Source organism: Elephas maximus, chromosome 9 (assembly GCF_024166365.1).
Source record: "Elephas maximus indicus isolate mEleMax1 chromosome 9, mEleMax1 primary haplotype, whole genome shotgun sequence".
Classification (NCBI taxonomy): domain Eukaryota; kingdom Metazoa; phylum Chordata; class Mammalia; order Proboscidea; family Elephantidae; genus Elephas; species Elephas maximus.
This window is the reverse complement of record NC_064827.1, coordinates 63,719,583-63,863,437: the sequence shown is the minus strand read 5'-3', so window position 1 is coordinate 63,863,437 and position 143,855 is coordinate 63,719,583. Positions and strand designations below refer to the sequence as shown.

The 143,855-nt window shown below is 46.8% G+C and overlaps 1 protein-coding gene across 6 annotated transcripts; it reads left to right on the top strand.

The window, feature by feature from the left end:
* Positions 1-42,695: 42,695 nt before the first annotated feature.
* On the top strand, positions 42,696-140,645 carry WHRN (whirlin). Of its 6 annotated transcripts, none has more exons than XM_049895083.1 (13): positions 42,696-43,983; positions 71,288-71,506; positions 87,154-87,279; positions 116,927-117,129; positions 118,302-118,338; positions 119,807-120,019; positions 120,861-121,070; positions 123,938-123,970; positions 134,084-134,155; positions 135,852-136,389; positions 138,235-138,413; positions 139,348-139,470; positions 139,748-140,645. In XM_049895083.1, exons 1-13 carry the CDS (start codon positions 43,366-43,368, stop codon positions 139,928-139,930), a joined length of 2,754 nt encoding a protein of 917 aa, XP_049751040.1. In that variant the 5' UTR covers positions 42,696-43,365; the 3' UTR covers positions 139,931-140,645. The 6 variants fall into 6 exon arrangements, with proteins under 6 accessions (XP_049751040.1, XP_049751039.1, XP_049751043.1 ...); XM_049895082.1 differs by having other exon boundaries at positions 138,232-138,413; XM_049895086.1 differs by lacking the exon at positions 123,938-123,970.
* The last annotated feature ends 3,210 nt before the right edge of the window (positions 140,646-143,855 follow it).

Below are 143,855 nucleotides of genomic sequence, written 5' to 3'. Positions count from 1 at the left end.
TGTGAGTAGCCAATCAGTTGAAAGGGAATTTCCTTGGTCGCGCGACCTGCATTGAATATGTGTGGACATTCTGGCAAGGCTGGGTGCGGCGGGGGGCTTTTTGCTTGCACTGGATCCTGCACATGGCTCCTGTTCTCTAACCTTCGGCTGTTGGGACTTGAGCTAGCAGCTTACCTGCAGTCTTGCCTGCAGATCTCGGGATTCATCAATCTTCACAGCCTGTGAGCAAGAGCCCTGCTCTCTGGCCTGCCAGTCTTGGGTTTGCTGGCTCCTTCCACTACATGAATCAGGAGAAGCCTCTATCCTGACCCATGGATTTGGGACATTCCAGCCTCTACAATCCTGTAAGCCATTTCCTTGGTATAAATCTCTCTACATATATATTTATACATTTTACTGGTTTGCTTCTCTAGAGAACCCAGCCTAAGACAAAGGTTAATAGGATGTTTAATAAAATAAATCACAGTTTCTTTTATTAATTTGAGTGAACATACTTTTTTTTTAATTGTGCTTTAGGTGAAACTTTACAGAGCAAATTAGTTTCTCATTCAACAATTTATACAAAAATTATTTGTGACATTAGCTGTAATCCCCTCTTTGAGCCAGCACTCTCCCCCTTTTCCTTTCTACTGCAGGTTCCCTGGTTCCATTCGTCCAGTTTTCCTGTCCCTTCTCATCTTTGTTTTTGGGCAGATGTGGCCCATTTGGTCTCCTATACTTGATTGATCTAAGAAGCACTTTTCTCACGTGTGTTATTGTTTGTTTATAGGGCTGTCTAATCATTGGCCAAAAGGTGGACTTTGGGAGTGGCTTCAGTTCTGAGTTAGCAGGATGTGCAGGCACTATAGTTTTGGGGGGTACCTCCAGTCTCTGTCAGACCGGTAAATCTGGTCTTTTTTTGTGAATTTGATCTTTTGGTCTACATTTTTCTCCCACTCTGTCCGGGAGCCAATGTATTTTTATCTCAGACATTGTAGTTTTCATCTCTAGAACTTCAGTTGGGGTGGAGGGTTGTTTTAATATCTTCCACATATGTATTTAATATGGTCATTCTTTCCTCTAGCTTCTAGAATATATAGAATAGTTATGATGACTGCTTCAGTGTCTTTTATTTACTAATGTTATCTGTGAAGTCATTTCTGGGTCAGGTTCAGTGACTTTTTTCTTATTTTCCTGCTTTGTTGTATGCTGCTCTTTTTTTATTGGATGCCAGAGATTGTAAGTTTTACCTTTTTCCATGCTAGATAGCATAATATTCCTGAAATGAATGAAAAAGCCTTGGAGGCACAGTGGGTAAGCGCTCGGCTGCGAACTGAAAGGTTGGCGGTTCAGATCCGTAAGCCGCTCCTCAGGAGAAAGATGTAGCAGTATGCTTCTGTAAAAGTTACAGCCTTGGAAACTCTGTGGGGCAGCTTACTCTGTCCTATAGGATCTCTACGAGTTCGAATTGACTCAAAGGCAGTGGGTTTGGTTTTAGAAAATGAATGAATGGGTGGATGGATGGATCTTTGAATCAAGACGATTTTAATTTAGTATACTTACATAAATATAAGTACCTTGCTAGACGGAATACACAGGAATCAAATTGACTGCATCTGTGTAAAAAGACGATGGAAAAGCTCGATGTCAACAGTTAGAACAAGACCAGGGGCTGACTTCAGAACAGACCATCGATTGCCCATATGCAAGTTCAAGTCGAAGCTGAAGAAAATTAAAACAAGTCCATGAGAGCCAAAATATGACCTTGAATATATCCCACTTGAATTTAGAAATAACCTCAAGAATAGATTTCACACATCAAACACAAATGACCAAAGACCAGACGAGTTGTGGGGTGACATCAAGGACATCATACATGCAGAAAGCACAAGGTCACTAAAAAGACAGAAAAGAAAAAAAGACGAAAATGGATGTCAGAAGAGACTCTGAAACTTGCTCTTGAATGTAGAGTAGCTAAAGTGAGAGGAAGAAATGATAAAGTAAAAGAGCTGAACAAAGGAATTCAAAGAGCGGCTGGAGAAGACAAATTATAATGAAATGTGCAAAGACCTGGAGATAGAAAACCAAGAGGAAAGAACTCACTCAGCATTATTCATGCTGAAAGAACTGAAGACAAAATTTAAGCCTTGAATTGAAATATTGAATGATTCTACGGGCAAAATATGGGACAACTCAGGAAACGTCAAAAGCAGAAGGGAAGAATACACAAAGTCACTGTACCAAAAAGAATTGGTCAACGTTCAATCATTTCAGGAGGTAGAACTTATGGTATTGAAGAAAGAAGTCCAAACTGTACTGAGGGATTGATGAAAACCAAGGTTCCAGGAACTAATGGAATACCAGTTGAGATGTTTCAACAAATGGATGCAGGGCTGGAAGCACTCACTCTTTTATGCTAAGAAATTTGGAAGAAAGTTACCTGGCCAACCGACTAAAAGAGATCCATATTTGTGCCCATTCCAAAGAAAGGTGATCTAACAGAATGTGGAAATTATCAAATCATATCATTAATATCAAACTCAAGTGAAATTTTGTTGAAGATAATTAAAAAATGGTTGTAGCAGTTCGTCAAGTACTTCAAGTACCCTGGATCTTGGCTGAAAGCTGTTTACCTGTGTTTTATTAACTACGCAGACATTTGACTGCATGGATCATAACAAGTTATGGATAACATTTTGAAGAATGGAAATTCCAGAGCACTTAACTGTGCTTATGAGGAATCTGTACATAGACCAAGAGGTAATCGTACAAAAAAAGCAAGGGGATACTGCGAGGTTTAAAATCAGGAGAGGTGTGTGTCAGGGTGGTATACTTTCACCATCCTTATGCAATCTGTATGTTGAGCAAATAATCTGAGAAGGTGGACTATATGAAGAAGAATGGGGCATCAGGATTGGAGAAAGACTAATTATTAACTTGTAATATGCAGATGACACAGCCTTGCTTGCTGAAGGACTTGAAGCACTTTGATGAAGATCAAAGACTACATACAGCCTTCAGTATGGATTGCGCCTCAACATAAAGAAAACAAAAATCCTCACAACTGGACCAATAAGTAACATCATGACAAATGGAGAAAAGATCGATGTTGTTAAGGATTTCATTTTACTTGGATTCACAATCAACACCTATGGACCAAAACCAAAAATGCATTGCTGTCAAGTCAATTTCGACTCATAGGGATCCTATAAAATTTTTATAAAGCAGCAATCAAATCAAACAACATATTGCTTTGGGAAAATCTGCTGCAAAAGACCCCTTTCGAGTGTTAAAATAGTAAAGATGTCACCCTGAGAACTAAGGTGTGCCTGACCCAAGACATGGTATTTCTAATTGCTTCATTAACATGTGAAAGTTGGACAGTGAATAAGGAAGACCGAAGAAGAGTTGATGCCTTTGAATTAAGGTGTTGGTGAAGAATCTCGAATATACCATGGACTGCCAAAAGAATGAACAAATCTGTCTCGGAAGAAGTACAACCAGAACGCTCCTTAGAAGTGAGGATGACGAGTGATGTTATCAGACCTTGGAGAAGGGCATCACGCTTGGTAAAGTAGAAAGTCAGCGAAAAAAAGGAAGATCCTCAATGAGATGGATTGACACAGTAGCTGTAACTATGGGCTCAAGCATAGCAACGATTATGAGGATGGCATAGGACCAGGCAGTGTTTGTTCTGTTGTACATAGGGGTGGCTATGAATCGGAACCAACTCAGTGGCACCTGACAACAACAACATAACCAGAAATGACAAAATGTGTAACTTTGTAACTTTTTATGCATTTAGCCCATCCACTTAAATATTTTGCCTAGCCAGGTCACACACATTTCTAAAATATATTTTGTTTTTTTTTGTTCTGGGATGTGGTTGAATTAGTGAAAGCAATTTGATCCTTCCGGGGCTTCTGTTTTCAAGTTTTTTTAGGCAGGTGGAGAGAGCTGTGTTTTGTCTAGTACCAATTTTCCCTACTACTGAGGCAATATGTTTCCTATTATTCCAACTAATGCCCCATAAATTGTGAGATTTTTTTCACTCTGGCTTTTGGGAATAGGCACTATTCCCAGCCCTCTGTGAACTCGGCGCAATATTCCCTCGAATTCATTTGGGCAGGTCTTCCTCACACACTTGCAGCATGTGTGTGAGGACTTGGTGAGAGTGACCCTCTGAAGCGCTCCAGAGGTCACTTGCTGTGCAGCTCCCTCCTCTCTGGAACTTGGCCCTGCAAACGCTGGCCACCTTACTTTTCTGGACTCCCAGTTCTGTATCCTCAACTTAAGGAGTATGCTGGGGTCTGCCTGGACCCCCATTTGCACTGTGGGTGGGAACTTTCTCCAGGTGGGAACTTCCTCCAAGTGGTCAGCTGGGGCCATCATAAGACTCATTTTTTTTGTTTCCCATCTCTCAGGGAGCCCTGTTCTTTGTTGACTGGTGCCCAATGTCTTGAGAGTTGTTGTTTCAGGAGGGACCGTAAATCTGGTCCCTGTAACTCCATTTTGGTCAGAAGTAGAGCCAGGAAAGTTATCTAAATCTTTCATGCCGCGATTTCCTAATCCATAAAATGGTAATAATAACAGTACAGACTTCATAGAGCTGATGCGAGAATTAGATGAACTAATAGTTGTAAAGCTCTTAGAACTGTATCTAAAAAAAAAAAAAAACCCAAAACAGTTTCCTTTGAGTCAATTCCAATTCATACACGGCAACCCCATGTGTTTCAGAGTAGAACTGCGCTCTGTAGAGCATATCACCATGTTTTTCTCCTGACGACCCTGGGTGGGTTTGGACCACCAACCTTTTGGTTAGTAGCTGAGCGCTTAACCATTTGCACTACCCGGGGACTTAGTACAGTATCTAGGAAATGGTAATTGCTCAATAAGTAGAAGCTATTATTATTGTTATTGTCAGAAGTAACTTAAGGTTCGCAGCTGGGGTTCTGGTATCTGAGAAAGTCCTGACTTTTCAGTCCTCAGCGCAGTGCCTGACACGCCACTGGTCTTAAATATTTGTCCCTTTACTGCCCTCTCATCCACATCTCCAGCAGGTAAACGACTCATCTTCTTATTTTGGAGCAGGCACAGAATGACCTTTGAGATCTTTAAGAGCCATAATTTCTATGCCTCAGAGATCTAATTGATATTCTCATCGAGCACATTAGCATTTGCAGCAAACATATTTCACTCCAGATTTATTATGCTCCCTAAATTAATTTAACAAGGGTATTCTGAAGAGCAAACCAGATTTTAATTCGTATGAGTCTGGAGGCTGATGTCTGAATTGGCTAGAGGAATTCAGGGTAGAAAAGAAGAGCTTATTCCAACCCTTCCCAGGCTAACCGTATTGGCAAATGGGATGGAGAAGTCAGCTCTTAAAAAAAGGGCAAGAAACGGTTCGAACCCATTCAATGGTGCTGTGGAAGAAAGGCCTGGCAATCTGCTTCTGTAATGATTACAGCCAAGAAAACCTTGTGGAGCAGTTCTATTCTGTAATAATGCATGGGGTCACCATGAGTTGGAATTGACTTGACAGCAACAGGTTGAAAAGAAGGAAATAGTGGCTCCAGTGCTTCAATTCTTTTAATTTCCTACTCCTGCTTTCAGATATTTTCCCTCAGTGTTGATGGGCTTTGCATCAGAAGTTATGTTCGTAATACCTGATGGGGTCCTTCTGAAGGCCTAGGGAAAGCCCGCAGTCTGAGGCAGGTCACAATGTGTCATCTGAACAAGTGGGACATGCCCTGTAGGAGCCTTAGACAAGGTCTACGTTTCAGCCTTCTGACAAAGCCTTTTCCTTTCCCCTGCTTCCATCTTCAGAAACAGGGTCTCTTCCCCCACTGGTCCATCTCTGCCCAGGCGGAGCAAGAACTTACATCTCTGTGGCTTATCAATGCCCCATGCAATCTCTTTAGAGGCAGGGGCCCACTCTTATTGATTCAACTGCTTTGCCTTGTTTAAGAAAACTAGTTTTATTGTCATTAAGAACTAAAATTCTTACGCTTGAATCAGCAGTGACCACTTGGTACAGTGGTTTCTTATAACAGTATTTGCAGTTCATTAACAAATTGGCATTTGCCCTTTTTTTTTTTTTTACCTGAAAAGAAAGCAAGATAATCACTAACAGAATTTTCACAAATATCTCTACACTACAAAGGACTAAGTCCGATCCTTGAGAGTGTGTTAGGGCCAATGAGGTAGAAAAGAATCCATGAAGTTAGGGAGCACATCTGCACTTAAACCTAGGGCGATAAATTGAGGCTGCATTAATTTTTTATTCAACAGTTACTAAGGAAAGGTCTAAAGTAACCTCCTATTCTCAGAGAGCTGCAGTTCAATAGGGGCTATAAGACAAGGACATAAATAATTGGAACTCAAGGTAGAAAACGCTTAGGGCTAGGCAAAAGGTATCATATCATGATTAAGATTTAGAACTTTGGAGTCAAGCCTGGGTTCACCTACTGTTTCTGACCCTGACTAACTGTGTAACCTTGAAAAAGCCATTTCATTTCCTGACCCTTGGTTTCCTCAATTGTAAAAGAGAACAGTTGTGCGAGTTATTTAAAGTGCTTAGCTATTATTGTTTTTTCAGTCCAGAAAAGAGCAAGGTCTCAGATTTCCTCTAGCGGTAGCCCTTATCCTGGACTAGCGAGAGGGTGGGACTTTGGAAGGTGGAGCTTTCTGTGTCCGCTCCCTGCTGGCCAAAGGTTTCAAGGACAATTTGAAATGGCTCAATAGGCACTACCAAACCTCCAACGATGATCCATTCCGACAACTCCACTGTAAGTCGGTTCTGACGTAAGTCAGTTTTGAGCCACGTAAGTCGAATACTTTTTTTTTTTTAATAGTTTTCATTATTATTGCCTTTTGTTATCAGTATCTTTATAAATCCAATCTTTATTTGTCTTTAGGAGCTGAAAACATTACATATAAACTTAGACATGTATATATATATATATTGAACATAAGGCTTATTCCGAGCAGTTATTCTGTATGCATATAGGGAGGTCATTTTGATTCCAGAAAAAGCAAATGGCTCAAAGAAACCAGGTACAATGCGACTTATAAAGAGAATAACCCATTGCTGTCGAGTCAATTCTGACTCATAGCAACCCTATAGGACAGAGTAGAACTGCCCCATAGGATTTTCAGCGAGTGACTGGTGGATTCAAACTGCTGACGTTTTGGTTAGCAGCCGTAGCTCTTAATCACTACTTCACCAGGGTTTCCATAAAGAGAGTAGGAGGGAGAAGATCAACCATTGGCTGATTTTCTTCTAAATAATATTTTATTGTGTTTTAGGTGCAAGTTTACACAGCAAATTAGGTTCCCATTAAACAATTTTTATACAAATTGTTCTGTGCTATTAGTTATTAGTTACAATTTTTACAATGTGTCAGCATTCTCTTATTTTCATTCTGTTTGTTCTGTTTCCGTTGATCTGACTTCCTTTCCCCCTCTTTGCCTTCTCATCTTTGCTTTTGACTGTTTGGTCTCATATAGCTAGTTGTTTAAGGGAGCACATTACTCATGGGTGATAGTGTTTATTAGCCAATCTATTATTTGGCTGAAAGGTGACCTACAGAAACAACTTCAAATCCAAGTTCAAATGTTATTTTAGGGTTATAGACTCAGGGGTTCCTCCAGTCTCTATCTGTCCAGTAGGTCTGGCCTTTTTTTAAAAACTGGAGGCTTGTTCTACATTTTTCTCCCTTTCTGTCTGGAACCTTCTATAGTGTCCCTGGTCAGAACAGTCAGTAGTGGTGACAAGGCACCATCTAATTCTTCTGGTTTCAGGCTAGAGGAAGCTGTGGTTCGTGTGGGCTATTAATCCCACGGACTAGTTTCTTCTTTGGGTCTTTGATTTCCTTCATTCTCTTTTGCTCCATATGAATAGAGAGCAATAGTTGTATCTTAGATGGCCGCTTTTAAGCCCTCAGACGCTACTTACCACTTTAGGACGTAGAACATTATCTTTGTAAATCATGTTATGCCAATTGACTAAGGTAACCCCTGAGACTATGGTCCCAAGCCTTCTAACCCAGTACACCAATCCTGCACGTTGTTTGGATATGTCTAGGAAGCCTCCGTAACTGTGCCCCCTATGTGGCTTATTATATATGTGAATATATATGTAGCACACACAGACGTAGCACACAAATACATATGCCTACAGATATACCTATACGTGCACACGCATTTACTCATGGATGCCATTCTATAACCGTGTATGCACCCATATCTACCCATGTAACCACACACATATTGTTTGCTTGTTTTTGCTGTTGTCGAAAATTGTTTATGTTATAGCATTTACCTAAATTGTCCCTTTTTCTTGTGTACTTCTTATTTACCTTGGTCAAGTTGTGCTGACTTCACCCATATTTGGTCTTGTCTTTCACATCACCAAAAGTAACAAGTGTCTATCTAGAACAGATATATTTTAACACACACATTAAAAAAAAAAAAAACCCATTGCTGTCAAGTTGATTCCAACTCACAGCGGCCCAATAGAACAAAGTAAAACTGCCCCATAAGGTTTCCAAGGTACACCTGGTGGATTCAAACTGCCGACCTTTTGGTTAGCAGCTGAATGCTTAACCACTGTGCCACCAGGGCACGTGCATACATAAAAAAACACACAAATCATAAAAATTTATACCAATGTTGAAGAGTCAAACGACACTGGCATTTTGTCAGTTGTGGTAATAACTTCATTGGTGGAAGGTTCTGGATCTTCTGGATTATCCCTGGGAATAGGGATAGTGTTTCTAGTCAAAAAATTAGTGAGAATTGTCTGTATGATCCTTTTCTTATTTTCTTCAGATATTTCACAGTAACATCTTACTGCTTCCCAAATCTGCCTATTGACTTTAACAAAGCGATCAGAGTTTGGGTCCATGTTTTCAAGCAACTGAAGCCCCTGATTTAGTTTAGAAAAAACTTCAGCTAATTGTTTTACTATAATTTTTTTTTTTTATTGACTTTTATTGAGCATCAAGTGAACGTTTACAAATCAAGTCAGACTGTCACATATAAGTTTATATACACCTTACTCCTTACTCCCACTTGGTCTCCCCCTAATGAGTCAGCCCTTCCAGTCTCTCCTTTCGTGACAATTTTGCCAGCTTCCAACTCTATCCTCCCATCCCCCCTCCAGACAGGAGATGCCAACACAGTCTCAAGTGTCCACCTGATATAATTAGCTCACTCTTCATCAGCATCTCTCTCCTACCCACTGTCCAGTCCCTTTCATGTCTGATGAGTTGGCTTAGGGAATGGTTCCTGTCCTGTGCCAACAGAAGGTTTGGGGACCATGCCCGCCGGGATTCCTCTAGTCACAGTCAGAGCATTAAGTCTGGTCTTTTTATGAGAATTTGGGGTCTGCATCCCACTGATCTCCTGCTGCCTCAGGGGTTCTCTATTGTGCTCCCTGTCAGGGCAGTCATCGTTTGTGGCCGGGCACCAACTAGTGCTTCTGGTCTCAGGATGATGTAGGTCTCTGGTTCATGTGGCCCTTTCTGTCTCTTGGGCTCTTAGTTGTCGTGTGACCTTGGTGTTCTTCATTCTCCTTTGATCCAGGTGGATTGAGACCAATTGATGCATCTTAGATGGCAGCTTGTTAGCATTTAAGACCCCAGATGCCACATTTCAAAGGGGGATGCAGAATGTTTTCATAATAGAATTATTTTGCCAATTGAGTTAGAAGTCCCCTTAGAGCATGGTTCCCAAACCCCCGCCCTTGCTCCACTGACCTTTGAAGCATTCGTTTTATCCCGGAAACTTCTTTGCTTTTGGTCAAGTCCAATTGGGCTGACCTTCCATGTATTGCTTTTACTATAAAATTTTTTGACAACACCTCTCCTTCCTCTTCCTCATTATTTATTTCTTTATTAGCATTTCTTTACTCTTCAAAATCCATTAAGTCCTGACCTGCAAGTGAACATCTGAATATAACATCAGCAAATTACATGTTGCAGCATAGTATGTAGTAAATATTACCAATGAAGAGACATACAAAAAAAAAAAAAAAAAGACTGTCGTAAGTGCGGTTCATCCTTAACTCGAATGCGTAGTAAGTCGAAGACTACCAGCACTTCCATCTGGGGATCCAAGCAGCCTTGGTGTGGGGGTACCTAAAGCTCTGTGCTTTCCTGACCTTATGATCCTTGACGATCACATTCACCCCTGTAGTTTAAACTCCCTTCCCCCTGAAGCGCTAAGAGTTCGTGTTTCTTGTCCCAAACTAAATGATCCTCTCTCTGTGGCTCCAGTCTCATGTATGGATGGCATCATCTTCCCAAGGATTGAAGTCAGAAACCTTACTGACTTCTTTGATGCCTCCCTTATCTATCCTCCTTTCCTTTACCCTATATCATCTCCATGGTGACCATTCCCCCATTTGGTCCCATGCAACCAATGAAGTCTTGTCAATTTTATCTGCTAAGTATTTCTCCACTCCATCCACACGGCCGCTACCCTGTCTGGATCACCATCATCTTTTACTAGATTGGCTGAAGCAGCTTTCTACAGATCCCTCTGCTATTTTGTCCATTGTCAATTCATTCTTTCTGCAGTGAGGGTAGTTGAAACCTACCCATGGCTCCCTATACAGTCTTCTTTCTTATTAAACTAATATCCAAACTCTACTTCCCCTTTTCTGAGAGATTCTCCATTTTGCTTGACGGCAGTGTACTCAGTTAAAAAATATTACTTTCCAGACTCCCTTGCAGCTTTGTGGCCATGTTCTGATTCATGAAATGTAAGCAGAAGGCTATGAGGTGGGGCTTCTAGGGAAGCTATTATTTTCGTAATGTAAAGGGATTCATTCAACTGGTACAAAGCACCCTTTGCCCACCTCCTCTTTCTTTCTGTCTGACACATGGATTGATGACTGGAGGAATAGGGGTCATCTTGACACGAGGAAGATGCAAGTTATATGTTAAGGTCGGAAGAGCAGGAAGCTAGCCTGTTTTCTTGATGACTTCGTGGAACAGCTCTGGTAACCCAAGATTGTCTAGTTCCAGGCTTCTTGTATTGCAAGGAAAATAAATCTTTATTTGGTTAAGTAATTACATCTCAGTTTCTGTTACTAAAGTCAGACTCAGTCTTAACTGATACGCTGCCCCACCAATTACAGGAACAATTCGTAAACTTTAGTGAGCATCCAAATAACCCGGGTCACTTGATACAAATTCAGGGTTGGGATCCCACGCCAACAGGTTCTCTCATAAGTAGATATGAAGTGGGGTCCTGCAACTGGCATTGTTTAAAAGCACCCGAGGAGCTTCTGGTGGCAGGTGTGCCATAGAGGATTATTAGAGAAACACCAAATTCTGGAACTTATGTATGGTTTTCAAGGAGTTTTATGAACGAGCCTCTGCAATTTCTCCAACTTCATCTCTGGCCACTCCCACTGTCTATACTAGCTCAGAACTCATCATACTATTTCATTTCATGCCTCGATGACTTTATTCGTGCTGTTCCCGTGCCCAGGAAGCTCTTCCCACCTTTCTGTACCTGGGTCCCTCTCAGTCTTCAAGATGCAGCTCAGACATCATTTCATCTGGGAAGCCCTCTATGACCCTCCAGGCTGTGTTTGTTGTGTCATTAAGGAGCCCTTGAAAAATTCTGGATGAAGAGAAAGTTATGGGGAGGAGGGAGCATAATACTAGGTATGGTCACATTTGTATACCTACATGCTCCCAGTACTTTGCTTAAATGGGGTGTATTGGTTTCCTAGGGCTGCCATTACAAATGACCACAAACTGGGTGACTTAAAACAACAGCAATTTATTCTCTCACAGTTCTGGAGTTTAGAAGTACAAAATCAAGGTGTCATTACAGCCATGTTCCCACCGAAGTCTCTAGGGAAGAATCCTTTCTTGCCTCTTTCTAGCCTCTGGTGGTCAAGCTTTCCCTGGTTTAAGACCTCAATCTCTGCCTCCATCTTTTGGCTCTCTTCTCCCTATGTGTACCCTCTGTGTCTCTGTGCATCCAAATCCCTCTCTTCTTATAAGGACACTATTCATTGAATTTAGGGCCCACCCTGCTCCTATAGGAAACCCTGGTTGTGCAGTGGTTAAGAGCTATGGCTGCTAACCAAAAGGTCAGCAGTTTGAATCCACCAGGTGCTCCTTGGCAACCCTATGGGGCAGTTCTACTCTGTCCTATAGGGTCGCTATGGATTGGAATTGACTAGATGGCAACTTTTTTTTCTGCTCTTATATGACCTCATCTTAACTTGGTTACATCTGCTAAGACCCTATTTCCAAACACATTCACAAGCACTTGGGGATAGGACTTCAACATATCTTTTTCAGGGACACAATTCAACCCACAACATGGGGGGTGGGAGATGGGGAATAAGCCTTTGGTAGAATTTTACATTTTACTGGTTTTTAGTTTGAGTTCTCATTTTACGGTAATTCCTAGAGTCAGAAATCTGCAGCCAGATTTGAATAGCTGCCCCAGAAATCCATTATATTTACTGGTCTGTTTTCTCCTCTTCACTTTTCATTTATAATTCAAGAGCTAGAGTCAACACTAGACATAATGGAAGTAATCAAACGGGCTCCAGTGGAAACCAGGAACATCTCATTAAATCCTTATATATGTAGGTCTAGTTCTCAAGGGAAGCAAGAACATTGACTAGTTTTATTTTTATGGAACTCATTCATTCATTCAATCAAACATTCATTCATGTACTTACTCACTCTGCACTGATAAGATTCTCTTGGTTACAAGCAAAAGAACCCCATTTCAAGCTGTCTTAAGTAAAATAAATAGAATTCATTGGCTCATGTAGCTGGAAAAAACAACAGTATAACTGGCTTCTCACACTGGGGGCTTAAATTATATCCCTGAGTATCTCTCCTTTTCCTCCTTCTCCTCTTCTTCATTCCCATTTTACTCCTTTCTTCCTCCTCCTTTTTCTCTTTCTCCCTTCTCTCACTTTCCATCTTTTTATCCCCCAGTCAGTCTTTCTCCTTGTGGTAAGTAAGAAGCCTCCAGCAGCATTATACCAACATCCTACTGGCTTAGCAACACCAGGAAAAGAGCTTGTCTACTGTTGGTGCTAGCCAAAAAGCCCCAGGGAGGACTCTGGTCTTACTTGTGTCACATGCCCTTGCATGAGATTAATCTCTGGGGCAAGAAGTTTGGGGTAGTGTGATTAGCTAGGCCTGGGACACATGGCCAGGGTAGGGAGTAGAGAGTGCAGGGGGTCAAGTTCAGGCCTAGAGGGAATACGTTATTGTTGTTAGGTGCCGTCAAGTCAATTCTGACTCATAGCAACCCTACGCACAACAGAATGAAACACTGCCTGGTCCTGTGCCATCCTTATAATCGTTGTTATGCTTAAGCTCATTGTTGCAGCAACTGTGTCAATCCACCTCATTGAGGATCTTCCTCTTTTCCACTGACCCTGTACTCTGCCAAGCATGATATCCTTCTCCAGGGACAGATCCGTCCTGACAACATGTTCAAAGTACGTAAGATGCAGTCTCACCATCCTTGCTTCTAAGGAACATTCTGGTTGTACTTCTTCCAAGACAGATTTGTTCGTTCTTTTGGCAGTCCATGGCATATTCCACATTCTTTGGCAACACCACAATTCAAAGGTGTCAATTCTTTTTCAGTCTTCCTTATTCATTGTCCAGCTTTCACATGCATATGATGCAATTGAAAATACCATGGCTTGGGTCAGGCGCACCTTATCCTTCAAAGTGACATCTTTGCTTTTTAACACTTTAAAATGGTCCTTTGCAGCAGATTTGCCCAATGCAATGCATCTTTTGACTTCTTGACTGCTGCTTCCATGGCTGTTGATTGTGGATCCAAGTAAAATGAAATCCTTGACAACTTCAATCTTTTCTCAGTTTGTTATGATGTTGCTTATTGGTCCAGTTGTGAGGATTTTTGTTTTCTTTATGTTGAGGTGCAATCCATTTTGAAGGCTGTGGGCTCTGATCTTCATTGGTAAGTCTTTCAAGTCCTCTTCACTTTCAGCGAGCAAGGCTGTGTCATCTACATAACGCAGGTTGTTAATGAGTCTTCCTCTAATCCTGATGCCCCCTTCCTCTTCATATAGCCCAACTTCTCAGATTATTTGCTCAGAATACAGATTGAATAGGCATGGTGAAAGGATACAACCCTGACGCACACCTTTCTTGACTCTAAACCGATCAGTATCCCCTTGTTCTGCGGGAACAACTGCCTCTTAATCTATGTACAGGTTCCTCATGAGCACAATTAAGTGTTCTGGAGGGAATATGTACCCCATATGCATGGAAGGCTCTATTTCCAGAAGATGGGGAGAAGGATACTGAAGAGACATCATAACCAACAGATTCCACCCTTCTATCCATCCATCTGTTCCATCCATCCAACAAGCATTTATTTAGAGCTTTTTCTATGCTAGGCACTGTATAGGCATTCTTGTAAAGGTCAACTATGGTACAGCTACAGGGCAGGACCAGGGCTTAACACAAAGTAGGTGCTCAGTAAGTGTTTGAATAAATTAATAGATGACTCTGAATTTTAAGCCTGGGCCACTAGGACATGATGATGCCCCTGACAGAAAATGAAAGTATGGACAGGAAAAGCAAAAGGGGCTGTGGTGGGCACATGTCTGTGTGTTGCCCCCAAGACTGATGGTAGCACCACTTCTCCCCTGGCAGTAGGAGAGCCAGGCAAGGATGGGAATTATGTGTCTGCTCCTCTGCAATGCCAGTCTCAGAGGCTGGGAACTGAGGCAATCATTCTGAGCTATCAAATGAATAAATATTTTGGAACATAATAACAATCAGTAGGGAGATGTGATTGGATTTAAACGGTGACAAAATATGCTGGGCTACTTTCAGGGGCCCTATAGGGTCACTATGAGTAGGAATTGACTTGACAGGCAAAAGGTTTCAATCTTTTAGTTAATGGGCCAAACAGAGGGATTTAGGGGGCCAAGTACTTGGGCTAGGGCCCTAACAAGCCAGAGACTTCATTCCACATTTCCTTCTTCTCTCTCAGGGGATGCTCCCAGGGAATGGAAGGACACTTTACCCTGTTCTGTTTTTGGCCGCTATGTCTACCTGCATTTAAATGGGGTCAGTGGACGTTGCAAGTATCCATCAGCGACAGAAAATGTCGGACACTGTTATAAGAATACCTACCACCACCCTTGCCACTAAGTGTTAAACAAACATTAAAAACCAAAAAACCCTGTTGCTGTTGAGTTGATTCCGACTCATAGAGACCCTATAGGACAGAGTAGAACTGCACCATAGGCTTTCCAAGGGGTGGCTGGTGGATTTGAACTGCTGACCTTTTGGTTACCAGCCATATCTCTTAACCACTGTATCACCAGAGCTCCAGACCAACATTAGCTCCATGCAAGTCTCTGGCTGAGTGGGATAGGAGCTTGTTGGTTGAAGGACAAAATTTTAATTCACATTCTCATCTTTTAATGTATTCATTCATTTGTTCAATTATTAATTCACTCATAAATTCCTTACTACTTCTATTCACTCATTCATTCAACGAACCTTGGCGAGGCCTATAATTGGTGCTCCACCCAGACCCTTTTTTACTATTTTTGTGCCCCTCTCCCTCTTAGGTGTGCTTTCCCTTCCAACGGCTGACACTGTGATTTTTTTCTAGGTGGCCTGTTCTTGGAAATTTACTTTCTCCCGACCCCCAGAACCAAAAAACCAAACCTGCTGTGGTTGAATTGATTCCAACTCATGGTGACCCCATATGTTACAAAGTAGAACTGCATCATAGGGTCTTCTTGGCTAGAATCTTTACAGAATCAGATCACCTGTCTTTCTTTCATGGGTGAGTGCGTTCGAACTGACAACCTTTGGGTTAGTAGTCAAGCACAAGCCATCTATGCCACCAGGGACCTTCTCCTGACCCCCAGGGTGCCTTTAGCTAGAGAATGAGGAATGCAGGAGTAAGAAAGTTCCAGACCTGACCTCTGATCTGGAAAACTTGAGGTGTAGTTTACATTCCAGACCTCACCTGCAGGATCAAGCGAAGCTGCTCTCTGAGGGATTCTGTCTGAAATCACATTTTTGCTCACAGAGCTGGGACTAGGAAGAGGCAAGCGACACACCTAGGGAGCAAAATTTAAAGAGACACTCATTCTTAGGCTCATTAGTGAAGCTCCTTAAATTTTGCAGCCTAGGTTCCTCCCTTGTCATCCTCTAGTCCTGGCCCTGCTTGATTATCTTCCTCCTCTTCCCTGTTTCCCCTAGTCCCTTATAGGTTTCTGCTGGAACTACTTCTGTATTAAACCACGTGCCAAGGAATTTTCACCTCAGGATCTGTTTGTGGGAAACCTAACTGAAGAGAGCCGAGTAATTGCTCAGTACTAGAAACTGTTCCATGTGTACAGAAAGAGTAAGACCTAGTCTCTGTCCTCCAAGAGTTCACAGTCTGGTGGGACCACAGGGTTCTAGGTCCTTCCTCTGTAAATAACCGAGCCACCTCTGGACATAGTCTGGACATAGCCCTGAGGAAGAGAAAAGCTCACCCTAATGCTCAATTGACTGGCCTCAACAGCCTTGCTACTCAAAGCTGCCCAAGTCTGCTGCTTTGAGGAGAATCCATAACATATGAGAAATTAAAAGCATTTTTTTTTTTCTTTTTAAATTGGCTTTGTACAGTCAACTGCTGCAGACATCCGTGGGCTTACATGCTGTAAAGGCAAAGAGATTTGTTCTTATTTAACTTACCTTACAGTGTTTGGGTTTGAGGGTTAGTGCAATCCCACCTCCAGGGGGCATACTTGCCTCTTGTCACTGCACTGCCTGTGTAGGGCCAGGAAAGAACAGGGTGCTTGGGCACAGGTGCAGAGAAAACATGGAGCCAACAAGGGATTTCGGTCTTGGAGTAAGTCCCAGGGACCCCCACCTTCACTGCCAAGCTTCTTAAAAGGGTTATAGAAAGGATGTTCAAACAAGGTTACCAGTCAGAGGCCAGGCAAGTGAGAGCTATGGACTGGGAGTCAAGAAATTGCAAAAACATGGCAATTGGCTAGCAACCCCTGGTGGGGTCCCTCCCAACTTCTCACTAAATCCTTATGACTTGGCAGAAAAAAGGAGAAAAAGAAAATTCCCACCAACTTGGAAACTAGGATGGACTCTCAAATTAAGGGCAGAATCTAAGAGGAACTGACACTAATTCAATGTTAATGCAGATGAATTGAGGAAAATCTCCCATTTACCCATCGCTGTTGAGTCAATTCTAACTCATAGTGACCTGAACTGCTGACCTTTCAGTTAGTAGCAGAGAGCTTAAACACTGCATCACCAGGGCTTCTTGAGGAAAACCTATCCAGGCTTAAACTCAAGGCAAACTATCCTTTTGTTTCAGGAAAGAAAGAGTACCGGACAAGTTATGCCTTAGAGAAGAGCTTCTCAAACTTAATGCAAACAAATTACCTGGGGACCTTGTTAAAATGCAGATTCTGAATCCGGAGGTCTGGGGTAGGGGCTGAGATTCTGCATTTCTAATGGATTCCTAGATGATGGATGCTCTGGGCCACAGTTTGGATAACTTAGAACCAGGTGCTTGGGTAACAAGGCCTTAGAGTACCTCAGAACCGGGTGCTGAGGTAACAAGACCTTAGGGTACCTCAGAACCAGGTATAAAGGTAACAAAGACTTAGAGTACCTCAGAACCAGGTACTGGGGTACCAAGGCTGTCTTAGGCAAGGTTCTCTAGAGAAGGAAAACCAGTACGGTGTATAAATGTATATGTAGAGAGATTTATACCAAGGCAATGACTTATGCGGTTGTAGAGGCTGGAATGTCCCAAGTCTGTGTGGGTCAGGATAGAGGCTTTTTCTGATTCACGTAATGGCAGGGGCTGGGGACCCTAAGGTCAGAGAGCAGGGCTCTTGCTCACAGGTTGTGAAGATCGACGAATCCCAAAATCAGCAGGCAAGACTGCAGGTAAGCTGCTAGCGTAAGTCCCAAGAAGTGGAGGTAAGAAGAACGGGAGCCAGTTATAGGATCCAGAGCTAGCAAAAGCCCATGAGCCTTGCCAGAATATCCACTTATATTTGATGCAGACCACACACCCAAGGAAACTGCCTTTCAGCTAACTGGCTATTCACAGCAGATTCCATCATGGCTTATATCATATCTCATCATGGAAGTGATTGCAACATCATATGGCTGCCAAACCACTGAGAATCATGGCTCAGCCAAGTTCACACACAACCTTAACCATCACAAAGGCCTCAGAGTACCTGAGAACCAGGTGTTAAGGTAACAAGGCCTTAGGATATCTCAGAACCAGGTGCTGGGGTTACAAGGTCTTAGAGTACCTCATAACCAGATGCTGGGGTAACAAGGCATTAGAGTACTTTAGAACCAGGTGCTGATGAAGGAGGAAGACACAATCTGATATTCACCAGGTAAAAGTCTGCTCAAACCTGGGAGCTGAATTAGAAGTTGTGATAGATTGTTTTGTACTTATTGTCCACAAATATTGGATACCCCTTCATGGGGGAGAATAATTCTCTCCTACCACATTGGTGTCATGACTTGCTCTGTCTGGCCAGTGGGATGTGAAGGGTGTCACCTCTGGTAGAGGTCTTCAGACCATCATGCCCCTTTTCCCTCTGTCATTAGAGTGGCTGTGCCATATGGCCTCCAAATGCACAGTATATGCTCGACTCTGTGATGCTAGGGGCCCTTTGCCAGCTAGTTGGCTTAGGGTTTGTGTGAGTGGGTTTTGGGGAAGGATGCAAGGCTGGAGGAGGAAGAAGGGTCTTGCTTACTCCTGTCTGCCTGCCAATCTTGTCTGTGTCGCCACAGCAACAGCGCTTCATCCTAGAAATAAGAGTTGGTTCCAGTTTCCAGCTTCTTCCAGCCCTGCCAGAACCAGCCTTATCGCACCTCCTGTGAGGTGCCAGCGGCAGCAGAGCAGCATCTCCTCCTCAGGGCTCTGGGACCTACTGTGTGGCCCCTCCTCTGGGTTATTAGGCTCTGATAACTCCAACCTCTTCAGTTTGCTCCGCCTAGTCATAGGGGCAGCCTTCGCCTACTGCATTTACTCTCCCTGTTACCTCACTGTTCTCCTGGGACTTTTTGGTCCTTCTACAACTTGTTAAGAGGTCCCTGGGTGGCACAAATAGTTTTTGTTCAACCGCTAACCTAAAGGTTGGCAGTTTGAACCCACCAAACAGTTGTTGTTGCTGTGTGCCATCGAGTTGATTATGATTTAAAGCAACCCTATACAAAACAAATTTTTTGTTTTTTTTTTTATAGGACAGAGTAAGGAGCCATGATGGTGCAGTGGCTAAAGAGGTCAGCTGCTAACCAAAAGGTCAGCGGTTTGAACTTACCACCTGCTCTGCGGGACAACCGAGTAGTCTGCTTCTGTTAAGATTTACAGCCTTGAAAACCCTCTATGGTTGCTGTGAGTCTGAATCCACTCGACAGCAATGGGTTTGGTTTTGGTTTACAGGACAGAGTAGAATTGCCCTGTAGGGTTTCCTAGGCTGCCATCTTTATGGGAGATTGCCAGGTCTTTTCTCCTTTAGAGTGGCTGGTGGGTTTGAACTGCTGACCTTTCAGTTAGCAGCCAAGTTCTTGACAATTGCGCCACCAGGGCTCCTTCACCCAGTGGTACTGCGGAAGAAAATTTCTGACTTTTTGCCACACACTTGGACTGTTTTACAAGCATACCAAAATCCAGACAGATCTTCCTAAATTTGAAGTTGAGCTAAAGGGGAAAAAAAAAGTCTGGGATCTAAGTATGAGTATCTTTATTACATAAAGAGTTCTTGTAAATCGATAAGGAAAAGACAAATACCCTGTAGAAAAGCATACATGAAAAAATATTCATTTTTATCAGTAATCAAAAAACAAAAAGTAACATAGTATTGTTTTTTACTTTTCACATTGGAAAATAATAAAAAGAATAATGCTTCCCCTCCGCTTAGCAAAATATTCATGAAGGGGTGGGCAATTGGCACTCATATACCCTGCTGATGGGAGACTTTACTTGCATAATCTTTCTGAAAAGTTAATTGGCAAAATGTATCAGTGACAGCCTTTAAAAAAGAATATATCCTTTGACCTAGTAGTTATATTTCTATGAATTTATCTGAAGGGCTAGTCAGATTAAAAAAATTGTTGATAATAGCTATGTTGATAGTAAAAGTTAAAAATAGTCTAAGTGTACCATACTAAACCCACTGCTGTTGGGTCGATTCCTACTCATTTTGACCCTATAGGGTTTCTGTCTCAGTTATCTAGTGCTGCTGTAACAGAAATACCACAAATGGATGGCTCTCACAAACAGAAGTGTATTCTCTCACAGCCTAGGAAGCTAGACTTCCAAATTCAGGACGCCAGCTCCAGGGGAAGGCTTTCTCTCTCTGTCGGCTCTGAAGGAAGGTCCTTGTCATCAATTTTCCCCAGGTCTAGGAGTTTCTCATTGCAGGGACCCCAAGTCCAAAGGGCACATTCGCTCCTGGCACTACTTTCTTGGTGGTGTGAGGTTCCCCTGTCTCTCTGCTCAAGTCTCTCTTTTACATCTCAAAAGAGATTGACTTAAGACACATCCTAATCTTGTAGATTGAGTCCTGCCATATTAACACATTGTTGTTGTTAGGTGCCTTGGAGTTGGTTCTGACTCATAGTGACCCTGTGTATCTCAGAAGGAAACACTGCTCGGTCCTGCGCCATGCTCACAATCGTTGTTATGCTTGAGCCCATTGTTGTAGCCACTGTGTCAATCCGTCACATTGAGGGTGTTCCTCTTTTCTGCTGACTCTGTACTTTACCAAGGATGATGTCCTCCAGGGACTGATCCCTCCTGACAACATGTCCAAAATATGTAAGACGGAGTCTCGCCATCCTTGCTTCTAAGGAGCATTCTGGTTGTGCTTTTTCCAAGACAGATTTGTTTGTTCTTTTGGCAGTCCATGGTATATTCAATATTCTTCACCAACACCGCAATTCAAAGGCTTCAATTCTTCTTCTGTCTTCCTTATTCATTGTGCAGCTTTTGTACGCATATGATGTGACTGAAAACACCATGGCTTGGGTCAGGCACACCTTAGTCCTCAAAGTGACATCTTTGCTTTGGAACACTTTAAAGAGTCCTTTGCAGCAGATTTGCCCAATGCAATGCATCTTTTGATTTCTTGACTGCTGCTTCCATGGGTGTTGATCATAGATCCAAGTAAAACGAAATCCTTGACAACTTCAGCCTTTTCTAAGTTTGTTATGATGTTGCTTATTGGTCCAGTTGTGAGGATGTTTGTTTTCTTTATGTTGAGGTGTAATCCATACCGAAGGCTGTGGTCTTTGATCTTCATTAGTAAGTGCTTCAAGTCCTCTTCACTTTCAGCAAGCAAGGTTGTGTCATCTGCGTAACGCAGGTTGTTAATGAGTCTTCCTCCAATCCTGATGCTCCGTTCTTCTTCATATAGTCCAGCTTCTCGGATTATTTGTTCAGCATACAGATTAAAGAGGTATGGTGAAAGAATACAACCCTGACACATGCCTTTCCTGACTTTAAACCAATCAGTATCCCCTTGTTATGTCCCAACAACTGCCTCGTGATCTATGTAAAGGTTCCTCATGAGCACAATTAAGTGTTCTGGAATTCCCATTCTTTGCAATGTTATCCATAGTTTGTTATGATCCACACAGTCGAATGCCTTTGCATAGTCAATAAAACACAGGTAAACATCCTTCTGGTATTCTCTGCTTTCAGCCAGGATCCATCTGATGTCAGCAATGATATCCCTGGTTCCACGTCCTCTTCTGAAACCAACCTGAGTTTCTGGCAGTTCCCTGTAGATATACTGCTGCAGCCGCTTTTGAATGATCTTCAGCAAAATTTTGCTTGCATGTGATATTAACGATATTGTTCTATAATTTCCCCATTCGGTTGAATCACCTTTCTTGGGAATAGGCATAAATATGGGTCTCTTTCAGTCAGTTGTCCAGGAAGCTGTCTTCCATATTTCTTGGCATGGACGAGTGAGCACCTCCAATGCTGCCTCTGTTTGTTGAAACACCTCAATTGATATTCCATCAATTCCTGGAGCCTTGTTTTTTGCCAATGCCTTCAGAGCAGCTTGGACTTCTTCTTTCAGTACCATCGGTTCCTGATCATATGCTACCTCTTGAAATGGTTGAATATCGACTAATTCTTTTTGGTATAATGACTCTGTGTATTCCTTCCATCTTCTTTTGATGCTTCCTGCATCATTTAATATTTTCCCCATGGAATCCTCCACTATTGCAACTCGAGGCTTGAATTTTTTCTTCAGTTCTTTCAGCTTGAGAAACGCTGAGCGTGTTCTTCCCTTTTGGTTTTCCATCTCCAGCTCTTTGCACGTGTCATTATAATACTTTACTTTGTCTTCTCTAGAGGCCCTTTGAAATCTTCTGTTCAGTTCTTTTACTTCATCAATTCTTCCTTTTGGTTTAGCTGCTGGACGCTCAAGAGCAAGTTTCAGAGTCTCTTCTGACATCCAACTTGGTCTTTCCTTTCTTTCCTGTCTTTTCAGTGACCTCTTGCTTTCTTCATGGATGATGTCCTTGATGTCATTCCACAACTTGTTTGGTCTGTGGTCACTAGTGTTCAATGCACCAAATCTATTCTTGAGATGGTCTCTAAATTCAGGTGGGATATACTCAAGGTCATATTTTGGCTGTTGTGGACTTGCTCTGATTTTCTTCAGTTTCAGCTTGAACTTGCATATGAGCAATTGATGGTCCGCTCCACAGTTGGCCCCTGGCCTTGTTCTGACTGATGATATTGAGCTTTTCCATCGTCTTTTTTCCACAGATGTAGTCAATTTGATTTCTGTGTGCTCCACCTGGGGAGGTCCGTGTGTACAGTCGCCGTTTATGTTGGTGAAAGAAGGTATTTGCAATGAAGAAGTCATTGGTCTCGCAAAATTCTATCATTTGATCTCTGGCAATGTTTCTATCACCAAGGCCATATTTTCCAACCACTGATCCTTCTTCTTTGTTTCCAACTTTTGCACTCCAATCGCCAGTAATTATCAATGCATGTTGATTGCAGGTTCGATCAATTTCAGACTGTAGCAGCTGATAAAAATCTTCTATTTCTTCATCTTTGGCCCTAGTGGTTGGTGCGTAAATTTGAATAAGTCTTATTAACTGGTCTTCCTTGTAGGCGTATGGATATTATCCTATCACTGACAGCATTGTACTTCAGGATAGATTTTGAAATGTTCTTTTTGACGATGAATGCAAGACCATTCCTCTTCAAGTTGTCATTCCCAGCATAGTAGACTATACGATTGTCCGATTCAAAATGGCCAGTACCAGTCCATTTCAGCTCATATTAATGTTATTGTTTGATAATTTCTGCATTCTGTTGGATCACCTTTCTTGGGACTAGGCATAAATATGAATCTCTTCCAGTCGGTTGGCCAGGTAGCTGTCTTCCAAATTTCTTGGCATAGACGAGTGAGCACTTCCAGCGCTGCATCCGTTTGTTGAAACATCTCAGTTGATATTCCCTCAATTCCTGGAGCCTTGTTTTTCGCCAATGCCTTCAATGCAGTTTGGACTTCTTCCTTCAGTACCGTCGGCTCCTGATCATATGCTACCTCTTGAAATGGTTGAATGTCCACCAATTGTTTTTGGCATAATGACTCTGTGTATTCCTTCCATCCTCACTAATATAACGGCCTATAATCCTGCCTCATTCACATCATAGAGGTAGGATTTACAACACATAGGAAAATCCCATCAGATGACAAAATGGTGGACAATCACACAACACTGAGAATCATGGCCTAGCCAAGTTGATACACATTTTTGGGGGGACACAGTTCAATCCATAACAGTTTCTAAGGCTGTAAATCTCTATAGAAGCAGACTGCCACAGTGTTCTCCCATGAAGCAGCTAGTGGTTTTGAACTTCTGACCTTTTGTTTAGTAATCAAGCACTTTAACCACTGTACCACTAGGGCTCCTGTACTATAACTAGGGGACTACTTAAATAAATTATGGCACAGTCTATGCAGTCACTAAGAATGATGACGCAGGTTTGTATGTATTGCCATAGAAGGTGATTTACTACATATTGTTAGAATGGTAGAGAAATTCAAATTATAAAATATACGTATAGGATGACCTGTTTTTATTGTAGGGAGAGATGTATGTATTTAGAAACATACATATGCAAAGAAAAATGTCCCCAGAGCTTAGTAAAGTGCTTGACAGTTAGTAAGCACACAATCAACGTTTATTGAATAATTGAATGAATAAAAGTTATAAACCAAAAGGTTAATGTGGGCTTTCTGTAAGTGCTGAAGTTATAGGTGATCTTTTTAAAAATGTGCTTTTATTCTTTTTCAATGGTGTATATTTTCTAATTTTTATGTAATAAGCATGTATTACTTCTATAATAAGGGAAAAGAAAAGAAACTGAAACTTTCTGTTTCAATTCTGCTGTCACCTTATTTTCCTACCTGGGTCACCACAAGCCTCCCATCCTGCCTCAGAGTCCTCAGAAGGAAATGGGGGTTAGTTAGGTGACCCCCAGGTCCTCCCTAGTAGCCTGGTGGGAGGGGGTACAGCAGAGAGAACCAGAAGGAAGAGGAGCCAGGAACAGAAAGATTCCCCACCAGCCTAATGAAAATGTGTGAGTGAGGGAGCTGCTGTGCATAAATCCTGACAGGGCCTCAGAGCCCAATACGAGATGTCTGTCGACAGAGCTGCCAGAACACTGCTAACTTAACTGTGCCTGAAGCCATGGCACATCTGAAGCCTGGTTTGTAAAAACCTGAAAAAACAAAACAAACAACGACAGCAACAGAAAAGAAGGAACTAGAAGTTACAGGAGCAGGTGTTAGCTTAGAAGCCTCCAAAGAGCTGACTCATGAGGGCTGTAGAACTCTTAGACTTAGTGCAGACACTTTGAAAAACAGTCTAGTAGTTGCTCGAGAGGTTAGACACAGAGTTACTGGATGACCCAGCAGTTCTAGGTATATGCTCAAGAGGAGGGAAACATATGTCCACACAAAACCCTGTAGACAAATGTTCACAGGAGTGTTATTCATAATAGCCAAAAAGTGCAAACAACACAAATGCCCATCAATGTTGAATGGATAAATAAAATGTGATACACCCATACAATGGAATATGATTCAATAATTAAGCACAAATACCTGCTACAACATGGATGGATCTTGAAAACATTATGCTTAGTGAAAGAAGCCCGTCACAAAAGACCACATATTGTCTGATTCCACTTATATGAAATGTTCGGAATAGGCAAATCTCTAGAGACAGACCACCACCCACCTGTTAGTTTGTCCTACTGAGGTGGATTGCGCTTAACTATGATACTGGAAGCTCTGCCACCAGTATCTTGAATACCAGCAGGATCGTTCATGGTGGACAGGTTTTAGTGGAGCTTTCAGACTAAGACTAGGAAGAAAGATCTGGTGACCTACTTCTGAAAATTGGCCAGTGAAAACCTTATGGTTTACACTAGACCACAAAAGAAAGTTTTCCAATATAGTGCTGGAATATGAGAAAACAAGGCTGGTCAAAGATTTGCTCTGTTATACATAATGTCACATGAGCTGGACCTGATTTAAGGTCAACTAACAGCAACAATAGAGACAGAAAGTAAATTAATGGTTGCCTAAGGTTATTTTTAAATAAAAAAAGGCTGGGAGTTAAAGCATTCAGCTGCTAACTGAAAGGTCGGCAGTTCGAACCCACCAGCCTCTCCACAGGAGGAACATGGCAGTCTGCTCCTGTAAATACCATGGCCTAGGTCAGGTGCAACTTAGTCCTCAAAATGACAACTTTGCTTTTCATTATTTATTTTTTATTGTGCTTTAGGTGAAAGTTTACAGCTCAAGTTAATTTCTCATACAAAAATTTATACACATATTGTTATATGACTCTAGTTGCAATCCCGATAATGTGATAGCACATTCCCCCTTTCCACCCCGGGTATCCCGTGTCCATTCAACCAGCTCCTATCACTTTCTGCCTTCTCACCCCTCCTCCAAACAGGAGCTCCCCATTTAGTCTCGTGTATCTACTTGAACTAAGAAACACACTCTTCAAGAGCATTATTTTATGTCTTTTAGTCCAGTCTAACCTTTGTCTGAAGAGCTGGCTTTGGGAATGATTTGAGTTCTGGGTTAACAGAGAGTTCTGGGGGGCATGTCTTCTGGGGTTCCTCTAGTCTCAGTCAGACCATTAAATCTGGTCGTTTTACGTGAATTTGAGTTCTGGACCCCAATTTTCTCCTGCTCAGTCAGGGACTCTGTTGTGTTCACCGTCAGGGCTGTCATTGATGGTAACTGGGCACCATCTAGTTCTTCTGGTCTCAGGCTGATGGAGTCTCTGGCTTATGTGGCCCTTTCTGTCTTTTGGGCTCATATTTTCCTTGTGTATTTGGTGTTCTTCATTCTCCTTTGCTCCAGGTGGGTTGGGACTAATTGATGCATCTTAGATGGCCGCTCACAAGCTTTTAAGACCCTAGATGCCACTTACCAAAGTGGGATGCAGAACATTTTTTTAATAAACTTTGTTACACCAATTGACCTAGATGTCCCCCGAAACCATGGTCTCCAGACCCCTGCCCCTGCTATTCTGTCACTCGAAGTGTTTGGTTGTGTTCAGGACACTTCTTAGCTTTTGGTTTAGTCCCGTTGAGTGCAAGAAAAATCAGATATTTTGATTTTTGCCAATCCGGTAAGTGTGAAGTGATACTTTATTGTTGCTTTAATTTGCAAGCCCCTGATCATAAGTGAGACTTAACACTTTTCTGAAGTTTATTGGTTGAATGAGGTTTCTGCAAAAGAAACGACCTTGGTCAGATTTGGAGATCTCCACCTTCTTGATCTGGCAAACTTCCATTTGTTCTTCAAGAAGCATGTTAGCCTTCAATTCTGAATGCCCTCCCCAACTCCTAGGCCTGACACGGGCTGGGTTATGTGCCCCCTCTGTATCTCATTTGCCTCCCTCTATCTGAGCACTCACCTGATTGTGTTGTGTCTAACTCCCCTTCTAGGGCCTGTCTGACTCTGAGGCCTGTGTTTTGCTCTAAGCACAAGACCAAACTGCATCTATGAATATGAGACTTAGGCCCAGAGAAAGGAAAATCACCCATGAAAACCTTCCATGATGTCACACTTTAGACTGCATAGCCCCTGCTCATCCTTCCCTCACCTCGTTTAATCTGAGGTGGGTGGGAATTATCATCCTCATTTTACGATCAAGGTGAAAAATCAAGAGATTAAGTCACCTGCCCTCAGGTCACACTGTAACACAATGTGGAGCCGGGACTCAGGGCCTGGAACCCTGGTTCTAGATTTTCAGTGCTAGGCTCAGGTCAGCCCACCATACCTCTGCTGTTCAGATGAGGTCCATGGACCAGCGACATTGGAATCGCCTGGGAGTCTGTGAGAAACACAGAATCCGGCTCTATTCCAGAACTACTGGATCAGAATCTACATGGTAAAAAGGAGATTCCTGTGCACATTAAAGTATGAGAAGCACTGCCGACACCAGGATCCTTGGGTTTGAGTCCCTCTTCCACCACTTTAGGACCTTAAGTGAGTCATCACGCTCCCTTTAACTTCAGTTTTCTCATTTCTAAAATGAAGAGAGTCAAACAATATAACACTTGAAACGTCGCAATTTTTGGTAATTATTCTTAGGGATGTTATGTGTAGATTGATTGCAAAAATAGTTCCAATCATTCCCCTCCCTGCACTCATGCCCCTTGCGACGTGACTTTGCACCTCCTTCCATCAAGAAAGTCAGTGCCTTGCTGCCCCTTCATCTGGCCTTGTGACTTCCTGTGCCAACAGAATGTTCCAGAGGTAATGAAGCTTCAGTTCTGAACTTAGGTGTCAAGAGTGCTTCTGCTTTCTCTGGGATCACTGCCTTCACCATAAGAGCAAGGTCAAGTTAAACAACTGGAGGAAAGCAGCCACATGCAGCAGAGAAAAGCCATCCCAGCTGGGATCATCATAGCCAGCTGGCCAGATACGCATCATGGTAACCCTAGCCAACATAAATCAGCCTGGCCCAGGTCAGCACAACCACCTAGCTGACCTTCCACTTGTGAGCACATGTTTACATCACTGACGTGTTATGGTTATTTGCTATGCAGCATTAGTGTGGTAATTGATAACTGTTACATGTTATTATGTTAATATAAGTGAGGTAATATAACATCATGTTTCAATCTGAGGAGCCCTTTTGGTGCAAACAGGGCTGAAAGGTTGGCGGTTCAAACCCATCCAGCGGCTCCACAGTAGAAAGAATTGGCGATCAGTTTCCGTAAAGATTACATCCAAGAAAGCCCTATGGGGCAGTTCTGCTCTGTCACATGGGGTTGCTATGAGTTGGAGTAAATTTGACGGCACCCAACAACATGTTTCAATCTAGCCTTTTCACTAGAATATTCCAATCTTCCTAGAATGTAAATTCCGTGACAACAAAGACTTTTGTTTTTTTCTGCTATATCCTCGGTTCTCAGAATAGTGTGCGGCACCTAGTGTGTGCTTAATAAATGTTTGCTGTATGGATGGATGAAATCCACACTCTGCTTCTCAAAGGCTTAGCCTCCTGGCCTCAGTTTCCTTGTCTATTCAATGGGGATGATACTGAGATTCCAGAACGTTGACATGAGTGTTAAATGAAGAAAGGAACATAATGTACCTGATACATAGTAAACACTCAATAAATTGATGCAAGTATGATTTAGAACAGGGGAAGTCTTAATCCTTTTTGTTCATTGACTACAGAACCTACAAAAATTACACATTTATACACACACATATGTATAAAATATTATGCACAATTCCAGGAACTTCAAATATGCTCTGAAACCATGAGTTTCAGGTTAAGAACCCATAACTAAGAGGTATTTATAAATGTAAGTTATTTTCATTATTATTAATAAATGCTCAATAAGAAGGTGCTGCTGATAGGAACCCTAATACATGGCATAAACAGAACATAAAACATTACTAACAACGCACAAACATCAGAAGAGAAACTAGATAACTCAGAGCTCCTAAAAATCAAACACTTATGCTCATGAAGAGACTTCACCAAAAAAGTAAAAAGACAACCTACAGACTGGGAAAAAAGTTTTGGCTACGACAAATCCGATCAGTGTCTAATCTCTAAAATCTTCAAGATACTGCAAAACCTCAACAACAAAAAGACAAATAACCCAATTAAAAAATGGACAAAGGATACGAACAATCACTTCTCCAATGAAGACATTCAGGCGGCTAACAGGCCCATGAGGAAATGCTCACGATCATTAGCCATTAGAGAAATGCAAATCAAAACTACAATGAGATACCATCTTACCCCAAAGAGGCTGGCATTAATCAAAAAAACGCAAAGTAATAACTGTTGGAGAGGTTGAGGAGAGACTGGAACACTTGTGCACTGCTGGTGGGAATGTAAAATGGTACGACCACTTTGGAAATCAATTTGGCGCTTCCTTAAAAAGCTAAAAATAGAAGTACCATATGATCCAGCAATCCCACTCCTTGGAATATGTCCTAGAGAAATAAAACCCATCACATGAATAGATACATGCACAGCCATGTTCGTTGCAGCACTGTGCACAATAGCAAAAACATGGGAACAATCTAGGTGCCCATTAGTGGACAGATGGATAAATAAATTATGGTATATTCACACCATGGAATATTATGCAATGATAAAGAACAACAATGAATCCGTGAAACACACATGGATAAATCTGGCAGGCATTATACTGAGTGAAATTAGTCAGTCAAAAAGGACAAATACTGTATGAGACCTCTATTATAAGAATTCAAGAAAAGGTTTAAACACAGAAGAAAACATTCTTTGATGATTATGAGGGTGGGAAGGAAAGGAGAGGGGTATTCATTAACTAGATTGTAGACAAGAATTATCTTAGGTGAAGGAAAGGACAACACAGAGTACAGAGGAAGTCAGCACAAGCTAAGAAGTTTCCTGAATACAATCTTACACTTCCAGGAACAGAGTAGCAGGGGCGGGGGTCTGGGGACCATGGTTTCGGGAGACACCTAGGTCAACTGGTATAACAAAGTTTATTAAAAGAAAATGTTCTGCATCCCACTTTGGGGAGTGGTGTCTGGGGTCTTAAAAGCTAGCAAGCGGCCATCTAAGATGCATCAATTGGTCCCAGCCCACCTGAAGCAAAGGAGAATGAAGAGCACCAAAGACACAAGGAAAATATGAGCCCAAGAGACAGAAACGGCCACATAAACCAGAGACTCCATCAGCCTGAGACCAGAAGAACTAGGTGGTGCCCGACTACCACCAATGACCACCCTGACAGTGAACACAACAGACAGTCCCTGACAGAGCAGGAGAAACGTGGGGTCCAGATCTCAAATTCATGTAAAAAAACCAGACTTAATGGTCTGATTGCGACAGGAGGGACCCCAGAAGATATAGCCCCCAGACTCTCTATTGGCCCAAAAGTAAAACCATTCCCGAAGCCAGCGTTTCAGACAAAGATTAGACTGGACTATATAAAGTGATACTTGTGAAGAGTGTGCTTCTTAGCTCAACTAGATACATGAGACTAAATGGGCAGCTGCTGTCCGGAGGTGAGATGAGAAGGCAGAAGGGGACAGGAACTGGTTGCATGGACACGGCAAATACAGGGTGGAAAGGAGGAGAGTGCTGTCACATTATAGGAAGAGCAACTAGGGTCACAAAACAATGTGTATAAATTTTTGTATGAGAAACTAACTTTAACTGTAAACTTTCACTTAAAGCACAATAAAAAAAAAAACAAAAAACGAAGGTGCTGCTGAACAAGTTAATAATGAAAATGGATCAGATCTCCCCAAAATTCTTCAGCCAATGGCCATTACAGTGTGTGGTCAGGCTTCCCTAGCCCACCGCCTGTAAGGAAAGAGGGTTCCCAGCCAGGGGAGTGACCTTGGCTTTATCTCACCACCAAAAACAATGACACGAAGCCTTCTCCATGTGACCAGCAAAGGCCCCCACAGTCTCCCTGGGCCACCTTTCCCAACCCCCTCACAATTCAGTAAAAAAAAAAAAAAAAAATCCTGATTTCCTTCAACTTCAAAATCAGAACAATGGTGATTCTGAAATGTAACTGCAGTTTCCTTCTTGCTACAGCGCCTTTTAATTAGGCCTCAAAACGCCCTGGAGATCATACTGCTCCCTGGTAATGGCGTGTTCTAGAAAAGTACTGCTATCGAGTTAAATTAAAGAAAAGTTATTCAACTGATTCGTTAGGCATATTTCAATGGCATTGGGATGACATCAGGGGTGTTGTTGTTATCTACAGAGCAAGGAGCGAGTGCATGTCCTTCTAGAAGGTTATTGATGAGATGAATTAGTTCTCATGGGATCAATAGAATGGAAAAGGCTGAGAAATGATGCCTGGAATTAGGACATAATTCCTCTGGAGGTGGAAGAAGAAGTATCTAACTTTAGTTGAGAATATAGTATATGCCAGGTAAGAGTTTGTCATATATAATTACATTTAATCTTCTTTGGAGTCCCTGGGTGGCTCCCTGGTTAAATGCTCAACCGCTAGCTGAAAGGTTGGTAGTTCAAACCTACCCAGAGGTGGCTCTGGAAAAAGGCCTGGTGTCACAACCTTGAAAAACCTATGGAGTAGTCTACTGTGCACACATGGGGTCTCCATGAGTTGGCATCGGCACCATGGCAACCAATGACAGCAAGCTTCATTGCATCCTTTATTATCTCCACTTAATGGATGAGGAAACAGAACCAGACAGATTAGTCACTTGCTCAAGGTCTTACCAGCTGGCAAGTGGCAGAAGCAGGATTCGAACCCAGGCCAGTCTGACTCCAGTGCCTGCCACACAGGCCAAGCTGTATCATACTGAGGTGAGAAGAACAGGCAGTCATTGGACTGTATGATTTTTGCAAGTCTCTTCCAAGACTATGGTTTGGTATGCCACAGAGGCTCAGACATATTTTTAGCAAGCTCTGGTGTCTATCATACTCTTTCAAGAGTGTCACCCTCACGGAGGATTCTTTATGGAGTACAAGTGCTTCTATAAATCGTTGAGACCTGTTAGAGAAGATACCTGATGCTCCTCCAGGAAAATCAGAGCCTGTACCTGCTAACTGATGCTTCTCTGTTGCTTGTAGGATAATGTCAGAATTGCTCAGCCCAGCACTTGAGATCTGTCATGATTTGGCCCCTGCCCACTTCCTGCCAGCCAAATCTCTGGCCACATACATGTTGAGTCCACCTACGCAGAACTTTCTTGCAGTTCCTGGAATGTATTGCACTTTCTTGCCTTCATGTCTTTGTGCATGCCGCTTCTTCTGCCTGGAGTGCCCTTCCACCTTGCACACCTGGTGACCTCCTACTCATCCTTCAAATGTCCCTCTTTCAAGAAGCCTTCTTGTCCTCACCTAGAAGAATCAGAGACTTTCTCCTCTGGTCACTCATTATGCTTTGTCCACCTTCTGTGTGAAGGACATATCCTAAGGTGACCTGAACCCTAATGAGTCATGCCCTGAGTCCAGGTGGAACCTATGGCTTGCTTCTAACCAACAGAATATAGCAAAGCTGGTAAGATGTTACTGCTTTGGTTAGGTTAACTTATATGGCAAAGATGATGGGATGACACTCCTATGATTATGTTATGTTATGTCTGACTCCACCTTTGCAGACTGGTTTTGAGACACCCTTGCTGGTTTTGAAGAAGTCAGCTACCATGTTGTGGGCCACGTGGTAAGAAACTATGAGCAGCCTGTAGGAGCAGAGATCAGCCCCCCGGCCAACAGCCAGCAGAAAAGTGGGACCCTCAGTTGTACTGTCACAGGAGATGAACTTTGCCACCAGCTGATGAGCTTGGAAGCAGATCCTTCCCAGTCAAGCCTCTAGGTGAGAACACAGCCCTGCTGACATCTCAGTTCAGCCTTGTGAGATCCTGAGCAGAGACCCAGCTAAGCCGTGCCCATGGAATCTGAGATAATAAATGTGTGCTTAAGCCATCACGTGGTAATTTGTTGCGTAGAAATAGATAACTGATGCACTCTGTTACAGCACACAGCCAGTATTATTATTATATATTATTCCCCACTAGATGGAAGTCATGGGGACAAGGAATAGAGTTCAGGTCTTTCAGCCCCCACACAGTGCCTGGCACATAGTAGGCATTAAATAAATGCTTGTTGAATGAATAAATGAATATGAACTTTAAGGTTTCACTTGATTTAAAAAAAAAGACTATAATTGTAGGATGATGAAACTCCATTTACTGTTACCTTCATAGAAGGTCAATCACAATATCAAATTTCCAAGGAATAAAGAAGAATGCAGAGAGCAAGCATTTTTCTGTAACAGTTATAGGTTCTTTGACACAATTTGCCAAGCAGTTGAGCACACTGGGCCTGTAAATGTAATAACAATGTCTGCTGAGTGTCTTTGAAGATGGTCAAAGTCAAAGGCAAAATCACAAAACCTGCTGAAAGGCAGCTAGGACCATTAGCTGCTATTTGAAACCCTGAGGCAAAGACACATGAAGAGCCCCAGCCAGTCAGAGGAGGAGCCATCAGTCAGCCACGGAGCCAGGGACAGAATTCTAAATCTGCATCAGCTCAGAAGCCCCAGAAAATTCTCCATGCCTTCCCCCCGTCCCTTTGCCCTCCTCTGCTTCCCCTCCCTCTCCTCCTTCTCCACCATAGAAATAAAAACATAATTCACTATGTCCAAGCCCCTCACTCTATAAGACAGGAAGATGGAGGCTGGCAGAGGAAGGACTTGGCTAACAGTATACAGAGGTTCCCAAGAGCAGCATTCATTTTCAGAACCCCTTGAAGACTGAAGTTAAAAATAAAAAACAGAAAGAGATCAGTGGTTGCCAGGGGCTCAGGAGGGCAGGGAGGGCTGTGTAGGTGGAACACAGGGCATTTTTAGGGCAGTGAAACTGTTCGGTATGTTACTGTAATGGTGGACACATGACATCATGCATTTGTGAAAACCCGTAGAACTGCACCACATAAAGAGTAACTCCAATGTAAGTGAGGAACTTTCGTTTATAATAATGTGTCCACATTGGTTCACTAATTGCAGCAATGTGCATCATGCTAATGCAAGGTGTTAATAGGAGAAACAGTGCGCAGGGGGCAGAAGGGATATTTGTGGACTCTATACTTTTTCTGTAAACCCAAAACTGCTCTAAAATATAAAGCGTATTAAAAAAATACAAAACAGAAACCTTCCTTGAAGATCAGGGAGGAAATGAGGCAATTATACAGAAATTGAGATACCTCACTATTAAAAAAAAAAAAGTTTTATGGAATCTACAGGACTAAGCAAAGAAAAGGAATCATTTTCTCAAAGTATCGGGGCCCTTCGAGGAGCCCAGAGCTGCCCTTTGTTGGGTGCTTCCCACGTGTTGGCACTGTGCTACGTGTCTTACCTGCCTTATCGCCTTTAGGCTTCCAACTACCCTTTCTTATTGTTCTTTTTATGGCCCTTTTTAATAGATGAAGAAACTGAGGATCAGAGGGGTGACATGATTCCTTGAATGTTATATCCAAAAACAATGAAACCCATGCCGTCCCGTTGATTCCAACTCATAGTGACTCTATAGGACACAGTAGAACTGCCCCATAGAGCTTCCAAGGCTATCATCTTTATGGGGAGGCCCTAGTGGTGCAGTGGTTCAGAGCTCTGTTGCTAACCAAAAGGTTGGCAATTCAGATACACCGGCCGCTCCTGGAGACCCTATGGGGCAGTTCTACCCTGTCCTATAGTGTCACTATGAGTCGGAATCGACTTGATGGCAACGGGTTTGGTGTTTTAGTTTAATCTTTATGGAAGAGGATTGCCCCATTGTTCTTCCATGGAGCGGCTGGTGGGCTCAAACTGTCAACTTTTCGGTTAGCAGCCGAGTGCTTAACCACTGTAACACTGTACCTTTAACCCAAGTCTACCTGCAGAGTTTGCAGGACCATGTGCTCTGATGCTAAAAGGAGTGTGGAGCTGAGGCACAGAGGAGGGGAGAGAAGCTGAGAAGTCTTGCCTGGTACCCTCACCTTAGAACTCACAAGGTGCCTACCCAGCACCCACTACCACATTTGGTCCTCACAATACAAGAGCTCCCGACTATCAGCTGTAGAAGGTCAGGGACCCTGGTGGTCTTGCTCCTGCTGAATCCCCAGGGTAGCAGAGTGGAGGAGCTTCGTAAATTTTTTTCTGCTGTGTAAGTTTTGAATGATGAATGAATGAATGGTTGCCCCAGTTAACCATGCTGATGTGTGCATGGCAAGGACGTTTTTGTTGGGGGCTCCTCTAATCTGAATCAAGCTGGTGTGTAGAGGGAGTGTCCCAGTGTAACCAATACATAATCCTCTGATTAAGGAAGCTCTTACAGACTTCTTAGCAATCGGATCACAGCACAGCAAGCCTGATAAGGTCACTTCCACCGGTCTGCCTCTTTCCAGCCCACAGATTGGCTCCCTGCGATTTATTATTGCTATCATTATAGTTTTCTATTTCCCCCAAAGCGGTGTTACGAGAAGTCAACATCAGTTCCATCTGTCTCTATAGGAGCTGCAATGACAGCACATAGCAGGCCAGAGTACTTAACAGCACAGGCTTTGGGGAAACCGCCTCCCAGCACAGTCTCTCAGTTTCCCCATCTGTGAAGTGGGGCTAGTAGTATCTGTTTCCCAGGAATGTTGTGAGGATTAAAAGAAGTGATGCCGATCAAGTACTAGCTGTTGTTGGGTACGGTGGCGTTGACTCTGACTCATAGCATGACAGACTAGAGCTTCCCCATAGGGTTTTCTAGGCTGTAAACTTTACGGAAACAGACTGTCAGGTCTTCCTCCTATGGAGCCACTGGCTGGGTTTGAACCACCAATCTTTCAGTTTGCAGACAGGAGCTTGACTGTTGTGCCACCAGGGCTCCTGTAGAGTGCTTGGCACGCTGCAAACACTCAATTCTTTTTCCTATTAGCTACTAACAAAAGAGCCTGGACAGCTACCACTGGCTCCCTACAGGACTGTGAGCAAGACAGCAACCTCCTCTGGCCCTTGGTTTTCCTATTTGTAACACAAAGGCGGGAGAGGGAGGAAACTAAGGATTCATTTAACGAGTTATTATTGAGTGCTTACCCTGGCACAGGAAACCCTGGTGGCGTAGTGGTTAAGTGCTACGGCTGCTAACCAAAAGGTTGGCAGCTCGAATCCACCAGGTGCTCCTTGGAAACTCTATGGGGCAGTTCTACTCTGTCCTATAGGGTCACTATGAGTTGGGATTGACTTGACGGCAATGGGTTTGGTTTGGTTTTTTACTCTGACACATGGGATCACCCTGAGTTGGAATCAACTCAACGGCAACTGGTTTAGTTTTTGTTTTGTTTTTAACTGCGTGCTGGTCAATGGGTGCAGCACCTGACAAGGAGAGGTAAATGAGCCATTGCCCCTGCTCTTGAGTAGCTCCCATGTGGTAAAAGCTTTTACCAAGATGCCAACCATTGTGGGAGCACCTGGTACAGGCCAGGCATTGTTCTAATAAGCACTTGACATACATGAGCTCAATTAATATTTGCAGTAAGGCCAGTGACAGTGCCATTGTTTCCATTTTACAGGTAAAGGATCTCAGGCACAAAAGGCCTCTGTGACTTGCCCAAAGTCACACAGTTAGCAAGTATCAGAGGTGAGATTTGAACCTGCGGATCAACACTATGCTCTAATGTCCTTCCAGCACAAACATCACATGATTCTCCATGACCCTGAGACAGACTGTTTGTGGATTACAACCAAGCCAAGATAAAATACCTGTATCTCTCCTCCTTTTCTGATGTTTTGGTGCTTTCTGTTTTTTTTTTTTTGCCACCTATCACCCTGCACTGCCATCAATATTGTCTGTATTATCTACCAGTCACAGAGGTGAATGATTCCCTTTTCTCTACTGATACCATCCCCACTGACATTGCGGGAAAGAAACAGGCTGTGATCCTGGAGCAGACATAATAATTCCAGTTGCTCGACATCCTTCCCCTCCGGATCCAGAGCTGGGAAAGGCTTCCAGACATGCCCTGCATCTGATAGCTTTGAGCCTCCTGCCCTTCCTTCTCCTATGTTCAGGCCAAGAGCCCCTGAGGTCCTCAAATCCTCTCTATCTCCCTCTCTTCAATGATACCTTCTTTACTAAACGCTTGCTCATTCTCTCTGCTATAAAATGTCTGCTTACCACCCAAGGAGATTTAGTGTGCAGCTTGCTTTTAACCTCTGACGTTCCCAACCTAACTTCCTAGAGAAAATGTGGCCCTTATACCATTCTTATTTAGGACATTTTGGGATCTCTGAACCAAGCATGTAGGGAGCAACACAACACAGTGGTGGAGAGTAATAACTCTGGAGCCAGACTTGTTAGGTTCAAATCCCAGCTCTGCCATTAACTAGCTCTGTAACCCTGGATGTTACTTCCCTATGTCTCAGTGTCCTGTCTGTTTTACGGGAATGATGATGATAATCATAGTAGTACCTTCCTTACAGAGTGGTTGGGAGGAATGAGTGAGTTAAAATCCAAAAGTGTTTCAAACAATGCCTAGAACTCAATAAACATTAGCTGTAGTTTTCTACATGTCCCATGGGAAATGTATCTCAAATTAAATTAATCTTGATTGCCTTCTAAGGATAAGAGGGAAGAGGAGAAGACTTAAATGACTATGAAACAGAAAAAGGTTTTTTAAGATGGCCATAAAAAAGAAGGGAGAAATAACTAACACCTTTATGACACTGTTTGAGTTGCAATATGCTTTCATTTACTGCACAAGACGTGGTGCATATAACTGCCCTCAGGGGAGACAGGGAAGGTTTAGGAGCCCCATTTTACAGGTGAGGGGTGAAGTCACAGGGAAAGGGAAGCTCTGAGATTGGAATAAGTAATGGTTTTCTGCCTGATAGCCAAAGTTCGACTCAATATGTTGGCTTTTGTCATGGATTGGATTGTGTTCCCCCAAAATGAGTATATCAATTTGGCTAGGCCATGATTCCCAGTATTGTGTGAGTGTCCACTATTTTGCCATCTGACGTGATTTTTCCTATGTCTTGATGAGATTTACAAAATTAGATTGTGCCTTAAGCCAATCTCTTTTGAGATATAAAAGGGAGAAGCAAGTGGAGAGACAGGGAACATCATGCCACCAAGAAAGCAGCACTGAGAGCAGAGCGAGTCCTTTGGACCTGAGGTTCCTGTGCTGAGATGCTCCCAGACAAAGCGAAGATTGATGACAAGGACCTTCCTCCAGAACTGACAGAAAGAGAAAGCCTTCCCCTGGAGCTGACACCCTGAATTTGGACCTGTAGCCTATCAGGCTGTGAGAGAATAAATTTCTCTTTGTTAAAGCCATCCACTTGTGGTATTTCTGTTATAGAAGCAGTAGATGACCAACAGAAACCCTGGTGGCATAGTGGTTAAGAGCTACGTCTGCTAACCAAAAGGTCGACAATTTGAACCAAGACACTTCTTGATTAAAACAAACACATAAGAAACAAGCAAACAGAGCTGCATTCTTCACAGTGCACGAACGTTCTCATTATTTCCGTTCTGGTTGTTCCGTTTCCAGTAATCTAGTTACCCTGCCTTCTCCTCTTTGTTTTAAAGTAATTGTTGACCATTTCACCAAGGATTTTTAAATCTTTTAATTAGTGGCCAGCACCTGCCAATCAGAAAATGTTGAATAAAAATACGGATTTCTGGCATATCGGATCATTCCATAAGCACTCTGAGCCCATATCCAGATCACTAGCAAAGCTCTGGGTTTTTGTTTTTAGCAAAGCAGAGGTACACCACCAACCGAAGAAAACCAGAAATTTTAGAAAGAAACTAATTTCAGCACACATGTAATTTTTGTGTAATTTTCAAGAATAAAATGTTATTTTATGCTTTAGAAAAAAAAGAAACTAGTAAACTAAAATTCAGTTCAACACAAGGTACTTCCAAGCTGAGTATATAATTCACTTTTCTTCCCTTCTGCCTTTTCAAATGCTCACGTGAGTTCAATTTTCAAAGACTATCTGTGGGGGGAGGGCATTGATTCCCTAGAGATGGGAAGCAATGATGAACGATGACAACGAGTTTTGGTGAAGAAAGCAGAGAAGCCTGCAGCATACACAGGAGAATAATATTTTCCCTCTGAAGAGGGCAGTATGCAGCCAAGGCCAGGTCTGCTCCGGCACCCTGGATTTCCTTCTCGATCAGGAAGGCCAGAGGCAGTGCAGCCCTGAGAAGCCCAAGCATCCTGGGTTCGACAAACACATCTTTAGACATGGAATAGGATTCTTGGAGTTGAAGCAGTTAGACACTGCCTATAGATCGAGGGTACAAAAGTGCAAACCGATACTAAAGTGGTTATGCTAGATGCATGGAAGAAACCACAACGACTTCTTTTCCATGCTCACGCACTTGTCTGCCCCTCCAAAGCCGCCTCTACGGAAATTAAACGAAAGCGCAGGGTCCCAGATGGCCTCTAATGTTTACAGAAGAAAGTGTTTCTTTTTCTGCTAAGATGGGCACAACGTGGTTTCTGTTTCCTAAAGCAAAAATACCTTTTCACAAACATCCTTTGCACAGAAATAAAATGTTAGGAACAGGGATCTCAGCTCGTGGGATGCATTTATCAAGCCAATTGCAGTAATTATAATTAGAACACAAACTAAGTAAAAGCTAAGCAGGAAATACATTTGCAGAAAACCTGAACTGCATATAATTAAGCCCTGCTTGGTGGCATTTTGAGGTATGCCATTAATATATTTTGGGGGTAAGGGAGATTGATTTTTCTTTTTATCTTTGGCTAGTTGCATCAAAGCGGGGCGGATTAACCAGTTAAGTATGCACAGGCACAACTTAACCCATGTTAAACGAAACTACGTCTGGGAGAGCAGCTGCTATTGGAGTCACCACCTGACTGAGTTTTCGATAATCTGTTGTCACTCTCCAGGACCCATCTGTTTTTTGCACAGGTCAAATAGGCGAGTTGAATGGGGATATGGTGGGAATCACCACCCCTGTATCCTTCAAATCCTTGATGGTGGCGGTCAACTCTTTAACTATAATCCATGTTAAATTGTGCACTACAGATTAGTAAATAAGCACAAGTAAGCCCATGCTTACCTTGCTTATTGGGTAATCCATCCCTGCATCAAAGGCTTCAAAGACAGTGAAAAGGGAGGAATAGACACACTTTAACTGCTGATCTTAAAGCTGTAAGACAGATGTCCAAAGTTAGCTTACCTGGTTATTTAAAAATGTTTTCCTCAGACACATCGTCAAATACGTTCACTGGGTATTAATTTAACCTAGGTTTATTTTCGGGAAGTGGGGAAGAGAATTGAAAATTTTTAGGGAAACTATAGTTTGTTTGTTTTTTTTTTTAATAATTTTTATTGAGCTTTAAGTGAACGTTTACAAATCAAGTCAGTCTGTCACATATAAACTTATATACACCTTACTCCGTACTCCCACTTACTCTCCCCCTAATGAGTCAGCCCTTCCAGTCTCTCCTTTCGTGACAATTTTGCCAGTTTCTAACCCTCTCTACCCTCCCATCTCCTCTCCAGACAGGAGATGCCAACACAGTCTCAAGTGTCCACCTGATACAAGTAGCTCACTCTTCATCAGCATCTCTCTCCAACCCATTGTCCAGTCCCTTCCACGTCTGATGAGTAGTCTTCGGGAATGGTTCCTGTCCTGTGCCAACAGAAGGCCCGGGGACCATGACCGCCGGGATTCCTCTAGTCTCAGTCGGACTATTAAGTCTGGTCTTTTTATGAGAATCTGGGGTCTGCATCCCACTGATCTCCTGCTCCCTCAGGGGTTCTCTGTTGTGCTCCCTGTCAAGGGAAACTACAGTTTTAATTCCTAGCTTCAATTTTTGGAATGCGTTTGGCCAACGATGTTGAAAATCCTTCCACACTCTCCACTGTCCAGAGAAGAATGTCCAGTCTCCTTAGAGACCTTCCGTTCAGGTGTCAGCGCTTCTGTAAAGGCTTTCTCCTCTTCTCCTCCCCCAAACCTGAGTTTTCTCAGCTACACAGCATTTATCATGCTGCGTTTTAACTGTGTATTTACCTATGTGGTTTTTCTCCCCTGATAGATTCTGGCCTTCCTGAAGTCATAGATTTTGTCTCCAATCTGGGTTTCCAAGGCCTAGCACATGACCCAGCACAGCACATGACCCAGCACAGAATAGGTGCTTGGAAAATGTTGAATGAAGAACGAGCAAATAAATAAGTGAATGGATGAATGAATGAGGCTTTAGCACCTCCTTAGTGCACATGAAGGCTCCAGACACCCAGGCCACTCATAGTTCATGAAAGAGCTCAGTGCAGTCTAGTCTTCATGTCTGGCTAAATTTCATGTGCTCAGCAGGCCCAAATTCATCCTTCTGGGTCTGGCTCAAACCTTCTGCCCCAAATAGCACCTCATCTCTCCCTCTGCCAGGTAGAAATCAGCTGGCTCTGGAATGGCCCAGACTTTTCTATAGGAGAATATCTAAGGAGAGACAATCTGGGTTGGAAGGGATGTCTTTGCCTGTGTGGCAGGGAAGGGGGGATGATGACTAAAAGCTCCTTAGAAAGCCACCTTTGCGTAAAAACATAGGGCCCTTACTTAGACTGTATTTTGGGGATAGGCCAGGTAATGGGAGGCTCTAGGCCCTGGTGACACAGTGATGAAGGGCTTGGCTGCTAACCAAAAGGTTGGCAGTTCAAATTCACCAGCTGCTCTGTGGTAACCCTATGGGGTAGTTCTACTGTCTTCAAGGGTCACTGTGGGTCAGAATCCACTTGATGACAACAGGTTTGTTTTGGGGGGGGCCATGCCCTGATATTGCCACTATCTCCCCATTTTGTCTTGGGGTGGGAGGGCATAGAATCCTTTCTATGTAAATAATAGACTTTTATTTTGAGAGAGTTATAGATTCAGAGAGATCCCATGTACCCTTCACCCAGTTTCCCCCAATGTTGACATCTTGCATAACTGTATGTAGCACACCACAAGGAGGGCATCCACATCGATACAATCCACCGACGTTAAATGCACATTGCACCAGTTTTATACGCACCCATTTTTGTGTGTGTGTTTTCCCCACCGGAGCTGTTTTCACACACACAGAGGTCCCATCTGATCTATCCCTGCAAAGGAATTGACTCCGCAGGCATAGGTATAGGCTTGTGCCGAGGGTGACACACCCTCTCTTGTATACAGTAGGTGCTCAACAAATGTCCACATAAACACTTGAATTTGTCAGTGCGTGTGCAAGGGGGAAGAGCACCATTTTAAGGTAGAGCACTGAGTCTGAAGTGTCTAGTATTTCAGAAAAAAAAAGTTTATTTTTCCCACAATTGTGAATTAACTAGCTGGCTAATTGCTCCAGAGCGGTCCTGACGCACATGCTCCTATCACCGAAGAGCAGTTTCTGAGTCCTATCCCTACCCCACTGGGCCTGGAGAAGTTGGGAGGGGGGCCTTACAGTGCCCCCACGGCTCCTCCCACCCCCACCCCGACTTCCACCCTTTTCTTCCCAGGGCCGGACTGTTTCACCCCGTCTCCAGGCAACCGCCAGGAGCCAGGCGGGACGTCATTTCCTGAAGAGCCCGCGGGGGGAAGGGGTAGGCGAAGGGGAGGGGCGAGGGGGCGGGGCCAAGGCTGGGCTGGCGGCGGCGACGGCGTCGGAACTCGCTGGAAGACGCTGCCCCGGGCGGCTCAACAGTTCGCAAAGTCCGGGCTCCCGGCCTCGCGGCGTGGTCTGCGCCCTTTCGGCGCACGGGCGCGGGAGCCCTCGGGCGGCTGCATCCCGGGGCTGCCTTGGACATGCCCCGCACCCCCGGCCGGACACCCGCGCGGCTCCAGCTCGGGGGGGTCCTGGGGGCTTTGGGAGGAGGGCGCCCCCGCTTCAACTTCTGACTTTGGGGTCCCCCAGCCCAAGAAGAAGGGCATCCCGGCTGGGGGAGCCCCGAGCATGGTGTGACGGGTCGGTAAGCTTTGCTGCGTTACCGACTCCAGCCACCCGTCGTCTTTGTGCCCTCCAGAATGTAGCTGCTGTCTTCTCGAACCCCGGACTCCAGCCGCTGACTTTGCGTCCCCGGGACTCCGCCGCCGTTCGCGCGACCCTTGCGGTCTCAGCGCCCTCGAGAATTCTAAGCAGCCATCTCTGCGAACCCTTAGAATCCAGCCCCCATCTCCGCGTCCCTCCAACCCAGACTCCAGCCGCTGTCTCCGCGCTCCCGCGGGGGATCGAGCTGCAGTGCCAGTAGCTGCGAGCGCAGCAGCTGCCCCACCGCGCGCCTCAAGTCCGTCTGCGCCTGGGTGGGGAGATGAACGCGCAGCTGGACGGCCTGTCGGTGAGCTCGTCCTCCACCGGCTCTCTGGGCTCGGCGGCCGGGCCAGGTGGCGGCGGGGGCTCGGGGCTGCGGCTCCTGTCGGCCAACGTGCGCCAGCTGCACCAGGCGCTGACAGCTCTGCTGAGCGAGGCGGAGCGGGAGCAGTTCACTCACTGCCTGAACGCGTACCACGCGCGCCGCAACGTCTTCGACCTGGTGCGCACCCTGCGCGTCCTGCTGGACAGCCCGATCAAGCGGCGCCTGCTGCCCATGCTGCGCCTGGTCATCCCGCGCTCCGACCAGCTGCTCTTCGACCAGTACACGGCAGAGGGCCTCTACCTGCCCGCCACCGCCCCCTACAGGCAGCCCGCCTGGGGCGGCCCCGACGGCGCGGGGCCGGGGGAGGTACGCCTGGTGAGCCTGCGGCGCGCCAAGGCCCACGAGGGCTTGGGCTTTAGCATCCGCGGGGGTTCGGAGCACGGCGTAGGAATCTATGTGTCGCTGGTGGAGCCGGGTTCTCTGGCCGAAAAGGAGGGACTGAGGGTCGGGGACCAGATTCTGCGCGTCAACGACAAGTCTCTGGCCCGGGTTACCCACGCTGAGGCCGTCAAGGTAGGGCTGTGGTTTGAGGAGGATTACAGGCAGAGTGGCGCAGTTCTTTACGTGCTGTGTGCCCTTAGGCAAATCGCTAACCTCTCTGGGCCCCATTTTACTTTAAAACAGGACCATTTACTTTATGCAGCAAAAATGTGTCAGGCACTGGGGATGTAGTGAGGAGAAAACAGACACAGACACTGTCCTCTTAGGGCTTAAAGGCAAGTGTGGAGACAGACGTTGTCAAATACTTGGGAAATGTATGATTACAAAGTGTGGAGAGTGTGGATTCTTACGAGGGTCAGAAGAGGTAAGGATGCGTGCTTGGCATATAGTAAGTACTGAGTGAGTGGCTGCTGTTCCTGCTGTTGTTATTATTGTCTAGGCTTTTACCCTTGAAAGAAAGTTTTGCTAGCTCTTAAGAGTGGACTGGGGGCGGCTGTTTGGGTGCTCGGCAGAGCTTGGCCGTGCTGTTTGTGGAGGAGGCTGTGTATACTGGGACAAGTGGCTTGCCCTCTAGGAACCTGTGGTTCTCCACTTGGAAAACGGGGCAACTGGACCAGATACGTTGTCCCTAACCTTTTTGGGGATGAGGCCCCTGCCTTGAATGTCAAAAATAAATCCCCCAGCCCCCATGAGAGCAGTTGTACTTTTTGTGTCTGTTAATTGAGAAAAATATCTCCCAACAAGCTTCTAGGGATTTGATCATGCTGTTAAAAGGTATGTGTGTGTTGGCCCATCTCATGACCCAGGCCACTGAAAACCAGTTGGAATATGAGATGGACTGTGTTTGCTCCATATGTGATTTCAAGGACCCCGGTGCATCCCACCCCCCCCCCTCGTTGTGTGTAAGAAGTAAAGAGTTTTGAAGAAAAGGCACAGTGACAGACTCTGATTCTTTGGGGAAAAACCTTCCCAGAGACTTGGGTTGCCTGTGACCCTGCCTCTCCCTCCCCATGCCCTATCCTCCTGAACCTGGGTGTTTTGAACTCCAACTGAAGGGCCTCCTGGCTGCTGGGAGACTGAGAGGCAGCAGGGGCCTGGAGTGGCTTCCTGTATGCCAGACAGTGACCTGTGGCCAGGTGAGTCTTGACTCCCTGACTGCACCTGGGACACCTCCACCTCTTCTCTGACCTTGGCTTTCCTCATTCATTTCCCACCTCATCAGCCCCTCTGGAGAGGCATCCTGAAGATTTTGGAAAATTCCTTGCAGCTTCTGGAAGAAGGCAGGTCGGCTTGTGTTGTTGGATGATGTAGCAGGCAGAGCTCACTGTGGGTTTCCATGCCCTGGTCCTCCTCTCTGCCTTCTCCCCTTCTCTTTATCTAACATTACATAGATTTATAAAGAAACAGCCCATTAACCTTGGCCCTAAAAGGTATGGAGTTCCCAGGTGATAAATTTATACTCTGAAGATTCTTGATCCAAATGGTGATTTATATATTTGGAATCAATTTTAGAATCAATTTAAAAAAGCAGTTTAAGTTACTGGGGTAACTTAATCATCACAAGGTGATAGTCTTTGGAAGGGCCAACAGGTAACCCAGACATTACAAGCACTGACTCTTCTTTCAGTTCCCACCCCTGACACACCATGCAGTAAAGGTCGAGCTGCTGGACTGTGAGATCCAGGTTGCCAGCAGGGCCTCCCCCTGCTGCCTCCTCCCCACAGTTTCGTTGATGGCTCTCTGGGTCTTCTGTCTGAACCTCCCAGAACTACACCTTGTGCTCTTTGTGACTTGAGCAGCACCAGGCTTTAGCTTATCACTCCTGTTGCTACTAGAGTAAAACCTAAACTCTTTCATGGCATAGTTTTGAAGCCTGAGAACTAATACTTGCCCCTAAAGAAGAGGTTGATAAGAGCAGAAATGCTCTTGAAGTGTGAGGCCTTTACCTAGGCACCTGTGTGGGCTCAGTAGCCCTCTTTGTCCCTGACTGTCATTTTTCTTCAGGAGGCCTCTGCTAGGGCAGAATGGGTGCCTGTCTCAGGTTTGCCCTTCTTCTGACAGCCCCCGACACAGAACCTGCTCAGGATGGACCTCTTTGGACCCTTCAGAAGCAACGGGCAAAATGAATGCTGCTTTGTGTCCCCTTAACTCCAGGGGGAAAAGGGGACAGACTTTTGGTGGGTGGAATTTAAAATGGAGGACATGGAACTTAGTGTCTGAGGCCACCTTGCCTCGGGGTAGCATGATGGGCAGATATTTTCGGGACAATTTGAAAGAACAACTGGAGAGCTGTTGACACATTTCTACAAAATTCCGGGTATAAAGTCCCTTAACTGAAAGCCAAAAGAGACCCCAGCTTCTCCACTGGGTACACGCTGCCCCTCCGCAGGATTTCTTTACCTGGAGCTCTTGTTTGTAAGCTGCAGTGCTGTAGGGCACAGTGTCCGGCATTTGATGGTAAAGGTGACCAGTTCAATTATGTTGCCTATGTTTGCTTGATGGCTTTCCATCTCCTGTTCCCAGAATGGGCCCTGCTTTCCTCATTGCTCCTGATTGTGTGCTGCTGATAGGAAAGGTCAACTCTGATACCTTTGTCTTCTTTCATCTCAAGTCATGCGCCTCATTTAAAAGATGGATTTCCTGGGTCGGGGGGTTGCTTTATTATTGCTGTTTAAGTAAACTTTTTTTTTAGGTATATAAGTTTTTTATTTTGGAATAATTTTAGATTTACAGAAAAGTTGCAAAGATAACAAATAGAGGTCCCTATATACTTTACCCAGCTTCCTCTCATGACATCTTACATAACCATGGTACACTTGGTTAAGAAATTAGCATTGATATGTTACTATTAACTGGACTTTAGACTTTATTGGAATTTCACCAGTTATTCACCTACTGTCCTTTTTTCTGTTCGAGGATACCACATTGCAGTTGGTAAAATACGTGTTTTCAACCTTAACATCTTTTTTTTTTTTTTGTGGGTAGAAGGAGGGAGAAAGATTCTTAGTATTTCAAAAGAAGAGATTGATTGGTTTTGTGTGTATGTGTGTGCAATAAAAAGAAAATAAAATTTTAGGAATCAGGTTATGTAAGAGAGATTTTATGAACCAGGAAGGATCAGCTCCTCCCAGCGAACAGCGCTTTGAAGAGGAGATTTGAATGTACACAAAGTTTTTTCCCCTTCTCTTTCTGACAAATCAAACACCCTGGTTATCCAGAGCAGTTCAGTGAGGATTTTATCCGATGTCTGGTGGGGCTCCCATTCCATTTTTGAAGCCTATTTGCTAAATCAGCAGTGACAGGTCCAGATAAGGCAAGCCATTGACTATTTGCAATTATGTTGAAACCTTTGATTCTTGGAAAAAAATATCTTAAATGAATAGGAGCCAAACTAATAATAATAAAAGAAAAAGTAGACCTTTCAAAATTTTTTAGCTAAAACAAGCTTCATAAATGAGTCAAGGACTCTACAGACCAGGATGCTCCATTATTAGCCTATACCACACACTAGCTGTGTGACCTTGGGTGAGTTACTGTCCCCCTGTGTGTTCAGAGTAGATGGACTATGGGCTGTATAAAGTCCCTTCCAGCTGATGTGTTACACAGAAGGTTAGAAAGCCTAATTTGATGTTTTTTCATTCGTTTGGAATTGCTTTCATTTAAGGCAGAGTAAAGAAAATTGGCTAAGGATTGGGAGACCAGAATCTTGGCACTCTTGTGTAGCCTCCTACTAAATCAGGAAGCTGATGAGCTACACTCTGTGCTGATGAGAACTTGACAGCTGTCCCTCGACCCTAGAACACCAACCCCAGTGCTATTCCAGGGTAAATGAGAGTACAACTATAGGATTCTCGCACAAACAGCACTGCCCTGGGAGCACTCAAAATCAAATTCACTTATCCGATTGCTTTCTGAGCCCCCTGGTTCTGCAGGTAGCAGAACGCAGGATATCCAGGTGCCACTGGGCTGTGTGTGTGTCTGTGTGTGTGTGTGTGTCTGTGTCTGTGTATGTGTGTATGTCATTTTGATAAAAATTAAATGCCTTCATTATTACAGTCTCAGCATCCCCATGGGTAAATCCAAGCAGCATATTAGAATTCAAAACATTCCCGAAGTTAAAAACAGTTGCCGGCCCTTTCATTTAATTAGAGTTATCACACCCTCCCTTCCTTTGCATAATAACCCTGGAAGAATCTGTCCATATTAATATAAGTCATTATATTTGGTCCGGCAGGTTCTAAATGACACATTTGTCATTTTCCCACTGTACATGGTTAGCCGAAGCCATTACAAATTATTACCACTTTGAACTTTGTATGTGAAACGCACTTCTCCCACTGGTCTCATTCCCATATTCCAATTTGGGAACGGTGGGTAATGCTTTCATGGATATGCACAGACTTTCCTCTGGCCCTGGATTCATTCTTGGGTCTTCTAAACCCTGCCAGCAATGACATGTTGAAAGCTCAGTATTAATAAACCCGAAGTCACTGGGTTTTTATTGAGTTGAGTTTTGGTTGCTGCATATCCAGACAAATGTCATGCAGCACACTGAGAGGGTCCATTTCTTTAATTTAGTCTTGTATATTTATTTGGCTCAAGCTGACACTCAGGGTTTTAGAAAATTATGTTACCTTTGTAGGGGAAAAAAAAAATCTGTCAGCTGATTACTGTTCAAAGATGCATTTTGTAGAGTAGAAAAGAATGCCTTTATTTTTAAAGGATCAATATTTTTATAGTAGATGATTCTGGACTTTAAGCTGGACTTGAAGGAGATCTAGAATCACCCCTGTTCTCTGTGTTTTCCCACCAGTCCCCTCTGCTGACAAATCCAGTGTTGTTTCTTACCTGCCATAGATTCATTATTTGGATGGAGCTGCAAAGATGAATAGGATCCTTTAGCCCCAAACCAATTGGATTTTGTGCAGCCAGGCAGTCCCCAGCCTGTAGGCACCTGTCAAGTACACGCAGCCCCCCACATGCCTGTCAGCTCACGCGCGTGCACGTGTACGTCTCCTTAGAGCCATAATCTCACCCCTCCCATGCAAAGGGCTGTGCGCGGAAGCAGGTGCTCACAGGGGATTAGGCTCCCATGGAGGACTTTCTAGCAAGGTTCTTTTATGACCTAGCAGGGCAGCACTTGGTCTCCACTGCTTGGGGACACGCTGGGCTAGGACCCAGCAAGGACCAGACAATCTGATTAGAAGGAATGGCATTTGGTGGCTGGAGGCGAAAATACAAATCTTTCAAAACCAACTTTTTTTTTTTAACCCCCAAGCAAGAATCCGGTGTTAACTCTGAGTTTACACAGACTTCTAATTGTGCCCCCCGAGGGAGTGCTTTTTAAGATTTCTGTGCTACAGATGGAGCCCTGGTGGTGCAGTGGTTAAAGCACTCAGCTGCTAGATGCTCTGTCCATCCTGTCCATCCTGTCCCATTTAGTCTTCTGCGGGTGAGGTAGGGAGGTGAGGGCCATGTTCAAGGAAGTGACTAGCCCAAGTCACCATTGGGACTAGGAGTAAGTAGCCTTTTTGCTTTGCCTCCCTGCCTGGAACCTAGCCCGAGGGTTGATAGCCAGCCTCCTGGAAGAGATGGCTAGTACCCCCCAAGCACTCCCATCCCTGCTGGAAGGTGGCAGATATCACATTTTGTGAGTGACATTTGGGGGCCTTTTGAGAACCACCAGCTTCAAAGGCTTTATTTTACTAAATGGGGAGGCTAAGGCCCACCCACTGAGGGAAAGTGGTGCGTCTCAGCCCAGCCCATAGTGGGCCGGAGCCATTTGTTTTTCCATACACTCTTGCCACACCTGTGGCTGGTCCTTGGCAATCAGAGGTGAACGGAGCGTGGCCCTGCCCTTGGGGAGCCATGCTGAGACATAGAAACACCAAGTGTTTTTCAAGTGCTTTGACATCCTCATTCCTCTGCTTCCCTGCCACCCTCTTCAAAGCAGCACCTCCGCTGCACTTCACTCGCCATCCCCTCACCCTGCTTTAATTTCCTTCTTTGCACTCGCCTCTGGATGGGCAATTCATTATATGTGTTTATCATCTGCCACACACACTTCAGGTAAGCTCCAGGGAGCCAGGACTTTGTTTTGCTTACTCACGTATCTGCAGCACCTCAACAGCCTGGCATGTAGTAGGTACTTAAACCTTTGTGGAATGAATAGAATCATCTCACTCCTAATCCAGTGCTGGTGAGTTCAGGATTCCTGTTTCCTGAGTGTGATACCTGAAAAAAAGCCTGTGGGATGCATTGTCGTGGGCACTGGATGGAAAATCTGAGGAAAGCCATAGACTCCAATGTCTACTCCACCATGAGACTGGCTGTGTGGCTTTGAGCAGATCACTTGACATGTGAAATGAGCATAACCACCTTAGGCCTCTTTCTCCAGATGGCTGTGGGGATTAAAGGTATTAATAAGTGTGGAAATATTTGGTAAACAGGAAACCCCCCACTAATGTTTTAGTGAAAGGCTTTCAAAAAAATGTAGTGCCTGGGTAAGCAGCAGCTTTTCAAATCCTCCGCAGCCCAGATTCACCCTATGAGACTCCATCAATTATCTCATTTGTAACTTTGCTCTTAATTTTAAAACCACGTTCCCAAAAGGTGGATTATTTTAGCAGCCTGACTGTGTCTGTGATTCCAAAATAGAATCATTTATGCATTCTGAAGCAATCAATGAACTAATTTTGGGTGAGGTATATCTTCTGGCTTTTTGTTTTTAAAAACACTGTTCAGGTTTCAAGAAGCCCCAGTATTTCAGGGGAAAGGCAGATTGCCGCTAATCAGACCTATGTTTCAAAGTTGCTTTTTATTCTCTACTGAGAATGCATAAATGGATTGATATTTTTCTTTTCCAGTCCCAGCCCCTTTGCCGCCTTCCCCCCTTGAGAATTTGTGTTCCTTCTGCTAAATTGGCTGTGGTTTTGCTGCAGCTGGCAGCCGGTTTCGTAGTTATTTTTCCTCTCTACCTGAGTTTTCATAATGTCAGCCTCCTCTCAACTTTGAATGCAAAGCAGATCTATATCAGCCTTCCATAAGAAATCCCGAGATGTCCTCTTTACAGGATCCTAAAACTGCAGGCTGCCAGGAAGGACATAGTAAAATGATACCAAAAAGAGTGTTTCCAAATACCCAGGTTGTGGGGCTTCCAAAACAACCCTGCTGTCGTTTAGAGTCGATTCTGACCATAGCAACCCCATAGGGTTTCAAAGGCTATAAATCTCTACGAGCGGACTGCCACATCTTTCTCCCGCACGGTCAGCGGTAGTTTCGAACCGCAGATCTTTCACTTAGCAGTCGATCACTTTAACCACTGTGCTGCCAGGGCTCCTGGTGGGGCCTTAGAAGTGGTGATTCTCAAATGTAAGTTTGCTTGAGAATTAACAAGCTCCCGAGCAAGTCTTGACCACACTGAGATTTGAGAAGCATAACCATCTTTTAGGATCCCCTCCAACATTTACCCACATAAAGACTGGACCAGAGAGGTTGGCCCACCTGTCCCCATCCTCAGCTATTTCGTAGCAAGATTTCAAATATGCACGGTCATCTGATACATTGGAATAACCCAAGGAAGGGAGGTCTGTACCCACAGGGCTAGAGGTGCTTTTGGAGACAGACCTGGGTTCAAATCCTAGCAGCCCTACCTGACTGTGACCTTGGACAGGTACCTTTGTGGCTCGGTGCCTCAGTTTCCCCATCATTGAACCTAGCTTGTAACAGGCTCTTACCAACAGGTCACTGTCACCATTGCAAAAACATGGCCATGGGGGTCCTGCTGCAAGCATCGTAATGAAAAATGTTATCGGCCACATTGGCTTGGTTTTGTAAGTCTTCTGTTGTGCCTGTTTAGTTAAAAAAAAAAAAAAAAGTGCCATTGGGAGAAAATACTAGACGTGGAGTCCACGTGATCTCTCCTAGCTGTTTGGACTGCAGAGTCATTTGCTAAGTGTAGTCAATATTCCCATGTGGACAGAGTTTCTTTAAAAAACGTAATTGCTCCTGTCTGGATTTTGGCATCTGCATTTTCTCTTTACAGTAGTAATAAAGTCCAGCGATTGAATGGAATTGGGTGTTCTCACCTCCTTTGTGATTTAATATGAGGAGGCAGACAGACAGACGCATGGCCCGGAGTGGGGCAGTGTGGGAGTGCGGCAGTGTGGGAGTCACCTGGACAGGCCTGCATCCCCCACCTTATTCCCCAGCATCCAGCCCTGATGGGCTCCCCAGGGGCCCTTGTGAGGAATGAGAGAAGGTGGCTGATTCCAGAGCCCATTAAGGCAATTAATGCAGGTGGAAGTAGGGATTTGATAACCAAGTCATCTGTGCTTAAAAAAAAACCCTGTAATTTATTTGAACCACATGTGAAATGGGGTGGTAGGCCTCATTAAGAGGTTTCTGATTAGGAAAAGAAAATCCGTTCAGCTTTCTAGTTTAACCTCCCAGATAGGCAGGGCAGCCTCTGCTCAGAAATCCCTGGGGAGGAGAGTTTTCCTTCTACCTTTTCTATCCCCCTGGCCTGGAATGGAGGAAGTCTGTGGGTGGTGCAGATGGTTAAGTGTTCAACTACTAACCAAAAGGTTGGCAGTTCAAACCCACCCAGAGGCACCTCAGAATGGTGATCTGCTTCTCAAAGGTCACAGCCTTGAAAACCCTATGGAGCAAAGCTCTTCTCTGCACATGCGGGGTTACCATTAGTGAGAATCGACTCTAAGGGAACTGGTTTGGTTTTTAGTTTTGTCCTGGAATGAAGGGTGTGGTGTCCTTTTACGGCTCTGGGCACAGTGTGATCTTTATCCTTCATCCCCTCCTTCTGTCTCCCTCGTCTTTCTCCACAGGGGACCCCAAACCTTCCCCAGACTTTACCCAACTCTCTTGAACCCTCTTCCCTCTCCTCCCCTGAGACGCCTTTCAGTCCTGAGATTTTAAGTCTACTGTGAAGGTCAGGATGTTCTGATCACCCTCAGATTCCCTTCGTCTTCCCCCAAATATCTGAATCTTCACCCATCTTCTAGCCTTTCTGTCTGCAAACAGGACCTGTGCTTCCTTTGATTTGTTTTGTCTCATATTCTTAGCTCTTCCCCAGTCTTAGGAATAATCTTTCTTTGCTTGGGAAGCCCTGGCTCATCTCCGACCCTTGGATGGCGCCTTCTTTTCGTGCTCTCATCCTCCTGTCATGGACATTTTCCAAGTTAGTGACCTCGACCCTTTTTTATTCTCCATGATTCCCTTTTGGGGATCACTGGGGCCCCAGTGAGGGTAGGCTTTCCAGCCTGATTTTCCCCAGCACATCTCAGACCACACTCACTCCACCATTACTACTGCCTGGTGGTGGACTGCCTGTCTCCCCATCTGCCTGCTAGTGCATCCTCCATCCTGGAGGCGGGGCAGCTTTCTGAATATGTATTTGATGCCACACATTGTGCCCTGCACTGGAGCTGGGCCTGCGGGTCAGTGGCCGAGCTCCTCAGTCTGGCTTTTTCCTGCAGACAGCGTTTTTCCCCAGTGGTGCCCCACACGGAGCCTGCACTTTGCCATACACAGCACACAGCCTGCTGTGAAACAGGGCTTTGTTTTTCTCTGCTCATCCACACCCACAGCCCATGTAAGGTGGGCGGGGCCTCCGGGCATTCTCCCAGCAGATGAGCCTGCCCACCCTGCTGCTGCTCCCATCTCACCCTCCCCCCAATTCCTGCAGTGTAGTGGCCCACTTCACTTCTGTCATGGTGCAGATAATAAGCTAGTTCCTAGTGTTTTTATTTGTTGCTTATTGTATAATAGGCTTTATGTTAAGGGTTTACTATATGCCAGACCTTGTTCTCAATGCCTTATGTGTATAAACTCATTTAAACCTCACAATGACCCCACGAGGTTCCAAGGTCCCTTCGTTTTGCAGAATTGCAGTTTGTCACTTGTCTGTTGTGTCAAAGTGGCAAAGCCAGGATTTAAACCCAGGTTTTGTTGACTTGAGAGACTATGTCCTTAACCCCAACATTAGAGAGAGGTAGCATCCCATGACACCTTAGCCTCGTCCTGGAACCAGACACTTTGGGTTTGAATCCCAGCTCTGCCACTTTGTAGCTGTGCGACCTTGAACAAGTTTCTTAACCTCTTTGATTCTCTTCAATTCCCCTTCAATTAAATTGTGTTACGAATAATGGTAGAGCAGACAAATAACTGCTTTGTTCAATTTCCTTATCTTTTCTAAAATAGGAATATTGATGGTCATAACAGATAATGGGTACACTGGTGCATCTATTTATTTGAACATTCCTTGATTAGGTGTTATGTTCAGACCGCTGTGTTGGGGTGAGTTTTCCTTCTGGATACTGTTCTTCCTGGCACTGTCGATTTGACTCTGACTCAGCAACCTCCTTATGACACAAGAAGCTCACGAGCTTATAATTTCTAGAGCACTAACAAATATCACCACCATGGAGGGTGTGCCACCAGAGCTCTACCAAGGGCTTCATGTGTACCCCCACCGACTCTTCGCCACAGCACAGTGGGAGAGAAACCAAGAGTCGGGAAGTGGAAGTGACCAGCCACAGGCCCATAGTTGGGTGTTAGAACCAAGATTTGAGCCCAGATCTTCCTGCCTCCAAAACTCTTTGCCATGGTGCTCGCCTGCTTCTAACTGGGAAGCTGAGCATACAGCCCAACACAGCACCTGGCAAGGGCAGGTGTTCCATAAATGTATGTCTTGTCCTTGATTTTTTTTCCCCCCACGTGGGAATGGTTTTATAGCCCTTTGGTAAGAAAACCCACGGGGAACCAGAAAACTCAGACTGTAGCCACGTTGCCCTTTCCTGGGCAGAGTGCTGTGCATTTTACTGGACTTTAGGAACAGAGATGGTGCTGGGCATCCTTTTTTTTTCCCTTTTCCATCTCTCTCATCCCTCTTGACATCTTCTGACCTATGTAAAATTTTCATGGTATACATTGCCTGTGGAAATTTCTGAGTTGATAACTGGGACCGCGACTCAACCCCCGTTAGGATAAACTGGTGACTTGTAAAATCATCTTAGCAGATGGTTGAGTTGCCAGATCCGTCCACACTGTCTGATGTAAGGTCAGAAAGACAAACTGTGTAGACAAAGACAGGGTGTCTCGTGGGCCTTGCGAAAAAGCCTAGTGGTCATCAACTCTCACCGACTGGACAAACTAAAGGGCTGTTTTGTTTTGTTCATAAGAAACAAGAGGACAGGAGTCTGTTTAGACTCTTAAAATTATGTATTTATATGTGTATATACATAAATACACAAATATACGTGCAAGTCCCTCCCAGGTGGTGCAAACAGTTAATGCCCTCGGCTGCTAACTGAAGGTAGGAGGTTCAAGTCCACCCAGAGGTACCTTGGAAGAAAGGCCTAGTGGTCTACTTCTGAAAACTTAGCTATTGAAGACCCTGTGGAGCACAGTCCTACTTTGACACACATGGTGTCGTTTGGAGTTGAAATCTACTCAGTGAGAACTGGTAAACTGGTAAGTGGGCACTTACACACATACACACACACACACATGTATTTTTTAATGTCCTAAGATAGACGGGTTCAGTTTAGAAAACCTGGAAAGCTCAGAAAAGCGCAAAGGAAACAAAATCGCTGGAAACCCCTGTCCACCCAGAGATAACCACCGCCGGCAGTTTGACTCATGTCTCATCAGTACCCTGAGTGCACGTGGGTAGGCGTGAGTTCGGGAGTCACCACAACACCGCAGTTCTGAGCATAGGTGTCTAGCCTGCTTCTCTCACCAAGTCGTGTACCGTGATGATTTTCCCACCTTGATGAATGTTTCTAGAACGTGATTTTTAATAACTGCATGATGTAGTAAAGAGATACGTGATTTATTTCACTAATTTCTTCTGGTTGGACAGTTTGTTTTTTTAATATTACCCATATTGCTGCTCTATATATCTCCGCACATTAATCTTTGAGCACATCACTAATAATTCCTTGGGCCGTCTTTTTAGAGGTGGCATTGGCCCAGAGGACAGGCATATTTTTAAGGCTTTTGTTAACCGTTGCCAAATTGCTCTTCAGAAAAAGCCTGTTTTTTACAGTCCTTCCTACCAACCAACATTAGCAGTGTATGAGATTCCTCATTTTTTCCCCAGCTTTGGCAATACTGGATATTTCTTTTCCGTTTTTGCCAATCTGATTGACAAAAAGTATCTTATTTTAGTTTGCATAATTTAATTATTGAACTTGAACTCCTTGACATGTTTACTGTATATGTATGTATATAAACTTGTTGCTGTCGAGTTGATTTTGACTCATATATATATAAAAACCAAACCCATTGCTGTTGAGTTGATTTTGACTCATGGCGAACCTCACACGTTACAGAGTAGAACTGTGCGACATAAGGTTTTTTTGGCTGTAATCTTAGTGGAAGCAGATTGCCAGGCCTTTCTTCCTTGGTGCCACTGAGTGGGTTTGAATTGACAACCGTTAGGTTAGTAGTCGAGTGCTTAACCATTTGCACTACCTAATGACCTTGTTGTTGTTAGGTGCCGTTGAGTCAGTTTTGACTCATAATGACCCTATGTACAACAGAATGAAACATTGCCCAGTCGTTTGCCATTCTCACAATTGTTGCTATGTTTGAGCCCATTGTTGCAGCCGCTATGTCTGAGCCCATTGTTGCAGCCACTGGATCAATCCATCTTGTTGAGGGTCTTCCTCTTTTTTGCTGACCCTCTACTTTATCAAGCATGGTGTCCTTCTCCAGGGTCTGGTCTCTCCTGATAACATGTCCAAAGTATGTGAGACAAAGTCTCGCCATCCTCACTTCTAAGGAGCGTTGTGGCTGTACTTCTCACAAGACAGATTTGTTCTTTCTCTGGCAGTCCATGGTATATTCAGTATTCTTTGCCAACACCATAATTGAAAGGCATCAGTTCTTCTTCAGACTTCCTTATTCATTGTCCAGCTTTCACATGCGTATGAGGCAATTGAAAATACCATGGCTTAGATCAGGCGCACCTCAGCCTTCTAAGTGATATCTTTGTTTTTTGAAACTTTGCAGCAGATTTGCCCAATGCAATACATCCTTTGATTTCTTGACTGTTGCTTCCGTGGCCTTTGATTATGGATCCAAGTAAAATGAAACCCTTGACAACTTCTCTATTTATCATGATGTTACTTTCTGGTCCAGTTGTGAGGAATTTTGTTTTTTTTATGTTGAGGTGTAATCCACACTGAAGGCTGTATAGTCTTTGGTCTTCATCAGTAAGTGCTTCAAGTCCTCTTCGTTTTCAGCAAGCAGGGTTGTGTCTCTGCATATTGCAGGTTGTTGATGAGTCTTCCACCGATCCTGATGCTGCGTTCTTCATGCTGTAGTCCAGCTTCTCGAATTATTTGCTCAGCATACAGACTGAATAAGTATGGTGAAAGGATACAACCCTGACACACACCTTTAGTGATTTTAATCATGCAGTATCCCCTTGTTCTGTTTGAACAACTGCCTCTTGGTTCATGTACAGGTTCCTGATGAGCACAACTGAGTGTTCTGGAATTCCTGTTCTTCACAATGTTATCCGTGATTTATTCAGATCCACACAGTCGAATGCCTTTGCATAGGTCAATACAACACAGGTAAACATCTTTCTGGTCTTCTTTGCTTTCAGCCAAGATCCACGTGACATCAGCAATGATACCCCTCATTCCTCTTCTGAATCAGGCTAGAATTTCTGGCAGTTCCCTGTTGACGTACTGCCACAACCTCTTTTGAATGATCTTCAGCCCAGGGACATTATATACATACAAATATGTACATGTATTTATATGTCTGTGTGTATAACTTGTCTGTTGTCCTGTTACCGAAGAGTTTTACATTTTTCTTTAGGATGTTTACTGAGTATGTTTTTAGGGGATGGTCCACCTTGATTTCAGATTTCTTCAGCCTGTGGACGGAGTTAAGTTAGAAGCCCATCACCTTTTCAGCTGAAAACGGGCAGAATGTGATGAGGATCCGGGTTGTAAAGAGGCTGGGAGGAGAGTAAACCTCATCAGCGTATCCACTCATGGATCAAGAAAATGTTATTGATATAAATAGATTCTCCTGATGGACGATGTGCTGTGGACATCGATCCTAGACAGCAGAGTGCTCCATTGCAAACCCATCAAGGCTCTGCTCAGGCTGTTATATTTATGACTCCTAGAATCTTGTTAGTTTTTCTGAAAAAAAAAAAAAAAAAAAGAGACAAAATTTAAAAGAACGGTTTTGAAGCAATTTACTTGTATCATAAGAGACTAAAAGCCAGGCTTGGTGGAAAATTGAAGAATTGCATTAAAAACAAATCAGTCCCCTTCTAGAATCGGCCCTGTCCCAATCTCTTGAGTTGTTTTGCAAGGGATGGTCACTCCTTCTGTCGCTTTCCTGCAAATTTCTTGTAGCATTATCCCCAAGGTCAACAAATTTTTTTTTTTTACCTTTTTTTTGATTGCCTGTGTTTTTCCCTTTCACACACAGCCTTAACTTATAGAGACGTGTAGGAGCAAAGATAGTGGAGAACAGGGGCTTTAAAATGTCGGGTTCCTGTTCCAGCCTCTGGGATCCCAGTGTTCCCAGCACTGGAGCGAAGGTTTCCTTCCACATGTTCACACTGAGCCTTTGAGAAGGTCAAACTCATAAAGAAATGGGGGAGGAGGAATGAACAGTTGATTTTTTTAAGACCTACTTTAAGTCCCCAATTAAATGCAAATCTAAATAGCGTTAAAGGCAGTGGACAAGGGGACAAGAAGATACCAGTATTCCCACCCTCCTGACTAGCCACCGTGCATTTCTCTGCCATCTCCCCTGGCCTTTGTCCCTGGCTGTTCACATCTCTTCAGCTGGCTAATCACTTGCTTCTGTTCCTTGTGGCTTTGTGCAAATTTTATCATGTTTCCAATCCTTGTATTGAGTTGCATTTCGGGGAGAGGTCTTGGGTGGGCAGAAGGATCCTCCTTTCACACAGCTGCTCTTTGGTCCTGTTGATTTGGCTTAGGACGCAGCAGCTCAAGGAGAAATGGTTGCCCTGGGCAGAGCAAATGGGCCATGTTGGGACACGGCTTTGCGTATGGCCCTGGCTGCCTGGCGGCACACAGATGTCAAGAACATCACTGTGAAGCCACAGTGCTTTGAGAAATAGTGAATTCTTACCACACCACTACCGGCTTATACCATTCCAGTAGAATATAGACTAACAGGTTTTCAACTTTTGTTTAAGAAAATGTTTACAAATGTTACATGTTCATAGACTAAATGCAGCAGCAGCAGCAAGGCATTTCTAGGAGTGGGAGGGAGAAAGCAGAGTTACTGCCCAGGGGTCTCTGAAAAATATCTCTGCCTCTGGCTGCATGTAGAAGGTGTCTAACCTAGAGAGATACTGGGACTTCAGCATTCATTCATCCATTTGGCAAGTGGCTTTTTGAGCACCTACTGTGTGACCAGTGTGATTAAACATCACTTTTTAAATGCTATGTATCTCATTTACTTATTTGTTAATGTATTTATAATTAATATTCTCACCTGAACTCAAAGATGACTGAGGAGGCTTAACCTCAAAAGCACATTGCTAAAGGCAGAGGGATTAGAAACTATATGGGAAGGTGTGTGTGTGTGGTGCTTTCAACAGGAACACTATGTCACCTATAAATTGAATTCTGAGCTTCCTAGCAACCAAGGCAAAAGGGAAATGAGTGGATTATTAGAGAACTCATCAGAACTCTAGGAGAGGTAGAATTCCTTCTTGGCAATGAATTCTAAGATGAAGGCATCCCTGCATTTTTTCAGTGTCTCTCACTTTATGTGGAATCACCCACCGCTCCTTTATACCTTTCACACTTATTGTTATATCTGTGACCAGCCCAGATGATCTCTCCGCCTTCCCTGTCTATTGAGAAAGACAGATAAAATAATCACTTATTAAATAAGTAGGTTGAGATGTGTACTTTCAGAGAAGGGAACAGTGCATGCAAAGGCCTGAAGTGGAAAAGCACACGGGGCACTTGGGACTATAAGAAAGGCCATTGTGGTAGGTGACAGGGGTGGGGGACAGGGAAGGAGATGAGGCTGGCCAGGCAGCAGGGCCGGTTGCGTAGGCCTCATTCGGGGCCACAGCAAGGAGTTTGCACCTTACGTCAGAAGCAATGGGGAGCCATCGAGCGTTTAGGGCAGGGAAGGGACGGGGTCCAGTTGCATTTTAAAAGGATCCTCTGACTGCCAAGAGAGGAGGTGGTGAAGTTGTTGCAGTTAGTGGTCCCGGCAAGAAGTAATTAGGTAACAGTTAAAAATGTGGTGCAGATATAAGGAGCTCCGGGGACAGAGTGCTAATTAGGGCTTTACTTTCTCATGACATTAAAATGTGCCAGTGGGGTAGAGTTCACATGGCCAATCTGCCCTTCCTCAAAGCAGGGCTAAACCGGGAGACATTTCCAGCCCCTGTGGCTGCACCCAGCATCTGCTCAGGGTTCAAGAGCCTGAAGGGGTTTTGCTTGTTTACAGCCTCGAAGTCCCATGTCTCCCTTTCATACCCTCTCCTGGTTCGTCTTACAGCACCAAGGTGTGGGGTTGGCCTTGTGTTGTCACAACCCACCTGAACAGCTGATGAGAGGACAGTGGGGAAAAGGGGAAGGGGTATACCTTTGGAGAGTCCAAGTTTCAAATCCAGGCCCCGCCTATTACACTTTGTGACTTTGACTCTTGTCTCTTTCCTCATCTGTACACGGGGAAGAATTAAACAAGGGGACGCTATTGTAATTTTTTTGTACCGTTGTAATATTACTAATATTAATCACTATTGACCAAACACCTGCTGTGCTGCACACCCAGTGCAAAGTGCTTTGCATACATGATGACCTCATCAGTCCCCATTTAGTCCTTACGACAGCTCCAGGAGGTAGGCATTGGCAACCCTTGTTAACAGGGAGGAACTGAGGCCCAGAAAGATTAAGTAACTTGTCTAAAGTCTCATAGCTAGAAGGGGTGGAACCATGTTTGGGAATGACTTTCTAGTGAGTATATGCTCCCTTGAAAAACTCTTGGGGCTCCCCACCCTAAGTTACCATCAAGTTATCTTTTTTATTTTGGCGTTTTTCAAATATCGTGGGGCCCAAATTTAGCCCCTACAAGAAGTTGGAAGATGAAGTCAAGATTTGCCCAAATGAGATTTCTGGAGCCTGTGCAGAAAGTGTGAAAAAGAGTGGATCCTTGCCCCAGAGTGAGTGCTACCTTCCTTGGGAGAACATTGGAAAGCCCCCATCCAGGCCCATCCAAACTCCGCAGGAGAATCCAGGGCTTCTGTAGGCCCAGATGTCATAGCGCTGCCCCCTGCAGGTAGTTCTAGGAACTGCAACCAGGAGAGAGAGGTCCTGGCAGACACTCTCCCAAAGAAATGTGATTGTATATGAACAAAGACATACTGCTTATTGAGTCTATAGGTGGTGCAAATACTTAATGCACTTGTCTGCTAACCAAAAGTTAGAAGTTCGCATTCACCCAGAGGTGCTTGGAAGAAAGACCTGGCCATCTACTTCTGAAAAATCAGCCATTGAAAACTCTGTGGAGCACAGTTCTTTTCTCACCCACATGGGGTTGCCATGAATTGGAGTTGACTCGACACCAACTGGTATTGGGACCCAGCTGCTTGAGGAATTCTGCTTTTTTTCTTCTTCTAGAGAATTAGGTAAAGATGTGCACACAAAGATATTCATTGCGGCTTTGTCTGTGCTGGCAAAAACTGAGAAACAACCCAAATATCCATCGAAGGGGGAAGGGAGTTAAGCGGTGGTGAGTCCGTTCTAGGATCCTCACTACGAAGTGCAGAAAGAGATGAGTGTACTGGTGAGGAAAGAGCCTCAAAATACATTTTTACCTGGAAAAAGAAAGGTGGAGAAGAAAATGTTCAGTATGATTCAATTTATGTGAATGTCAGCATATCTACCCAGAACAAGTCAGGAAGGACAGATACCGACATGTAAGAGTGGTTGCCACAAGTAGTGGGTTTGAGGCTCCTGGTTTGGGTCTGTAGAATAATAATACTTAACCTATTTGTAGCTCTTACCTATGTCCCAGGAGCTAAGTGCCTTATATGTATTAACTAGTTTAATGCTCACAACCCGCCTGTGAGATAATATCACTGTTATCCCTTCTTAAGTGTGGGAAACTGGGACACAGATTGGTTAAGTAACTTGCCCAAGGTTGCTGTTGGCAGGTGGCAGAGCTGGGATTGAAATCCCAGCAGCCTGGCTTCAGGGCTGTGGCTCTTGAGCGTGCCCCCTCTGCTTCTCTGTCACAATTCAATGTTTGTCTGATGCTCCTACTATGGTGAAGCTTAGAATGGTAATTTAGGTCTGTCTGACTCCAATGTGTGTGGCTTATTCTATGGTCTAGTTTGAACAGATTCCTGGGGACTGGCTGGCTTAAGGAAGCTCAGTAAATTGTTTCTGAATGAATGAGAAGGAACAGGGAGGGGTTATAAAGAAAACAGAACATGTTGCGACCCTCTGGAACTCGTAGTCTTAGAGACTGGATGTATGAAGCCTGCAATAACAATATAAGTGTGCCGGGTCCTCTTGGAGAAGGAGAGAGCCAGTCACAATCTGGGAGGGCTTCCTGGAAGTGGTGGAATAGGAGCTGAATGTTGAAGGTGGGGAGACATGAAGAAGCATGGATTAAAGAAAATGTTTTCAAAGAGAAGGAATGTTTGAAGGGCAGGTGGCTAGGGCTCCTCGTATATTTATTCACATAGATTTGAGATTTGGAGAATTTCCAGGGCTGATTTTTAGGAAAAGGAGCTGATAGTCTTAAGAAGGGAACTGACATATGTTAAATATCCTCATACTACTGTGTGAGGATATACAAAGCAAAACATATACCAATTCAACAGTTTTTACATGTACAATTTAGTGACATTGATTACATTCTTCGAGTTGTGTGACTATTCTCACCCTCCTTTTCTGAGTTGTTCCTTCTCCATTAACATGAACTTACTGCCCCTAGGGTTCCTATCTAATCTTTTGAGTTGCTGTTGTCAATTTGATCTCATATAAATAGTCCTAAAAAGAGCATAATACTTAAGGCAGACCTTTTTTACTAGTTAAGTTAAACTACTTTTTTGGTTTTAAAATGACTTCAAGGATATTTTTTGTTTAAGGTTTAAAGATCATGTCAGGGCAATAGTTTCAGGGGTTCATCCGTCCTCCATGACTCCAGAAAGTCTAGAGTCCATGAAAATTTGAAATTGTGTTCTTCATTTTCCTCTTTCGATCAAGGTTCTTCTATGGAATCTTTGATCAAAATGTTCAGTGGTGGTAGTTGGGTACCATCCAGCTCTTCTGGTCTCTTGGCAAAGGATGCAGTTGTTCATGGAGGCAATTAGCCACACATTCCATATCCTTCTCTTCCTCCTGACTCTCCTCCTTCTGCTGTTGCTGTAGGTGAATAGAGACCAATTGTTGTATCTTGGATGGCCGGTTGCAAGGTTTTAAGACCTCAGGCACTACACAATGAACTAAGAGGTGGAATGGAAGCACTAAATGCGTTATTAGGCCAATTAATAAGATGTCCCATGAAACCACAACCTTGAACCTCCAAACCAAGAAACCAAATCCCATGAGGTGTATATAAGTAGCCTCAGCAGCTACTCTTTTTTTCTTTGTCATTGTTATAAATATATCTATCACACGACTTTTGCCAATTCAACTTTTTACAGGTGTACAACTTATTGACAGCAATTACAATAATTGATTATGCAGTCCTACCCTTAATCAATGAGATTTTTCCATCACCGTTAACTGCCCTTTGCCCCCCTCACTCCTGCCCCTGGTAACCACTAATAGACTTTGATCTCTATATATTTGTCTTTTCTTGTCTTTATGTAAGTGAGGTCATTCAGTATTTGTTCTCGATTGGCTTATTTCACTCAGCATAACGTCTTCAAGCTTCACCCCTACTGTAGCTTGTATCAAGACTTCATTTCTCTTTCTGGCTGAGTAGTATTCCATTGTATGTATGTACCACATTTTGTTATGCATTCTTCTGCTGATGAGCTCTTAGGTTGTTTGCACCTCTTGGCTATTGTGAATAGTGCTGCAGTTAGCATTGGTGTACAAGTCTGTTTGAGTCTCCGCTTTCACATCTTTTGGGTCTATACCTAGGAGTGGAATTGCTGGGTCACATGGTAGTTCTGCTGTTAGTTTTTTAAGAACTGCCACACTGTTTTCCACAACGCTGTACCATTTTGCATTCCCACCAGCAATGAGTAAGGATTTCAACTTCCCCACATCCTTGCCAACGTTTGTTATTTTCTGTTTTTTCTATCTTAGCCATGCTAGTGGGAGTGAAATGGTATCTCATTGCGGTTTTGATTTGCATCTCTCTGATGGCTAACACGCTGAGCATCTTTTCATGTGTTTGATCGCCATTTGAATGTTCTCTTTGGTCAAGTCTATTCAAATTTTATGCCCATTTTATGATTGGGCTGTTTGTCTTTTTGTGTTAAGTTGTTGAAGTTTTATATATATTTTGGTTATTAGATTTTTGCTGAATACGTAGTTTCTGAAGATATTCTCCCAAGTAGGTATCTTTTCTCTTCCCTTTTTTTGGTAAAGTGTTTTGATGAACAAAAGTTTTAAATTTTTATGAGGTTCCGTTTATTTATTTTGTCCTTTGATGTTTGTGTTTTTGTTATTAGATAATCCATTGTTGAAAACTAGGCCTGACAGCATTGCCCTTGTTTGTTCTTCTAAGAATTTTGTGATTTTAGTTTGAACACTTAGGTCCTTAATCCATTTTTAATTTGTTTTTTGAATGGTATGAGGTATGGATCCTGTTTCCTTTTTCTGCCTATGGAAATTCAATTTTCCCAGCACCATGTATTGAAGAAACTCTTCTTTCCCCATCGAACGAACTTAGCACCCTTGTCAAAAATCAGTTGACCATAGATAAGCGGGTTTATTTCTGGACTCTCCATTATTTTCCATTGGCCTATGTGTCTGTTGTTATACCAGTACCAGTCTTGTTTTGATTATTGTAGCAGTACAGTATGTTTTAAAATCAGGAAGTGTGAGTCTTGCTACTTTGTTTTTCTCTTTCAACACTGTTTTAGCTATTCGGGGCCTCTAGCCATTCCATATAAAGTTGAAGATTGGTTTTTCTATTTCTATAAAGAAGAGTGTTGGAATTTTGATTGGGATTTTATTGAAACTATAAATTGATTTAGGTAGTGTGGACATTTTATCAATATTAAGTCTTCCAATCCATGAACATGGAACATCTTTGGATTTATTTAAGTCTTCTGTAATCTCTTTCAGCAGTGTCTTATGTTTTATATAGTTCATTGTGTAAGTCCTTCATATCCCTGGTTAGATTTATTCCTAGGTATTTTATTCTCTTAGATGCTATTGTAAGTGGAATCATTTCCGTAATTTCCCTTTCAGATTTCTCGTTGCCGTTGTAGAGAAACCCAACTGATTTTTGTAGTTTACGTTATCTTAATAATCCTTACAGCAGTTGCATTTTAAATGTAGAAACAGGCACAGAGGGGTTAGGTAACTTGCTCTGTGCCACACAGCAAGTGAACAGCTGCACCAAGATTGTAGCCCCTTGTGTCTGAACCCAAAGCCCCAGCTAGGCAGGTGGGGCCAGGAGGAGCAGCTATGCAGCATCCTTTCCTACCTTCTCAGAACCGCATAGCGGGACCTGGGCCTTCACCCAGCTCTCCGTCCTGAGTTTGAGTGTCTCTGTTTCCTGGAAGAGAAAACGTTGCCCCTCGAGGTCTGTGCTCTGAAATAAGCTGGATGACTCCCCAGCCCCTCCCCGTTTCACAACATTCCATGTCTTTATTCGGAACTTTTCCGGAACACTTTTTCTGTACCTGCCCCTCAGGAGAGTAGTCTAGTAAATAGCCTGTGATCGTGTCCACCTCGTGTATCCACGTTTTTGAAGACAGGCGTGCGTGTATGTCTGCCGAGTTAACACATCTCCCCTGTTGCGTGGCTCTCTCCCGTTGGTTTCTTAGTCTTCTGCTGAGCTGAGACGTGTCAGCCTGGTCTGTGATTTTGGGGTTTCAGAGTCTGTTCTGAAGAGCTGAGTGAGGCAAATTTGCCTCCCGAGATCACTAGTCCAAGTAACAAGTTATTAAGTTTGAAAGCATTCACATATAATTTACATTTCCGTCATCGCAGTGCGCCGCCTGAATAGTCATCTGTGATTGATGGTTTCTTCGCTGTGCCATCTGCCAGGTCAGACTGAGGCTTCTGTACGGTCTGACGTGGCAGAACGGAGCCCCTTGGTGGAGCTCCACCACTCACGCGATCCACGCGTGGGAGCGTGGTGCTTTGAGGAGCGCCCTTCCTTGAGGTGGACTCTCTCTGGATCTCCCACTTTTTCTTTTTAGCCATAGTTCACTGAATTCTTAAGTAACAGGCACTGTGCTAATAGGGTTCCTTTACTTAAATAGAGAGAGTGGAATGGTGATCTTCATTTTACAGGAGAGGAAACTGATGAACAGAGAGGTTTGGTAACATGCATGAAGTGGCACAGCTAATAAGTCACTGATTGAGCAGATTGGCTGATCCTGCAGGGTTGCCATAGTAGGAGAGGGATGTTGTTGGTGGAAAGTCACCAGCAGGCACAGAGCATGCAGGTTGCTTTAATGTAGGTGTTGGAGGCAACTTACCTTCGTCAGGTGGCTGTTTATACAGTGGTAGTCCCACTAGAGGGGCATCTCCGGCCCTTGGATCCCTCCCATGGTCTCTACTGCTGATGATAAGCCTGGTTGGGGCACACATCCTGCCACACCTGAGACATTTCATCTGCCCTTCTCAAGTTTTCTTAAACCCTCTCGGCCCCTCCCTACCGACATGGAACCTCAGAGTGCCCAGGCTCCAGGAGCTGTTATTAACCGTGGCACATCCTGAGCACTCCCTGCTTAAATGGGGAAAACTGAGGACGGTTTGCCAGGCCCAGATCTCAGGCCTGCCTGCCTTCTATCCCAGCATGTCCCCCAGCTCCTGATAGCTCCACTGCTGTGACCTGTGAACAAGTACATACAGCCTTTCCTTCTAAATGTGGCCGTAAACCAGAGACAGAGGTTAAACTTATGCCAGGACCTTTACAAATCAGTGAATCCAACCTGCTCTTGCCAGATGGCAAAACCGGCCTCCAGCAAGGAGGAGAAGTAGCCCCAGTCGCCCAGCATGCCGGGTGGCACGGCAGTGACATATCTGGGTCTCTGTCCCCCGGGGCTGAGCACTTCCTAGTTTGCCCTGCTGCTAATGGCTGCTTGCTGAGAGCCTGCTAGTGCTTATGTAAAATGATTGGCCTGGGGCACCTAACCTCATGATACCAGAGGTGGCCCAAGCCAGGGGGTCACGGTCATGGCCTTGAGTGACTGTGAAAGTTAAGGGGGAACCCTTATTAGGGAGGGCTCACCAGCCAGCTTTCTTTGGAATTAACTGTTCAATTAACGCTACCCTTCAAAATAATTAAGCTATCGTTTGTAAAAATGGAGGCAGGAGGCAAGAAGAACGTAGACACCGACTTTTTGGACCAGCCTCTTCCTCTCCTTTCCTCCTTGGCCACTGCACCAAGATCACATTCCGAGAGCCTGCTTAGGATGGGGACAGTGCTGTCTCAGGAACCTTGTTTTTCTTTAGTTTTGCCAGAATTATAACAAAGAAGGCGGCAGAGGAAGATGATATCCTTGCTCCCCAAGACCCAAAGAAAGCCCACATTCATTTCCCAAAGAAGAGCTAATATCAGAGGTCACCATACAGCCTAAACTTGAGTGGTCATTAGATATTCTGGCCCCACACTCTCATGGTGGGGAAATGGGGGCAGGGAGGGGAAGGGGCCTTCCAGGGTGCATCTCCTGTCTGGGCTGGGCTTCTCAGACCTGTGTTCTGTCTGTCCTTTCTCATTTCAGTCTTTCAAGGTCCCCTCCTGTGGAATGTTGGGGTGGTGGAGTGTGGGAGACTCAGTGACCTCCCAGCCCTCTCCGGCACTAGCTCTCCCGTGGTGTTCTCATCAAAGACATTACCTGCCTCTTGTTCTCAAGGTTGCTGCTTGCCTATTTATAGAACTGACCAGGAGAATTCCGCTGTGGCCTGCGATAAAGAATACAAATGATGCTGTGCGCATTTTTTTTCATTCTCTCACCTGCTTTTCTTTTCCCATTCCTTGGAGGATGCTTTTGTACACCGTGGTTTTCCTTCTCCATGTAGACTTTCCAGGGAAAGGAGGGGAGTGGGCTCTGCCATTTGTTGAGCTCCTACCGTGTGCAGAGGCGCCAGGCTTCCTGCTTCATGTGCCTTATGTCACTTAAACCATATAACCCTGAGAGGGGGTCGTGTTCTTCTCTCCATTTCGTGCGTGCGGCTTTGAGAGGGGACGTGACTGGCCTCAGACACTCAGCCAACAAGGAGCAGAAACGTGACTTACATCCAGTTCTTCCCGACTCCAAAATCTATGTTCTTTCCTCATTCACCATTCTGTCCCTAACTCTAGCACAGACGAATAAGGTGACTGCAGAGATGGTGTCTGTGAATGTTATGCTTTCTTTGGGGAGTAGTTACTTCCTCTGGAGCCCTGGTGGCGCAGTGGTTAAGCACGTGGTTGCTCGAAAGTTTGGCGGTTCAAACCCGCCAAGTGGCTCTGCAGGAGAAAGACCTGGTGATTCTGCTCCCCTAAAGATTACAGTCGAGAAAACCCTATGGGGCAGCTCTGTCTGTCACATGGCGTTGCTATGAGTTGGAATCAACTTGATTGCACCTAACAACCCGTTTACTTTATCACCTGCGCAAGTTGGCCAGTTTTTTCTGAGAACCTACTGTGTGCCAGGTGAATCCTTGTCTCATCAGGCTGTACACGTCGTGAGGATATGCCTGCTTTGCTCGATGCAGGCCCAGCACACAGTAGGTCCTCAGTAAACCCTTGTTGAGTGAATGATGGGCTCAGCTGTCTAGGGAGGGAGTGGAGAAGGAGGCAACAAGTGGAAGTTGGGACAACCTCCTGAGCAGCGAGTTGTGGTCACCGAGAAGGTAGCAGCGGCAGGGAAGAAGGTTGGGAAGACATCACAAAAGATGCAGCCTCAGAGGCTTCTGCTGACACCTGTGCCCTGGACCAGCTTTCCACTCTGCTCTGGCAGAAGCCTGCCTGGCCTTCGGCTTCCTTCATCATGCTCCTCGAACTTAACAGATTTTATTTTCCTGACTGTTCCATCAGGAGCGTACCAGGGAACGCTAAAAGAGCACCGTAAATCTTTCCCTGCTCGTCTTATCAAAAATCTTTTTTAAGCCAGAATTTTGGAGAGCTGCCACCCTCTTGTTATCCCTGCACTGGGGACCAGCTGTTAGCTGTGGAATTAAGGGACCAGGTACCTCCTGGTTTACCTCTCTCTCCCCTGGTAGTGGCTCCAGTGTCAGACTGTCCCTCTGCACAGGCCTCTGCCCAGCCGGGGCTCTCCACTTGCCTTTGAAAGCTCTGCCCTTGCTCCGTAGGTCCGTCTTGTCTGTTGAGAGTGTTTGCAAGTCAGGGAACTTGAGTGAGTGACAGATTCAAACAAGCTTGGAGTAGCCAGGGAACTAAGTGTCCCCCTCTTTTTAAAGCATATTATTATTATTTTTTCTGATAATGAAAGCAACGTGCCCTCTTTGTGGAACATTTGGAAAAATATTGAGAAACAGGAGGAGCCAAAAAATAATCACCAACAGTCCTGCCACTCAGAGAGAAGCACTGCTAGCATCTTGGCACATTGCTTCTCAGTTTCTCTTTTCCTGCATGACTTTCTCTTAACATAGCTGATGTATTACCGCAGACCTGATTTATATACTTTTGACCCTGCTTAACATTAAAATATATCCACGTTTTCATGACATTGCAGACTCCTTATAAATATGATTTTAATGGAAGCATAAAATTTCAGTATGTGTAGAACCATCACTTATTCGAACAGCCTCCCAGTTGTGGGGCATGTTTGCTGTTAATCCTCGTGCTAAGGGGATTGTTTTCCTAAATAAAAAACCAGTTGCCTTCAAGTCGATTTCAACTCATGGCAACCCCATGTGTGTCAGAGTAAAACTGTGCTCCATAGGATTTTCAGTGGCCGATTTTTTGGAAGTAGATCAGGAGGCCTTTTTTCCAAGGAGCCTCTGAGTGGCCTTGAACTTCCAACCTTTTGGTTAACAGCCAAATGTGTCAACTCAGGTACTCCTGTGTCCGGAATAAATGCCTGCATTTCAGCTCCAGGTGCATTGTGGGAAAGTAAGATGGCCCATCTCAGCTTTCCCCCAGGGCATAGTGTTCAGACTTAACCTTTGTGGTTGTTCCATCCTTAGGTGGGAAAATGTAGGATATAAGTAGTATCTACACTCAGAATTACATACTATGGGAAAGGAACCCCTCGCTAATTGTGTGGTGAAGTGATTTCCTGCAATTTCTTCATCTGAATAACAGGACCCTTGCCCAGAGGACTGGCTTCCCTGAGGGTTTTATGAGCTGATGCATGTCGGGTGCAGCACAGAGGGCCCAACACTGCAGGTCCTTTATAAATGTTTAAGCCATTGTTATCATCAATACCTTTGTCTCTTGACCCTCTTGTCTGGTATTGTGTCAGGGTCCCCACTACCCCCAGGTTCGGTGATTCTCTAGAAAAACTCACAGGACTCACCATATAGTCAGTTGAACTCACAGCTAGGATTTATTACAATGAAAGGACACAAAGCAAAATCAGCAAAGAGAAAAGGTGTGTGGGGTGAAGTCTGGGGAAACCAGGCACAAGCTTCTAAGAGTCCTTTCCTGGGGGAGTCACATGGATATACTTAATTCCTCCAGCATTCAAATGTGATGACGCTTGCAAAATGCGGTCTACCAGGGATACTCGATAGAGACTCAGCACCTAGGTTTTTGCTGGGGCCTGGTCATGTAGGCACCCTCTGCCTGTAGCAACATTCCAGACTCCCAGAAGGACAACAGGTGTTCAGCATAAACCACATGGTTTGCACAACCAGTCTAGGTACAGTGAGCTGCTTAAGTAAGGAATGGTGGGAGCACTCCCCAAATGGAGGTTACCAGACTAGAGCCAAGGACCAACCTCGTAAGTAGGACTTTCTAAGGATAATAGTCACAGGCCTGACATGCTAACTCCTTCTGCACAGGTGTGCTAAGAGATTATATTTCTTGTATTTGAACCATTTCAAGATATGGGTGGGCAGATGTTCCCATTTCCATAGGGCAAAACCGAGGGCTAGGTAAGGGAAGAAACTTAGGGGCTGGCTTCCTACTCTGTGTGTGAAATCCTGGGAGGAAACGAGGTTCTGGGTAATGGGAAAATGTCCCTCACCACCCCCACTTCCTGCTAACCCACGTGTCCCTTTCTCTCTAGGCTCTGAAGGGCTCCAAGAAGCTGTTGCTGTCTGTGTACTCAGCGGGGCGTATCCCGGGGGGCTACGTCACCAACCACATCTATACCTGGGTGGACCCGCAGGGCCACAGCACCTCCCCACCCTCCAGCCTGCCCCAGCCCCACGGCAGCTCCCTGAGGCAGTGTGAGGGTGACCGGAGGAGCACCCTGAACCTCCTGCAAGACGGGGATGAGAAAAAGGTGAGCTGTCCTGCCTCAGCCTGGCAGGCTGGGTCGGGGGGTGGTGGGGGTGGGGAAGGCTGGCCCCTGAGATACCATTCTTTTGCCCTACCCAGAACAGGGAAGCTTCTTAGAGGCTGGAAGAAGGGGCTTGGTTCTTCTGGGGCTTTGTGTCCTTCCCTCAAGTACCTGAAGGAATTTGGATTGTTTTTGACTGTGCGTTGTATATTACGATACAGGCTAAACTGCTGTAATAAAAAGTGATTTAAATAAGCTAGATGATTTCTCCCTCATATAGCAGAATAGAGGGACAGCCTGTGCTGGGGGACAGCCCCACTCCATGTGTTATTGGGACCTACACTTCCTCTTATTGTTGCATCATTCCTAGTTGAAATTGGGCCATGCTGGGCCCCTGTTCCTTCTCCCTTGGAAATGGGAAGAGAGAAAGCTCCAAACTTCTCTTTAAATTAGAGATAATTTAGTTCCCATTGGTCCAGACTCAGGCACATAGTCACATGCAGCTGCCAGGACTCCTGGCTCCATGCTCCATGGGGAACCTTTTCCAGTGGGGGATTTGGGTTGCAAGCATTAGAACTCGGCCCTGGCTAACTTATACAGGGTAGGAATATACTGGAAGGGTGTGAGTAGTCACAGAGTTGAAGCTGAGGGACTCGGGGTGTAGCTTCCATGAAGAAGACGATCCTTACCATTTGCATGCTTTGTGTTCTTCCTCTCAAGGTTCATAGTCCATAGAGGGAGCACGTGACTGGCTGACGGAGGCCAGGACACGTCGATTGACAGCCCCATGAAGACTTAGCCAGTGGGGGAGGGATAGTTGCCCATAGTACCATTACCAGTTGCCATGGAGTCAATTTCTGACTCGTGGCGACCCCATAGGTGTCAGAGTACAACTGTGCTCTCTGGGGATTTCAATGGCTGACTTTCTGGAAATAGATCTCCAGGCCTTTCTTCTGAGTTGCCTCTTGGTAGACTCGAATCTCCAGCCTTTTAGTTAGGCAGCTGAGCATATCAAATGTTTTCACCACCCAGAACTGCAAAGCACCATTAGGGTGCTGTAACGTGAAGAAAGGAGACAGGGGTGCTGGGTAGGCACCCCTACAGGGTTCCCCAAGGCCTTGACTGTAATTTTTAAAAAAGAGATGCTGAGAAATGCCTCCCCCTGATGTTTTAAACTTTCTCTCTGGGCATGCAGTATGCCCTATGGTTGCCCTGGGACTGAGAATGTAATCCTTTAGAACAGTGTTTTAGGATCTTGACGCTGATAGCCAGGAGGCCACAGAGAATGGGGCTCCAGCCAAGTGCCTTCCCTCTGGAGACTCTTTCTCTGCGCTCCTTTTCCTGTCGATAAGACCGTAACATTTATTTGATGTGTTTGTGTTCTTTGCTCAAACGTCAATATGCAGGATGAGGTGGTGATCACAGCGTGAGGCACCGAGGCTACTAGTTGGTATGCACTGCGGGCATCCGCCTGGGCCTCTGCCAGGTTGCCTGGGCTGGGTGGGAGCTGGGGTGGGCTAGTGCCCCCTTCCAGTGGCATCACTAGGGGGAACACGGGGTGCAGAGCACACTGGTTGACATTGTCAGAGGCGGTGACATCAAAATGACTGTCTATAAAAATATCCCTGTAGTTATAACGGCAAAAACCGTTTTTGTAACCCCAGCTTACATGTATCAGCATACCTACAAGGCTAGAACTCTGTGCTCATTTACTTTCTGAATGTGCTAATGCACCCTGTCAGAGCTGTCATTATTACCCAATTACAATCAAACTTCCAGTCATGCCATTTCCTCTGCCCTCACTACAAGCACGTACTGTGGTTTTCGTGGCTGCCCGTTGTTTTTATAGTCGCTGAGTTTGTCAAATTATCTGGTGTTTTAGCTACAATGTTGTGGTAATTATAATTAGTATTTGTGAACCCATATCATGAATTTTTTGAGAATGAAGTAGTAATTAAAGGAAAAGAAGGAGTGCTATATGGGAATTACGATTTACGAGTAACATTACTACAAAAATCGTTACTGAGGGTTCTGTGTGGTCTGGTACAGGAGGAGGTCCATGGGGGGACGGGGAACACCCTGAGTTCCCACACTGTCAGTGATGCCGCTGCCCCCTCCCCACCAGGATGTTGCTCTCTGGAAATCTTCACAAGAGCAGGGATGAGAGAGAGAGGCTGCCTATGGTGTTGAGTCATTTTCAAGGCCAGCCTTCAAATGTTGGGCAGAGAGCTAGCTTTATTTTTGTCTCCAGCCCTTCCCTGTGCCGGGCGTGGTGCTTAGGGTAACAGTGATCCCTAATGGAGGGCTCACTGTGTGCAGACAGTGTTCTGAGCCCTGTATTCACAGCATCTTACTAAATCCTCCCAGCCACCCCGCAGGTATGTTTCATGATCCCCAGTTTGCGGAAGACGAATCCAACTCACCACTGTGTCCACTAGGACCCACGAGTGATTCGTTGTTGTTGTTAGGTGCTGTTGAGCCGGTTCCGACTCATAGTGACCCTATGCACAACAGAACAAAACACTGCCCGGTCCTGCGCTATCCTTACAATCGTTGTTATGCTTGAGCTCATTGCTGCAGCCACTGTGTCAATCCATCTCGTTGAGGGTCTTCCTCTTTTCCACTGACCCTGTACTCTGCCAAGCATGATGTCCTTCTCCAGGGACTGATCCCTCCTGACAACATGTCCAAAGTATGTAAGACGCAGTCTCGCCATCCTTGCCTCTAAGGAACATTCTGGCCACACTTCTTCCAAGACAGATTTGTTCGTTCTATTGGCAGTCCATGGTATATTCAATATTCTTCGCCAACACCACAATTCAAAAGTGTCAACTCTTCTTTGGTCTTCCTTATTCATTGTCCAGCTTTCATGTGCATATGATGTGATTGAAAATACCATGGCTTGGGTCAGGCGCACCTTAGTCTTCAGGGTGACATCTTTGCTCTTCAACACTTTGAAGAGGTCCTTTGCAGCAGATTTGCCCAATGCAACACGCCTTTTGATTTCTTGACTGCTGCTTCCATGGCTGTTGATTGTGGCTCCAAATAAAATGAAATCCATGACAACTTCAGTCTTTTCTCTGTTTATCATGATGTTGCTCATTGGTGCGGTTGTGAGGATTTTTGTTTTCTTTATGTTGAGGTGTAATCCATACTGAAGGCTGTGGTCTTTGATCTTCATTAGTAAGTGCTTCAAGTCCTCTTCACTTTCAGCAAGCAAAGTTGTGTCATCTGCATAACGCAGGTTCCTAATGAGTCTTCCTCCAATCCTGATGCCCCGTTCTTCTTCATATAGTCCAGCTTCTCAGATTATTTGTTCAGCATACAGATTAAATAGGTATGGTGAAAGAATACAACCTTGACACACACCTTTCCTGACTTTAAACCAATCAGTATCCCCTTGTTATGTCCAAACAACTGCCTCTTGATCTATGTAAAGGTTCCTCATGAGCACAATTAAGTGTTCTAGAATTCCCATTCTTCGCAATGTTATCCATAGTTTGTTATGATCCACACAGTCGAATGCCTTTGCATAGTCAATAAAACACAGGTAAACATCCTTTTGGTATTCTCTGCTTTCAGCCAGACTCCATCTGACATCAGCAACGATATCGCTGGTTCCACGTCCTCTCCTGAAACCGGCCTGAGTTTCTGGCAGTTCCCTGTAGATATACTGCTGCAGCCGCTTTTGAATGATCTTCAGCAAAATTTTGTTTGCGTGTGATGTTAATGATATTGTTCTATAATTTCCACATTCGGTTGGATCACCTTTCTTGGGAATAGGCATAAATATGGATCTCTTCCAGTGAGTTGGCCAGGAAGCTGTCTTCCATATTTCTTGGCATAGATGAGTGAGCACCTCCAGCGCTGCATCTGGGTGTTGAAACATCTCAATTGATATTCTGTCAATTCCTGGAGCCTTGTTTTTCACCAATGCCTTCAGAGCAGCTTGGACTTCTTCCTTCAGTACCATCGGTTCCTGATCATATGCCACCTCTTGAAATGGTTGAATATCGACTAATTCTTTTTGGTATAATGACTCTGTGTATTCCTTCTATCTTCTTTTGATGCTTCCTGCGTCATTTAATATTTTCCCCGTGGAATCCTTCACTATTGCAACTCGAGGCTTGAATTTTCTTCAGTTCTTTCAGCTTGAGAAACGCTGAGCGTGTTTTTCCCTTTTGGTTTTCCATCTCCAGCTCTTTGCACGTGTCATTATAATACTTTACTTTGTCTTCTCTAGGGGCCCTTTGAAATCTTCTGTTCAGTTCTTTTACTTCATCAATTCTTCCTTTTGCTTTAGCTGCTCGACATTCAAGAGCAAGTTTCAGGGTCTCCTCTGACATCCATCTTGGTCTTTTCTTTCTTTCCTGTCTTTTCAGTGAACTCTTACTTTCTTCTTGGATGATGTCCTTGATGTCATTCCACAACTCGTCTGGTCTTCGGTCACTAGTGTTCAGTGCATCACATCTGTTCTTCAGATGGTCTCTAAATTCAGGTGGGATATACTCAAGGTCATATTTTGGCTCTCGTGGACTTGCTCTGATTTTCTTCAAGTTCAGCTTGAACTTGCATATGAGCAATTGATGGTCTGTTCCACAGTCGGCCCCTGGCCTTGTTCCGACCGATGATATTGAGCTTTTCCATTGTCTCTTTCCACAGATGTAGTCAATTTGATTTCTGTGTGTTCCATCTGGCGAGGTCCGTGTGTACAGTCACCGTTTAAGTTGGTGAAAGAAGGTATTTGCTGCTAACAAGCGACCATCTAAGGTGCATCAACTGGTCTCAACCCATCTGGATCAAAGGAGAATGAAGAACACTAAGGTCACAAAGTAATTATGAGCCGAAGAGATAGAAGGGGCCACATGAACTAGAGACTTACATCATCCTGAGACCAGAAGAACTAGGTGGTGCCCGGCCACACCGATGACTGCCCTGACAGGGAGCACAACAGAGAACCCCAGAGGGACCAGGAGAATAGTGGGATGCAGACCCCAAATTCTCATAAAAAGACCAGACTTAATGGTCTGACTGAGACTAGAAGAATCCCGGTGGTCGTGGTCCCCAAACCTTCTGTTAGCCCAGGACAGGGACCATTCCAGAAGACAACTCATCAGACGTGGATTAGACTGGACAATGGGTTGGAGAGAGATGCTCGTGAGGAGTGAGCTACTTGTATCATGTGGACACTTGAGACTATGTTGGCATCTTCTGTCTAGAGGGGAGATGGGAGGGTAGAGGGGGTTAGAAACTGGCAAAACAGTCACGTAAGGAGTGACTGGAATGAAGGAGCGGGCTGACTCATTGAGGGGAGAGTAAGTGGGAGTACGTAGTAGTAAGGTGTGTATATGTGAGAGACTGACTTGATTTGTAAACTTCCACTTAAAGCACAATAAAAATTATTAAAAAAAAAAAAAAGGTATTTGCAATGAAGAAGTCTTTGGTCTTGCAGAATTCTATCATTTGATCTCTGGCATTGTTTTTATCACCAAGGCCATATTTTCCAACTACTGATCCTTCTTCTTTGTTTCCAACTTTCACATTCCAATCACCAGTAATTATCAATACATCTTGATTGCATGTTCAATCAATTTCAGACTGCAGCAGCTGATAAAAATCTTCTATTTCTTCATCTTTGGGCCTAGTGGTTGGTGCATAAATTGGAATAATAGTCGTATTACTGGTCTTCCTTCCTTATAGGTGTACGGATATTATCCTATCACTGACAGCATTATACTTCAGGATAGATCTTGAAACGTTCTTTTTGTCAATCAGTGCAACACCATTCCTCTTCGAGTTGTCATTCCCAGCACAGTAGACTATATGATTGTCTGATTCAAAATGGCCAATACCAGTCCATTTCAGCTCACTAATGCCTAGGATATTGATGTTTATGCTTTCCATTTCATTTTTGACGATTTCCAGTTTTCCTAGATTCATACTTCTTACATTCCAGGTTCCGATTATTAATGGATGTTTGCAGCTGTTTCTTCTCATTTTGAGTTGTGCCACATCAGCAAATGAAGGTCCCAAAAGCCTTACTCCATCCACGTCATTAAGGTCAACTCTACTTTGAGGACGCAGCTCTTCCCCAGTCACCTTTTGAGTGCCTTCCAACCTGGGGTGCTCATCTTCCAGCACTATACCAGACAGTGTTCCACTGCTATTCATAAGGTTTTCACTGGCTAATGCTTTTCAGAAGTAGACTGCTGGGTCCTTCTTCCTAGTGTGTCTTAGTCTGGAAGCTCAGCTGAAACCTGTCCTCCATGGGTGACCCTGCTAGTATCTGAATACCAGTTGCATAGCTTCCAGCATCACAGCAACACACAAGCCCCCACAGTACGACACAGTACGACAAACTGACAGACGCGTGGGGGACTAGTGAGTCAGCAAATATTTATTAAGCACCGACGGTGTGCCTGATGCTGTTACAGGAGGTGGAAATAAAACAGTAGACAGAAGAGTTGAAGACTTTGCACTGGGGAAGCTACCAGTGAGGTAGCAGGGAGACTGAGACAGTAGTCCAGTAGTGAACATAAATGAGCAAGGCAATTAAGTGATGAAACTTTTTGGAAGGAAATAAAACCAGGAAAGGGGATAGAGAGTGATGGGGAGGGGGAGCTGCTTTAAATCAGGTGGTCAGGGAGGGCCTCTCTGAGAGGATGACTTCTGAGCTGAGACCAAGAGAATGAGAAGGAGCCATCATGTTCATTTCTAGGGCTGAAAATCCTAGACAGGACGGCATGTGCAAGACCCTGAGGTAGGAAAAAGCCTGGTGTCTTCAAGACTTGGAGAGAAGGACCCTGTCACTGGAGTTCAGTGGGTGGGAGGTGGTGTGAGATAAGGTTCCCTCTGGGAATCTTGAAGTAACTTTTATAAGAATGCAGAAGGCAGAGGCTGAGAGACTCATGCTCTGGGGAGGCCCAGATGCCACAGGAGGCAGGAGATGCCTTGAACCAAACTGGAGAGTGGTCTTCACAGGCCTTTCAGCTCCAAACTGAAGCTTCTACTCTACTTCCTCTTCCTCCCCTTCCTAACACAACGTGGAAACCCCATTTCCTTCTTGGGGAGGGGCATGGGGGCAGTGTCTCTGGAGGCCCAGCCTGCTATTGGCTGTCTGAGCCTGGGTCCTGCTGGGCTCTGATCCTCTCTTCTCTAGCAGCCTGGTCTCACCTTTGAATATTCCAAATAGCCATGGCTAGACTCCTGGACTTCCCATGCAGAACTTCAGAAATCCTAAACACAACTCCAACGGAGATGCACGTTCTAGGGAAATGAGTTCTCGAGGCCATAGTGATTAAAAATCATGACATGTAGCAAAATTATCCTTGGAAACTCATTAGCCGTCCACTGAAGCTGGTTCTAGTTTTGTATGTTCTTCCCCATGTTCAAGTGTGAGAATTGCCATATGAGACTGAAGGAAGGAATGGAACATTCTCTCTGGGGATCAAGCCCATCTACTTTCAAGTCCCTGTTACATCCTCTCAGGCAAATGGGGCAAGGCACAGCACTCCTTATTGTTCTAGCTTCCCACTGGGGTTACTCCATTCTGTGCTGGCCCTAAACCTCCATAATAAATTAGAATAAATTTGTTCCGAGGATTAACTGTGACAGGGTCAGTATGGCAGAGATGCTAAGTCACTGGAGCCAGGCTCCCTGGGTTCAGATCCTGGCTCTGCCACTTGGCAGGTATGTGACTGTGGACAAGTTACATAACCTCTGTGTGCCTTGGTTTCCTCCTCTGTAAGATTAGACAGTGGTAGGGCCTACTCTACCCACTACTGTGTAAGCTCCATGGCTCAGGAATCTGGTTCTGTGTCCAGGTGCATCCATTGTGCCCTGATCAGGGCCTGGCACAGCATAAACTAAAAACTAAAGATTAAAAAAGCCAAAGTAATTCCTGCCAAGTCGCCTCCGACTCATGGTGACCCCATGTGTGCAGAGTAGAACTGCTCCATAGGGTTTTCATGGCCATGACCTTTCAGAAGCAGATTGTGAGGCCTTTCTTCTGAGGTGCCTCTAGGTGGATTTTAACTGCCAACCTTTCAGTTAGTAGCCATACTTAACTGTTTGCACCACCTGCAGACTCCTGGCACAGCATAGATGCTCAATAATTGCTACGTAAATGATTGAATTAAAGGGAAAACGCCTTGCCTAGGGCCCAGCACATAGTAGGGGCTTGATAAATGTTTGCTGGGTTTGAATCTAAGTCCTCTGTGATCAGGCCCACGTACACTTCTTTGCAAAGTTACAAGGAAGAGCCTGGCTACCTGCTTCCCAAAGGGGCATTTTTCAGTGAGGCCTCTGTACAGCTGCCATTGTCATGCCCTTGGGCATTGGCGCCCAACCTCTCAACCTCCAGGGAAAGGAAGGCATGTTCTTCATTTCTACCACCTCTGCTTCATCTACAGGGGAGCTGACACTCACCCAAGGTGAAGTCTCCAGGCCTTAGGTTTTGGGGTTCTTACTTGGTCAGCTAGGGCCAAGAGGGTAGAGGAAAATTTTTGTGCTGCACTCGGGCCATTTGTAGTTTTATTATGGCACCTCCTCACTGACATGCAGATCAACCCTGAGCTCCCGTGAACAACAAACTGCTCTTTAGTCCTGATTGTAGAGGGGCAGCGTATGGCACATGCAGAACGTTGACAGCAATGCAGAGAAGGACTGTCAGAAGAAGGCTTCTTTTGCTTCTGATGTTTCCACAGGTCACACTTACATTGTTGTCACCCCAATGCATGGGCTATTTCAGCAACAGCAGAGAGGCTTGTGTGGTTGTAGAGCAGAGAATGACACGGGATGCATTGGCCATCAGGACAGAGAGGTGATGGGAGCCAGGTCAAGTAGGACCTCACAGGCCTCTGGGAGAGTCTGGAGATTTTACTCTGAGTGAGATGGGAGCCATGGCAGAGCTTCGAGCAGAGCAGGGACATGTTGCAAGTCAGTTTTCAACAGGATCACCCTGGATGCTGGATGGAGGTTAAACTGCAAGAGCAAGGGTGGAAGTCTCGAGGAGTCCAGTCATCTCAATCCTTACAAGAACCCTGATAGATGATATATCAGGAATGCTTTTGGCTGCATGAGGGAGCCCTGGTGGCACAGTGGTTAAATGCTCAGCTGCTAACCAAAAGGTCAGTGGTTCAAACCCACCAGCTACTCCTCGGGAGAAAGATGTGGCAGTCTGCTTCCGTAAAGATTACAGCCTTGGAAACCTCATGGGGCAGTTCTGCTCTGTCCTACAGGGTCACTATGAGTCAAAATGGCAGTAGGTTTTTAAAAATTTTGGGGGGTTGTGTATAACAGAAAACCTATAATACAGAAGTTTAAACTTTAAGAGTGTTTATTGTTTTCTTGAGAAGTGGAGTTCCAGGCAGCACCAGGTGTGGTTTGCCAGGTCGTGAGTCTGTCTTTCTCTGTTGCTGGCTTTTGCCTCAGGCTCCTGGCTTCTCAGCTGCAGAATGGCAGCCACTGCTCCAACACCACAACCTCCCACAGCCACAGCTGTGTCGCGTTGAAAGCAGGTGGGCAGAGGGGGAGGGAGCCCTTTTCTTCCTGTGCCTCTCTCTTTTCAGAGTCCCCCAGCAAACATCCCCCCATGTCCCTTTGGCCAAAACTGACCCAGAGCTACTCATGTCCATACCAGTCCCTGCCAAAGGGAAATGAGATGACTAGACTGGCGTCGTCTCCTGGGGCTGCCCATGGTGCTTGCTGGGTAGTCAGGATTCTATGGCTGGGGGCCATGGGATTTACTCCAAGGTTGCTGGGAGGAAAGGGCGGAACCAGGATATGAACTCAGGCCCGTGGGGGGCAGGATAGCATACTGGTTAAATGCCCAGGCTCTGCAGTCAGGCCAACCTGGCATCATAACCCATCTCTGCTGGCTGCCAACTGTGTAACTTTGCCCACATAACTTCACCTCTTTGAGCCTCCACTTCCTCACCTGGAAAATGGGAATAATAATGGAAACCTTATAGTGGGAGTGAAGGTTAAATGAGGTGATGAACATGAATAAAATGCTGAGCACAGTGCCGGGGACATAGGAAACACTCAGTGCATTTAGAGACTGTTAGGAGTATTACTCGTGGTGGTGGTATTATTTTCACCACGCTAGGCTGCCTCTCACCACGGTTTGCTTTTCCATAGGTGAGCTGTGTTTCCTGCCAAACACCAGGTGAATTTCCAGCCAGTGATTGAGGCAGATTACCCTTCGGTTGATAGAACTGTTACTACAATTCCGTGATAAAGACTCTGCTTTATTCCCACGTGGAGGATTTGTGGGGAGGTGCGGAGGTTTGCTTTCATCCTTAGTGTTCAGTGGCGGCTGCTGCAGAGACCCCTGCCATCTGTGTACTCCTGGGCTGCAGAGATGCCCCTCTCAGCTCTCTTCCCAGAAACGCCTTCATGTCCTGGAGCTGGGAGGGTCCCAGTGGGGTGGGGGGTGGGAGGGACTGACCCCCAGGTCACCTAGTCAGCCATGGGGGACCCCAGGCCAGGCCTGTTCCTTGCCCTGAAGGTACAGTCTGGAAGAGGGGTCTGTCCTGCCTGGGCACGGTGGGGCTTGAGGCGACAGCTGCCCACGCTCTGCTCAGCCAGCCTCACTGACCCCTCTGAGAGGTCTGAACACCACTACCTCACCCCTGCTGTCTCTGGGCACACACCCTCTCATCTTCCTGTGTGGGACATAGGAAACCCTCATGTATTTAGAGATCATTATTAATATTATTAGTGGTATTATTTTAACTGTTTGGGCTCCTCTCAGTCTCCACAGGGTTGCCTCCTCTTCTGCCCCCTCCTCCCAGAAATCGTCTTTCTAAAATACCCATCTGAGCCTGTCACTCTCCTGCTTAAACCCCGAGCTTGCTGGCCTGGCTCACAGGCTGACCTCTTCTCTTCCTCCCTCCTGCCACTTTCCAGCCGTACAAAACCCTCGTGGTTTCTCCAGTGGGCTTCGTTTTGTTCTGTGTCTGGGCCTTTGCACACATGGTTGCCCTGGAATGGTCATCTTCCCTCCTACTCCCCTGGCTGACCCTCAGCCTTCTGGGCTCAGTGACCATTTTTCTGGGAAGCTCTGCTTGAGGTCAGGCTCTTAGGAATGGACCCTGAGCTTGAGAGTTCCTGGAAGAGGTTTGTGGGAGAGTGCCCATGGCAGACAGAATCCCCCCACACGCCCAAGGATGTCCATGTCATCACCCCCAAAGTCTGTGAATAGGTTACTTTATATGGCAAAAGGGGCTTTGCAGATGTGATTAAGTTAAAGATCTTGAGATGGGAAGCGCATCCTGGCTTATCCAGGTAAGCCCAAGGTAATCACAAGGGTCCTTATAAGGAAGGCAAGAGGGCCAGAGTCAGAAAAAGGAGCTGTGATGATGGAAGCAGAGAGATATTGGAAGATGTTATACTGCTAGCTTTGAAGATAAAGGAAGGGGCCACGAAGCCAAGGAATATAGGCAGCCTCTAGAATCTGGAAAAGGCAAGGAAATGGATTCTCTCTCGAGCATCCAGAAACAATGCAGTTCTGTTGTCTCATTTTAGACTTCTGACCTCCAAGACTGTAAGATAATAAATTTGTGTTATTTTAAGCCATTAAGCTTGTGGTGTGGAAACCCCGGTGGCATGGTGGTTAAATGCTGTGGCTCCTAACCAAAAGGTTGGCAATTCGAATCCACCAGGTGCTCCTTGAAAACTCTGTGGGGCAGTTCTACTCTGTCCTATAGGGTCACTGTGAGTTGGAATCGACTCGATGGCAGTGGGTTCAGTTTTTGGTTTTTAAAGCTTGTGGCAATTTGTTACAGCAGCCTTTTGGGATCAACACTGGTGAAGGAGTGAGGGATGCAGGGCTGGGCAGAGGGAGAAGCTAGGCTATAATACAGGCACAACAGAGGCTTCAGCTGACCCCACGGGAGCTCTGAAGCTTGCATGGTCCTGCAGAGTTGTCCTGAATTGAGGCAAAGTGTCCTGGTTTCCCCCACCCCCTCTGGCCCCAGTCAGCTAGTCATTGGATGCAGACTGCTGCCATCCAGGGCTGTGGCACTGGGTGAGGCAGCTCCCTTCAGGCCAGGGCACTGCCCAGAGAGGACATAGCTGTGAGCCGTACCAGCAGCCAACACACCCAGCCCTAGGGTATTGAATGCCCTGGTCCTGAAGGGGGATTCATTATACCTTCCCAGTGGCACAAGCAGCTCCAGATTTTCCTCTCAGCATTGTCTTACCACACAGGGATGTCACTGTGAGTGTCTCAAGGTCAGGGACCAAGTCAAGATTCCTCTCTGAATATGTGCCCAGCACGGAGCCTGGCACAGATCAGGGCTTGGCAAATGTTTGGACGCTTCACACCTGCCTGGCCTATGAAGCTGCTTATGTTCCTCCCTGTGAGGAAGGCCTCACCATTCTTTCCAGGTTACACCTGGGGAAGCTTAGCCCAAAGGCTTATCCAAGATGGCAATGATGAAGATAATAAGGTAGCTGCCAAGGATTGTGTCCCCCCAAAATATCTGTCAACTTGATTGGGTCATGATTCCCCGTATTGTATAATTGTCTATCATTTTGTCATCTGATGTGATTTCCCTGTGTGTTGTAAATCCTGTCACTATGATGTTAATGAGATAGATTGGTGGCAGTTATGTTAATGAGATCTACAAGATTAGATAGTGTCTTAAGTCAGTCACTTTTGAGATATAAAAGAGGGAAATGAACAGAGACACGGGGACTTCATAACCACCAAGAAAGTAGAGTGGGAACAGAGCATGTCCTTTGGACCTGGGGTCCCTTGTGCTGAGAAACTCCTTGTCCAGGGAAAAATTGATGACAAGGACGTTCCTCCAGAGCCGACAGAGAGAAGGCCTTCCCCTGGAGTTGATGCCCTGAATTTGGACTTGTAACCTACTAGACTGTGAGTGAATAAATTTCTCTTTGTTAAAGCCATCCACTTGCGGTATTTCTGTTAGAGCAGCACTAGATGACTAAGACAGTAGCCAACATCTTCTGAGTGATTCTGCTGGGCCATACAGTGTTCTGCATGCATGGACCCATTCATTCCTAACAATAACCCAACAAAGTAGGTATAATTGTTTCCTCGAGGCACGGGGAGGGGCAGTAATTTGCCCATGGTCACACAGCTAGCAAGGATTCAGACCTCACAGTCTGGCTCCAGCGTCTGCGCAGGTAACCACCATACTGTGTCACATCACCTTCTAAATACACAGACATGAGGCTGAGCTTTGAACCCACATCACCTCCAGACCTATCCAAGCCTTGGAGCTGGTACTCTATCAGGGCTGGGGGATAGATCATGGGGGCCAAATGGTTGTTCCCATGTCTTCCTTGAAGTATCCACAGAGCCTGCCATTTCCAGGAGAACATCCCTTTCTCTGATACTCTGGGTGAGTGCTCACAAGTTTCCCTCCAGAGCTCAGGGCCCCACAGGTGCCCTCCTTCCTGATCTGGTTGTTCTCCTGACTGAGGAGTAAATTGGAGCTTGCCTTGAACTCAAGGGGACTCAGGGTTCCCCACTGAGCAGCTCCTTCTGGCATTGCCCCATCCTGACTTGCTGTGGAGTCCCCGGCCTTAGAACGAAACCCTGTAGAGTCACTGCGTCTTTTAGGCACTTTCCTGACATCAATCTGCCAGTCGATATGCACAAAATCACCACCTTTTGCTCCCAAGAGCCGGAGAAGCACAGCAAAGAAGAGCTCTAGGCTCTAGAGGTGGGCAGATCTGGCTAGATTGAAGCCCTGAAGTGGCCACGAGTTGGCCTTGAGTGTGTGACCTTGATGGGTTTCTGAACGCAACAGTTTCATCATGTGCAAAATGGAGCTACCATGGCTAATGGTTACTGAGTGTTTACTGTGGGCCAGAGACCACCCTGTAGGCTCACATATGTTCTTAATTTGATCCTCTTCACAGGGACCTTAAAAAGCACATACTCTCCTCATTTACAGGTGAGGAGGCTGAGTCCCAGATTGCCTTAGTAACTCACCCAAAGTCACACAGCCAGCAGGTGGTGAGGTGGGGCAGTGTGGACTCAAGTCTGTTCTGGTCAGCACCTCTGCCCAGGGTGTTTGATGGGTTAAGCGAGATAACACATGTAAAAGGCTTTTCTTGGTGGCTGGCACAGAGTTAGTTAGCACGTGATAAGTCTTAGATAAACATTGTTGTTGGGTGCCATCAAGTTGTTTTCGACTCATAATGACCCCAGGTGACAGAGTAGAACTGCCCCATATGGTTTTCTTGGCTGTGATCTTTACATGAGCTGATTGCCAGGTCTTTGTCCTGAAGAGCCATTGAATAGGTTTGAACCGCCAACATTTTGGTTAGCAGCCGAGCCGTTAACCATTTGTACCGCCAGGTCGCCTTCCTAGATGACTGACACTCCAGAAATAGAAAGCTGGTTGGATGGCCTTCCATAACTCTATGAAATCTGCCCTCTCTTGATGCCCACAGGCACCCCACCCTCCCTTCTCCCGTGGGCAGCCACACTGTGCTTTCTTTGGGTCCCTTACATACCGTTAGGTCTTGTAAGATGTTTTCTGGCCTTTTGGGGGTAGGTTTGGGTCTTTTGACCCCTGTTCTTTTCCATAAATTCCCACTCCATACCTATGGCACACTTAACTTGCTGATCCTTCGTAGATTATGAGGCCTTCTAGAATCTGTCCCCAGCCTCTCCTGTCTGCCCTCCCAGGCCCCCCGCCCCTCCCCCCATACTCTGGCCTCAGTAACTCACCTCCGTGTTCCGGATCAAGGCACTCTCGCCCACCCAGTGTCACATGCTGTCCCATCTACCTGGAATGCCCCCTTGCCTCTCGCCCCTGCCTGGCTAACTCCTGCTCACCCTCCCATCTTGTCTGAGACATCACTTTCTCCAGGAAGCCCTTCCTGGCCATCCCACTCACCCCCCATCAGGACTGTTGCCACTTCTCTGTGCCCACATGGCACCTGGACTGCCCATCACACCTCTGATGGCACTGTGCTAGGAGGGTCTGTTTGCTGGTCTCTGCCCCATTAGACTGTGAGACCCTCCTGGGCAGGACTATGTCGGGGCCATCTTGAGTCCCCTGGTCCAGCCCTGGGTCTGCTCTTGGTGGCTGCACCCTATGTTGTAGAGCCAAGGGCTGAATGAGGCAACAGTGCCTGGCTCATCAGGACAGAAACAGGATGCAGATGGCCCTGCAGAGCAGGAGACCCCTGGGTAGCAGGGTAGTGGCAGCCCCATGCCTGGACACAGCTTGATCCGAAGGAGGGAAGGTGGAAGGTGAGGGAGCCAGGCATTCCTTGCCGAAGCATAAGGTACACAGTGGCTGATGAAGGCCAAGAGAACCCATGGTGCCATGGTCTGAAGAATGTACATAAAAACCCCAAATGTCAAAGCCTTCTGGGCTGTCAGCACTGACACATCCTTAGAGGTCATCTCTTCTAGAATTGTCCATTTACTACAGTTGCAATTGTGACCTGGACCAGGAAAGGGGCACCCCCAAAGTCACTCTAAGTCTGAGGCAGAGCTGGGACAGAAACAGGAATGTTCCAGGGAATCTTCTGGGCCCTGGCCTTGACTCCTTGTGTTCTCTTGAAGGTGTGGAAGGGGGCTCTGGCCTAGCTACCCTGGGGCTGACACCCTGATGATCTCCAGACCTTCTAATGCTGTCTCCTTCCTCTGGCAGGTGAACTTGGTGCTAGGGGATGGCCGGTCCCTGGGCCTCACGATCCGTGGGGGAGCCGAGTACAGCCTGGGTATCTATATCACTGGCGTGGACCCCGGCTCAGAAGCGGAAAGCAGCGGGCTCAAGGTGAGAGGCACCTGACTCCCACGGGTAGGATGAATTGCCCCCATTGGGATGAAGGAGGGGAGATCTTTGCATGGAGTCTTTGAAGCTGATTTTAATCAGATTTCTAGCAGGGCAATAAGCACCCCACCTCGATGACAGATCCTCATGGGAGAGCCCTCCCCTGGCTGCTGTGCCTCTAATTCACAGCTCAGCGTGAGCGCAGGGTCTGTCCTCCGCCCGCATCACCACGCCTTTTCCCAGCTCCAGGCTCCCCCCAGAGCAGGACAGCCTCCTCCGGGGTGCTGGGCAGTGGGCCAGTTTGAGCTTCTTGTGGCTGCTGTTTTGCAAACACTGCTGATGGCCTGTGGTTGCCCTGACTTCAGAGTTCATTGTGGTGCTTGGAGAGGGAAGAAAAGAGAAAGCCACGAGCTGGGCTAGGGCTGCACTGGGCAGCTTCAGGGCTTGTGTTCAGTCCAGAGCAACCAGCAATTATTGAAATAATGTTATTAGCTCACATTTTAAAGAGGGCTGTGTGTCTAGCATTTGTAACTCACTTCACACATATCATTACATTGAATCCTCGTGCTACCCAGTGGTGTAGGTTGTTATTATTCACATTTTCCAGCTGGTGAAACTGAGGTACGGGGGAAGTTAAGTCAGCTTACCCAGGGTCACACAGGTGGTGGGTTGGAGAGCTGGATTTGAACCCAGGCAGTCATAATTCCAAAGCCCATACTGTACCACCCTGCTGGGGAGGGTGAGGAATTTGCTCAGACCTTGGGGGTGGTGATGGTGACAGTGAGTAAGGCAGAGTCCCTGCCCACGAGGAGCACTAGACCCAGGACACGGATCAGCTAAATAAATGGCAGCATGTATTTGGGCCAAATCCTGATGCCGGGGAGGTCAAGGGAGCAGCCATGTGGAGTGGTGACCACGGGCACAGGTGGCATTTGAGTCAGGCCTTGGGAGATGCAAGAGGTTGATGGGTAAAGGTCCTGAGGAAGAAAGGGTGGCTCTGGCTGGAGAAGCCTTGTGAGTCTGAGCATGGGTGACCAGTCGGCATGTAAGGGCAGGGGAATAAAGCGCGGGGTGAGGTTGAATCTTCCTCACGAAGGGCCTTGATGCCGCACTAACGTGGGGGCACCTGATTTTCCACACAGGAAGATCGTGGTGGACCAGAGTGGTTTAGCAGATTGTCTGAGCAGTATCAGGGCAGATGGGCGGGAGGGCTGGAGAGACCTGAACAGCAGACAGGACTGTGTCTGTGGGACTTTTAGGGAACATGGGCTGGTGGGAAGAGCTCCGAATTTGGAATTGGGAGACCGAGTTCAAATCCCAGCTTTGCTGCCTTCACTTTAATAGCTTCATGACCTTGGGGAGTCTCATTGCCTGCCTGAGCTTCCCTACTCCTGTGTAATAATAGTAAATAATTTCTCTTTCTAAGGATTGTTGAAAAGATAAAACGGGACACTAGCTAATTAACAATAACAACAATGTTTAATGTTTATTAGGCGTCTACTCTCTCTGATTTCTGACTCATGTAGCTTTTAATATGTTAACCATTTATTGAGCAGTTGCTATAAGTGCTTCACGTTTATTTTCTTACCTGATTTTTGCAGCACCTTTGTAAGGAAGGAATGTTCTTATCCCCATTTTACATTTGGTGGATTAAGGAGCAGTGTTAAACAACTTTCTCAAGGCAACCCAGCCAAGAAGTTTTAGAGTTGGGATCTGAATTCACAGCAGCGTACTCTTCAGTGCATGTCTTACCCACTGCATTACACTGCTTCCCAGTGATAATGTAGGTGCTACTGTCCTCATTTTACAGCTAAAGAAACCAAGTCATACCGAGTTGAACTGACTTGCCCGAGGACACATTCTTTCTAATGTCAGATCTGGGGTTTGAACCCAGGCCTCACGGCCCACAGCGGCCTAGTGCATGGGGAGACAGAAGCCCGGGGGCTGCCACTGACCACTGTGTGAAGGTGGGCATGCTTTTCTCCTCTTTGGGCCTCATTGTCCCTGTTTGGACAGTGAACAGTTGACCAGTCAGGCCAGATGGTCTCCAAGGCTTTTTTCTGGCCTAAGAGGGCCAGAGGGTGGCCTGGCCCCAGGAGTACCCTCCTACAGATTCCTGTAGCCACAGAGAGTTGCCAAACCAGGTGATGTGCTGGCAGACCCCTCTTGTGTGTAGAAGGAAGGAAGTGGAACAGCTAGTGGGCATCTGAGGCTGCTCCTCCTTCCCTTCCTTCCACTTAATCAGCCGGTGTACACTGAGCACTCCTGTGTGCCGGACACTGGGCTTCCCTGCAGCCCCAGAGCTGAGCAGAACCCACAGTCTCTGACCTCCTGAGCCTATGTCCCAGTGGGAAGACAAGAAAAACAACAAACAAACAACTGTTTATTTAGTTAGAATGGTGATAAATGTCAAAATGGAGAAGTACCTGGAACCTTGTGAGTGTATAACAGGGCAGACCTGCCTAGTCTTGGGTATCCCGGAAGGCTTCGTGGAAGAAGAAACATACCAGTTGAAGTTTAAAAGAAGAGAAAAAAAGCATGTGAAAGAGGAAATGAGGATTTCAGGCAGAAAGAACAGCAGATGCCGAGGCCCTAAGTGTTCCAGGATCCAAATGAGGGTCAGTGGGACTGGATGCAGAAAGCCGAGCAGGGAGAAGGTGCCTGATGAGGCTGGTGCAGCGAGTAGAGCCAGATCGCACGTGCAGGGCATGTAATTCACCCACGACTAGGCAGCTGTGAAAAGATGATGGTAGAAATCCACGGTTATTAATGTGGAAGGATGTCCATGGTATATTATTAAGTGGGACGTGCAGACCGCAAAGCCACGTATCTAACAGGATTTTTCTATCTATGTAAAAATGTGCATAGCAAAAAAATCTACTCAGACCTGTACCAAAATGTCACCAGTGGTTCTCTCAAGGTGGTAAGATCATGGATGATTTTCACCTTGTTTCTTACATCCTTATGCAGTGTCTGAATGAAGCAGATACTAGTTTTATAATCATGAAAACACCAACAGTAGAGCAATTTCCATTTTGAACCAAGGCAGAGGAAAAGTATTCCAGAGAGGTTTCCCGGTAACTTTGGCTTGCCGCTCGGTTGCAGGCAATCAAAGGCTTTATTTGCCCATAAAATGACCGCCTTCGGTAAAGTTCTTTCCATCTTCAATCCCTACCGCAGTAAAGCATTTTATATTCCCTGCCACTGTTTTTACTTCCTCTTCCAAGGCCCCTCAGATATGCTAGCGCCTGCCTACGCTCACCCCGGTATCCAGGACTGATTAATTCCATTTATTGCCAATGCAGTTTCAGGGGAATTAGGTGTATTGAAATGGAATAAAGGGGCTTGGCTGCGTGGGTGGTGGAACCAGGAGCAGGCTTTATTTGTAAATAGGGCTCCTTGCTGCTCTGCAGAGCTTTCCTGGGGTGAAAATGGTGCTTTCCATCTGGCTTCCAGCTGCTCTGCCCATTTAGCTCTTCAGGGCCCAGTGGAGTCCAGCAGAGGGGCAGGCAAGCCCTGCTCTAGGCGGGGAAGCACATAGGAGGCCTGGTGGGCTCTCAGCACTCACCCTGGGGGCAGCCCTGGTAGATCTTGGAAGCCTCCCACTCTCCCAGTAGGGGCTACCTCGCCCTTTAGGATCTATCCTGTGGGCCTCTCTCATTCCTTTTCACCTGCCCTCCAGCTTCAAACCCTCACCAAAGAACAGATCTTAAACCTTCTTTGTTCTTTTAAGGACAGCTGAGATTGACTGGCATGTAAAAATAATAATAATGATAGCAGTTGCTATTTATTAACTGGTTATAATGAATCAGGAACTGTGCTAAACACTTTTAGATATACTTTATTTAATCCTCCCATTAGCCACGTGGTGGGCTTCAGTACTGCCATTTAATAGATGAGCAACTTGCTCAGAGAGATGCAGTAACTTGCCCAGCATCATACAGGGATCCAGGCACCAACCCTGGATCAGAGTCTACAGCCCATGTGCTTTGCTCTGCCACCTCCCTAGTACCCTATGGCTTCCAGCCCTGAGGTAGTCCAGGGCAGGGAGGCCCGTTTTGGTTCTGCCTATGGGACCATGCTGCCCTCCTAGCTGAGGTTCCTTAGAGCCAATTTCTGTTCCTATGAATATTTCACCCTCAGGCTTACTGTTATACTGCTTCCAGCTAGGAGCAGGCCTGTGGGGTGTCTGGAGGCAGGATCAGAGCTTCCGGGACTGTGTGAGCTGACTGCCGCTCTGCGGTTCTGTTGTGTGTGCCAGGCTTCGACCAGGCCCAGGGCTGTGTGTCGACCTCATTGGTGAAGCCAGCTGGCTGGTGCTGGCCCCTCTGCAGATTGACCTCTGCTGGGATTGGCTCTCCCCACCTGTGCACTCCAAACTAAGCATCTGAACAGCACCCCTTTGCTGGACACCCACTAAGGAGCAGGAGATCTACGTGTCACCTCTCTCAACCCTCACCACGGCGCTGGAGCTGGGAGCTCTGAGTCCCACCTGTCAATTGGGAGTATTGGTTTAATGACCATCTCTTCTCCCAGGTCTTGGCTGCGTGGAAACAGACTGGGTATTCTTTCCCCACTGTGTCCCTGTGCCCAAGACAGCACCTGGCATGCAGCAGGTGTTCTGGGAGTATTTCTTGAATGAAAGAGTGACTGTGGCTGAGGCAGGAACAGAGCCAGGCCTTTCTGACCCCAGAGGTCTGATCTTGACCACTGTCCTATTTGCATCCTGGCCTGCACACAACACAGAGCCCACTGTTTTTATTGAAAGAATGAACCCTGCTAAGAGGTGTTGGTGGTTTTTACACTCGTCTGGGACGTGAACTGAGCAGTCACACGCTTTCCCTCAGAGACGCTCACTTGGTGTAGAAGGAAGCTGAGCGGCAACATGGTGCTGTGTGGGCCTTAGCTGCCACCCTGGGCTCTTTGATGGAGGGCGGATGCCAGGGGCCAACCTATGCTCAGTACAGCTTCCACATGGGCTAGAAGGGCATTTAAAGATACCAGCGCCACCCCTTCCAGTTTACAGAGGAAAAGGACTGGCTGAGGGCTACATAGAGGTGGGTCCCCTAGACTGTACAGCACAAAGTGAATTGTACTGTACATAAGCTACAAAAAAAAATCAAGATGCGGTGGGAAAGATGGAGTGCAGACTCAGATAAATAAACACGAATGACTCTAACTGTATTACAAGCGGATCCTATAGCCACCCTGAAGGGGATGGGGAGGAAAGTTGCTGACCTAAGTAACTTTGAGAAACATTGTTTTGACTGACTACTATAAGGCATGAGACAAAAAGAATTGTACCCAAACACTGCAACCAGCTATCAGTCACCAAGTATGCTAGTTGGCAAATTGATTTCTCAAAGGAGTATGGCTTAAGAATTCTGAAACTACTTCATCTGTATACTAGAGTTGAAAAAAATAAATATAGTAACCTTATCTTAGATAATGAGAGCTAGGTTTCTCACTGTCAGAAAAAGTTATAAATAAGGAAAGGGGGATGATAGAATGAACCCTGTGGTGCTGGATTATAGGCAGAAGTATCACTGTAGACTCATTTAAAAAATTATGTATACATACGCAAATAGATATGGAGAGAACTATACGTGTGTGTATGCATGAGTTAGTGTGTGTTGTTAGGCTCCACCTCCCAGCGACCTTGTGTATAACAGAACATGCGTTGCCAAGTCCTGCACCATCTTTATGCCTGTTGGTATGTTTGAGTCCATTGTTGTGTCTGTTGTGTTAATCCATTTCATGGAGGGTTTCCCTCCTTTTTACTGACCCTTGACTTTATCAAATGTGGTGTCCTTTTCTGATGATGTACCCAAAGCACACGAGCAGAAGTCTCGCCATCCTCGCTTCTAAGGAGCATTCTGGTTGTATTTTTTCTAAGACGGATGTGTTTGTTCTCCTGGCAGGTCATGGTGCGTATTTTCTAGCTCCATTCACTGAGAGGGCCTAGAGGCAGGACACCCCAGTAAAAATAAGCACACCTGGCACCCAGTTTCTAAATACTATTCTCCAAATAAAAGGAACCAGGGCTCCTTGCAGAGGTGGTTGATTCCAGTCAGGGCAGGGACAGTATAGGATGAGCCTGCCAGAAAATAAGGAAGTACTCAAATAAAAAAACAGGAGCATGTACGGTGTGCGCAGGAGCCAACCTGAAGGAGCACCCGGTGGTCAAAGTTGGAACAACTGGAGCCACAAAATAATGATAGACTTGGATTATAACCCAGAGAATAAAATAAATATCCGCAAGTCTGTGTTGATGCAAATAACTGTGTAACTAAATAAATAGTGGAGGGGGGTGAGAAGCAACACTTCCTTACAGAAAATTTCTGTTGGTAAATGTAGAAGGAACAAGGGAATAAAAAGTCACCCTTAGAACATTACAGAGGCCACTGTCATAGGCGGGATCCGCCAATGGGTGCTGAAATTAGTGGGAAAAAGTTTAAGCTGAAACAGGATTTTTTCCATGGTTTTAAAGTATCTCCCCCACCCTATTTCATAGTTAGAAAACAACAATAAGCCTACAGTGGAGAATCTTGCTGGAAAACCCCCCATAGCCAGGTATTCAAGATCAACATCACCAGTAATATATATTGAAAAAACTATTTTCTAATTACAAAAGTAATACTTGCTGATTGTGGAAAAGTCAAGCAGTGCACTGGCCCGTGTTTGCAGTGAATGTCTTTCCTCACTTGCCCATTGTCCGGCTCTGGGACACAATAGCTCTCAGCAGTTGACATATCCTTCCTGACCTCTTTATCTGGTCTGCCCTGTACACAGTGTTTTGGGGACCCTTCTCGATTATTCTGTCCCCTGTATGGCCCAACCATCAGCTTCGTAGAAAATTGCTTCGTTTCTCAGTTCAAAATCCGACAATTCTAATTTACAAAATTTTGATGAAGTTGTTGCCAGCCACACTAGAGTGTTGAGATGGCCCTCTTCAAAAGTCAAAGCACAAAAACGTAGCAAAACTGTATCTTAGTCATTTTGTTATTATCACTTTTTTTTTTTTTATAATAACTTTTATTAAGCTTCAAGTGAACGTTTACAAATCCAATCAGTCTGTCACATATAAGTTTACATACATCTCACTCCCTACTCCCACTTACTCTCCCCGTCTTGAGTCAGCCCTTTCAGTCTCTCCTTTCTTGACAATTTTGCCGGCTTCCCTCTCTCTCTATCCTCCCATCCCCCCTCCAGACAAGAGTTGCCAACACAATCTCAAGTGTACACCTGATATAATTAGCTCACTCTTCATCAGCGTCTCTCTCCCACCCGCTGACCAGTCCCTTTCATGTCTGATGAGTTGTCTTCAGGGATGGTTCCTGTCCTGTGTCAACAGAAGGTCTGGAGAGCATGACCGCCGGGATTCCTCCAGTCTCAGTCAGACCATTAAGTTTGGTCTTCTTATGAGAATTTGGGGTCTGCATCCCACTGCTCTCCTGCTCCCTCAGGGGTCCTCTGCTGAGCTCCCTGTCAGGGCAGTCATCGATTGTGGCCGGGCACCAACTAGTTCTTCTGGTCTCAGGATGATGTAGGTCTCTGGTTCATGTGGCCCTTTCTGTCTCTTGTGTTATTATCACTTTTGACTGTAGTGATTGAATATCCACCGTCCTGGATACCAAGAAAAAAAAAAAAAAAAGGATAGTTGTCTCTTTTATCTTCAGTTGGGGATAGAGGAAAACATGGGAAGGAGAAACTACAATATGTCTCCTGAGTTCTCCCATTTTCTCATCTTCTTGAGGAGGGTTCGGAGAGAGCTTTGTGTGCTGGGTAGCAGAAGGGGGCGGGCGGCTATGTCCCTGCCTGGGACCGCAGGGCCTGTGGATCTTGTTGCTGGAGTACTGTAGACCTTCGGCGGCCTCCAGGTGCTGGCAATCCGTGGCCTATAGGGAGGTGTGTGTGACCCAGCAGCTGGATCTGTGGCTGCTGTGTGCTCTGCATGGAGACGTGGTTAACTGGGAGGCTGGGAGTAGGAGACAGAAGGCAGTGAGGGCTCTGGTGCCCCGGGTGATGTGTTGACTGGTGAGAGAAATGATGACAGCCAACATCCACCAAGTGCTTATTCTGTGCCAGGCATTTTTTATGTTTCACCTTCAAGAATCCCTAAACAACCTCTTTGGTAGATACTATGCCATCCCTCATTTGAAGAGGAGCAAACTGAGGCTCAGAGAAGTCATCATTTGCTCAAGGACCCACAGCAATTAAGTGGCGGAGCTGGGATGGAAATCAGCTCCAGGACCTGCCCTGTCAGCCACTGAGCCCTACAACCCTGCTCTGTGGTGGAAAAAACAGACTGTTGGCACTTGGCAGCCTGATACACGGCCCGCCCTGCTTCTGCCCAGTTTTTTGCTGTCAGCACGTCGGCGCACCTGCCCGATGTTTCTGCACACTCTGCTCTTATGTTTGCAACCTAGAGAATTCTTATGGCCCTTCAGAGTGTGCCAGAGGGTGCACGGTGTAGGGTAGTGTCATAGGGAACAGTAATAATACCAGTAAATGAGGCGTCTTCTGGTTACTCCTCATTTACAACAGTAATAATGGTCATCAGCAGCATCTGGGGAGGGCTCGCCCTGTGCCAGCGTGGTGCCTAGTGAGTGCTGCGCCTGCACTGAGGCATTCAATCCTCCCCGTAGCCCTGCGAGGGAGGCACTGGTATCATCCTCGTTTTAGAGATAGAGCAACTGAGGCCCAGAGAGGTGATGTGACTTGCCTGAGGTCACACAGGTAGGTAGAGGAGCTGGGATTGGAACCCAGGTGGCTCCCGAGCTTGGCCACAGAAGTCCCCTCCCCTCACACCCTGTTCTCTGGCCAACGCCAGTGGCTCCTGCAGAGCCTTGAGGAGTGGTTCTTGGGCAAACTGAGGGAGGAACACAGGACAGAGGCCTCTCTTGGAGGTGGATTGAGAAGTGAATAATAGACTCTTCTTCAGGCCTTTTCTCTGTGTGTGTTGATTGTGGATCCAAGTCAGACGAAATCCTTGACAACTTCAATCTTTTCTCTGTTTATCATGATGTTGCTCATTGTTCCAGTTGTGAGGATTTTTGTTTTCTTTATGTTGAGGTGCAATCCATACTGAAGGCTGTGGTCTTTGATCTTCATTAGTAAGCGCTTCAAGTCCTCTTCACTCCCAGCAAGCAGGGTTGTGTCATCTGCATAACGCAGGTTGTTAATGAGTCTTCCTCCAATCCTGATGCCCCTTTCTTCATATAGTCCAGTTTCTCAGATTATTTGCTCAGCATACAGATTGAATAGGTATGGTGAAAGGATACAGCCCTGACGCATACCTTTCCTGACTTTAAACCACTCAGTCTGTGTGCGTGGTGTGTGTTTGTGCCTGCCCCCAGCCGCAGTGATGTTCCTGAAGTCTACATGATAATCAACAGCACAAAAGCAGTTATTTATTGACTACTCACAGGGGGCCAACTCCCTTGCCAGATGCTTCATCTGAACCATCTTATTCTAGCCTGTTCGCAGGCCCATGAGGAGGTAATAATAATAATTAAAAAAAAAAGAAACCCTAACTTATTGCCATTGCGTTGATTCCAACTCATAGTGACCCTGTGGGACAGAGTAGAACTGCCCCATAGAGTTTCCAAGGCTATAATCTTTACAGAAACAGACTGCCACATCTTTCTCCTGAGGAGCAGCTGGTGTGTTCGAACTGCCGACCTTTCAGTTAGCAATCGAGCACTTAACCACTGTGCCACCAGGGCTCCTTCAGGTAATATTAAGGAACCATAATAGTAGAAGTAAGTAAATTAGGGCAGAGGTATCTTCTGGTTACTTCTCATTTACAGTAATATCCCCATTTTATTGATGAAGAAACTGAGGCTCGATGAGATTAAGCACCTTCCCCAAAGCATAGTCTTAGCTCTTGGAGAAGCAATGATTTAAACGTGGGTGTGTCTGAGCCACGTGCTTTACCTTGGTGCAGCTGCTGCTAACAGGGATGGGTGTGCTCAGGGGTCAGTGCCACTGACCGGTAGGGCATTGTTTTGTTTTACATTGGGAAGGCCTCTGTCTGTGTTTTTCTGGCTCCAAACCCAGTGCTCTTCCCACCCCCATGGACAGCAGATCATTTGTATCTTGCATGGAGCACCGTTTAATTAGTGTGGCTGCCTTACATGCTTGCACCTGTAAGGCCGCAGCTGGGCACTGTGAGGAAGAATGTTGAGCTAATGCCAAGAATGCTTAGCAATGTCTGCTGCGGGCTAGGAAGGGGGACCCGAAGCCCAGCTGATGGAATGTCTGCCATTCCTACACGGTAGCCTTGGCCGGCTCCCCTTTTAAGATAGATTTCAATATGAATTTATGACTGAAGCTGCACTTCAGGAAGAAAACATTACCATTTTTTTTTTTTTGAAACTAATAATAATTGCAACCAGCACAGGCACTTCTTATCCCTCCTGTGTGTGATGACATTATCAGGCAGCGTCACATGGAGGTTAAAAGCAGATGATTTGGAGACAGACTGACCTGGGACTGGGTTGCAGCCCTGCCACTTACTGCTGAGTCACCATAGCTCCCTGAGACTCAGTTTTCTCATCTGTAAAACTGGAATAATAATACTTCTAGGAATGTTGTGGCAGCCCTGGTGGCACAGCGGTTAAAGCGCTCAACCGTTAACCTGAAGGTCCGCAATTCGAGACTACTAGCAGCTCCGCAGGAGAAAGCTGTGGCAGTCTGCCTCCATGGAGATTTACAGCCTTGGGAACCATTTGGGGTTGCAGTGAGTTGGAAGGGACTCAATGGCAGTGGGTTTGGTTTTTGGTTACGAATGTTGTGAGGGTGTAGCCAGAGAATCTCCGTAAAGCACTTACTGCAGATAAAAGTACTAAAAGAACACTGACTTTAAAAAATTGTTTCTCATTTTTAGTATAATCCTGTAAGGAAACTAGCATTAGTAGTATTTGTGGGTGAAATAAGCAAGGGCTCAGAGAGAGGAAGTGATTTGCCCAAGGTCACACAGCCAAGAAGTAGCTGACCAAGGTTTTAGGCCTGGCTCTCTTCTCTAACACGAAGCTGGGCCAGTTTCCACGGCAGGCGCTGCTCCAGCCATGGAGGCAGTCTTGCGTTGCCTCTCCGGGATAGGATAAAGCTGTGGCTATTCCTTCCAATTCCTCCCCGGCACGTCAGCCCTGACCTCACACAGAACCTATATGTGAGAATTGTCCCAGAGCAGCACCCTAACCAGCCCGATTGCTGAGGCATCCTCCCATGCCTGATTGCTTCAGGGCATAGAAAATCCTTCAGCTCTCTCAGCAAGATGGGATAACAAGTCCCATGTCACTGCTGAGGTCCAGCTTAGAAGATGGGGCTCTCGGCTAGTGTGGCCCCTTCTCTGATGAGTCCTCTTCTGGGGACTGCCTCTTGGTGAGATGCAGTGGCCACCTCTCATCCCTTGCACCCTGTGCAGGGGACCGTGAGCCCTGAACTTAAGCATTGGCATTTTGCTTCCCTTCCCAGGGACTGTGAAGGAGGATTTGGGATTCCCAGGCCCCCACTAGAATCCAGGTTCTCCAGAATAATAACAGTGTCTCTGTTCTAGGTATTACACTATCAGGATGAAATGAACTAATACATATAGAAACCCTAGCCCTGTGCCTGGCATGTGCCAGTAGTGTTATTGTGAATTGTCCGAGTTGGTATGCTTGAGTCCATTGTTGTGGCCACTGTGTATTTTGAGTGACTTCCGACCTAGGGGGCTCATTTTCCAGCTCTATATTGGACAATATTCTGTTGTGATCCATAGCGTTTTCATTAACTAATTTTAGAAGTAGATGACTAGAGGCCTTTCTTCCTGGTCCCTTAGTCTGTAAGCTCTCCTGAACCTGTCTGCCGTGGGTGACCCTGCTGGTATTTGAAATACTGATGGCATAGCTTCCAGCATCACAGCAACACACAGGCAGCCACAGTACAGCAGACTGACAGATGGGTGGTAGTGGCACATGGTAAGCACCCCCAAAATGTAGCTGTAATTGTGTGCATGTTTTCAGTTGTCTACATGAGTGTGTTTGCCAGTAGATGAGCCTGGCCCACAGTTGCATCTGAAACTCTCAGGTCGCTGATGAGTCGGCATTGACGACCGCCATCTTTCCCAAGGTGCTGGAAGGTGATTTCTTTCCTGAGAAATCTGGCACGTGCTGGGGAACTGTTTCAGCCTCTGTGGCGGTGACCACATTTTCAAGCCTTATACTCTCTTAGCTGGGTTTTTGAAAAGGCCTCTGAGTGATACTTAATAAATTACAACTGTTTGAGGTGGTTAGTCCTCCTGCCTGGCCTTTAAAGTGACCCCTGCTAGGGCAGTAATTGCTCTCAGGCTGGTATCACCATAAAGGGAAACACTTAGTTTCCACAGGGAGGTCTGTATAGAGCTGCAGCCCAGCTGTGGCATGCCCTGGTCACAGCAAAAGGTGAGAAGGTGGGTGTGTTCATGTGCCCAAGGCCCCTGTGAACCATTCCATTCACTGGAGGGAGACTGCCGGCAGGGGCTGGCTGCTGGTGTCCCTCCTAATCCCATGTTCCCCAAATGGCTGAGCGGAGGGCCCGGAGCGGGGGCTGGCCAACTGGCACTGGGAAAAACATCAGTTGCCCTTGTGGCGTCACGTGAGCCTGTGCCAGCCTCAGTGCCTGCACATTGAGAGTGGGCATAGTTTGCTGAATCTGAGGTCAGCCTGTCCTCCCCTTTCATAAGGGAAGTAATTACCAGGGAGCGTTGCCTCAGTGCCTGCTGTGGGCCAGGGAACATGGGAAGGTTTTGGAAGAGGTAGATAACCATCTTGGGCAGTGCTTCTCGAACTTGATTGGGTAATACGCATCGCTTAGGGACCTTGTTGGAACCCTGGTGGCGCAGTGGTTAAGAGCTCAGCTGCTAACTTAAATGTTGGCAGTTCAAATCCACCAGCTGCTCCTTGGAAACCCTCTGGGGCAGCTCTACGGTGTCCTATAGGGTCACTATGAGTCAGAACCGACTCGAGAGCACCTAACAACAACAGGGAACCTTGTTAAGTGCAGATTATGATTCAGTAAATGTTGCAGTTATCGTGGCTGCATAACGACTCCTAAACTTCAGTGGTATGAAATAACCCCAGATTCTGCTCATGGATACTGTGGCTCAGGAAGTGGACAGGGCATAGCAGGGACGGCTTGTCTGTTCCATGACATTTGGTACCTCGGCTGGAAGACTCAAAGTCTGGGTGCTTGGAATCATCTCAAGACTTGTTTTTTCTCATGTCTGCATGTCTGGTGGTTGATGTTGGCTGTCAGCTGGGAGCCCCAGTTCTCTACACAGGCTTCTCCATGAATGCTTTCCACATGGCTCGTGTGGGCAGGGCTTTGAACTGGTTCATTTCAGTTGCGTTTCCACTCTAGATACACTGAATCAGAATCTACAGTTTAACAAGATCCCTAGATGTTTCTTATGTATGGTGCATTTTGAGAACCGCTGCTCTACTAGTGCTTCCCAGAGTTGGTTCCTAACCAGCAGCATTAGCATCGTCTGGGAGCTTGTTAGAAATGAAAATTCTCACCAGGGGTTCGAACCAGACGGAACTGGTGTGAAGCCCTGAGTGTGGGCTGCTTCTAAGCTTGGTGGTTTAGAAGGGGATTCCAGGGGCATGGGTGCTGAGAGAGAGGCAGGTGGAGGGTGTATGCTTTGGGGAACCAGCCTCAGAAGGCATGTGATATCGCTCAGCTGTGCTCTGTTAACTGGAGCAGCCCAGCCCAGGCAAGTTCAAGGGGCAGAGAATAGACTGTCACCTCTTGATGGGGAGTGGCAGGGTTCTAGGAGAACATATGGGACTTGAAATATTGCTGTGGCCAGTTTGGGGAGGTATAGTCTGCCTCAGTAAGTTTGGGGTAGGGCCTGAGATTCTGCATTTCTTACAAGTTCTTAGGTTATGTTGATACTGCTGGTCCATAGACCACATTTGGAGTAGCAGAGATACAAGTACTGCTTTCAAATTGCTGATGATCCAGTGAGGGAGAGAGATGAGACTGTAACAATATCAGACCCTTAAAGATGTACTGTAGTACTAATACTAATATGAGTAACACATAGCATCTTCTGTGTACCAGGCACTGTTCTGGGCACTTTGCATATGTTAGCCCATTTAATCCCCACAATAACCCCAGGAGGTAGAGAGTATTCTTATCCCTTGTTCTCAGGTGAGAAAGTAAATCTCAGGAAGGTAAAGTTAATTGGCTTACCCAAAGTCATATTTCCGGGAAGTGGTAGAGGCAGGACTTGAACCCAGGCAGGCCATTTCAGAGTCCTTGTTGCCAACCACTACACTACCCCTTTGTTTCCAGGACCTCCATTGAGAGCAGCCTGGTTGGGGGGGGCCAGTTGTGATCACAGAGGAGAAGCAACTCTTGCCTTGGGTTTGCAGGGCATTCCTTTGGTCAGCAAATATGTACCGAGCATCTGGTGTGCCTGGCAATTAAGCAGGAGCCAAAACATGTGCAGCGTTTGCCTTTGTGAAGTGCTTCATCAGTTGGGGTGTTGAATGTGGAAGATTTTGGCAGTCAGAGAAGCGAAGGAAGGGGCCTTGATGGAGTAGGAGGAGTAAAGGTACCAAGGCATGGAGGAGAGTGCCAGGTGTGGTGAGGGGAACCAGAGGTGACATGGAGGAGAGGTGGCATGAGAGGTAGGGGGAGACACTGGCTCCAACAGCCCTGGAGACCTCACAGCTGGCTAATCCAACCTAGATATGCGCCCTGCCTGTGGATTTACTGCGTAAATGCCAAAGAGAAGCCAGGAAGCTGTGGGCTATAAGGCAGGTGGGAGGAGGCCAAGGCCTGGGGGGCTCAGAGGTGTCTAGAGGACTAGGCGAGGCTGTGCACGAGAGTGATCAGCCCAAACCCTTTGGGGAAACTTGTTTCTTTTTAGTTTATTTTTTCCAGCTATTAAAGTGATTCGAATCATAGTGACCCCATGTGACAGAGTAGAACTGGTGCCCCATAGGGTTTTCTAGGTTGTAATCTTGATGGGAGCTGATTGTCAGGTCTTTCTCCCCTGGAGCCACTGGGTGGGTTTGAACTGCCAGCCTTCAGTTAGCAGCCACGTGCTTAACCATTATACCACCAGAGGTCGCCATGAGTTAAAATTGACACCTAACAACAACAACAACATTAAAGTAATAAGTTCAGTACATAATACACATATAAACACACGTAGAAAGTCGAAGGACCCAGATGTTTACCTCCTAAACACAACTTCTGTAATAAGTTCAGTACATAATACACATATAAACACACGTAGAAAGTCGAAGGACCCAGATGTTTACCTCCTAAACACAACTTCTGTTAGCATCTTTTCAAAAACTGATCTAATTCATGTACCATAAAATTCATCCTTTTCAAAGGTTCGGTTCAGTGGTTTTCAGTATATTCGCAAGGTTGTGCACCATCACCACTACCTTAATTCCAGAACATTTTTATCCCCCTCCAGATAAACCACCTACCCGTTAGCAGTCACTCCCCATTCCCCACTTCCCCCAGCCCTTGGGACCCACTCATCTACTTTTCATATCTGTGGATTTGCGTGTTTGGGGCATTTCGTAGAAGTGAATCATATACCGTGTGGCGTTTGTGCCTGGCTTCTTTGACTTAGCGTAATGTCATAGCATGTATCAGTACTTCATTCCTTTTTATGGCCAAATAATATTCTGTGCATACACCACATTTTGCTTATCCATTCATCATTGGATGGGCGTTCGAGTTGTTTCCATCCGTTAGCATCCTGATGCAGTTTCTTTCATTCTTTTCTCTTTACATTGCTCCATGATTAATACCAAATGGCATATACTGTTTTGTAGCCCACCCTTCTCACTTGCATTCTCCCATTTTCTCAAACCTAATTTGTAAAGACTGCATAATAATATTTCACCTTGTGGCTGAATTATGATTTACCTAACGGTTCCCCTCAAGTCAGGCATTTAGTTATTTCCAACTGAAAGAAGTTTTACAAAGGGGCGACAAATGAGAGAAACCTCAGAGGATCTTTACAGGGGAGCTTAAAACTGCCTCCAAGCCTCTATCTGCCAGCAGGCCATGGAGCCTGGTGGGGGACAGGGATAACCGCTCCCATATTACTGGGCAGCCAGGATTGAGCCTGATGGTATATAGAAGATTGTTCTCCTGTGTGGCTCAGCACATCTGCCAGGGACCCAGGCCCACTCTTCTCCAGACACCCCAGACGTCAAGGGAGAAGTTAGAGAGGCTGAAGCAAGCCCTGCCTCCAGCAAATTTTTACATTTCTTTTTAGGATTTCCTTTTCTTTTTGTCTGTGACAATAATTGTCTCCGTGTACAGTTTGGAGAGCTCAGAAAATGACTAAAGAGCACAAAGATAAAATTGCCGTCCATTCACCACTCAAAGGCAACTTCTGTGAACATTTTGGCGTGTTTCTTCTCTGTCTTTTTAACACAATTGAAGACCATACCAGATAGGCAATTTTAAAATAAAATTAAAAATCTTGAATTCAAAATTAAAGTAACTTGGATTAATTATTTCTTTTTCCCCTTCAGCTTGGTTATGCTGCTCATTGGTAATAGGTTCATTTGATTCTGCTGGTATTCAGTTTTAGGATTTTCTCTCATCTTTACTGATGTTTTTTTTCCTGATATAGTTCTACTTTTGTGTAACCGAAATATCAAAACTATATAAAAAGGTACACTCAGAGTGTCATTTCTCCCCCATATTCCTTCTGCCTGTTCCCAGCCACCCCTTGCAGGTAACCAAATAAATTAGTTTCTGATTTATTCCATCTGGTGTTTGTTTTTTTTTTTTGCAAAAAGAAGAAAATAGATGAATACTTTCCCTTGAACCCCTGGTGGTGGAGTGGTGAAGAGCTTGGCAGCTAACCAAAAAGTCAGTAGTTGGACTCCACCAGACGCTCCTTGAAAACCCTGTGGGGCAGCTCTACTCTGTCCTATAGGGTCGCTATGAGTCGGAATCGACTCAACGGCAATAGATTTGGTTTGGTTTGGTTTTCTTTCTTACACAGAGAAAATATCTTTACTGTACATATTCTTTAGCAGTTTACTTTTTTTTTTTTTTAACTTGACGGTATATCCTGGAAATCACTCCATGTCAGCAGACAGAGATCTTTCGTTCTTTTTTATAGCTACGTAGTCCTCTACCGTGTTGTTATATTGTATTCAACCACTCTCGTGTGTGGGCATGGTTGGTTTCAGTATTTTGCAGTTACAAACGGTAAACAACACAGCCATGAGTAGTAATATACATATGTATTTTCTTAGTTTTGGAGGTATCTTGAGGGTAAATTTCTAAAAGTGGGATTTCTGGGTCGAAAGATAAATGCGTAAGTAGTTTGTTCAATGTTACTAAATTTCAGCCTGTGTTACACCATCCTGAATTCCCACCAGCCACTAGGAAGGCGCCTCTTTCCCCACAGCCTTGCCAGTAGGTGCTGTCAGCGTTTTCAGTTGTTCCCAGTCTGATAGCTGAGAAATGGTATCTTGATATAGTTGCATTTTGGAGTTTTATCATGAGTCAAGTTGAACATCTTTGCATGTTTAGGGGCCATTTTTTTTTATCTTTTTTGTAACTTGTTCACATCTTACCCTCTTGCTATCAAGATTTTGGATTTTTCCTGCAAAAATTTAATAATTCTTTATATATCAGAGCTAGTTAGCCCTTTACCTGTGACTTTCTGAGGGAGAACTGACATCTTGATGACACTGAGTCATTTCCAAGAACAGGAGATTTTCTTTTCACTTGTCGAGTCTTTCTGAGTGTTTTGGGAGTGTTTTCCTCATGTGTTGTTAGATGCCGTCAAGTCGGTTCCAGTTTATTCTGTATAACAGAATGAAACATTGCCTGGTCCTACGCCATCCTCACCATCATTGCTGTTTGAGCCCATTGTTGCAGCCACTGTGTCAGTCCATCTTGTTGAGAGTCTTCCTCTCTGTCGCTGACCCTCTACCAGGCATGATGTCCCTCTCCAGGAACTGGTCCTTCCTGATACTATGTCCAAAGTGAGACGAAATCTTAACCATCCTCGCTTCTAAGGAGCGTTCTGGCTGTACTTCTTCCAAGACAGATTTGTTCATTCTTCTGGCAGTCCATGGTATATTCAATATTCTTTGCCATCACACATAGATGGTGCATATTTCTTGGTCAGTTTATTCCTAAGTATTTTATCTTTTCTGTTGCCGTTGTAAATGAATTTCCCCTTCTATCACATTTTCTGACTGGTCACTGTTTGTGTAGATGAAGGCTGTGTACTTGAGAGTTGCTGATTCTCACAGGTCTGTGGAGCAGCACAAAGCTGGTGAGGGCTGGGTGCTGGGTCAGCTTGGTCCTAACTTAGTGGGATGCCTTGGGCCTATGACACCTCTTTTCTGCCTCTCACCCCAAGTTTCTCTCTTCCAAAATGAGCTGGAGAAATGTGCACCATTTCCCAGAGTGTAATTCCAGCAGAACCAAAACTGCTTTGAGTTTTTACCTCTTTGTCTACATTTTATTGAAGAAATTTAGGTGTTTTTTTTTCTCTGCTGCAGTATATAGAGCTAGTCTTTAAGTATGCAGCCCAGCCTCCCTACACTCCCTGGCCTTGTCAAATGCAACCTTTACACAAGTGGAAAAGGTCTCCTGCCTGTCTGCAAAAGCTGGAAGGGGCATGGGCTTGGGAGGCTGACTAGCCTGCTTGCTTGTATACCTACCTGCTCCTGCGTTCATTTAATCACTTATTCACTCGTTCATGAATTCGGTCAGGTAGTTGGTGAATGACTCTCCTGTGCCATGCAAGGGGGATGCAGCAGTAACCACAGCCCCTCTGGCCTGCACTCAGTGTTTACAGCCCAGCATCTCAGACTGCGATAGGGGCTGGGGGGCGATGTGCTGCAGGGCGCCCTGGGGATGACTGGCAGTCCTTGCCTCAGGGGTGGTCAGAGAAGGCCTCTTGAAGGAGGTGTCCTTTGAACCAAGACCTGAAAGCTGAGTCATCCAGGTGAGGAATGGAGGGAAAAGTCGTTTGAGCAGAGGAACAGCATGTGCAAAGGCCCTGAGGTGAGAAAGGGCTCAGTCTGTTCATGGGATTGAGAGATGATAATTTCTAGTGGATACATTGGAAAAAGCAGAGGGAGAGAAGTAAGAGATGGGTAATGAGGTCAGGCCCCTCTCAGGCTGGGTAAAGGAGGGGTTGGAAGCCACTGGAGGGTTTTCAGGAGAATGGTGATACAATCAGATTTGGAGTTTAAATCTACCTCTTGGTTACTACATAGGAGCGTATTGGAGGGGGAGGTGAGAATAGAAGCAGGGAGGCCGGTTAGGCCATGGTGGTGGTCCAGGTAGGTTTGATGGTGGCTTAGACCAGAGTAGCAGAGCGGAGACGAAGAGGAGTGAATGAATAAAGATCCTTTTGGAGGGAAAGGTAACATCTGGTGATATTGGTGCTGGATCCAGTGGACTCGGGAGGTTGTGGCTTGAGCACTGAGATGGGGAGGGCTTGGCGCGGAGGAGGCGATAGGAGGAGATCAGGGTTCCATCTTGGGTGCAGATGTTTAGAGCTGTGCTGTTTCATAGGTAGCCACTGGTCCCATGTGGCTACAGAAATGGAGCTAGAGCAACTGGGGAGAGGAATTTTTAATTTTATTTCATTTTAATTAATTTAAATGTAAGTAGCAGTGGCTACCATGTAGAACCTTTCCATTATTGCAGAAAGTTGTTTTGCGCTGATTTAGAGTGCCTCTGAGTCATCTGAGTGGAAATGTCGAGTGGGCAAATATAAGCCTGGGCTCAGAGTAGCAGTCACGCTGGGTTCACATCCTGCTCTACTACTGGCTTGTTTGCGGGGTGTCTTTGGGCAAGTGATTTCACCTCTTGGAGCCTCGCTGCCCTCCAGTCCGTGCACCTCATGTGGTGCCTGTTAAGTTTAGCACTGAATGATATGAGCCCGCTAGCCCAAGTGTGGCACTCAGGGATAAATAACTTTGATTCTTCCTGGGTCTTTTGTTGTTAGCTCCTGTGGAGTTGGCCCCTGACTTATGGTGACCCCAAGCACAATGGAATTGGACCATCATGATCCATAGGGTTTTCATTGACTGAGTTTCAGAAGTAAATTGCCAGGCCTTTCTTCCCAGTCTGTCTTAGTCTGGAAGCTCTGCTGAAACCTGTTCAGCATCATAGCAGCATGCAGGCCTCCACTGACAGACGGATGGTGGCTGTGCTTGAGGTGCACTGGCTGGGAATCGAACCCGGGTCTCCTGCACGGAAGGTAAAAATTCTACCACTGAACCACCACTGCCGTCATAGCTGGGTGTGACCCTGTAATTTCTCTGTTACGTTTATTTTGGAATGCAGACTTTTCTGTGGAAAGAACTCAGGATTGGCTTCTCAGCTCTTGCTCTGACCTTGACTCAGAGTAGGACCTTGGGCAAGTCCCTTCCCCTTTCTGGGCTTCAGTTTTTCCATTTACGATGTGAGGGAGTTAGAGCGGACCTGGGTTGAAGGCTGCCCATCTCGTGAGTAGAGTAAGCAAGTAGTGACAGTGGATCTGCTGGTATCAGAGAAGGAAGGAACCAGAAGGAAGCAGGGACATATGGGAGTTAGCATGCATTTGGCTTTGCCAGTTCCATTGCCGCTTTTCAGGCTGGCTTCTGCCTGTGACAGGACTAAACTAGAGAGGCTTTTTTGAAGAGCTCACTCAGAACTAGCCCTCGCCCCGAGCTTGCTTCAGGAACCTTAGCGTTTACCTTAATCTTATTTTTTTAAAAAATATAGATAAGGTTTTATTGACTTCTGAACTGTTGGGAAAAACTAATGTTGTCTCATTAAAACTGCATTGCTCTCCTGTACTGGAAAAAAAAAAAAAAAAAAAGCCCATTAAAGTTTTATACCTGACATGGAAAACTATTAAAGATTCATAATTGCAATAAAACTCTTTAATAGAATTTGAATTTTCATTGCAGTAATACTGCAGTCAGCGGGGTTCTTATTTGAAGCTATTAAATCTACCCCAAAAAAGCCATAAGAAGGTGGCAGGGAAGCCGCTGAAATAAGACTTCTTTTAGAATCCTTTCCAGCTCGCTGCATGTCCTGAGAGGATGGCGTTCCCTTCTCAGCTAAGCACAGGGATCGAGTTGTTGCCAGGTTCTCTTCCGACTACCTCTGCTGTGGGAGCTCAGGGCTGCTGCTGTCCTGCCATGGCTTCTTTCTGCTGGTTAGTTTCAACTCCCTTCACCAGGCACGAATAGAGCGCCTGTTTGTGCATGGTGCAAAGCCCAGGGCTAAGAGGGGGCATGGAGGGGGAGAAACAACTGGCTGGTTTTTCCCAAGAGGGGCTGATACTGGTTCGAGTAGGGGACTTTGGAGTCAGGTAGAACAAAGGTCAAACCCCAGTTCTTGTCACTTTACCTCCAGGCCTCAGCTTCCTCATCTGTAAAATGGGGGTAACAGTATGGGCTTCATGGGTACGGTCAGCATGGGTGGGTCAGCTGAAGCTGTAGGCAGGGTGCAGGGAGGAGGTAGGTAGGTGGCAGGGCTCAGGGAGCAGTGGGGCATAGAGTTGAGGAGGTAGAATCACAATATTTGGGGAGTGATTGGGGGCAGGGGAGGAGGTAGAATCACAAGACTTGTTGAATGATTGGGGGCAGGGGAGCTCATCTCAGCAGTTACGGAGTGAGCAGTTCTACTCTGCACGCTTGGGGTCGCTGTAATTCGGAATAGACTCGACAGCAGCAAACAACATCTCAGGAGTAAGCATAGTCTTTGAAAAATGCTGCTGACATTTATTGAGCATTTACTGTATGGTAGATGCTGCTTTACATGCGTCCATTAGATAAATGATCATTGAGCACCTACTATGTGCCAGATATTGTTCTAGGTTCTAGGGATACAGTGGTGAGCATATTAACTCATTTAATGTTTATACATATGAGGTAGGTACTGATTTATGCCCTTTTTCCGGAGGAGGTAACTGAGGCACAGAGAAGTTAGTTACCCAAGGTCACACAGCTAATAAGTGGCAGTCTGAGTGAACCTATCTGGGCAGACTTCAGGGTCTTGCAGCATAACCACATGCCAGACTGCCTCCCATTTATCTAACACACAGCAGTGGGTGGTCTTGTTCCCATCCTGAGGGAAAGGAGGCTTTGCGAGGTAGATGATTTTCCCATGTGTCTTAGGGAGCAAGGTGCGGGGGATGTGCACTCCAAAGCTGGCTGAGCATTTTCTGCTGCTCCAAGAGTCCCTTCCTCGGTGTCCTGTGACCACCCCAGACCTAAAGGAAATAAACCCCCCACTTCCTGATGATTGGCGAAGGTCAGGGGAAACCAGTGTCCTGTCCTTGTCAAAATCCTTTCACACTTCCCTCAGAATGTCTGAACTCTGTGCGTGTCACTTGATGGGCTGTGGCTGACAGGGAAGTCTTTCTTCCACCTTAAAGTGAAGGGTGTTCCCAGGGTTGGCCTCCACTTTATCATCCCTGGTGATAAATAGGACCTTTGGTGACAGATAAAATAAAGCTGCCTTTATTCGTTTATCCTTCCGTGTCCTCCCCACCAGGGCCCCATGAGCAAGCTGAGTGATACTAGACACTTGGTCACACTTTGCACCTGTCTCTTCTTGTTCCCAGGTGGCCTGTCCTGGCAAGTCCTTGGGGTGGCGGGGGTGGGGGGGTGTTTGCTTTGCCATTGCCTTGCCCTAGACATGTGTCTGTCCTTCGAGGCCTCAGTCTTCCCATCTGTAGGAGACCTCTTGGGAGGCCCTGGCAGTCACAGCCTCTTTGCCTCTATTTTGGGTCTTATTTCTTTATATGTCAGTTTAATTCAGAGCTGGCTTTGGTGGGTAAGAAAAAGTAACATTTCAATGAATAAGCAAATACAGCTTTTCTTTGGGAAAGAGCCAGATCAAGACCTTTAAATGTGCTGCCTTCCCATCACATCACTGAAACCAAAGAGAAAGAGGAGGCAAACGGAGACGAGGCCAGAGAGGACAGGGAGAGGAGTGGGTCATCCCCATCCAGTCACTGTGTGCTCAACGTTGCCCGTGTGCCAGGTACTGTGCCGGGATAAAGATGACACACGTGGTAGGAAGAATATGGGAAGTGCTGGGCTCACATCCTGGCTAATTAGTTCTCTCCCTATGTGAGCAGTGACCTGGAGCGAGTCATTGGACATCTCTGAACCTGTCTCCTTAGCTGGAGAAGGGAAGCAAATGAAAAGCTATTGAAAGCCTGTCTTGTGTTAGGCTCCGTGCTGGTTCTTTGGGATTCTCCTAGTTACCTCCGAGTTGGTGATTGTATTGTACCCATTTTACAGCTGGGAAAACTGAGGCTCCGTATGCACTTGAGAACTGTGTGAGGCCACACGGCTAGTATATCATGAAGCAGGGATTCACCCCCATGGCTGCCTGGCTTCAAAGCTTGGGGCATGCTCCTGCTGCACTGTAGGGACAGAATTCTGCACCTCCCTGGCCTCCCAGGGCTGCTGTGACAGCAGGAGAAATGCTGGATTTATTTGAAAGCAGTTTGGGAACTCTGAATCACAGTGAGCCTGCAGATGACTGTTCTGACAGGGCTCCCAGACATTGGGGAGTTTTCCATCAAGCAGAAGAAATGAGAGAGCACTGGACAGAGACAAGTGTGAGAACTCAGTCTAGTTCAGCTGCTAGGGAGGGCCACATGGAGACCCTGAAGCCAGCCCCACCTAGGACTTCGGTTTTAAACACAGGTCCTGGACAAAGAAGACAGACAAGAAAGGATTGAAAAGACATAGAGAAGATGGGTTCACGCACCCACATTAAGCCAGGGTTCCCCAGTAGGACTCACATTCCATGCCTGTTCCCCAGGTGGGTAGCGCCTGCCCTAGACTGCCTTTCCAATCTGGTGAGGAGATATGTATTTAACAGGCACGAGGGAGGATGCAACTAGTACAGCAAACCTGTGATTTCATGGGTATTAATGCTTAGAATGGGGCTGAAGGAAGTGGTGCTGGAAATTCCCGAGACTCAGATTACATGAACACCAGGTACCAGGCTCAGGGTGACAGAGAATGACCAAAGTGCGGAAACAACAGGATTCGGTCAGAGCATTCAAGAGCCGTTGGCCGCAGAGGTTGCTAACCCTCGCACCCCAGAGCTGCCAGATTTAGCAAATAAAAATACAGGACACCTACTTAAATTTTAATTTCAGATGAAAAACAAATACTTTTTAAATACACATATATCTTACGTAGTATTCGTTGTTTCTCTGAAACTCAATTTTAATTTGGTGTCCTGTATTTTAAAATCTGGCAGCGCTACCTTCACCTGGCCATAGAGGGCCAGGTAGACGCTGTGGAATTGAGCTGTCCCTCCCCTCGCTCCCCTTCCAGGGCCTGGACCTGTGGGGGAGGCTGGCATAGAAGGATGCCCTGCCATATCTGGTCTCTTTAGACTCTAGTTTCTTTAATTAAACTGCTGAGATGAAATAAAGTGTGTGGGGGAGTTTAAAATTGATTCCTTTAGTTTAACAAAAGCGAAAGCTATTGAGGGGGATACTTAAGAAAACAAAGCACTTAAGCAGGATGAAAAAAAAAGTGCAGATTTAGCCCCAACTCAAAGTGGAGGGTGGCACCTGGGTGGGGCGAGAGGGGAGAGGAGAGAGCAGAGCGGAGAGGTGGAGCTCCCACACCAGCGGCTGTTTAATGAATTGGGCCCAGCAGAGAGTGAGTTTCTCACCCACTTTCAGGAAGGCCTGAGAGCCTGGGGATGCTCGCTTTAGCTACAGCTCTGCTACATAGCATCAGGGAACCCCACTGGGAGAGAAGGGAGGAGGTGGCTGTAGAGGGAAGGTCCAACTCATTGCCACTGAGTTGATTCCAACTCATAGGGACCCTACAGGACAAAGTAGAACTGCCCCATAGGGTTTCCAAGGCTGCAAATCTTAACTGAAAAGCAGACTGCCACACCTTTTTCCCATGGAGCAGCTGGTGGGTTTGAACTGCTGACCTTTCAGTTACCAGCTGAGTGCTTTAACCACTGTGCCACCAGGGCTCAAAGGGAAGGTAGGAACTGGCAAAATCCATACCTTCATTGCTAAGCACTTAGTGAGTATTTGCTATGTGCCAAGCCCTGAACCATGTGTTGGTTCTCACCTCAGGTGCTTTACAAGGGGACCAGCTGGTGCCACCTAGATTCTTGGCTGGGTTTCTCAGTAGGAAGCTCGTGATGTAGGAAGGAATAGGGAGAACTGTAGACTGCTGCTGGTGGCAGAGATAAGGACATGCCATTGAGAAACAGGTGCTGAAATGGACAGGATCATCCTGGGCTAGGGCCCTCTTTTTACACCTGAGGAAACTGAGGCATAATAGCTATTGGGTGATTCTTTTGAGGTCACACAACATAGAAGTAGCAAAACCAGGATTTGAACCTCAGTCTGATGGTCAGAAGCCGTTAATCATAGTGCTTTCCTGCCTCCTGGATTTTGTGTGTGTGTGTGTCACAGGAGCGGGGTCAGGGGGTGGGGTAGGGGGATGGGTGTTGTTGGAGGTTTTTAAGCAGGGAGGGATCTCATGAAAGCAGAAAGTTCAGGAAATTAACCTGGTTCTATCTGCGACCAGTTAATCCCCAGTTAATCTGGGGCCAGTTTAGACGCACGGTGAGGAGGGATGCTGGCTCAGGGACCTAGGGGTGAGCAGGCGGGGACCTAGGTAGGGGGCTAGTAGGGCTAGAGGAAGGGTGGAGGTTGGCTGGAACTTGCTGAAGAATCTACTATATAGGCAATAGAGGCAAGGTGGTTGGTGGAGCCAGGTTTTCAGATCTGGAGCTCTTGGCAGGGTGGGATGACATAATGGTGGCTTTGGATCTGCTGACTTTGAAGCAATACCACGTGGTCCCCAAATAGAGCCCCTGATAGCAGCCAAGAAGGCAGATGGGCCTTGAGGCCAGCCTGACCTGGGTTTGCGTCCCAGCAACCCTCTTTGCTAGCTGTGGACTGCATGCTGTTTTCTTAACCCCTCTGAGCCCCAATTTTTCTCTCTGGTGAGATGGAGAACAATGATATGTACCCTGCAGGATGGGAATATTAAGTAAGGAAGAATATGTAAACGGTTAAGCAAGGTGCCTGGCATACAGTTGGCACTTGGTAATTAGTGACTTGAAATTTGGGGCCACAGGCTGGCATAAGGTGCTTGTCCCCACTGGGCTGGGGTGGAGCTGGTCCAGGAGCTAGGACGGACGGGCGCAAGGTCTGACTTTGCATTCACTTGATGACTATTGATTGAAATCCCACTGTGTGCCAGGCCCTGTGCCAAGCTCTGGGGAAGCAGTGTGAGAGGCTGATGAGAAAACCCAATTAGAGCATAAAACTGAGCCTACTGTATAAATACCTTTCCCCCATCTTAACTGTGAGCAACATGGGAACAGTGGCCAGGTCTGTCTTGCTCAGCATGGCGTCCCTGCACGTAGTAGGTGTGCATGAAATGCCACACAGACCACTGACTATGTCTGAGCTTGTGGAGGCGAAGAGGCAGCGAGTGTCCTGTGAACCTGTCGGAGCTGGTGCAGAGCGGAGGGGCAAAGTCTGAATTACTAACCACTTTCTGTACTGGATACTTTCCAACTACGGGTGAGGCATTGAGAAGACAGGAAACCAGGAACCAAGTTCTGGTTCTCAGCCTCGTCATCATATCTTCTTTTCTCTTCTTTTTCTTCTTAAATCCTGTTTGGCTCACCTTTCCCAAGTCTTGCTTTGAAAAATTCTGGATAGACTTCAAGGGGGTTGATCACATGCCATCAGGAGGCTGGGAAGCTGGGAGAAGAAAAACAGCCATGGATAACTGGCATCACGAGCCTGCTCCTCAAGGCCACAGTGGGGTGTGACCCAGACCTCAGTCTCCCCATCTGTGGAAGGAAGAAGGGAGGAGGGGTCGGATGCCCCGAGCTGAAGTGTGCTACAGGGCTGTCAGATATGCCCCATCTTGTACTGTTTTTGTCACATTTATTTTTATTGAAAGGATTGTTTTCTAAACAATGTTATTGCTTTAACAGAGGGCTCGTTTTCTGTTGACTGCTTTTTGCTTTTATATAACTTTATTTATCTTGTTGTTATTGAGAATGTATACACATACATCAATTCAGCAGTTTCTACATGTGCATTTCGTGACCCTGATTATATTCTTCCAGTTGTGTAAGCATTCTCACCCTCCTTTTCTGAGCTGTTGCTCGTCCATTAACATGAACCCACTGCCCCCTGACACTCCTGTCTAATCTTTCAAGTTGCCCTTGTCAGTTTGATCCCATATACATAGTCCTTAAAAGAGCATAATGCTCAAGACAGACTTTTTACTAGTTACCCCATTGTTTGATTTTAAAAAGATTTCAGGGGACATTTTTGGTTTAAAAATGATCTTCGGGCAATAGTTTCAGGGGTTTATCCAACTATCAGGGCTCCAGGAAGTCTGGAGTCCATGAGAATTTGAAATTCTATTTTTCATTTTCCCCCTTTTGGTCAGGATTTGTCTAATGGAATCATTGATCAAAATGTTCAGTAATGGTGGCCTAGCACCATTTAGTTTTTCTGGTCTCGTAGAAAAGGTGCAGTTGTTCATGCAAGCAATTATCCACACAGTTCATATCCTCCCTGTATTCCTGACTTTCCCTTTTCCTCTTTTGTTCCAGGCAGATAGAGACCAGTTGTGTGCCTTGGATGGCCGCTTGCAGGCTTTTAAGACCCCAGGCACTACTCTTGGAGCTAGGAGGTAGAACAGAAGCACTAAACATGTTATTAGGCCAATTAACTGGAATGTCCCATGAAGCCATGATCCTAAACCTCCAAACCAAGAAACCAAATCGCCTGAAGTTTTTGTTTTTATATAAGCAGCCTCAGCAGCTACTCCCTTTTTTTTTTTTTTTGACATTATTGTGAATATATTTGTTACACAGCTTTTGCCAATTTGGCTATTTACAGGTATACAACTTATTGACAGCAATTAAAATAACCAGCTGGGCAACCCTACCCTTGATCGAAGTGGTAACTCCATCAGTTGTTAACTCCCCTCTGCCCCTCCCTCCCGCCCCTGGTAGCCACTGATAAACTTTGTTCTCTATACATTTGTCTTTTCTTGTCTTTTTTATGTAAGTGAGGTCATACAGTATTTGTCCTTTTGTGATTGACATATTTCACTCAGCATAGTGTCTTCCAGCTCCATCCATATTGTAGCATGTATCAAGACTTCATTTCTCCTACTGGATGAATAGTATTCCATTGTATGTATGTACCACATTTTGTTTATCTGTTCATCCATGATGGGTATTTAGGTTGTTTCCACCTTTTGGCTATTGTGAATAGTGCTGCAATGAACATTGGTGAGTAAGTCTCTGAGTCTCTGCTTTCAAGTCTTTTGGGTGTATACCTAGGAGTGGAATTGCTAGGTCATATGGTAGTCCTATTTTTAGTTTTTTGAGGAACTGCCACACTATTTTCCACAATGGCTGTACCATTTTGCATTCCCACCAGCAGTGGGTAAGGGTTCCAATTTCCCCACATCCTCACCAACATTTGCTTCTTTTTTTTTTAATCCTAGCCATCCTAGTGGGAGTGAAATGGTAACTCATGGTTTTGATTTAGGTCCCTCTGATGGCTCTAATGACGCTGAGCATCCTTTCATGTGTTGGGTGGCCATTTGAATGTCCTCTTTGGTGAAATGTCTTTTCAAGTCCTTTGCCCATTTCATGATTGGGTTGTCTTTTTGTTGTTAAGTTGTTGAAGTTTTATATATATTTTGGTTATTAGGCTCTTGTAGGATATATGGTTTCCAAATATATTCTCCCAGTCGGTAGCTTTTCTTTTCACTTTTTGGGTAAAGTTTTTTGATAAATGAGGTTTTAATTTTTATGAGGTCCCATTTATTTATTTTGTCATTTGGTGTTTGTGCTTTTGTTACTATATTAGAGAATCCATTGTTGAAAGCTAGGCCTGACAGCATTGCCCGTGCTAGTTCTTCTAAGAATTTTATGGTTTTAGTTCGCACATTTAAGTCCTTAATCCATTCTGAATTTGTTTTTGTGTATGGTATGAGGCACGGATCCTGTTTCATTTTTCTGCATGTCGAAACCCAGTTTTCCTAGGACAATATTTTGGAGAGACTCTTCTTTCTCCATCCAACAGACTTAGCACCCTTGTCACAACTCAGTTGACCATAGAAGTATGGGTGTATTTATTGCTTTTTTTCTTGAGTAAATTAAAATGTTGTTTACAATTTAAGGTAATTTAAAAAATGCATGCTTTTGGGGGAAAAAAAAAGTCAACAGTATAGAAGTGTGAAAGGAAAATAACGAGTCTGCCCTCATGCCTCTTGCCGCACCCTGCCCTCGACCTCCCCTTCCCCAGCCCCTGAGATGACTGTTGTTTCCCTGACAACAGGACCCTTGGGAGTGTCACTGCAGACCTACTCCTCACAGCGGTTGCTAGATCTTGGGGAGGTGCCCTTCTAGTGACTGGAGCCTGGGCTCAGGCTCAGGACTGGAAGGCTGGCTTTGCCATTGACTTGCTTTGTGACTCTCTGGTATCCGCATAACGTCTCTGAGCCTTGGTGACCTCCCTGGCAGACTGGCCAGGAGGAGAATGAGGTAAGGGCTGTAAAGGCCCTGGACTAGCCCAGGTGACTGTGTTGTGTGATGGTCTTGACAGGTTGGGGACCAGATTCTGGAGGTGAACGGGCAGAGCTTCTTGAACATCCTGCACGATGAGGCAGTCAAGCTGCTCAAGTCTTCTCGGCACCTCATCCTGACAGTGAAGGATATCGGGAGGCTGCCCCACGCTCGCACCACTGTGGACGAGACCAAATGGATTGCCAGTTCCCGGATTGGGGAGACCGCCACCAACTCCGCAGGGTCTGGCTGCTCTGCTTACTCTGAGTCCCAGGACCCCAGAGTTCTTAGGGTGGGGGGAGGGTCCCAAACACCAGAGTTTCTTTCACTTGCAACATGACCTTGGACATGTCCCTTCTCTCCTGGCCTCAGTTTCCCCACGGAAAGCTGAAATACATGATCCCTGATGATAGTTCCAGTGCTCTCATTCTTTATTTGCCTTCAGCAAATCACTTACCTTCTTTATATATATATATATATATATTATATATGTAATTGTGGTAAATATGGGTGTGAAAACATTTGCCATTTCAGCATTTTTCACATGTATGGTTTAGTGATGTTAGTTGTGTTCGTCACGTTGTGCAACTATCACCTAATTTATTCATTGCATCATCTGAAAAGTAGGGATCGTAAGCCCCGCGCCCTCCCAGATCTGAGGACCCCATGAGTTAATTTGGGTGAAAAGGTCCTGGGAGGCACACAGTGAGATGGAGTTGTCATGCAGCTGCGTAGGTGCTAGTAACCTAATGTGTCACCTTTTGATTGCCATCAGAAGTCTCAGACTGGTGACCCACCGGTCAGATACAACCCAAATCCATCTCCCTCTTTTTCCCTCCCTCCTTCCTTCCATCTGCACAGTATTAGAAATTTCAAAAAATTAGTTGCCAGCATTAAAAAAGATTAGATTTCCCATAAAAGTCTGGATTTCTGCCTTCTTCTTAAAAATCAGGAATGTGGCCTGACCCCACCTTTCTTCGTCAAAACAAGAGCCGGAGCTGAGCAGCAGCTGTGCCCTTGAGTTGCACCTTGAGATCTCCAGTCCCCCTGCCTCCCATATTGGCCAGACCCTGAGGTCACATGTCATTCACCATCTATTCTCTCCTTGCGTTATCTGACTAATTCTCTATGGTTGGAACAACGCAGAGGTCCTCCTTGCATGGTTTTAAAAGTCCTATCAACATCTTTGTTTGGAAACCAGACGCTGCCCTGTCTGTCCAGGGCCACGTATATCCATGAGGAGCCACAGAACTGAGTCGGCAGCCATCGGAGGCCATGATGTCATGGTTCTCTCAGGACATGGAGGCAGTGAAGCTCCTCAGGCCTTCAGAGCTTTGCTCCTCGATCCAAATCAGCACTTGCCCCACTGTTGCCTAGTAGGCATGCAGCTGAAGAGGCTTGTCTTTTCTTCACAGGTTTCCTGGGGATCTCACAACAGAAGGGACGAACAAGGTAGGGTGTTCTTTGTTGTGGGGTATCCTTGACTTCTTCCTAGCTCCCCTGATTGGGAGACTAGGCCAGAAAGAGTGCTGCGTAATTTGCACATGTTATCTCAGTTGGGCACCCTGAGACTGTCCACCACCCCCTGTGCTGTGTCTATGAGTGCTCCCCACTGCCCGGCGCTGCCCCAGGTCTCAGGGTAACAGCAGTGAACACAAAGGGATCCAGTGCCTGCCCTGGTGGAGGTCACACTCCAGCTAGGGAGACAAACCTACAAATAATAGTCCAATTATAAAAGATGTCCAGTGTTGTCAAGGCAAGGTGCTGGTTATTATGAGAGAATACGGGTGAGGTACCTATTTCAAATGGGGTCGGGCGCCGGTTGTGGGGGTTGCTGGCAGGGGGAGAAAGGCCTCTCTGAGGTAGTGACGTGACACCTGAGCTTGAACTGAACGGTCAGTTCAGTAGGAGCTAGTGAGGGTGATCCAGTCAGAGAGAGCAGCATGTATGAGAGCCCTGAGGCGGGTGGGGGTGGGTTGGGGAGGGTGGGTGGTGGAGGTAGGGGGGCCGGGTGCTTGGCTTGTTGGAGGAATGGAAGAGAGGAGAGTGTGGCAGAGTGTAGTGAGGAGGGATGGGAGCAAGATGACAACAGGTTTCGATGGTCAGATCACACAAGGCTTTGTGAGCCATGGTGAGGGGTTGGCTCCTAACCTGAAATAACAGGATGCCATCGAAGGGCTTTAAGCAGGGAGCTCTAGAACGAGATTTGTGATTTTACAAGATCATTTCAACAGCTCTGGAGATTAGTGTGTAGATGACACAGAGGTCCAGGGGGACCAAAGGTGAGACTGGATGGTATCTTGAAAGGCTGGTGACAGTAGAGGCAGTGGTGGGAAGAGGTGGGGAGTGTGTGTGCAGATTTATGTTTTGGGAATATAGGTACTGTTATTATCCACAGAGTCCTCAGGTGGTACATACGGTTCGTGTGCTCAGCTAGTAACCAAAAGGTTGGAGTTGGAGTCCATTCAGGTGCCTTGAACAAACACCTGATTATGTACTTCCAAAAAATCAGCAGTTGAGAACTCTGTGGAGTACAGCTCTACCCTGACACTTGGGGTCACCATGAATTCATATCAGCTCAGTGGCAACTGGATTTATTATTATCCCCAGCTTAGGGAGATGCTGAAGTTTAGAGAAGAAAACGGGAACCATGATAATATTACTTGCCTCTGAACAGTTACAAGGGTCTGATGAGATAATACCTGTGAAAGTGCTTTGTAAATGCTGCTCAAATGGACAGGGCCAGACACTCTTTGAGGATGTATTGTATCGTCTCCTGTGGGTTTACCACGTGTGCCAGGACCACTGAGGGGCTTTTGGGGACCACCTCATCACTGTGAGTGTTATCACTGGCAGGGCATGGCTGCTTGGCTCCAGAGCAGCTCAGAATTCCTGGGGCCCCTGGCTTTCTGTCTTCTAGCCAGGGTTTTACAAGGGGCCAGCTGGCTCCCAGGTGACCCTGAGCAGCCTGGGGAACCAGACGCGAGTGCTGCTGGAGGAGCAGGCCCGGCATCTGCTGACCGAGCAGGAGCGTGCCACCATGGCCTACTACCTGGATGAATACCGCGGTGGCAGCGTCTCCGTGGAGGCCCTCATCATGGCTCTGTTCGAGCTGCTCAACACCCATGCCAAGGTGATCTATACCCCTCCTCAGGCGAGGCAGCACGTACCGGGGTCTGTCCTCAGTTTTTCCAGGGCTCTGCACCCTTCTCTGCCTCCCTCCGTCTTCCATTCCTTTACTGCCAGGAGTCAGCCTCAAACCCTGGGCAAAGACTGGTGGCCCAGACAGCCCTCACACCCGGGAAGCTATCTGTGCCCTGGGGAAACAACATATCATGTGATTGGGGCCCAAATGCAGTGGATTTTAACGTTGAGTGCACATTTATCATTACCTGGACTGCTTTTAAAAAACATTGCCCAGGCTACATCCCAGACTAGTTAATCTGCATATCCGTGGATGGGAGCCTGGCACCGGTGTTTGTAACCAGCCCCCCAGTTAACTGTGACGTGCTGCCAGTTTTGAGAACCCTGCTCTAGCAGAGGCCCATTTGGGGTTGAGAAAGTGCACCAAGGAAGAAGTGATTAAATCCATTGGGCGTGGCTACATTTGGGAAGACTTAACAGAGGAAATGTAATTTGGAGACAAGTAGGGGGAAGGGTATTCTAGGTGGGAGGGACAGCTGAGGGCTTACTTGTGATGGTGTGTTTGGAGAGTTAGTCATGCATGGGTGGAAAGATTGCAGAGGAGGTAGGGAGAGGTAAAGCCGGATAGAGAAGCAGGAGTCAGGTGATGCTAGACCTGTTGTCCAGGTGAAGATGGTTCGGACATTGGGGAGGGCAATGGGGAGCCATGGGGGGTTAAGGAGGACAGGGCAGTGGTCAAGTTTGCATGGACGCCATTTGAGGGTAGTAAGTGAGACTGGCCCCATCTGCTGGTGGAGCTCCTTGCTGAATGCCCTGCGTCCCTTCCCCAGTTCTCGCTCCTCTCAGAGGTGAGAAGCACCATCTCCCCTCAAGACCTGGACTGCTTTGACCACCTGGTGCTGAGACGGGAGATAGAATCGATGAAGGCGCGGCAGGCCCCGCGCCCTGTGGCCAGCGACACCTACTCCGTGGTCTCCTACAGCGACACAGCCTCGTCCACGGGCAGCCATGGCACCTCCACTACTGTCAGCTCGGCTAGGGTGAGTTGCCTCTGCCTCTGTCCCTGGCTGGATGACCCAGTGGTTAAGTCAAGAACTGGTTTGGAGTGAGACTGATCTGGGTTCAAATCCCAGCACCACCACTTACCAGGTCTGTGCCTTGCCTCACTGAGCCTCAGTTTCTCTGTTTGTATAAACCAAGTCATTGTTGAGTACCTACTGTGTGCCAGGCATGGACTGTAGGGGAAAAACTGGTCAATGAAATAGAGGCAGCCTCTTCCTTCATGGGACTCTCAGTCTGGGTGGCGGGACCAGGGGAGAAAGGCAAAAAACAGGTAATTAGACAAATAGGAAAAATAATATAACCCATGAGAGGAGCAGATGAGAAAATACAGTAATACATTTCGCATGTGCCTGGTTCATGGTGGGCACTCAATCAGTGGTAGTGGCAATGGTGTTTGCATTATGATCGTGATGTTCCCCAGGAGGCCACCCTCTTGTCTGTGAAGCTCCAGGCCCAGCCTTTCTCCCAGACTGCCAGCCCCCAGGAATGCACCTGGTACATCTCAAGGTGGGGTTCTGCCCCCAGGATGCTCGCAGGCAGATTAATTCCAGGAGGCCTTTGCCAGAAAGGGGCAGGTGGAAAGGCCTCGTTATCCATCATGGGTACAAACATTCATTGACATCACTTGGTGGGTGGGAAGAGCCTGGGATGGAGGTCAGGAGAGCTGGCTTCTGGCTCCGTATCTTTCTCCTGTACTCTCTTGTGTCTTTTCGTCATTCATCACCACTCATCTACAGAAAGGGAGGGAAGAAGGTAGCATTTCTTAAGCACTTCTGCTTCTAGGCACAGAGCTGGGAGCTCTTCCAGGTGGGACCCTGAGTCCACTTCAGGACAGATGCCCTGTTAGTCCTGTTTGACAGGGGAGCTCAGAGCAGTGCAGTGATGTCCAGGATTGCATACACAGGTGGTCAGTGGTCACAGCCACCCAGAAACAGGCCTGGAGTGTGCACCTCTGTCCTTTGCAGACTCCACCTCCCGGCGTGGCTGTTCCTTAACTCTCTGCTCTGAGTTCCTGGGGACTTCCACACCTCTGCCCCCTTCCGCACCGTACAGTATCACCTTCATCCCCAGGAGTCCTCGTCTCCTTCCTGGGATAACTCCTGTGCATTCCTCTAGGACCCTGGACCTCGCTACAGCGAGGCAGTTTTTCCGCTGCCAGATGAGCTTCTGGGCAGGGAGGAGGCCACTGTTGCCTCAGGCTGCTGTTTGGCTCTGTGCATACCCTTTGATGTTGTGCTGGGTTTTGGGCTGCAGCACCCTGGCCTGAGAGGCCATTTCTATTTGTGTCTAGCTCCACTGAGATTGGCCTTGATAATGTCCTTGTGAGACTTTAGCAGCATGAGCCTCTGCTCTCAAATCTGGGGAGTTACGGACTCTAATTCTGTGATGGTTTCTTTAGAATTGGGGATGTGTGAGCCAGCAGGTGGGATGGGGTATGTTCTGGCCTCGGAGGCAGGAGATCTAGGGTTAAGCCCTGGCCTATCTGGGTCTTGGTTTGCCAATCTGTGAAAAGGCCCCAGGTGCTTACTGGCCTGGCCGGCAGATCGGGCTGGAGGATAGGAGTCAGGGTAACTTTTATGCCAGGAAAGGGCTATGGACAGGGGTCAGGAGCCCCTGGGCCCCATGCCTGCTCAGCGTTGACCTGCAGCAACCGTATCCCAGTCCGGGGGTCTCTTCCTGACCTGAAAAGCACTGCACCAGGCTAGTCTGGACCCCAGCTGAGTGTTGACCTTGCCCTCTTAGAGGGGCTTTTCTGCAGATTGAGACACCCTGAGGAAGGCAGACCTTGAAAAGGCCATGGGGTGGTTTTGAGCAGGGAGTTTTTAGAAGCAGATGGAAGGGGTGCTTCTGTTGCCCCTCCCCAAGCTTCTGAGATGGGAATGACTTCTGGGTAGCATGTCATCTCAGGATTAGGGCTAACCAGGACCAGGATAAGCTCCTGGAGGTGGGTTCTAGGAGAAAGCTGTGTCCAGGAGGAGAGGCAGTGTGGATAGACAGAAGGCCGCGCCATCTCTCTGTGCCTCAGTTTCCTCACTTGCCTTGGGGCCATGATGGTGCCACCCCCAGCGTATTGGGAGGATTAAAGTGAGCATACCTGTGGACCCAGAAGGAGGAATTGCCCAGCTAGTGCCCACATCACAGAAAGGCTGCCCGTACTCTGAGGGCAGGGGGAAGAGCCTATTCTTTCTGACCCAGCCTGGCTGGGGAAAACCACCTGGGAATTTGCATCCAAGGCCTGTGGGTACTGGGAGGCTTCTGGAAAGCACTGGGCTGAGGGACTGCCACTCCTTTTCTGACCATCGCCCCCTTCCCCCCCCAGGAACCCATTTCTCAGACTCTCACCTTCTCTGCCCCTTCAGGGCTTGGGCCCCCCTGAAATCAATCCCCCTCCGATTGAGACTTCTTTCTTGAGGTTCTTTTATTAGTGGATGTGATCTTGGACAAGTCACTTTCCTTCTCTGAGCCAAATGGGAATCATGATGCCAGCTGGGCCTGCCTCCTGAGCAGTCCCAGGGTGGCCCCAAGGTGAGTGACCATGTCCTGCAGGCCCTTCTGAAGGACAAGTGTCATTTCTACAGAGAAATGGGACCCCCAGTTTCCTTCAAGGAGGCAGGCAGAATGAGGGGTGCTGGTTGAGGTGGCAATGTCTTTTCTTCCCCTCTCCAGTCTTGATTCCTGCCCACAGCATTCAGGGTAAATAGGAAAGGGATTTGGAGAGCCTGTTTATTTTGCTTTGGTGTGCTTGTGTGTGTTTGGGGGAGGGGGGTGTTACTGTTCCCACCCTATCCCTCGTATTTATTTGATGTCCTCTTCTTTTTGCCTTTTGCCCACCATTCCTCCCCAGGAGCGGCTGCTGTGGCTTATAGACCTGATGGAGGTACTGTCCTGTTGGGTGGGGCTGTGGGAGTTCCTTAACTAGGGGCAGAGGTAGGGGGCTGCAGCCTTCCTGCCACTCTCTTCTGTCTGCACCCTGCTCTTATGGAGACTGGGGATTCTTCTTGGCACTCACTGTCTCTCCCAGGCACTGGCTCATCAGGTTTTCTCAAGCTCCAGAGTGCGACTGCCCTTCATTCAAATCCCAGCTCTGGTGCTTCCTCGCTGTGTGACGTTAGGCAAGTGATTTCACCTCTCTGAGCTCAGTTTTAGGATCCATAAAATGAGAATGATAATTTCTATGCTGTGGAGGTGTTTTGAGATCTCCTGGCCTTTGCATATGCCATATGCTTTGTCTAGAATGTTCTCCCACCCACTTCACATGGCCTGGTTATCTACTGGATGTGCTTTCAGCCCTTAGCTCAGATACTGTCTCTTCCAAGAAGACTTCCTGATCCTCTTAAGGGGGATGACTTTCAGCCTCTGACTCCCCCAGCCTCCCTGGACTTCCTTCCATTGTGGCTCTTGTCTCATTATACTCTAATAATATGTATGAGCCTGACTACTTGAGGGCAGCAACTCCTTGTGGTCACCACTGAGGCCCTTCCGCCCAGCACAGGGCCTGGCCCTTATTTAACTGCCTTCTCAATAATAATACTACCTGGCTTTGTTGAGAGTTCTCTGTGGCACTGTGATAATGCTTTACAAGTGTATCTTCTCTGAAGGAGCCCTGGTGGTGCAATGGTTAAGTGCTTGACTGCTAACTGTAAGGATGGCGGTTTGAACCCACCAGCCACTCTGTGGGAGAAAGATGTGGCAGTCTGCTTCTGTAAAGATTTACAGCCTTGGAAACCCTATAGGGTTGCCATGAGTGGGAATCGACTCAACGGCAGCGGGTTTGTTTTTTTTTTAAGTGCCAGGCACTGTTCTGCAACAGTGTCATGTATCAGTCAGTTTTTGCCGTAATAATGCTGAGTAACAAACAATCCCAAAACCTCAGTAGACAACCATCAAAAATATTTCTTTCTCATGGCCACAGTCTCTTCCCTCATGGTGTTCACAGGCTTTTCATATCTCTGTTATAACACCTGTCATGTTGCTCTAACCTGTTCATGAGTCTGTCGTATCTAGTAAATAGGGAAAGCTGTGGGGGCACAGGCAGGAGCCACGTCCTTTCCTGTCTGTCCCCAGTGCCAGCCCAGAGCCTGGCACAGAGGAGGGGCTCAGGGAATATGGGACAGAAATGGAAATCAAACCATACTCCTCAGCCACCACCAGGATTATCTCCTAACATTCAGCCTTCCAAATAGCCACCTCCTGCATTGAAGAAAAATGTGCTTTGCTCTGACATTCAGACGGGCAGGGTGGCATCAGGCAGCTGGTATCAGTGCCCCAGGTGCCCCAGACTATAGCCCTAAAGGGAGCCAGTTTCCACTTAGCCTGAATTCCCTGGATCATGCTACGTGGGTATCAATCCCAGGTTAAACATGGCTCCTTCTGCAGCCAGTTCCCTCAAACCAGACATAATCGATCAAAGGGAATCAGATGCAGCCTTCCTCCATTGACAAATCGTGTTTATTTTCCATTTGTCTAATACAGAGTCAGCCTTGAGAATTTTTTGTTCCCTCCAAGCAATATTATTTCCCCCCATAAAGATGTTTCTGGGAGAGCAGAGCTCACAGCATTATTGATCAGAAGGAGAAGGCAGGCCTGCTCACTGAATTCCTCATCTAGTACAGTAGGTCTGGGGGAGGGGGCTCCAGTACACAGGCTTTGGAGTCCCACAGACCAGACTCGGCCCTCCCAGCTGGTAGCTCTGTGACTTTGGGCAGGTGACTCAAGCTTTCTGAGACTCAGTTTCCACATCTGTGCAGTAGACTGGTAAAACTGGCTGTCTGTGGGTGGTTGTGAAGATTCAGTGAGTTGAGGAGTGGACCCGTCTGGCTTTACGCGGGTGTGGGGTACATAGGGGCCAATTCTGTTACCATTCTGAAGGCTGGAAAAGGGCATCAAGATGGGGATTACAGAAGCAAAGCCAGTCTCATACCCACAGAGCAGATGCCACTGAGGTCAGGAACTGGCAGCTGGGATTTGTCCCAGTCTTGATCTTTTCCACCTGGATTTGAGAGGTTTTGCACTCCAGGCCTCTCACGTGCCTGGAAAGGGTCTCTCCTGGCCTGGCCAAGGATGCTGGGGTGGGTCCTCTGCCCTAAAGGCCTGTTCCTCCCCCCCACCATGGCATTAAGGTGAAGGGGCACTGGGTGTGGCACTTAGCACTTGGCTTCCCCACCTCCCTCCTCACCCATGGCAAAATGAGGATGGGGAAGCTCAGGTCTGTTTTGGAGCCTCCAGCTGCAGAGAGCCCTGATTGTCAAGGTAGCTCTTTCTAGAAACAGAGAGCAAACTGTCAGAGTTCTCTCTCCTTCCTGTTGCAGTTCTCACTTATGTCCAACCTGGGTGGGCTTAGGGAATTAATTCTCTGCTGCGCAAGTCCTTCCCCAGTGAGTGAACAGGAAGGAAATTCATTTATTCACTCATTCATTCGTTCCTCACCGTTCCTTTCCTGCATCTATGTAGCCTGCATTTGTTGAGCACTTGCTACATGCCAGGCTCTCAGCTGGGCGCTGGTAGGGCTGAGCAGGAGACATGGCACCTGCCCTGCTGGAGTTTCCAAAGTCTAGCAGGGGAGGCAGCCTGGAATCAAACAAAGGAAGGAACAGCTACATAAGTCACACTGTGATAAGTGGGTGGGAGGGTGGTGGGAGAGCAAATGATGGGGCCCTGACCTGGTTTAGGACATCAGGGAAGAGTTGTTTGAGCTGAGATCTGAGGCCATTGGCATAAATCAGGCAATGGTAGGGTGGGGGGACAGGGGCATAGTTTGGGAGCAGGACCAGCATGTTTGAGGGCCCTCTCTTGGGAAGTATTTGGCCACTCAAAAGAATCAAAAGGAGGTCGGTGGGGCCAGTGCATCAGGAGCGATGGGGTGGAGCAGAGGGGCTGTGCCAGGGACTTGGATTGAATCCTGAGAGTGTTCACCATTGAGAGTCTTCAGTAAGGAAGTGACAGGATCCTGTTTACATCTTTCAGGATGTCTCCCCTATGCTGTGGAGAGAGCTCAGAGTCGGGGGTGGGTGGGGTGACTGGAAGGCGCAGTTGCAGCTGTCCAGGTATGTGACAACTCCGAGTACCTTCCATCCAGGAGTGGCCAAGCACCCAGATGGAGCACCTCAAGGCTCACGTTTGTCTCCTCCCTGGAGCAGAGCAGACCACCCTGTCCTGATATGCCTCAGCACCCCCTTGTACCCATTGTATACCCAGCACAGACATTTGCCAGAAGCACTAATGACCCCCAGTCAGGGTGGCTGCAGCTCTACCTGGGAGTCTGAAAACAGAGGACATTCCTCCCAGTCAGCATTTTGCTTCATCTGCAGTGGGTTCATGGAGCACCTGCCTCCCTGTGTGAGAACTGGGGGTGCAGGCTGCTGTTTCCACCCAACAGAGTCAAGTCCATGGGTGTCGGGGGCTGTTTGAACATGGCCCGGCCGCTGTTCCGCTCTGAGCCCTAATTTTCCCAGCTATAAAATGGGAGTGTCGGTCTGAGTGTTGACCTCAGATTGGTGTCTTAGCCACTTCTCCACCAGGGACCTCTTTGATGGGTGGTGAAGTCCTTGGGCTCCTGCTGAGAATATAACATTCTAAAGTATTTAAAATAAAATACATAGGATTACAAAGGAAACAAATTATATAATGAAGTACAGTTTTCAATATATTGAAACAAATGGTAAAATGGGCTTATTTATTAGCACACTAAACTCGAGGTCCAGCAGCAGGTCAGGAACTGTTGTCACTGGCAAGCTGTGACGAGTGTAAGTGGTGCTTCAAGACATTTGCAACAGCTAGAATGTGATATGAAATATCTGTGACTTCTGTTGGCAGCATTGTCGCTGTCACAGGTGTTGCTGGTCTGCATTTGTAGTGGAAGGAAATGCCACAATAATGATGATCCGTTTTCCGTAGGCAGGTTCACAGACGCCCTGTGCTCCATCCGGGGAGCCGTGCTTACTCACGCCTGTCCTGAGGGCTCTTCCAGCCTGCCTCTGGAGATTCTGGGCCACACAGCTCATCAGGGACTAAGCTGCACTTTCTCTAAACTCAACAACATCTTTTTCCAGAGACCATTGGGAAGGACGTGCAGGGGGCAAGTTTCAGCTTAGCAGAAGGAAGCATGATCTAGTCAACAGTGTCTCTACTTCCCTGTCTTGGGAGGTGTTTGTTCATGCAAGCAGCTTGCCAGGGGCCCTTCTTTTTGTGACTTGGTGATCAGATGGGATATAGCAGGGATAGACAAGGTGGAGAAAAGCAGAGAGCTGGCCTGGCATTGGGGTGTTCTCATGGTCTCAGCCACGCCAGTGAGTGTGGATCCTGGTGCCCAGCATCTCTTAGTCCACTCCTCCACCCCCCTTTTCAGCCTGCAGACTTCACTCCCAGCCTGTGCTTAGAGAAATTGGGCTTACATAATGCCCTGTCCTCACCAGCATTGATCTCACCCAGGGTCTGGTCCCATAATCCCCCTGGACCACCGACACCGATCCCACCCCTTAACTCTGGGTACCCCCACTACCTCCCAAGGACACCAGGACTTCCTGACCATAACTGAGCTCACACCACTGTCCTTGGCCCCTCCCATTGCCTATTTCCTGGGGCAGCAGACGTCTCCTCCCCAACCCGAGCTCTGGGCCACGGCAGCGCCACCAGCTTTGCTCTCTTTCTCTCCTCTGTTCTCCCTTTCTCTGTCTGGTCTTCCAAATCCCCTCCTTTCCCTTTTTTCTTCCTTCTCACTCTGTCTGTCCTCCTTCACTTCCTCCCTTTGCCCTTCTCTCTGTCTCATCACGTGCAGAAATCTAGGTCCCCACTGATGACTTTTCAGCAGGTGACTGAGTGCCTCAGCTTACCCATATACAGAATAGGGACTGAACCACTCAGCCGCGGGCCTCTGGTACCTTTGGGGTGGGGGTGGGGAGCCTTTCGGGTTGACATCAGAGTAAAGAAGCAGGAAGAACAAAAAGTTGAAAATAGCACCTTTATATAAGAGCCCTTCCATTTTAATGAGGAGAAGAAGGCCTAGAAACCTGGAAGTTGGGCGAGAAGGGGAGGGGCCTCACTTTGCTGAGTTGGCACTGGACTCCCAGGCACACCTTGGCGTTGATAACATCTAAGGAGGCCTGAGCTGTTTGCCTTTCCAGAATCAGGAGTCCACCTGGCAGAGGTCAGTACAGGTGATACCCTGTGTTGTTTTATTTCTGTCGACATGTGTCTTGTCCCTTCTTGGGACATCTGGGCCCTGATTAGGCCACCTTGGACAAAAAGGTGTTTTTTTCTCTTAAAGGAAGGGAATTTTCTGAACTGTCACAAACTTGAGGAGGAAGGAGATGGGAGACAATAGCAGCAGGTCTTGGAAGTTTGCTGGCTTTTGTGGGAAGTAAGTTTTTTGCCTGGGATATAGACTCAGACCTTGAATGGGGTCCAACTTCTGCCTCACCATTGCTGTGTTATCTTGGGCAGGTGACCTTCCCTCTCTGAGCTTCAGCCAGCCATGAATGGGTGAAGGGTCCCACCTGGCAGGATTAATGGAACCACCTGGTCTAAGCCCTCGGCTAGGCTCTGGCCTCAGTGGGTGCAAGGGCAGAGGTGGCCCCAGGCAGCTAGGGGGGTTAGGGGAGTGGCCAGGACACGCAGCCCTGGTTCCTACATAAGCTCTAACCTTGGTCCTCCCCTTGAAGCCTGTTTGAGATCGTTTCTGCCGACGTGTCCCCCGGGTTCTTCGCCTGCTGTCTACAGCTATTTCCGATGCACACGGAGCATGGCTCTGGGACTTGAAGCTACGGAGCGTCTGGGTTCAGCAGATGGAGTGGCAGGGCCGGGCTCTGACCCGTCTGCCATTTGCTCCACTTCAGACCTCCATCCTCTCAGGGCTGGATGTCTGCCCCTCTTCCTCCCAGTCTTCTGTCTCAGCTCCAGGATGTCGTTAATAGCAGAGAATGAAGCTAAGGCCAGGGGACAACGATGGCTGCCTTCTGTCTCATTTCAGAGAAGGCTCCTCATGGGGTCCTCTGGTTCCTACAGTGTCAGGACCCTGTCCAGTTCTGGGGCCAGGGTGGGGTAGCACAGGCTTGGAACTGACCCAGACCTGGGTTACAATTCCCATCTGCCATTTATGGTGGTGTGACCTTGGACAAGTCCCTTCCCTCTCTGAGCTTTAGATGTAAAAGATGTGAGGGGAGAATGATAGTGCCTGACTCACAGGGTTGCTGGGAGAATCAGCATGGGGCCTGGCACACAGTGGGTCTGCCATCATGTCTAGCTCCCAGCTGTCCTCCTTGCCAAGAGAAAGTCACATCCTCTCCCATAGTGCACAGCACAGACATGCTTCTGTTGTCAGGCCCTGGATCCTTCTTTTCCCCCTTCTGTGGGGCCCTGTTACTACTGCCAGCCCTGTCAGTGACCCTGAGCAAGAGCTTGTGAGCAGCTGCTGTAGAAATGGCTCTCTGCTAACTGTTGAGGACACTGTGACCCCTTTGTCTTTGTATTCCCGACTGGTCTTCCCTCTAAAGTCCTGGCTGCCTGATAAACACTTGTCGAGCTGCTGAATGAATGACTAAAGCTTCCAGTGTGGAATCCTGTGTCTTTGGTTCCACCATGGCCTATCTTCTGAGCCTCCCCAGCTTTCCCAGGATCACCTGTAGGATGTAGGGAGGTGGCAGTGGCTGCACCTCCGAGGCCTCTGACTCCTCCCTGTGCCACCCATGGAAGCTGGGGCAATGGTCATCCAGGTTGTTGCATGGCACCAGCCCCACCTTGCCAGGCTTCTTGACTCAGAATGTGTCGCCCAGTTGGGCGAGTTTTAGGGAGCAATGGGATCATTATGGTTTTAGGGAAAGGGCTGCCGTTTCCTTTCCATCAGAGGTGTCCACATGGGTGTGAGCAGGTTTTTGCCATTCATTCAGTTGCTGGGGGCAGATTTGCAAGGCCTCCCAGGCTTCTGATGCAGGTAACAGTCGCCTTCCCTTGTAGATTGTACCAGGCTCTGTTCTGAGTGCTTTATCGGTGTTAACATGTCAAATCCTCCCATCAACTGCATGAGGCAGGTACTGGTATTACCCTCATTTTACACATGGGGAAAGATGAGACACAGATAGGTGGCATGACTTGCCTACCATCACTAGAGTTGTAAGTGCAGAGCTGGGTGTGATCAAAAAAGATGCCTCAGGTGGCAAAGCCAAAGCTAGTGCCACTAATCAGTGGGTGAGGGAATGACCCTATTACTACCCCCTCACCCTCCCCAAGGGTCTCCCCACTGTCTCAGGAATCACAGAGGCTATAAGCAACATCCTCTTGAGAGGCAGGAGATGGGGCATGTAAGCCTCAGCATCGTCAGTGCAATGGAGCAGTTTTCCCAGCGGCCTCACGGGGACTAGAAAAGGAGCTTTGGGTGCAAATAGCCCTTCTGCGGAACTGGGGGGCCATGCATCTCATCGGTTGGTGGATTCCCATTACTGGCCTTTGTGCATCCCAGAATGCTCAAGGCTCCCGAGAGATCATTCCAGATGGAGATGAGTGTGGAATGACCCCACAGCCTCTGTCTTATGGGGTATGGAGTGGTGGCACCTCCCACCCCTGCTGCTGCCATTACCTTCATCCAAGCCACCATTACTTCTCCCCACGATAACTGCAGTAGCCACTTCTCCCATCTCCCTGCTTGCTCAGGTCTTCTCCCCTTGACAGCCAGAGTGACCGATCGATTGATTCATCTATCAATTCACTCATGAATTCATTAATTAACTAATATTTATCAAGCAGCTACTCCTCCAAGCACCGGGGTAGAGTGGGGACCAGGGAGCCACAAGCCCTACCTTTGTGGAGTTTATAGTCTAGTGGGAGAGACAGACAATAAGCAAATACATAGTGTAATGTCAGGCAATAAATGTGCTAAAGGAAAACAGAACAGGGGCGGGGTGAGAGAGGTGATGGGGGTGCTGTTTAGACAGGACTGCTCGGGGAAGGCCCCTCTGCAGAGGCGCTGATTGAGTCAGAAGTAAATGAAGAGAGGGAGTGAATCACAGGCAGTGTCCAGGCAGAGTGTAGCAAGTGCAAAGTCCCTGAGGCAGGAATGAGCCATCTGGTTGGAGGCTTATGAGCTGGAGAGAGACGTTATCTGACTTACGTTTCAAGGACTGCATCCAGGGTGCTGCATGGAGAACAGCGATCAGTACTACAGAGAAAAATAAAGCAGGGAAAGGCCGCAATTTTAGGTGGGGTGGTCAGGGTAGACTTCATTGAGAAGGTGATCCATCACCTGTTTGAGTAGAGTCTTGAAGGAGGTGAGGGAATGAATGCAGCCTGCCTTATGGATAGCAGAGAGGAAGAAAGTTCCAGGCAGGGGACAGCAGTGTGAAGGCCATGGGCATGTCTGATGTTCTAGTGTGGCTGAAGAGGGAGTGAGTGAAGGGGATCTTCATATTCATAGAAGGCAAACTTGACCAAATCTCCATGGCAACCCTCTGCCCTCAGGCTCAAGTCTGAGCAGCTCTAACTCTACTCCTGTCCAGCTGCTCGGAGATTCTTGAACATCCTGTCTCCATCCTGCTTTATACATACCCTTCCCTCCATTTGAAACACTCATTAACTTTCTTTGCCTGGTCACTGATAAGACTCAGCTTTAAGCTGCACTCTCCTCCAGGAAGCCTTCCTTGATACCACCTCACCTCCCCCCAGGCTGCAGTGTACACTTTTCCCTGTGCTTCCAGAGGCACCTGTTTCCCCGCTTGGTGCTCTCTGCATAGTCTCCCGTTGCTGGTTTATTCCTCAGCCAGTCCCACAGCTCCCTGGAGGTGGAGTGGTGTTCCACCACACCTGTGTCCCCAGTCCGTGGTCAGTCTGAAGCTTCAGAGTCTGCTCAATATTGATTGCTGCACTTGGGACTCGAGGCAGGTGGTAGTGGAGGCTTGTTGCCATCCTGGGCTCTGAGGGGTGGAGAAAAATGGCCACCCTGGGCCCTCAAGACAGCCCAGCCCTAAAAGGAGCTCTGCTTGGCACCTAGTTGCCATTGCCGTTGAGTCGATTCCTACTCATGGTAACCCCATGTGTGTCAGAGTGGAACTGTGCTCCACAGGGCTTTCAATGGCTGGTTTTTTGGAAGTAGATCACCAGGTCGTTCTTCTGAAGCATCTCTGGGTGGACTTCAACCACCAACCTTTCAGTTAGCAGCCAAGTACTTAACCATTTGCACCATCTAGGGACGGAATGACTATCAATCTATCTGTCCACACACATATACATCTATATATACATATCACACACATACGTGCGTATATTTATATATTTTATTTATTTTTTACTTCTCCCTTTATTTCAGAACCTGCATGCCCAGGTTGATTCCTTTTGTGCACAGGCAGTTGAATTGCTTCTGTGCCACAGAATGCCAGCCACTCATTTCCACTTGTAGCAGAGGTTGTCACTGTACTGTCCATATCCCCAGAGCTGCCTTTAGGCAGTTCATTGTCACCTGGGGGTGCATTAGGCTATTTCTAGTGAATTGAGGAAGGACAAAGAGATGGACAGTTTTGCAAATAATATCCATTTAAACCTTAAACCACCCATTCAGGATTAAAACCATTAAATTGAAAAAGGGAGAGAGAGAGACTTTCCCTATCCATTTCCTACTTCCATCTTGCCGCTTTCACACCTTCCCGGGATTCTGTCAGCTAGTGGTAGAGGAAGAACTCTTGGGTTTGGAGGCTTTGCAAGCATTGCTCTGAGCTGACCTCCAGGGATTCCCGGTCAAGGCTGGAGACAGCCCATGGCATTTCCGGCTAGTTGAGGGGAGGCCTAGAAATGATCAGAAAAGTCTCAAACACAAATTAATTTTAAAATGACTCTCAGGAATTGAAACTAATTTCAATGCATGAATTAATTCCAATGGAGTGGGATGTGCCAGGAGCCACATAAGCCACGTGAAAGGGTCATAGGGTCCCATAGACTTTGGTGTCCTGGAGAGCAAACCAGTTTTTCCCTCTTGGCTTACATTTGCTCACCTTACTTTCTGCTCCCTTTCTAGAACACTCTAGACCTGGAGGAAACTGGCAAGGCAGTCGAGGGCAGTGTCAACACCCTTCCAGATGTCTCCCTGGTAAGACCCTCTCTCACCTTGTAGTTAGGTTTTGCCCTTCTGGGTTTGCCTGGGACCCTGGGAGCTGACTCCTCTTGGTGGGAGCCACAGGGAGTGAATGGGAAGACAGAGGCCTCTGCTGTGAGCTCTCAGAGCCTGTGTGCAAGCCTGTCAGCTTGTCACCTCCAGCCACTTGTTCTTGGTGACTTTAGCAGGGGCATCAGGCTGTTTGCCAAGGTCTGTTTGCCGAGTTGGTGCTTACTTTGATGTGTTATCAGAACATTATCCTAGCAAGGGCTGAAACAAGGAGTATGTGGAGAGGACTCCTGAGAGGCATATGATTACTGATTACCATATTTTTATGCAAATAATATGCTCCTTCTGCATTTGTTTGCTGGCGGCTCTCGCCACCCCCACCCTGGGAGGCACTGTGCAAATTTTTTTACAGCAACACTTAGAAGAAGATTGGCATAGCTGCACTTGTGAGGGTACCTACGGGGTGTGGCAGACAAATGCAGAGGGCAGGTGTTATTTGCGTAAAAATTTGGTAGGGCAGAGATAGAAGTTATGTGTGGTTTTAGTGTGCATACAGCAGTCACTCAGACAGCCTCACTTTGACCCAAACAGCATAGACCCTGGAGGCAGAATGCCTGGGTTCAAAGCCTACTTCTGCCATGGACTATGTGACTTTGGGCAAGTTTTGTAACCCCTCTGTGCCTTGGTTTCTCTGTCTATAAAATGGGAATGATAATAGTGTACTTATCCCATACATTTGTGCCAAGGGGCACATTAGTTAACTCATGTAGAGCATTTAGAACAGCGCCTGCGATATAGTCAGTGCTCTGTAAGTGTTGGATGTTGGCATAGACGAAGGGGAAGTAGTAATCACAGCATCCACAGCTGCCACTCACCCAGTACCTGCTGGGTGGCAGGTACTTGCTAACATGTTATACACATTGCTCCTCAAATCCCCACATCACTGCTGGGCAGGCAGAATTTTCCCGTTGCCCAGAGGTACACACTGAGACATGGTGCCTTGCCCAGGGCACACAGCAGCCCAGCCCACACCCTCCCTGTGCCACCCTCCTGTTCATTCTTGTTCCCTCCAGTCCTGTCTCCTCTCTGGCCCCTAGTAGCCAAAATAATCCCCTAAAAAGAAAAGCCGTATCTACGCGAGACCAAATTGATAGTGGCAACTCAAAAGGCTGGATAGGAAGCTTGGGGGAAGTGAGTTGCAGATAATGGTGGTGGACTAATTTGGAAAAGGATAGAATGGTAGCAGCACAAGTCGAAGAACGTCATCAGTGTCACTGAATGGTACGTGTAGAAATTGTTGAAATGGTGTAGCTCTGGCTGTGTATACTTTCACCAAAAAAAAAAAGCCAAAGAAAATGCCATTTCCCCATCCTTTTCACCTTGCCTCTAATTAAGTCTTGTTCCTTGTGACAAACCCTGGCTGATGCCAAGAACTTCAATTCCCAAGGGGAGCAATGCCGTCCCCAGAGACACTTGCCAAGATCCCGACGCTTATCAGCTGCCGCGATGCCGGGGAACAGTTTTCCACTTGGGCGCTGCATTATTCAGAGTGGCGTGGCCACAAGACGATAGCACGGGGACAGGATTCCAGCCAGGCCAGGCTCCACTCAGTTGCTCCAGCCTCCCCTCTTCCAGCGCGATGGGCTCTGACTCTTTCTACTCTTGTTGGGTGTTTTGGCAGGATGATGTCAAGTCCATCTCCAGGGGGCTGTCGAGTGTCAAGCCTCCACCTCACTCACCGCCTCTGGCCCAAAGCTATGACTGCTCACTCGCCCAGCCGAAGAAGCCAGGGAGAGAGGACCTCCATCCCTCTTTCTGTGAGTCGTCCCCCTCGGGCATCGTCTTCTCGGCTGCACGGAACCACAGCCCACCGGCGGGCACCACACCTGCTCTGGGGCCTTCCTCAGCACAGGACTCGCCCTCCTCCCCCATCTATGCCTCCGTCTCTCCTGCCAACCCTGGCTCCAAGAGACCGCTGGACGCCCATCTGGCCTTGATCAACCAGCACCCTATTGGTCCCTTCCCACGGGTCCAGTCACCCCCGCACCTGAAAAGCCCCCCTGCAGAGGCTGTGGTGGCTGGGGGCTGCCTTCCTCCACCCTTGTCCTCCAGCCACCCAGACCAGACAGGCATGAACCAGCACTTTGTCATGGTAGAGGTGCACCGCCCGGACAGCGAGCCAGATGTGAACGAAGTGAGGGCACTGCCCCAGACGCGTGGTGAGTGCCCTACGGACACAGGTCGGGGTAGGGCTCAGGGGCCCAGGCTGTGTCATCTGGGGTGGTGGGCCCCTGCCCTTTCTTGGTCAGTCTACTCTTCTGCATGGTGAGGGTTGGGGCCGTGTGCTCACTGAGGGACATCTGGCTCAGAGTCAGAACAGCCAGGGGAACAGGGTCTTGAGTCCCCTATTAAGGTGGTTTTGGAGGCAGAGACTCGAGCTTGAATGTGACTCTGCTGTGTACCTGCTGCATGACTTGGAAAAGCTGCTCTCCTTTCTAAGCCTTACTTTCCCCATGGTAAAAGGAGATTACAGCAAGGGTTGGGGGCTCCTCCGCCAGCTCCTGCAGCCCAGACCACCCTGTAGTTACCCCAATAACTCTGGGCTCCTTGAAGGCAGGGATGATTTATTTTTGTCTCCCAGGCACCCTGACCCCTGGCAGGTCTCCTGACGTGGGGCTGCAGGGTCTGATTGCAGTATGGACCTTCCTGACACCTGGCAAGCAGACTTTCCACTGGAAGTCCAACTGCTGAGGTGGGAGGAGGGTAGAACCCACTTCCACTCCCGAAAGCCCTCCACCAGCTCTGGATCACCTCCTGCGATAGCTAGTTGGGGGCATTTTGTTAGATTCTGCTGCCATCTTGTGGCTAAAACAATACGTGGGTGTCCCTGCGGCCAGGGAAGGTGGTCCACTGGATTGGCAGATGTTAGCTGAGTGCCTGCTGTGTGCCAGGCGGTCGGCAGGCTAGGATTCTAACCGGGGCCAGAATGCAGGGTCCTCACGCTCAGTAGCTTGATGAGAGGAGGCAGGATGTGGTAAGAGAAACCAGAGTTATCCTGTACTCGTCACTGCTTGCCTCTAGAAGGGGCTCTGAGCTGGACACAGACGTGATAGTAAGAGCTCATAGTTGTGTGCCGGGCGCTTTTCTAGGGGTTCTGCCTATATTACTAACTCATTTAACCCTCACAACAGCCGTGTGAGACGAGTACTATTAACAAAGTACTAATACTCATCTGGCAGTATTATCATTCCCATTTTACAGATGAAGAAACCGAGGCACAGGAAGTAATTGTGGAGCCAGGCAGCCCAGCTCAAGTCTGTGCTCTTGACTGCTTCACTCTATCCATCATATCTGTTATTCTTCAGGATACTCCCCTTGCATCGGCATCATTACTCTGTAATTAGAATGAGAACACAGAGCTCAGAGAGGCTGTGTAATTTTTCCAGGGCTGCACAGCTAGTCATTGGAAATGCAGGATTCAAACCTGACCTGCTGGACTCCAGAGTGCTTATTTTTAACCTAGAGTCTCCATTTTGGGGGCCAGGTGGTTACACACAAGGTGAGCTAGAGAGCATGTGCCTGCCCCTCAACTCAGGGGTTCATGCACGCATTCAGGCCAGGATTGGCAGACTTGACATTGTTTTCTTGAGAAGCTTAGAAATTTAATTGTTATATGAAATCTAATTAGAATGTGTTGGTCCATCATTAAAATTTGACAACATTGCTTGAGTTAAAAAAAAAAAAAAAAAAAGGGCTGGGTTTGATGTCTGACACCTGTTTTAATCATACCACCAGTGGCTGAGGACTGGGCAGTCAAGGCAGATGTCCTAGAAGTGGTGGCCTTCCAGGCAGGCCAGATAGGAAGGACAGGGCTTCAGTAGGGGGAGAGGGTGGTGAGGAGCCTCCCTGCCTTCCAGCCCCATGGTCCCTATACTCTTGTCACTGTCTCTGTCTGCAGACTCCCCCTGCAGCCTTCCAGCCTTCAGCTCTATCACCTTCTCCAGGAAGCCGTCTCTGACCCAGCTGCATAAACCATTGTTCTCCTCCTGTCCCCCCTTCAGCAGCCTCCACACTTTCTCAGCTGTCTGACAGTGGGCAGACCCTGAGCGAGGACAGCGGTGTGGACGCTGGTGAGGCGGAGGCCAGCATGCCAGGCCGAGGCAGACAGATAGCGTCCACCAAGAGCAGGAGCAGCAAGGAGCTGCCTCGGAATGAGAGGACCACAGAGGGAGCTGCCAAGCCGGTTAGTCAGGGGGTGGGGGTAGAGGGGGCTGAGGGGCCAAGAATGGGGAGACCCAGGGGACTAGGTTTCAGTTTGGCCTGTGACCCCCAGGGGAGGTAGTGAGCCCCCATCACTGGAGGGATTTGAGTCTTAGAAAGAACACTGGATCAGGAGTTGGAAGGCCCAGTTTAAGTCCTGGCTTTGCCACTGACTCTGGGTAATGGGGCACTGAGGAGGTTGGTCTTTATAATCTTTGAGGTCCCTTCAGTTCTCACATGGCGTGGTGGCTGAGGCAGACTTTGGAGTCAGGCAGGCCTGGATTTGAGTTCTGGTGCCCCCATCAGGCTAGCTTAGGCAAGCCCCTTAACCTCTCAGGCCTTAAAAAACAAAAAACCAAAAGGTTGCCTTCGAGTCGATTCTGACTCATAGCAACCCTACAGGACAGAGTAGAGCTGCCCCATAGGGTTTCCAAGGAGCAGCTGGTGGATTCAAACTGCCTTTTGGTTAACAGCCAGTCTCTTAACCACTGTACCGAGCCGCAGGGGGTTTTTATTATAGGGATTATAGAGCTGAGAAGGAGCCCTGGTGGTGTGATGGGTAACTAAATACTCGCTGCTAACCAAAAGGTCAGCGGTTTGAACCCACCCAGTGGCTTTGAGGGAAAAGACCTGGCGATCTGCTCCCATAAAGCTTTCAGCCTAGAAAATCCTATAGGGAAGTTCTACTTTATCACATGGAGTCGCTGAGTTGGAAATCGACTGGACAGCACCTAACAACAACAACAACATAGAGCTGAGGACACCGTGCCTAGCTCAGGGCCTAGCACATACTAAGTGCCCAACACAGGGCCGACGTCCAAGCCCTATTGACGCAGGGGGTGTGTCATGGCCCAGCCCAGCCCTCTGGTCAGGCCTGTGCTCCAAGATAGCCTCAGTCAGTGGCCTCCTACCCACAGCCTGGGCTCCTGGAGCCTACATCCACTCTAGTCCGCGTGAAGAAAAGTGCAGCCACTCTGGGCATCGCCATTGAGGGTGGTGCCAACACCCGCCAGCCCTTGCCAAGGATCGTCACGATTCAGGTATGTCACTGTGGGCCCTGTTTGATCATCTCTCCCTAACCCTGGGGATCTCGCTCAGCATCCCCAGGACTGTGCCACCCGCAGAGGTGACACAGCACCCTAGGGTGGACCCAGGCTCATATCACCTTTGCTCTTGCTGAGTCTTAGTTTTCCTAATCAGGGCAATGGTTATACCTGCTGGTTGGCATTGTTGGGCCTGCCTGCATGGTTAGTTGATGCCAAGTTGGCCTGTCCCCATCCCCCTATGTGCCTCCTGGTCTGTGTCTTACCCCTGCAGCGAGGTGGTTCAGCCCACAACTGTGGGCAGCTCAAGGTGGGCCACGTGATCCTGGAAGTGAACGGGCTGACGCTTCGGGGCAAGGAGCATCGGGACGCCGCTCGCATCATTGCCGAGGCCTTCAAGACCAAAGAGCGTGACTACATTGATTTTCTGGTCACTGAGTTCAATGTGATGCTCTAGGTGCCGAGGCCTGAGTGCCTCCACCACTGCCCAGCCCTTGGCCCTGGTCCCTCCTCCCTCCAGGCACTGTCAGGCTCTTTAAGGGACCGGAGCTACATGGCCAGGGTAGCAGGAAGATCTCCCTCCACTCTACCACAGCCCACGAGTGGGACCAGACCAGGTAAAGAGAGCTGGGCAAGAAGACAGGCAAACAGAAGGTCAGGTCAGGACCGTGTGCCATACCAGGTACACAGTAGGCGCTCAGTCCATATGTGGGCTGTGAGAAGGGGAGAAAGGAAGGGGAGAGGCAGAGCGCCAGTATCTTGGTACATCCATGGAGGCCTGCCAGGGCCTGCTCAAGTGTATGTGTGGGGGGGTGCCCCTCCCCCCAGCCGGCTAGGACCCAGCCCACCCCCAGACACCTGAGCCTTTGTCTGGAGTGAGGTCCCAGTGAGAATTCATGGACTCTGCCCCCAGCCGGGGGAGAGGGCATCTCACAGGACCCTTAGTGCCATAAATAAGCATCTAGCGCCTCCCCATTTACACCCCTACTCCTGGTTCCTTGTATCCCCATGATATTTATTATTTATTTCCCTCCCCACACCCCTAGGGGGCCCAGAGCCCCAGCTTCCCCCCAAACCCTCAGCCCTACCCCAGAGGCCTTGCAGGTGACCAGCAGCGTCAGTGTATTTATATACAGAGCTTATGACTTTAATTTTTCAATAAAGAAACCTGAACAAGGGTAGGGGCTGGCGTGCTGTGTGGTTGGGGTGTTGATTGCGGGAGGGGGCTGGGACTTTGGGTGTGCTGAAGGGGTTGGGTAGGGCAGATGGAGGCACTCAGAACGTTCCACACCACCACCCTCTACCCCAGCACCCATACTCGGCTTGGGGTATATGTGGGGTGTGCAGGGGCACTGGAGTCACCATGCACCTTGGAGCACCTGACTTGAAGGTTTGAGGGCTAACCCTAAGTATTTATAGATGATACCCACACAGGTATGTTATATGATGGGGCAGAAGGCGTAATGTGCACGGATATTTTAAAACAGAAGTGGCCCTGCTTTAAGGTCTGCCCCCCAGAAGCTGACTCTGAGATCAGGAGACCATGTAGGAGTTGGGGAAGCAGGACAGGAAAGGGAAGGGAGCCCAACAAAGGTGGGATTTCAGGCACAGTCCTGCAGAGGGACATTTGGCCTGATTGGGGGTGGGGTTGGGAGGCTGGAGTATAAGTTATGGCTCAGAGTTGTCTCTGCTCAAGGCTCGGGCTTTCACTCACTTGTCAGTCTTTGGACAAGGCCTGGGGAGGGAGGAGCTGTACATTTCCCATCACTCCCTGCTGTCTACCTGTGCACACAAAGCTGTTCCAGCCACTAGGGGCAGTCCGCTGAAGAAGGGCCATTGTGTAGGGTGTTAGATGCAAAAGCACATGGTGGTGGGAAGGAGGGGTGGTGGCAAAAAAACGGTCTGCTATGAGGCCATGATGCCCGTTTTCTTCTGCGCCCAGGTTTTCTCTGGGGGAAGACAAGTTTGAGATGCCGTGCTTTGGCCAGCCCTGTGCCTAGGGGATTGCCACAGGTGGCCCTCGGAGCTGCTGATTCCAGGCTTGCCTTACACCCTGCTCTTAGCTGTCTTCCCTCCCTGGCCCGGGCAGACCATTTGAGGCCAGGGCCATGGGTCCCCCTGGACCTCTGAGGCAGCTGGCATCACTGAAGGCTCCAGCCTCTTCCAGGGGCTTGGCACCCCCTGCCCCACATCATATTCCTCTCTCCCCAGTCCTCTGCTGGGAATGACCTCCTCCTGGCTGCAGGAGGACTTTGTCAGGGCCCCAGACGCCTGGTCTGACTCCAGTTTCAATCCCGTGTGGTCTTCGGCAAGTGATTTCACCACCTTGAGCCTCAAGTTCTGCATCTGTAAAATGGGATTGTTGTGTTGATTACCTCTAATAGTGGTTGAGATGCTGGGTGTGGGCAGCAGCCTCAGGCTCACTGTCAGCCTTAGGGAGATGACTACAGTTGTGATGGGGTAAACAAAGAAAAGCTTTCTAGTGGTGTGAATACCACACCTTTTTCCAAGCCCCAAGTCCTCAAGCATTTCCTGAATGGGAGGGTTTCCCTCTGTCTTTGGCTCATGGTGTGAATTCTAGGCCAGTCACTGACCTGCTCCATAACCCTCGGGGTGGGTTCTAACTGCTCCTGCCTTGAATCAGCCATCTCCCCACTTGGTTCAACCTCCCACCCCCTCCATCCCACCCCACCCCCGCCCAGGGGGCAGAGAGCCCCAGCAGCTGCTACCCACGCAGCCCTCGAAGTTTGTATTTTTTGAGTGAGCAGGACAAAAATGACTTTCTGGAACTGTTGCTTCTGGGATTGCCAGGCCTGGCTCCGGAGCTGCAGCCCGGTGGAAATAAGGGTCCTCCTCCCTCTGGGGTGTTTTTCTAATTGTCTCTCTGTGGAATTTTAAACCTAAAAAAATTCCTTTGCAAGTGGGCTTAGAAAGGTCAAGTAGCTTGCCCAAAGTCACCCAGCTAATGAGTGGTAGAGGACAAGTTTGGACCCAAGGCTGCCTGAGGCCTGGGCCTGCTCTTCCCCCAACAGGAAGCCCAAGGACAAGGATATGTCCTGGTTTCCTTTAAAGGGACCCAGCAACCCGGGCCGAGGTAGCCTTGAATATTGGGCGGGAGGGGCTCAGAGGTCGGCCCAAGCCATATGTCCCTGTGGCCCCGACATCTTCACTTATGACACCAGGGCTGGGGGTGGGGACAGAGGGGGCCTGGGGTGGCACAGCTGGAGGGTCACAGGACTCTCCCCGAGCCTCAGTTTTCCCTTCTGTTCCAAGGTCTCCCAGGCAGGGCTGCCACACTGCACAACTCCAGGGGACACAGCTCACACCCACCACAGAAATTTGAAAAAAGTTAGGGGCCAGCATGCTGTGTGGTCTATCTGTGTGGCGGGGGTTTTGACTGCACAAGGGGCCCTTCCTGGCTTGACATTCAAGAACCAGAGCTGGAAAAAGGTGAAGGCAGGAAGAGAGTGTGTTTTGGCTCCTGGGGGTCTGGGCCTGCCCAAACAAGTGTTGAATCAACCCTGGGGACCTGTCTGCTTGGAAGAATGCGGCATGAGGGGCAGGGTAGCCCTGATGGGAGTACAGAGAACAAGGCATAGCTCAGATAGCCCACACCTCAGACTCCTGGGATCAAATTCCAGCCCTACTACTTGCCCGTGTGACCTTGAGCAAGTCATTTAGCCTCTCTGAGCCTTCATTTCCCCATCTTTAAATGCGGATCATAATATTAACCTAAAAAAAAAAAAAAAACCAAGCCCATTGCCATCAAGTCCATTTTAATTCATAGCAACCCTGTATTAACCTAACTGTAGGTTATTTTAAGGATTAGCTAAAATGTTTGCCTTGGAACAGAGTAGGCAACTTTAGTGATGAAGAGCTGCTGCTATGACTACTATTAGATATGCTTGTAGGGAGAGCCCTGGTAGCGCAGTGGTTAAGAGCTCAGCTGCTAACCAACCAAAAGGTTGGCAGTTTGAGTCTACCAGCCACTTCTTGGAAATCCTATGGGGCAGTTCTACTCTGTCCTATAGGGTTGCTGTGAGTTGGAATAGACCAGAGGCAACAGGTGTGCTTGCAGGAGTAACCTGCAGTCTGGGGGATGGAAAGTGCTTTCTGCTAGGAGGAAAGAGAACTCCATGAAGGGCATGGGGCAAGTCACTTCCCGTTTCCAAGCCTATTAAACCCTCCTGAGTTATAGGGTTGGATAAGGTACTCTTTAAATTAGTGCTATTTATTTATTGTGAGCTGCCACTGTTTTATTTACGCCCCTCAGCAATCCCATGAGTTGGAGCTGATAAATCTCATTTGCCTGAAGATTAGTGGCAGCAAGTGGCCGAACTGAGTGAGTGCCCAGGACAGTTTGATACCCTACGCTGCCTTTC

Coding starts and splice junctions, on each gene's coding strand:
- WHRN (XM_049895082.1), top strand. CDS start 43,366: ATGAACGCGCAGCTGGACGGCCTGTCGGTGAGCTCGTCCTCCACCGGC. Junction 87,280..116,926: donor CGGAAAGCAGCGGGCTCAAG/GTGAGAGGCACC, acceptor TGGTCTTGACAG/GTTGGGGACCAGATTCTGGA. Junction 118,339..119,806: donor CAACAGAAGGGACGAACAAG/GTAGGGTGTTCT, acceptor TCTGTCTTCTAG/CCAGGGTTTTACAAGGGGCC.